This window comes from Erpetoichthys calabaricus, chromosome 3, assembly GCF_900747795.2.
Source record: "Erpetoichthys calabaricus chromosome 3, fErpCal1.3, whole genome shotgun sequence".
Taxonomy (NCBI): Eukaryota; Metazoa; Chordata; class Cladistia; order Polypteriformes; family Polypteridae; genus Erpetoichthys; species Erpetoichthys calabaricus.
This window is the reverse complement of record NC_041396.2, coordinates 147,837,835-147,982,013: the sequence shown is the minus strand read 5'-3', so window position 1 is coordinate 147,982,013 and position 144,179 is coordinate 147,837,835.

Here is a 144,179-nt window from a genome sequence, read left to right as displayed (position 1 = left end):
GCTCAACACACTCTCCTCGCTTGTGAGTATGTTTCCATCTTTATCCTTTATTACCCTAACCTGCTGCACATCTTTCCCAGCTTGGTATATTAGAATATATAGATGCTGTACATCTTTCCCAGTCTGCATATTGATTTGGCAAAATTTTACACCAGGTGCCCTTCCTAACATAACCCTCTCCATTTATCTGGGCTTGGGACCGGCACGAAGAAGCACACTGGTTTGTGCATCCCCTGTGGCTGGGATTCTAAGTTCAGTTAACATTTTTATAAAATCTATTCCATTAGAAGTGGTGGCTCTGATTCTAGGGATCTGCATCAGCAATTGGAATTTTGCCGGTTTGAATCCCATAAATGCCAAAAGTGATTACACTCTGTTGGGACCTTGACCAAGGCCTTTAACCTACAGTTGCCCTGTCTTGAGTATGACATTAACCTTTATCCAGCCATGCAAACAGGTTCTCCAACATGCAGGGAAAACTTGGTGGCAGGATTGGCACTCCAGCCATTGTAAATAAAAAAACTCTCACTATTCCACTCCATTAGAACTAGTGTGGTACTGAGGTGTCATCCATTGCATGGCTGCGCTTGAGTCCTAATTTGAGATCCTGAGGTGGTTTGTCATGTGGTGGGTGCGGCAACGCGGTGTATCAGTGCATGCTCCCAACCTCCCTATTCCATTAGTATTAGAACATGGAAGAAGTTCTTCATCACCTCAAGCAGGGAATGGCAAAAACTGCAGCTGTTTTAAAATTGCTTACATTTAATAACCTTATTTGATATTTATGTTAGAGAATATATCCCTTTCAAGGTCACATATACAGACTGAATTCAAGGAATACCGGTATGTAGAATCGGTATCTCAATAATAATACTATAGTGTATATTACATGTCCTCATGCCAGTCTGAGCTCATTTTCTCACCCCACTGTCACCACAAAATGCTATTAGGATACATTCATACCACAAACTTCAGTGGACGACTTTGCTGAGAACTAATTGCGACATTCTTATTTAGCATAAAGTTTGATCAGGAACACAACTAACTTTTTAAGTGCAGATATAATTCAGATGAACTGGTAATCTATTGTAAAACAGGACCACTGCCTGAACATCCCATGTTTAGATAGACCACAGATCCCCCCACATGGACAGAAATACAATGAATGTAGTGACACTTTTTACCAATGCTTTTCCTTTTACTTTTGTCTTTACTGATTTCTGTCATTGAAAACAACAGATCATCTTAAGATAGATCTAATTCATGTATTTATTATTTCACTTTGATAATTAGCTTTAGGTGTACAGATTTTTTTTTCTTCAGATCCATGACATCAGCCTTTTGTGAAGTTGCTAGGTTTCACTTATGGAGCTAGGGATAAATCCCCTAGAGACGACTCTAGCCAGCTTTTCTGTGTGCTGCTCCGAAGTTCTCTAGCACCTAGCACTAATAGTCAAAGAGCCAGCCAATCAACCCTAATTACATAAATGCCTATATTTTTAAGTTCTATTTTTTGTCTTCAGCTGCCAACCCAACCTGGGTCAAGAGAAGGAATCTGAATTGTTAAGCACAGCTTGCAAACACAGCATTGCATCATAGCAGGAGTGCATAGTTTTGGCAATTCTTCTAATGATTTGAGGGAGTATTTGACCACAAAGGAAGCAGTTTTATTGCAAGTCTTTATACACCCACAATGGTGGTATCTTCTGCTACTTATCTATGTGGGCTGTTTGATGCAGCACTAAATGGATTGTGGCTTGAGCTTACAATAAGGAGGTCAGTGTGCAAAGCCAAACAGTAAGTCCCTAACAGCCAGACTGGCCTGCTGCCAAGCTCCTTTCATGCTCAGATTATGCCTTAGGTTTAGGCAGCTGGGGAAAAATGACTTGCAGGTGGCCAAGCGGGTAGCAGATCACAGAGTGCTCCTCCGTCCACCCGTGAGCAACCACTAACGGAGTCACCAATGCTGTGAGAAAAGAAGCAGGAAGATACTGAACACATTACAAGTCATTTATCTAAGGTACTAATAACAGCAGAGAGAGAGAGAAAGAAAGAAAGAAAGAAAGAAAGAAAGAAAGAAAGAAAGAAAGAAAGAAAGAAAGAAAGAAAGAAAGAAAGAAGCGACCTTATACATGCATATTCAAGTTTAAAATTGCCAAAACAAGACTTGACAGATGACACATTGTGGACATAATTTCTGCTTCTTGAAAACCTCTTACATGCAGGTACCACACCATGAAATGGTGGCGCCTCAAACAGTTGTACTCATCAGCTCTAACATGATCACTGTCCCCATCATTTGCCCAAGTGTGCTCTTAATATAATTACAGTTTTTACAACACCAGATTCAATATTAACAGTTTCTCCAGACAAAAAAAAAAAAAGCTTTTATAGCTGGGCTTATTTTCTCTCCACGGCCCATGAAAGAACAATTTGAATCCATAGTGGAAATATGCTTAATATATTTGATGCATAGAATAGACCAGCTGGTAGCTATAACATCAGTAAGTTGACGACAAGAATCCAAGTGCTGCTTAATTTAGTATATTTTATATAGCACACTTCCCTATTCAAGAGTTCAGAACCCTGTTCATATTTATAAGTATTATTAAAATAGCACTACAATAAAATGCAACAAATAAGGTCAGTCAGTCATTTTCTAACCCGCTACGTGCCAAAGCCAATCCCAGCAAGCACAGGGTGCAAAGCAAGAATAAACCCTGGACAGGGTGCCAGTCCATTGCACACACACAAACCCCATACCACACAATAGGGCCAATTTATCACCTAACCTGCCTGTCTTTGGACTGTGGGAGGAAACGGACAGAACTTACAAACTCCAAGCTGGGAGGATCCAGGACATGAACTCTAGTATCCTTACTACAAGGCAGCAGTACTACTACTGCTGCTGCACCGTGCTGCTAAAAAAAACAATAAGGACAAAATGACTAAATAAAATGAAACTGATAAATTATCCTCTTAAGATTAAGGTTTCAAGAAACCCAGAAGGCATCCAACTTGGAATATAATATGATAAAGATGGAGGGTAGACAATATTGTGATCAAAGAACTCAAGATCACTGGAGCACCTCATGGAAATCCAGACAATGATGAATGTAACATTACAGCCATTAATAGATGGTGGTATTACAGAAACGGTCTTTTGAGTTGCCATGCAGTGTACAGTACTCTATGAAGTGTTTTCCATGCCTGAGAGAAAAGTTATATTTGAGTCATGAAAAGACAGCCCAGTCTTAGTGAATTTTATACATAATACAAGAATAGCAAATGTTATATTAAACTTCTTTATTTTATTATTATTAGAGAATGAATTTAAAGAATGTTGTTTACAATTTTAAAATCTTCACTGAAAATAGTTACCACAGGCAGCGTGTGCTATAACAAGTTCATGGAAACAGACCTAGGCCTATCTGTAGCAATAAGCTGTGCAACCACTTATGAGGACTTCTTTATATAAGATCAGCAACCACTGTGGTATGGTTAGAACAGTTTCTAAGTTTTGCAGCACAGAATCAGTAGTATGTCACTTTTCTACCAATTGCTGAATTCAATGTTTCTAAGGAGAACTCACTAGGGATGTTGTTCCAAATCTTGTAGGGTCCTGTACACACATATAGACAGACAGACAGACAGACAGTGTTTTGTCTTCATTCTGTCTTCCACTACTACCTCCAACAAGTCAAAAGTGTATCCCATAAGGGAGCCAGCATTCAAATAATGCAGTTTCATACAGTACTTTCATAAACCAGGGTATTTCTTCCATAATGAAGTGCGAATTGGATGGGAGTTGCGTCAGTGCACTGGGCTCTGTGGTGATGGGAAGAGGTTACTTCACAGACGAAGACTTGGTTCATGACATCCCAGATATATGTATGATATCAAGCTTGGTGCATAAGAAGAAAAGTTGTAAAAACTGAATGTCCACAGTGTACGTATCAGAGCCACTGTTACACCAGAAGTGTCTACTTGGACCATATTCAATTGTCTTCATTTGAACCAGGACATTGACCATACATTTTAGGGCAATACTGCCACTCTCTTGTCATCAGCAACAGGCATGTCAGCTACTTTTAACAGTTACAAGCAAGCATAAAGTTGCCAAAGCCATGGAAAATATAGACTGAGAGTCCTGCCAAAATAAATACAGTGACATATTTGAGTGTTTCAAGGCACAGCATCATTCAGCTGATGCAGAGAAGTTAGGAAAGTAAAGTATCCACACAGTAAAGATGAGATCACAGGGGACAAAACTGAAGTCAGTGTTTGGTCATATGCCAATCATACATTAGCGTTTTTGTAAAGTCTCATTTTCCCAATCCACACTGCTACGTGAGAACTTACTTTTTCAAATGTATACACTTTGGAGAGATGTTTCAAAGCAGTTTTTTCAGTGGTCAAAAATATATTATTTCAGTATGGATGGAAGGTCAAAATTAATAAAAAAGATGCTTTTTTTCTATTTATCCATGTTAGTGTGGACTAAGTCTTAAATTCAGCCATCTGTTTGAACAAATTATGACTGACCTTAGACTACGAGTAAAATAGTGAAATTATGCAAGTGGGGAAATGGTTACAGACATTATCTTTGGGGTATTTTTTCAGACAGAACCTTAATAGGTATGCCATTTCCACCAATGGAAACTGAAGTTAATGATACTTTGGCAATGGTAAGTTATTTTTTGATATTGAGTGAATGAAATGAATTCCATAGACCAAGATTTTGCACAATTCAAAATATTACACACATGATTATGGACAAACTGCATACAAGTGCTTGAACTTATATTCTTCCATTAAATGTATTTAACACCTCAAAAAGTGGAAGTGCTTATAGCTTGTATATAAGGTGTAAAGTTCAGACTGAAGAGCATGTGCAGAGACAATGAAAGTTAATTAAATTCTTTTGTATAAATGTGCCAGAAATGGGTTCAAGACAAGTTTGAAACACGACAAGCAATCTCATACACAGAGCTTATTATGGGAGAGTTTTCCTTTGAAATGAGACTATTGATGAGTGTATAATTTATCATGTCCCAAATGCAAAGCTTGTGGTCTACCCATCAAAACAAGTAATCCTTACACTGTGCTGTTGATCTTTACAAAGATCTATAAACCATGGAGCATTCATAAATTATTTTCTATTTTCTATTAACTTATAGATCTGACCAATGAGATCAGTGTGCCAGTTGTTGTAAATAAATGTTGCCTTGGCACATTCTCAATATGTCTCACATGATTAAAGCTATTAAATACACTACCTGTTGCCAGCACTTTACAACATCTAAACCAAACTAGCCAGTGCATGATTTGGTGTCTTGGATGTCAGATTAAGGTACAGAACCATGTAACTGAAAGAGGTATCATTTGAACTAACGTTTTTCAACTTATGCTTTGGAAGAATAGATTTCCTTACCTAATTTCTAGCATTATGTGGTCAAGATAATTTTCTGAAAAACATTCATAAAATAATGAATATAGAAGGAGCAAACAGAAACATGACAGAAACCTTCATAACATCTTACATTGGTTTCATGAGCGAGATGATGAACTCAACCCTAGCAAGAGTATCATCAGTAACACCCAAAGAAAAGTATGAGGGTTAATCAATAAGTAAAGGCAATTTGAAAATTACACTGTGACCAGAACGGCTAAAAGCTAATGCAATACAACACATTCATGATGACTTATGTAGTGCAAACACACACGGATGAGTGCTCTGTCACTAGAAGCTAAGGTCAAATGAACATGGACATTCTGCTGCGAGATTGCTCCATTGTTGAACGCTGTGCTGTAGTGAGATTTCTTTGGGCAGAGAAAGTGAAACCTGCTGAAATTCACCAAAGGATGTTGGCTCAGAAGAGAAGTGTAAACAGCATGAGTCAGTGAAAAGTTTATGAATGGGCAGGAAAGTTTAAAGCAGGAAGAACAAGTGTAACTGACAAAGCATGATCTGGCCAAGCATCAACATTGCACACACAGACCCAAATTGACAAGTTGAACACCTTCATCAGAAAAGATGGACGAATTATGTTGTCTGCTGTTGCTGTACATTTAATAATAATAAAACATTTTATTTATTTGTAGGCGCCTTTCTATACACTCAAGGACATCGAACAATAGACAAAACACAGATCATAAACAAAAGTAAAATACAAAGTTAAAATCATGCAGAGCAATTGTAATCAAAGAGAAAAAGCAGTCTTAAACAAATGAGTTTTAAGTTTAGATTTGAAAAGTGAAAATGATTCAATATTTCTAAGCTCAGGTGGTAGTGAGTTCCAAAGCTGGGGAACAGAGCAACTGAATGCTCTGCTCCCCATAGTGGTAAGGCGGATGAAGGGGACAGTCAAGTGGATGGAGGAAGAGGATCTAAGGGTATGGGAGGGAATGGCAACATGGAGGAGGTCAGACAGATATGGAGGGGCAAGGTTGTGGATAGCCGTAAAACTTAGTAGGAGAATTTTAAATTGAATTCGGAACTGAACTGGAAGCCAATGAAGCTGCTGCAAGACAGGAGTGATATGGTGAATAGAGGGGGTTCTAGTAATGATGTGGGCAGCTGAATTCTGGACCAGTTGAAGAGATTTGCGAAAAAGACCAAAGAAAAGGGAATTGCAATAATCCAGACGAGAAGTGACAAGGCTATGAACAAGGATAGCAGTGGTGTGGGGAGTGAGGGAGAGGTGAATATGATTGATGTTACGCAAATGGAAATATGCAGACCGGGAGATGTTATTGATGTGGGACTGAAAGGATAAAGTACTGTCAAGGATGACACCCAGACTCTTAACCTGTGGGGAAGGGGAGACAGAGGAATTATCAATAACAAATGAAAAATGATCAGTTTTGGATAATGTTCATTTTGTACCAATGAGGAGAACCTCAGTTTTGTCACTATTTAATTTAAGAAAATTTGAAGAAAACCAGGATTTGATTTCTGCTATGCAATCAGTAAGTGAGGAGGATGGAAAGGAAGCAGTAGGTTTGCTAGTGAGATAGAGCTGGGTGCCATCAGCATAACAGTGGAAGCTAATGTTATATTTACTAAAGATATAACCAAGGGGAAGGAGGTAAATAATGAAAAAGAGGGGCCGCAGGACAGACACCTGGGGCACACCTGGAGTAACAGCGGTGGGTTGGCACGTGAAAGTTTTAAGCTGAACAAACCGAGTGAGGCCTGAGAGGTAGGATCTGAACCAATCTAGTGGTGTGTGGGTAATGCCAATCGAAGATAATCTATTGAGAAGAGTAGTGTGACAAATAGTGTCAAAGGCTGCACTCAGATCAAGGAGGATGAGAATATTAATTAAACCAGATATCAGATATGGATCTGCACATCCTTAGTGCACAATGATTTGGGGTCCTGTAAAATTTGTGCAAGATGGGTACCAAACAGCTTACTGATCTGCACAAACAAAGATCCTTCATTGAATTACAACAGGTTCTACTCCCTTTGCCTAAAGGCATTGTTCCTGTAGTGGAGTGCCCATGTTCATTTGACCTTGATTTCAACTAGACTAACAGCAAAGCACTGTGTTGTGTGAGTTTGAATTACCCAGAAACCATCAGGAATGTGTTATATTGTGTCAGCTTCTATCTATTGTAGTTACTGTGTAATTGCCTTTGCCTTTTGATTTTCCCTCATGGTTCAACACCACCTAGTGCTAAATTATTTGGCAAATACTGTGTATTTCTGCTTCCCAGGTATGTACACCACCACTTTTTTTTTTTTTTAAATTGAAGGCCTGATTACAATAGCTATATTCTACAGATCTTTAGGTGAGAAAGAGGATTACACTGACAGCAGGAAATATTCTACATGTAGCAGTGTGAGAGTATGAGATCCACAGTGGTGTGTTAAGTTGTGCATATGAAAGGCATTAGGCAGGGACAGCAACATACAGGTGGTTTGACTTGGGTTGAAGAATGGGCTTCGGCTTCAGCGACAAGAAGCTCTAAGAACAACTAAACACTTAGGGATTCAGGGAAGTTCTATTTTGGTGTACCTGAATCTAACATTAACCTGTCCCTGACCTGGAAATGATCCTGTGCTTCATCAAAAGTGAAGTCGGGATGGGGTTTAAAGCCACTTGATATCTACAGAATACCATGATCTATCTGAATTTTGTTTTCCTCTTTATTTTACCTATTCACAGTAGTATTTTTTCACGGGGGTGGAGGCCATCCACAGGAGTATACCTTTTATCACTCTTTACTTCAGTCTTTGTAAGACGAGGCCAGGAGTGTGTCAAGATCAACACATGTCAAAGTATTGAGCTGATGTCCTAGGAAGAACGTTCAACCCAAGAATATATGAAGAAAAGCAAGAGCTCTGTCTCTAACACTCATTCTAACAAATAGAAAGGTACAACTTGAATGATCACTTAATCTGAAATATCTATGCTGAACAGACCCTACCTCTGGAGTAGCCATTGGAGTTAAAACTTTACTACAGGGTCTTGTAACTTGCTTTGCCAAGCACCAGCTTGTGTTTACATAACATTCTTAGCTTGGTATAAAATTAAACTATATTCATTAATATAGAAGCTACACAAAAAGGCATATGATTGTATAAATGTTTGAATTTCTAACCAGACTGAAACCAAGGTGATGTGGGAATGACTTTGTACGTTACATAAGGAGAAAAACTGAATATTCTTGTCTATCAAAAAGTACATTAATGTTAATTTAATCTTCATTTTTTGGTTTGCCTAACTGGTTGGGCTCTAATGTTTTAAAATATGGAATTTGGACATCTGCCTTAGAAGAAAGGACCAAAGTTCGCTTTCTCCAGCAAACATCACTGCAATTGTCTTATTGTTCTCACATAGGGAAAGTGTGTAGCTCCACACAGACAACAACCAAGCTCCAACTTTGAACACAGATTACAGCAGCATTTACTAATGCACCACCATGCCACTCCTTTTGGACACAACTAGGAGTCCTATTGCTAAACTTTGATGTAATCCATAGTACAATTAATGTTATAATTAACAAGCAACAGCCGTTTCAGTTTCAGCTTCAGCTTGTTTTTGTGTAGTGCTATACACGGTGGGCAGCCGTAGAATGCTATAACAAGTTTACAGGTAAAATGCAATTACAAACTTTACAAATTACTAATTTCATACTCCACACACATAAAGGAACAGATTTGTTTAAACACATAGTAAAACAAAGCAGCTTCAAACTGATTGAAATAAATGTTGCTTAATGATATCTATCCATTAACATTATCATTCAACTAGGGCCAAAATTTTAAATCCTTATAATCATATGAATGTCAAAGTAATATTTAATGTTAAACTAAGAAAGGAAAAATCTAAATTAAATATTGCCAACTAAAGACAGGTAACCAAGGACCACAATGCGGCAAAGTGGTTAAGTCTTAGAACTTCAAAGCCTAAGGTTGTGGGTTCAAATCGTGCTACTGACACTGTGTGACCATGTGCTAGTCACGTCACCTGTCTGGGCTTCAATTAGAAAAACAAAGAGATGGAATCAATTGTATCACAAATGTTGTTAAGTTGCACTGGGTAAAGGCATCAGCCAAATAATAAAAGAATGACTTTCACACAAATTCGTTCTTGTGGGAATATATGTAAAAATCAAAATCATGAAAGCAACTGCGGCAATTTTCAAACATCTCAGTTTTTGATGCTCTAGGTGGTCTAACATATCCAGATCACACGAATACCTCCAAGTCATTGCTTCAAGTTGTCATTTTTCTAACTCTGAAGTAACACGACCACAGCATGGTAATGTTAGCAATCAAACAGTGAGACGGATGTAATCTGAACCTGCGACCTTATGGCTTCCTGACCAATTCCATAGCCACTAAGCTGTATTACTAAGGGGATCATAGAATTCCCCTGTTAATCGCTTAAAAGCCTAGGTAATTTTTTTGAATTTTTAAATGGAATAATGCTGTCAAACATCAATTTAGTATATGTTATTCAAACAGAATATATATTTACAAGTGCAAATATGTTAATAAACCCTGTGGACTTTCAAAGATATTTTCCTTTATCAGAAATCTGGGAAATGAAACATTGGCTGTTATAAATTATAATGGTTAACCGGAAAATAACTGTTTTGATGTCAGTGATTTTTCTTCATATCTATTGATATAGTGCTTGAATTTTGCTCTGAGTATTATGCTAATGAAGAAGCTCAAAGCACCTTGTGGAAAGTGATGGTCATCATCTATTTAATTATTAATTCAGATGGATTACTGGGGCAAATAATTCTGTCATAAAGTAAGTTACAGATTCAATAAAAAATGTAAAGAAGTTACAGTTATTACATATTCTAAGTAGTAGGCTGCTGTATATGATGGTTGCCTATATCACTCATGTAGAATCTTTATGTAAATACGATTCATAGTACAGTGCCAATGTTTTATACTTTAAACCTTATAAAAGATTTGTTAAGTTTGATTTTTAATTTGAAACAGAGATTGGACACTATGAATGAAACTGACTGAAGGAAATATTTTGTTCCTGAAGTGAATATTGAAACACCTGGAATTAAACAAAAACCAAAAAGACGTTAAATGCTATTTTAGATCATACTGTTATTACACTTCCCTTGCCATTCTGTGAGATGTTTGACCCTGGCCACACTTCAAGATAAAAATGGCCACTTGAATTAAAAGTTTAAATATACTTAATAATAAAATGGAATGAACATGTAACTTTTATTTATTAGTAAACAGTGCTAAACACCTTCAGCTTTGTCAGTCAGAGATGATGGTGTTGCTCTTTCACCTTGGCTGTGTCCTGGACTGAATTAAGTGGCCCATTTCCTGCCGATGAACTGTCTGGGACAATTTAATCAACTAGTACTTTATTAGCTCTCAGACATTCAATTTGAAACCTATAGCAACAGCGATTGTCTGCCTTTTTTAGGACTGCCTTGGGAACCACAAAGCTGAAGCCTGAAGTGCCACTCATTGCTAATGTTAATTAAATGGCTCATTGTGGATTGTGAGATAAATTGTTACTGCATGCACCTTAAAGTTTGCCAGGGAACTTTTTAATACTTCCTTGTGTGGCACTCTGCAAGAGTTAATTTAAAAACATAGTCAAAAAATGGTAAAAGGTTTCTTGCAGTATTTTTTAAGAAGCTAAGTCGTTTCCAGGACAACTCAAAATCTCATGAAGAAGAACATTGGTTTTGGGAAAATATCCAATGTAACCATTCCTGCACTATAATTAAAAATCCTTTCACTCTCTTTGCTTTACCAAACCATAAATATGAATGATGTGTTACGTTTTACCGTTAACTGCTAAGGTAATCACTTTACTTTTTGCAATAGGCAAAATATTATCCTGAGCAAATAAGACATACCCAATGAAGCCTACAGTTATCTGCCAGTTTTCCAAGAAGAGTATTTTGTTTCTAATGTGCATTTCTCAAGTTCATTATATTCACTTTCAATGGAGTACAGGTGACGTGATCTTTAATTACCACATGTGACAAAATATTAAAACTCCAAATTCCATCCAGGCGGTACCGAGTATCAAAGACCTATGGCATAAATATACTGCAGTGGACAAAAAGAGTTTGGCTCACTCTGCTCTTTCACTTAATCTTTCATATAAGACATTACTGGTCTTTATAATTTTGTACTATTGACTTTCTGCACATTATTCTATTATAAACTGCAGTTTTACTGTCCATTTTTTCCTGCTGTTGTGTGTTTAAATTTTACCCTTTGTTTAAGTTTTTCACAATTCATTTACCAGCTCATCAGATATTTCCAAATGATAAACCAGGTGTCTATTTCCCTGGCTCTTAGTCTGACTAATATTAATCCATCTTTAAGGAATGTCTCCATTTTCTTCAGGATCTTCGTACATTCTGCAGACATCTCCATACTCATAAACTGCGTCTTGCCAAGTGGGATTTAGCCGTGAGTGTAGAATAAAAGGGAAAGATTTGTCCTTTTGCAGGGTTTTGTGGCAACAAAATTTTTTCAGACTGATTTTCTTTTCACATTTACCAAATGATCTGAGCCAGATGCAACCAGAATAATCACCTCTTTATTAGTTTTGAATTCACTGTTTGAAGTAAATGCTAGGGAAGCTTAGCTTCTCCTTTAAAGCCTTATTCAGATTAACACTTTTATTGAGCTCCATTCAGGAACAAAATCGCAGTGCTTTGCAAATTAATCAAAAGAATTATATTCCAAATGAAGAACTTAAAAATCAGTAAAGGCCTGAAGCTGTGAAAGATCATAAACCAAACTTACTAAAGAACAATATCTAAAACCCAAAGTCAGGTTGAGAAAAGATTTTTTTGTATCTGCTGTAAAGGCACTGCAAAGATTTTTACAATATACAGAATTTTGTATGTTGGTAATCCTCTCTCTGACATACTAACACTTAGTACCTTTAGTGAAGAAATTATTCAGCAAAAGTGTACGTAGAAACGCTACTGGGGCTCCTTTAAACCAACAGCAATATGTCTGTGACTTTGACTGCCAAGTCACAACTTTTCTTTCTTTTTAAATTTCTTCCATTTTGGCCGTGTGTGTTCAGACCATAGTGTGTGTATATATTTATTTATTTTTCTATCTATTTATGTATTAAAGAACTTCTGTAAAAAGCCAAATTAAGTGCTGGGGGGAAAATAAAGTTCTATCTGTCTTTCTGTCTATCTATGTATGTATGTAGTCTGCTATGTTGTTGATTAGGGAATCCATTCCTGGGCTCCCGATTATCGGGAGCCCGGGATTCCCGGACATTTTTCATTCCTGCATTCCCGGTAAAATGGGAACGGCCAAGCTCGCTTATATAGCGTGTAAAATTGTAAAAATCGATCAAGAAATAACAGAGTTATAGTTCAAAATAATTAAGGTGGCGCCATTACTGCAGCTTGCACTTCATCAGACAACAGCTTTGAACAGCAACTTGAAATTGCAATGTGTCAGTCTGTTGCATCTGCATTATCTGTGCCAAGAAACTTGCCATCACAGAATGAGGATAAGAAACTGGATGCATCAGCAAAAGCTGAAATGGCGGTGTTTCTGAGCAACGGCAAGCACAGGCATTGTTTAGAACAAGTGTATCAGTATCTGATGATTGTGCCGCCTACTTCAGTGGAGGCAGAGGGTGCTTTCTCAGCGGCTGGTGTACTCTGCACAAACGTGCGCTCTTGCCTGGACGAATGCACGCTGGACATGTTGTGCTTTCTACGCTCTTATTACCGCAACTAAAGATACATGTACTTATATGACAGCATGAACTGCTTGTAGATAAGGTTAGTCTGTTATTTGTGTCAACATATTGCAGTAGTTTTATTAAAAATAAGTGTTGGTCATTCAAAAACCGTTCACATGTGAGATGCCTGTGCACTGTGTCATCCCCGGGAACCCGGGATTCCTGGGAATGAAATGTGGGATTCCCGAATTCCCGGGAATGGATTCCCTATTGTTGATAGAAATGGTTCTCCTTCTGCAACCACAAGGATACCAGAAATGTAAAACTTAATGTCATCACCCAACAATATTTAAGATAATTGCAGACATCTACCAACATACACATTTCTGTATATTGTAAAAATCTTTGTAGTGCATTTACAGGGAAAGGAACAACTCGTGCAGTCATTACATTTGACAGTACATAGAGAAACAGTGAGAAAATTCAGAAAGGATTGCAAATGTGATTTATTGATTTTGAGAAGCTTATAATAGAGTGCCACATCAAGAGGTCTGGAGGTACTTGAGAGAAAGAACAACCACAGAAGTATGTGAGGATTGTCCAGGATATGCACGAGGGAGTTAGGATTCAGGTTAAAAGTATTGTTGGAGTAATGGACAAGATCTTAGTTAGAGAAGGTCTGCACCAGTCCTTACCTCTTTGATCTGGCTATGGATGTGTTGAGTCATAGGATACAAGGCCAATCCCCCCGGTGAATTCTTTTTGCTGATGACATTGTGTTGTGTAGCACAAGAAAAGGTTATGTGAAGAAGTTGGAAGAATGGAGAAGGGCTTTGGAAGATTGAAGATAAATAGGAAGAAGACAGAATATATGAGGTTTCATGATGATCAAGATTCAGAAGTTAGCCTGAAGAGACAGCCATTGAAAAGAATGGACACATTTTACTTTTCCAGGATCTGTGATAGCCCAAGATGGATAAATAGATTCAGAGATAATCGATACAGTGCATTGTGGATGGAACAATTGGAAGAAGGTATCACAAGTGTTGTGTGATCAAAGAATTAAGGCGAAGGTTAAAGGTAAGGTTTTTAAGACAGTCGTAAGACCAGCAATGATGTATGAAGCTGAGACATGGAAGTGAGTACAAGAGAAAAAGTTAATGTAGCAGAAATGATGGCAAACTAAAGGACATAAGAAATGAGACAATCAGACATACAACAAAGTGTGAGAGATATCTCAGAAAGTTCAGGAAAGCAGGTTGAAGTAGTACGGATATGTGATAAGGAGAGACAATGAATATTATGTCAAAAGAGTGATGGGAATGCAAGTACAGGAGAAGAGAAAGCAAGGGAGGCCAACGCAGAGGTGGATGGTTAAGGTGAAATAAGATCTAAAGGAAAAGAGTCTGACTGAGGAGCAGGCAAAGGACAGAACTGAATAGAGAAGGTTGATCAAGTATATCGACCCCACATAAAAGCGGAAAAAAATGAAGAGGCAAAAAATAGAGTGCCTCCTTCCACTCTTTAGTTTGAATTGCGATACCCTTTGCAATGGCACGTCTAAACAGCAGTTATCCATTGCTGATGAATTTGATAAAAGCACATTTTATTTACATTAGATCAAACGCAGAGTCAATGGAGGCTCTGATCGGGGTGCTCGAGAGACTGAGCGAGGAGTCTGAGTGTCTGGACTTGCGAATGTCCTGGATAAAAACCAAGATCCAGGCCTTTAATGACCTCTTGGGCACAGCCATCAGCAGTGTGTCTGTTTGCGGAGAGAGTGTTGACCTGGTTGAGAAGTTTATTTACCTTGGCAGTGATATTCATGTCTCTGGTGACTTTTCCTATGAAGTCAGTAGACGGATTGGGAGAGCATGGGGGGTCATGAGGTTGCTGGAAAGGGGTGTGTGGCGCTCCCGATATCTATGCAAAAGAACGAAGGTCCAAGTCTTTAGAGTCCTGGTGCTTCCTGTCTTGCTATATGGTTGCGAGACATGGACGCTAACCAGTGACCTGAGACGAAGACTGGACTCCTTTGGTACTGTGTCTCTCCAGAAAATCCTTGGGTACCGTTGGTTTGACTTTGTGTTGAATGAGCGGTTGCTCATCGAGTCCCAAATGAGGCACATTACCTGCATTGTGAGGGAGCGTCAGTTACGGCACTACGGCCATGTGGCGCATTTCCATGAGGGTGATCCAGCTTGTAAGATCCTCATTGCTGGGGACCCGAGTGGCTGGACCAGACAAAGGGGTCGCCCACATAACACCTGGCTGCGGCAGATAGAGGGTCATTTCTGGAAGGTGGGACTGGCCCGTGTGTCTGCCTGGGGGGTTGCAAACCGGGATCCCGAGTTGTTTTGTTGTGTAGTGGGTGCGGCAATGCCAGTGCATGCTCCCCAACTTGACTTGACTTGACTTGGTCAAACTTGTAGCTTATGTAGCTGCAAACAGTGTGAACCTAAATGCTTACTACTACTGTTTTCATTTTATTACTCAAACTATTAGAAATTATTTTCGTTTTGCCCTCTAGCTCCCAGTAATGCCATTGCAGTAAAAATGAATTTATTATTTATTAGAATATTTTATTCCTTTGATAAAATTAATTAACATATTTTCTTCATGAAATTTGAAAATAGTTCCTTAAATAAATGGAAAGAAAAGACTCATTTATAATATTTACCACCCACAGTCTCATTACTGTTATAGGTTTATAGGGTATGGCGAACCTTCAATGGCAATTCTTGTGTGTTGGTTTTTTGGGAAAGGAATGAATGAATAAGTGAATCAATGAAGGTGAGCACAAACAAGTAATCTATTCAAGCTTTACAGGTTGACTGGAGTTCAGCTTCTATAAATGATGTATTTGTAATGCTAAAAGTGATGTAATCTAATCAAAGTTAGGACATAAATTGTGCAATTCATTCTTCTTTCTAATTCTTCTAAAGGATTACTTTTCCAAATGTTATCCCGCGACATTATTTAAGGAATGTCAAAAAATAAAAAAACAACAAAAAACAACAATGTGTCTATTAATCCATAGTAAATAATAAAAAGTGCTCATTATTTATTCAGCTGTTTTATCATTCATGGTGTTTTAGATGTGAAGCATAATTTAAGTAGCAGCTGAACATGGTCTAAAGAATAATATTCTTTTTGTCAAAATATATAATTCACAAAATATTTTTTAGATTTTGTCTACTTCCCTGTTTTCCTGGTAAGGTTCTTATTAAAATATGAAAATTACTGGGATAGTATTTAGCAAGCAGCTGGGAAAATGATGCATTGCCTTTATACAAAATGGAGCACTCTTCAAGGCTTTTTATAAATAGTCTGTTGTCAGACTCGCCTGATGAATACCTGGGCTGAATGAAAATACGGTTTCTTTTTTAAAAGAGAAGTGATTATTTATTAAAAATATGAAAAACAGCAGGATGTGAACAGAAATACCTCTGTCAGAGTTGGGTAGGCTGTCACATCTAGCCTTTGTAGGTTTCTTTGAGACTATAATTTCGCACTTTTTCTGTTTGGTCCTTCAGGACCACAGCACAGTCAGGTACTTACAACATTTAGGACTTGAAGATACATAATCGACCCTTTTTTCTCTGGCCACTATACACTTTATTTTAGTGTAGACAGTCACCAGATTACATTACGTATAGTTTCACAAGCATCAGAGAGGATTAGTGGGAGCTTAGGAATCATCTAACTTGTTTATATATTTGCCTACAACAACATTTATTAATATAGCACATTTTCATACAAACAGTGTAGCTCAAAGTGCTTTGCAAAAATGAAATAAAAAGAAAGTTAATATAAAACACAAACAAACAAGATTAGGCAATAATATTATACAGCATATAACAAAGAAAAAATATATAAAAGATTTTTATGTGACATGATTTTATTCAAAAATTGCACTAAAAAGTAAAAAAAAAAATTTTCTTTTACTAAGATTTTGTTGGTCATATGTGACAAAATAAAATTGTGGGGCTCCTATAAAAGAACAAATTTAATTCAATTAAAATGCATAGATTCATTAAAAGTGAAATTTCTAACCAGCTTAACTATGAAAATAAAATGACACATCATATAAAAGTTGATTAAAGTATGTAGGATAACAAATATAACTGGAGAAATTTTTAAATTGTAAACAGTTGTTTTTTTTTGGAATCATCTAAAAACCTATGCATTTTAATTGAATTAAATTAATTATTTGATGGGTGTCCCACAATTTTATTTTAAGTTACTTATGACTAACAAAAACTTGACATAAAATATTTTTAGCCACCCTAATGCCAAGCACATTACAAAAACCTTGGCTTGGGTGGGAAGGTAATTAGACAGAACTTACAATAGCAACAGAGTGGAACTGAACCCATGATCTTAAAGTGCAACCTAAGATTCATTCACATTCATTTCTCATTTCAGAAAATCCTAACATACCTGTGTGAAGTACTGGAAATGTGCGCTTGTTAATTGGAGAATCGAACCTTCAATCTTTCTAAGAAAAGCCCAACACTTTATCTACTCAGCTAATATTGCCAAACCACTGAGTATTTTGCCAAATTTGTATATACATAATGAAAAATTGGTAATTTTGTTTTTTAATTAGTTTGTATAGATTAGTCTCTGAACTATCAACCATTGGATTAACAATCCAACACGGTAATCACTTGACCAATGATTACATTTTTGCATTTTCACCAGCGATCAGCATGCATGCAAAGTTTGAAGAAAACTGGTTTGGTAAAAGTAGGTAAAAAATTGATTGCAAAATTTGACCCAGACAAAGAGAGAGGCAAAGTTGAATAAAATCGAGTAAATGTCCAACACGCTAAGCACTTGATCAATACTACTTAATTTTCATACTGAAGTAATTTAACTAAACTTCAATTTCAACTAATAAATATTTATTTATACATTGGTTTTGAACCTTTGATCAAAAGTCCAACACGCTAACCACTTGACCAAGACTGCTTATTCATATGTGTGTTGGCCAAAAGCACTATACAGGTATATGTTTGTATTTGCTAAATGTATAATATAAGGAAATGAGAAATTTAAATTTGATGTAATTAACATTCAGATCCCAGATCAAAACTAATTAAATATTACATTGCAGGTTTTTAAATTGTTCTACAGTATTAACCTGGAGAATTTCTGTTGGTAACTGATTGAGTTCTTTCTTAGGTAGTCCTGTAAGGCATGTATTGCAGTAATCTAGTTAACTGAAACAATTCACCCATCTCTAATGGCTACTTTTAGCATGATAATGTGCCATGCCAAAAATGAAAGGTCATCTCAAACAGGTTTCATGAACATGACAATGAGTTCAGTGCTCTTCAGTTGCCTTCCCAGTCTCCGGATCTGAATTCAATAGAACACCTTAAGGATGTGGTAGAACAGGAGACATGCAATGGGAACATGCAGCTGACAAATCTGCCATCATTGCATGATGCAATCATATCAATATTGACCAGAATCTCAAATGAATGTTTCCAACATCTTCTGGAATCCATGCCACAAAGAATTGAAGCCGTTTTGAAGGAAGCTGTACCCAGTGTTAGTTGGTGTTTATAATAATTTGTCAAGGAATTGAAAGCACAAATATTTGGATCTAGAAAAAGTACTTTGAAAGACAAGCTTTTTGTAAATATGCCAAAGATGCCCCATAACACAAACAACACAGAAAAACAGTTATTTTCTGTTTTACTACAAAGTATTGTTGTGATGCGCATTAGATAGAATAGGGTTAAGGGTCCATCTTCAAACCTTAATTAAGGAAGTGGCCACCAGGGTAGGCACAGCATGACTCTGAAAAACAAACAATTAAATCACAAGTTGAGTACAGGACTGTTGTCCCCATTCTCATTTACTTTTGTTTTCTTTGTCTCAGATGCACACAACTGCAGTCCTGACTGTGATTCACATTATCTCCCTGGGCAAGCAAACTATTTAATTTCGCAAAAAATGTTTTACTTCTCCCAGGAGTAGGGCTTTTGGGTACTGCCTAAGGCTGGTTTAAATCATATATAACTGGAAGGAAATTCTTTGTCAGTTATGGTGATTGTGCATCAAAAATACATGATACTCTATATGGTGTACTACAGGGATTAATTTTGGGACCATTATTATTTTCACTCTACATGCTTCCATTAGGCCAGGTAATTTCAAAATATAATGTAAATTACCATAGCTATAACTAGTGCCCTGTGGTGGGTTGGCACCCTGCCCAGGATTGGTTCCTGCCTTGTGCCCTGTGTTGGCTGGGATTGGCTCCAGCAGACCCCCGTGACCCTGTGTTTGGATTCAGCGGGTTGGAAAATGGATGGATGGCTGGATAACTAGTGCCTTACTAGTATAACAGAATAGATCAATATGAATTTCCCTAAATTAAATAAGGTAAAAAACAGAATTGCTAGATATTGGCAATGATAAAAAAGTGAGATTCTAAGAAACAAAAAAAATCATCTGGCCCTGAGAATCAAACCAGAGGTCAAGAATTTAGGTGATACTATTGACTCTGACCTTAATTTCAGATCACATATATTAGTAGTATTACCCAAGACTGCTTTCTTCCATCTAAGGAACTTTGCAAGAGTACAATCTTATAACATTTAAAGATGCCAAAAAATTAATACATGCATTTGCATTTAGCCGAATAGGTTACTGCAATGCTCTCCAATCAGGACTACCTAAAAAGGTTGTAAATCGGCTACAGCTTGTCCAGAATGCAGCAGCAGGAATTTTAACCAAAAGGAAAAAAACATGAACATATATCCCCTATACCAGGGATTGCCAACTCCAGTTGCAGGTTTTCATTCTAACCCTTTTTTTAATGAGTGCCCTGTTTGTGCTGCTAATTAACTACTTGTGAATTCATTTTAATTGACTTCTCTTTTAAGATTTGTTCCCCTGATTTTCTTCATTGTTCCTCTAAATTGCTTCATTTCTTTCCTTAATTGGTACCCTAAAAGAAATGAAATGCGAAGTTAGTAAGCCAACAGAAGACCAACTAAGTCAGGTGCGTCAAACTCCAACCAATTTCATTCCAACCAGTTGCTTAATGAGGCGCCGAGTCTTGTCATTAATCAAACTCATTCTTTAATTCCATGGCTTGTTGCTGCTCTTGTAGTGCATTAGCAGACATTTCCGTAACTATTGATTTTTCTCTTTTCTAAGAGCACAGTTAAAATGTTTTGGGGACCTGAGCAGATCAACACTCCTGAGACCTTCACCTTTCTTTATTTTCAGATATTATATGATGGTCACAGTTTGCTGGTCATGTTTTACCTCATTTTGTATCTCATTATTATTTAGCTGCTAATTAAGGAAAAAGAAACAATTAGGGACCTGAGTGTTCAAGAGTAAGACAATTAAAATTAGTTCAAAAGAAGATAATTAGCAGCAAAAACAGGTCACTCATTAAGAAAAGGGTTAGAATGAAAACCTGCAGCCACAGTGGTCCTCCAAGACCGGAGATGGCAACCCCTGCCCTATACTATCCTATATCCTTACATTGGCTGCCAGTGTCCTTTAGAATCAATTTTAAAGTACTTTCACTTGTATATAAGGCTTTAAACAATCTTGCCCCAACCTACATCTCAGAATGTCTGTTTCCTTATGGGGCGGCGCAGTGGGTAGCGCTGCTGCCTCGCAGTTGGGTGACCTGGGAACCTGGGTTCGCTTCCCGGGTCCTCCCTGCGTGGAGTTTGCATGTTCTCCCCGTGTCTGCATGGGTTTCCTCCAGGTGCTCCGGTTTCCTCCCACAGTCCAAAGACATGCAGGTTAGGTGGATTGGCGATTCTAAATTGGCCCTAGTGTGTGCTTGGTGTGTTTGTGTGTGTCCTGCGGTGGGTTGGCACCCTGCCCGGGATTGGTTCCTGCCTTGTGCCCTGTGTTGGCTGGGATTGGCTCCCATGACCCTGTGTTCGGATTCAGCGGATTGGATAATGGATGGATGGATGTTTCCTTATGTAACAAATTGCAGTCTTAGATCTGCAAATTCTAGTTTTCTTGTTATTCCAAGATCTAAGTATAAAAGAACTGGTGAGATGGTGTTCTGTTCATACGAATCTAAAATATGGAATAATTTACCAATAGAAATAAGAAAGGATAAATCTGTGGAATATTTAAAAAAACTTCTAAAACCCCTTTTTTTAAATTTGGCTTTCCAGTACTTATATCATAATTTAGCAATCCGATTATGAACTTAGGTCTTTGATGCCTTAATAAGTACTCAGCATTAATCCATTGCTTTTTTATGTTTTTCGTCTCCCATCCTGTGTGGTGGCACTATGCATCACCCACACCTGCTCAGAGTGCTCTATTCTGCAGTCACCTGGGGTTCTGGAGTAAATAAGGAGGACTTGGAAACCTTATTATCGCCTATACTAACTGTATTAACTGTGTCCAGTGGAGGGTGGGCGACCAACTGGCCTAGGTCATTCTGACGTACATAATGCAGAAACAAATTACCATCAGACCTAACTATCTTACTTGCTTGTTTCTGTCTTCTGACCAAGGCTCTCCAGAGGTTTATTTTTCTCCTGTGGCCCATCGTAGGAGTTTTTTGTGTTCCTCTCCTCAAACAATCACATTCAGGAATCAAGAATTTAATCTACAGCCTAAATCAACAGAAACTGCTATGAACTGTTTGTTTTGCTTTTCAATCTTTTCATTAACATTAATATCATCAAACTGTTTCTACTCAAAGAGTTGCCATGTACATATGCCCAGATAAAATGTAGATATATACTCTACATATTTATTTTTATATATACTAATTAGACGTAGTTTTTTTTTTATTCTCAGCCTTAATGTATACACATTTTAATTTGAAAACCTTTTTCTGATAAGAGTGAAGGTATGTTTTGCACTTTAGTTGTTAACTTTTGCTTAACAATACCTGATTGATTTTGTATTTAGTATACTTACATTTAGAAATTTAGAAATGATCATAGTATTAATTAATGAGAATAATCCAAGTAAATGTACAGTAGTATATCTTTGTTTTTGTTGATTAATCTGCGGAAAGCACCTTGAGTTGCAAGTAAATGTATGATAAGGTGCTATATAAATACATTTATTATTATTATTACTATTTACTTTATGCAGTTAAATAAATATTATTTCTTTTAAACTGACCAGCCCCATTTAGAAGTTGCTAGCAACTATTTGCTGTCTAGGTTATGCTTTATCTTTAAAGCAATTTTTAGATGCAAAGAAGGACATCTTTAAGCAAGATACCATAAAAATAATATGAAGAGTAAGCAATACAAAATATGTTAGAATTTGATAAAGTTTACTGAACATCACCTTTGTACCAAATAGTCCAGTTCATTCCCAAAGTCTAATTAGCCAAGGAAAGATAAAATGCATTTTTTTTTTAAGCTTCACAGTAAATTGTAGTTTTATTTACCAGATTTTACAATGATTAGTGAAGTACATGGCTGCACAGCAGTGCAGTGAGGACTAAGTGCCCTCAGCGCAAATTCCCAGCCTTTGAAACATGCACTTTTGCCCTGTCTTCTTATTGGCAGCATACCGGCACTGTAGTTAGTGCTGCTGCCTTACAGAATTAGTACCTGTGCCTGACTGTCCATCCAGCGCTGTCTGGCAGGAGTTTACAAATTCTCTCTTTGTCTGTTTAGGTTTTCCTTTCGGTATTCCAATTTTCCTTCCACATCCGCAAAAATAATAATGTGAATTTAATCAGCGATTCTACATTAGCCACAGATGAGAAGACATATGAGTGAGTGTGTCCTGCAGTGGACTGGCATCCAAGCTTCTCTTCTGTCTTGCATGCAATGGCAACCATGAATTGGATTAAACAGGTTTGAGATTATTACATTATTTTTTGAAATAGTGAAGTTCAAACCTGAATGGGTGGATACTATTAAAAAACAAACTCTAAAGGTGTTAAAAACATATATTAAAGTCTAAAATCATGTGTACATTTCTTCTTTTATAACTGACTGTCCTTGCTTGTTTAAGATTAATACTAAATGAGAAGGACAATTCAGTTTATTTAATGTTTGAACTTGACATGTTTAAACCACTGAGCTTACACCACTAAGGTCACCTAAGTGTATATAAACCCTGTAACCCTGGAGCAAATGATTCATTGCATTTGTCACATGTCTAGGAGTTAGGACAAGATACACACTGAAAAGTAAAGTAGACCCTGGAGATATTCTTCTGTCATGTTTTAATGACAAATGGAATTAGTGAGTTAAAGATCAGGACATTAAAAAGGAGTGCAAGTGAAGAAACTCATAATTTGAGATGTGGCAAGTCAAACCATGGAACTTGTTTGATTACCCTAAAAAGTAGTAGATTAGCACTAGAAACATAATAAAGTTTAACTGGACGTACAAGGAGCTGCAAAAGCTAATGTCTGTTGAAATATGCATTGTTCCCTCTACTTATTTTCTTTTATACACTTCAGTCACTTCCATCTCCCAAGGGTTTGATACCAGTGTTTCTAATTACATAATTAAAAAACAGTAGTTTGTTTAGGTATACTCTAAAAATGATTGCTATGATGTGTTAAACCATGGTGTTAATTCAAAGTACACATAAACATAAATATAATTTGATTTTAAGAAGGCGCGCATTTAAAAAAGTTTCATAGTTTATTAGTGTTTCATATTTTTTGATTTCTGTTAGTATGAAAGTTCCATGGATGAGGCAATAGGAAGACAGAAAAGTGGGAAAAGTTAGTGTTGCTCCAATGTGGAAGGCTAGGAAAGGGTCAGTTTCAAGATGATTTAATCTGCACATATAGGACCTTTGTTAAAGCACACTTTATTAATACGGTTTTGGCATTAAAAAATGAGTCAGACATAAACTGTGTGATAATGAAAATAGTAGAGCTTAATTTCTTTTTCCTTGCAGTTGATAATATGGCAAAGAGAAAAAGAAAGCAAGAAGGGTGACATAGTTCATTAAAACATTTCAGAAGTTTTGACCAACAAAGCTTGTTAATTGTTTTCACTTACTTTCACAAAAATGGCATCAAGTCAAGTTTTGAAGGTTCCCAAAAACACTATTCAGCATGCTTGTGGTTCTCTGTGTAAAGAAGAAGTTTCTAGCGTTTGTGTGAAATTTACAATTAACAACTCTGTCCTCAATGTTTAAATTCATGAACTTGTTTTAAAGTAACAGCTGGGATATAAAGTACAAATTCCCATCATAATTTTAAACATTTCAATCACGTTGTCTTTTAATCCCAGTTTGCCAGTTTGATTTTTTTGTATGTTACTTACCCCATATGCTTTGTAGTGAAGACCAAGAAAAAAATGTAAAAATGATCGGATGTAAAAATTTGATGATATAATATAAGCCAACGGTGGCTAATGTGTACAATATAAAAATAATATGAAAATGTCCATGGGAAAAAAAAATCTCATATTACTCATGTCACATAATCCACATCTCTGTTATCCACAACATGCAAAATATGTGCAATGTCTGCTAAAATACTATAAACAGATACTTCTGGAAAAATCAGCGCATATCCTAAACAGAAAAACAGAATTCACCTGGGATTGAGTTTTTGAATTGAACACTTGACTCTGGACCAGTGAATGAGAGGCAGAGGTGGTGAGACAGAGGTAAATATTCAATTCAACAACTCAATCCCATGAGAACTGCTTTTCCTGTTGATGTTGTGCACTGATTTTTTCGGAAATATCCATTAACAATGTTTTTTAAAAAATGCACATTTTGCATGTTGTGAGTAAATGACTGGATAAATGACATGTGGACTTTGTGACATAATTTAACATGATTTTTTTTTTTCTTTCCATGGACATTTTTTTCATATTGTTTGCCATTGTACATCATTGGTCACCATTGCCTTGTGTTATGAAAACATGAGATTAAACATTTTTCTTGGTCATCACTACAAACCACATGGAGAAAGCAACATTTCCAAAGTATAATTTTTGAGTGAAGCACTCGATTTATCTCCATCAAACTTTCCTCATACCTTTCAGTCCTGAAATCAACCCAGTCAGTCTTACCTGAATGTCTCTAGCATTGCTACGTCTTTTGGAAATCAAAACTGCACACAGTTCTCCATAGGAGTATTAATCACTGGTACAGTGTTTAGGTTAGTCATATCCTCCTGTGACTTGAACTCCATAACATCCTACTAGCATTATATGCCTTATCGGCCATTGCTGTATCTCAGTTCTAGGAGAGAAGGTCTGAATCCCAGCCTGGGCAGTATCTGTGTGTGGAGTTTGCACAGGCACCTTTATTCTTCCAAAATGCTTGCATGATGCTGCAGAGATAAAATTCAAACCCATAAACTTGAATTGGGTTATGTGGTTTCAAAAACAAAAAGAAGAATGAAAACAACCTACAGTATATTTATAACAATTATGGCTATACACTGATCAGCCACAACATTTAAACCAATGCACCTGTCAAAGTGTGGGACATATAATGCAGCAAGTGAACAGCCAACTATTGAAGGTGGTGTGTTGGAAACAGGAAAAATGGGCAAGCGTAAGGATCTGAACGACTTTGACAAGAACTAAATTGTGATGGCTAGATGACTGGGTCTGGGCATCTCCAAAAGGGCAGGCCTTGTGGGGTGTTCCCAGTATGTTTTGGTTAGTACCTACCAAAAATGCTCCAAGGAAGGACAACTGGTGAACCGGTGACAGGGTCATGGACACTTACAGCTCATTGATGGACATGGAGAGTGAAGTCTAGCCCAATCCCACAGAAGAACTAGTGTAGTACAAATTCCTGGAAAAATGCTGGTCATGAAAGAAAGATGACAGAACACAAAGTGCACCACTGCTTGCTATGTATGGGACTGTGTAGCTGCAGACCAGTCAGAGTGCCCATGCTGACTCCTGTCCTCCGCCAAAACAGCCTACAATGGGCATGTGAGTGTCAGAACTGGACAATGGAACAATGGAATAAGGTGGCCTGGTCTGATGAATCATTGTTCTTTTGGATTATGTAGACAGCTGGGTGTGTGGGTGTTGTTTACCCGAGGAAGAGATGGCAGCAGAATGCACTATGGCAAACTGGCAGAGGCAGTATATGCTCTGGGAAATGTTCAGCTGGGATATTTTTGATTCCGGCATTCATGTGGATTTTACTTTGACACCCACCACCTACCTAATACGCTTCATGATAATAGTATTCCTTGATGGCAGTGACCTCTTTCAGTAGGATAATGTGCCCTGTCACACTGCAAAAATTGTTTAGGAATGGTTTGAGGAACATGACAACAAGGTGGCAGATACCACAGGTCACTTTCAGAGTTCTTGTTGAGTCCATACCTCGACAGCTCAAATCTCTTTTGGCGGCACAAGGGGGACCTACACAATGTTAGGCAGGTGGCTTTATTGTTGTGGCTGATCAGTGTAAACGCAGCACGTGGTAATAAATGGCAGCACGTTTTCAGTTAGGAGAATGGGTAAAACATGTAGGACAGGATTTCAGTATACTCACATTGGTGCTGCGAATGACTGAACTGACAACAAGAAAAACATTACAATTTAAAGATGTTTATGAGCACAGTTTCTAGCAAAATCAAATATATTTTTGTGCATGTATACTTACTACTTTTTTAAAACAAAAAAATGACCCTGTACATATACTTATGTACATGTGATTTCTCAGTTTTTTTGTTTTTAATAAATTTGCAAAAATCTCAAGTAAACTTTTTTCACATTGTCATTATGGGGTGTTGTGGGTAGAATTCTGAGGAAAAAAATGAATTTAATCCATTTTGGAATAAGGCTGTAACATAACAAAATGTAGAAAAAGTGATGCGCTGTGAATACTTTCCGGATGCACTGTATATAAAGTCAAAGCCTGATTATATAAAGTCAGCATTGGAATATATAAAGTCATTCCTGAATATATAGTCAGCGTCGGAATACATAAAGTCTTTCCCGATTCTATATAACATCAAAGCCTGATTATATAAAATCAGTGTCAGAATATATAAAGTCATTTTTGAATATATAAAGTCAGCGTTGGAATATATAAAATAATTCCCCGAATATGAAAAGATAGTGAAAGGTAAACTTCGACAAAAGCCATTCAGAGTCGATCGGGCTTGTGAGGTTCGTCCAAAAATGCGCCCATACAAAAAGAATGAATAAATATAGTGTTCAAAATGCCAGGCACATACATAATTTTGAATGAATTAACTGAAAAGTGTTTTTTTTTAATATTTTTCTGAAGATGTTTTTGTTAACTTCATTACGTTGTATTAGGAACTCAATGAGTTTACTAAAAATGTGCCTGAGTCGATTCAATCAATATCAATATAATCTGACTTTAAATTTATATATTCAGGAATGAGGTTATACAGTATATTCCGACGCTGACTTTATATATTCGGTAATGACTTTATATATTCTGACGCTGACTTTATATATTCAAGAATTACTTTACATATTCCGACGCTGACTTTATATATTCCGAAAATCATTGTAATTGCCTGTTTGGCACCCCATAATATAGTATATTGTAACGATCTGGGAAAGAAATTGCCACTAGGCAGTGTGTTCTAAAAAAGTCAGGGATTTTGTAGGATTCTAGTCAGGTGTATGATCAACCAATTATACCAAACAGGTGCTAATGATCATCAATGTCACACGTAGGTTGAAACAGTCATAACTGAAACAGAAACAGCTGTGTAGGAGGCTTAAAACTGGGTGAGGAACAGCCAAACTCTGCTACCAAGGTGAGGTTGCGTAAGACAGTTTCATGTCATGGCAATATTGAGCACAGCAACAAGACACAAGGTAGTTATACTGCATCAGCAAGGTCTCTCCCAGACAAAGATTTCAAAGCAGACTGGAGTTTCAAGATGTGCTGTTCAAGCTCTTTTGAAGAAGCACAAAGAAACGGGCAACGTTGAGGATCGTAGACGCAGTGGTCGGCCAAGGAAACTTAGTGCAGCAGATGAAAGACACATCAAGCTTATTACCCTTCGAAATCGGAAGATGTCCAGCAGTGCCATCAGCTGAGAAATGGCAGAAACCAGTGGGACCCAGGTACACCCATCTACTGTCCGGAGAAGTCTGGCCAGAAGTGGTCTTCATGGAAGAGTTGCAGCCAAAAAGCTATACCTCTGACGTGGAAACAAGGCCAAGCGACTCAAGTATGCACGAAAACATAGGAACTGGGGTGCAGAAAAATGGCAGCAGGTCTGGACTGATGAGTCAAAATTTGAAATATTTGGCTGTAGCAGAAGGCAGTTTGTTCGTCGAAAGGCTGGAGAGCGGTACAATAATGAATGTCTGCAGGCAACAGTGAAGCGTGGTGGAGGTTCCTTGAACGTTTGGGGCTGCATTTCTGCAAATGGAGTTGGAGATTTGGTCAGGATTAATGGTGTTCTCAATGCTGAGAAATACAGGCAGATACTTATCCATCATGCAATACCATCAGGGAGGCGTATGATTGGCCCCAAATTTATTCTGCAGCAGGACAACGACCCCAAACAAACAGCCAAAATCATTAAGAACTATCTTCAGCGTAAAGAAGAACAAGAAGTCCTGGAAGTGATGGTATGGCCCCCACAGAGCCCTGATCTCAACATCATCGAGTGTGTCTGGGATTACATGAAGAGACAGAAGGATGTGAGAAAGCCCACATCCACAGAAGATCTGTGGTTAGTTCTCCAAGATGTTTGGAACAACCTACCAGCAGAGTTCCTTCAAAAACTGTGTGCAGGTGAACCTAGAAGAACTGATGCTGTTTTGAAGGCAAAGGGTGGTCACACCAAATATTGATTTGATTTAGATTTCTCTTTTGTTCATTCACAGCATTTTGTTGATTGATGAAAATAAATGATTAACACTTCCATTTTTGAAAGCATTCTTTGTTTACAGCATTTTTTCACACCTGCCTAAAATTTTTGCACAGTACTGTATATATATGAAAACATAAAAAGTAAACAAAGCAAAAAAACATATTGCTATAACAAACATTATTTACAAACTGGAAGAAAACACTAAAACTTGTACATAAATAAGTTACTGTACTGTGCAGTGTATAGCATCACATTATGTGCAATCTCTTGCAAAAAAAGTCTGAAGTGCCACCCGTCCATATATCAGCATTAATAGTGGTAGACAGCCATTAAGCTGGATGCATCTAAATTTGGACAACCATGTGGGAAAAGCATCCACAATCTTTTCAAAAGAATGCCATCACAAGACACAAGACTTAAAACTATTAATATTTTACTTTGTAGATGAACCTTTTTTAACGTTCTAAGTGTCCACTAAAAATGTAAATTCCCACACTTTTCTCTTCAGTGTCTGCCCAAAACAGAAAAAGCAACCCATTAGCTACACCACTGCAAGGTGGCACTTTCGATGCTTTTGTTGCATTTGTTGCTGAGCACATTTATCTTAGTACAACGTTTTTCATTGTGCTTTGTTCTATTCACTTTAGTGCTGTGTGACCTATTTATAATGCAATGCTGTGTGCCTTTCAAAACCCTTCCTAAGATGTTTATTTTCTTGTTATGCTAGATCTCTAATTTTAACTTCTTGCACATTTCTTTTGACTGCAAATTGTGTCTGTTGTTTTGTTTTTGATGATAGTCCTGTCAACTTCACAGTTGTTATTTTCACTTGGGCTTTGATTAAAATTAATTTCCTGTCCAGTCACTAATGCTCACTTGACCTGCCATAGTTCCACTAACTTGGCAGAAATCTTGGTTCCACCAGATTGATTTTACTGGAGTTGGTCGGAGGTGCGAGAATGGTCCATTCTCTGTTGAGGGATCTGATAATGGTGGGGTGCAGTTTGTGTAAAGGAGTCTGCCTCCTTTGAAGTGAATCAGAGACTCTATGGCCAGTTACATTTTAAGTCTTTACTGTAATTTTGTGATTTTGCATCAACATCACTCAACATTCTGAGGAAAAATATTAGCCCTTGATTGTTTAAGAGCTTTCTCATGTGTTAACCGCTTTTCTCCAAAAGACATGTTAAACACAGTAAAAAAAATCTAAGTAGAGGTCTGTGATAAATCGATTTTAACAATTAATTTGAATTTCTGGTTTAGGATGATGCATAAAAATGAAAATCTTGATTCATTTTAACATGGTGTAACTAGTAGGGGCACCACTGAGCCCCAAACTGCAGACACCAACACAGTTAAAAGTTCAAATGAAGGATTTGTTTATTAAACGCAGTACCTTCAGAACTGAGCAAGACCAATTTCCACAACCACAGATAGTCTATCACTCTTTCCCCTCCAGGTGAGTGTTGCAGTCTGCCTCCCGACTCTAAATCACCCAGATGAGGTTGAGTGGGATTTTTTATGCCTTACCCAAAAGTACTTCTAGTGCCACCATATTGCATCCAGGAAGTGCTGGCAGGTGAGGAAGGACCTCGTTAAAATAAGGACTCCTCTTTTCAATAGCACCACCTGGTGGCTCAAAAGGCAACCAGCACGGTAGAATCTGGAAGGTCTGCCTAAGGGATACTGCCATCTAGTGTACTGTGGAAGTACACTACTGTGTAGTGTACTTTAGCCTCAAGAATAGGAAAAGCTTGTCTGTCCTCCTCTTTCCATTATAGCCCCCCATTCAGGCAAAGAAACACTAACATTTTACAGGTTTGCCAGTCTATCCACCCTGGCATCTTTTCTGGGTAAGTATGGCACGCTGAATCTGCTATCCAACAAACCACCCTGCCCCCACAGAAAAACAAGGTAGCAAGATGGCAGCACACATGTTAACAAGTGAGGAGCTTGTCTGTAAAGCTGGCAGTGCAAAGTCCAACATCAATTGAACCACTGTCCGCTGTAAAGTCTGGCAACAAAAGACAGCATCATAAAAAACATTCCATCATCTCCATGAGAGGCACACAGCTGAGTGGAAGAAGTTTCTAGCTCTGTGAGATTCGCATGCTAGCAGCAGCCCCCAAGCTCCAGCTAAAAAGCAGCTAAACAGATGTAGTGCCATAAAGCAAACCTCCCAAAGCTCAGTAATATGATCAAAAATATCTCTCTTTGCCACCTAAAAGTGCCTCATCAGTTTGGGGGCGGGTGGGGGGGGGGGGGGGGGGGTTGGGTTTGGGGGAAAGCAGCATTGTAACATGCCACAGGGTATGCCTCAAGCCAGGGGCAGTAGACAGGCTTCTATTTATGTATTGACCCCCTTCTTTTTGATACCCACTGCACGCCCAACCTACCTGGAAAGCTCTTTGAACTGCCTTTCCCAAGGTTTCTCCCATTTTTCCCTACAAGGTTTTTTGGGAGTTTTTCCTTGTCTTCTTAGAGAGTCAAGGCTGGGGGGATGTCAAGAGGCAGGGCCTATTAAAGCCCAATGCGGCACTTCTTGTGTGATTTTGGGCTGTACATAAATAAATTGTATTGTATTGTATTTATGGCAAATAATCTGCAAAAAAATCTTTAAAGGACATTAAAAGTGCCTCATGTTTCAATTTGTTATTTGCCAATTACAAATGTTTTGTTTTGTTTAGAAAATCTTCAGGAATACAAAACATTTTTTTCAGGAAGCTCTTTTTATTTATTTGTTCTAATATTTTAACTTGGCTACTAAAGCCACTTCCTCAAAATGCTTTTTTTGTACAAAACAAGCCATCAAAAAATGTATGTGATATTCTTGATCAATAAAAACAAAACTTATTGAATAACATCTCTGTTTTGAGGTTTTTTAAATAAAAAAAATGTATAAAAATCGAAATTATTGGGAGTTCTTGGATATTGTGGGGTCTGATCAGCTCTTATATTCGGTGTGTCACTTTCATGCTTACTACAGTATTCATGTAAGTATTACAGACAGATAGATCCCAAGGGACAAAATAAAAAGGAACAAGAATTAAGACTTATGTACAGAAGAAGATAAAGAGTTGGGGCACCACCACCATGGTGACCCCATATAACTGAATAAAAGCAACAAAAAGGCAGGCAACAATTGTCAGATAGATAGATAGATAGATAGATAGATAGACAGACAGACAGACAGACAGACAGACAGACAGACAGACAGACAGACAGACAGACAGACAGACAGACAGACAGACAGACAGACAGAGATACTTTATTAATCCTAAGGGGAAATTCACATACTCCAGCAGCAGCACACTAATAAAGAAAATATTAAATTAAAGAGTGATAACAATGCAGGTATACAGACAGACAATAACTTTGACTAATGCTAACATTTACCCCCCCCCAGGTGGAATTGAAGAGTCGCATAGTTTGGGGGAGGAACGATCTCCTCAGTCTGTCAGTGGAGCAGGACAGTGACAGCAGTCTGTCGCTGAAGCTGCTCCTCTGTTTGGAGATGATACTGATTAGTGGATGCAGTGGATTCTCCATGATTGACAGGAGCCTGCTCAGCGCCCGTCGCTCTGCCACAGATGTCAAACTGTCCAGTTCCATGCCTACAATAGAGCCTGCCTTCCTCACCAGTTTGTCCATGCGTGAGGCCCTCTTCTTTATACTGCCTCCCCAGCACACTACTGCGTAGAAAAGGGCGCTCATCAAAACCATCTGATAGAACATCTGCAGCATCTTATTACAGATGTTGAAGGACGCCAGCCTTCTAAGGAAGTATAGTTGGCTGTGTCCTTTCTTACACAGAACATCCCAGGTATTTATTGGTCTGCACCCTCTGCACACAGTCACCTCTGATGATCACGGTGTCCATGAGGGGCCTGGTCCTCCTTAAATCCACCACCAGCTCCTTGGTTTTGCTGGTGTTCAGGTGTAGGTGGTTTGAGTCGCACCATTTAACAAAGTCCTTGATTAGGTTCCTATACTCCTCCTCCTGCCCATTCCTGATGCAGCCCACAATAGCAGTGTCGTCAGAGAACTTTTGCACTTTTTTATACAGTATAATGAAACCTTGTTATTGAACTGCAAGCAAGATGGCCGGTACTTGGGTTAAGTGGTCATGTGGCAGGAAGGAGCGGGTCCTGGTGGATGTCAATAATGGAGTGGCTGTCAATCTTTTGTCCTGCAGAGGGAGGTGAAGACAAGACATTAGAACAGGGGTCTCCAACCTTTTTTTCCCTGAGAGCTACTTTTACAAAATGAAAATGCCCAAGAGCTACTCATGTTTTCTAACGTTTCTTCTCATAGCTTATTTCAACCCAAACAAACTGCTTGTACTGAATACGCTTGTTTTGCCTGAACATTTACAAAATGTTGGTGTCCACAACTCCCATTTTGCATTAAAACATCACAAAAAATATTTAGTTCACATGCAAGTGCATTTTGTATGTCTGTATGCATTTTCTAGTGTATCTCACACTGTTGAATTAAAACATGAATGATGTCAAAACAAAACAATGCAATTATAAATACACAGATATTTCTTATTCATTCGTTCAGTCATTTTGTTACATGTCACTGCTTCACTTCACAAGAGTATTCACATGCCCAGTTGCATGTGTGATGTGTTTTTTAGTTAGATGACTGGCACTGCATGGAGTCAACAAGAGAGGTGTATGGTGGAGTGTAGCCACTTACTGTAGGTTCACTCTTATGGAGCCATTTAAATGCTCATCTATCAGTCTTGTTCTGAACTTTGATTTTATGACATTCATGTTAGAAAAGGCAGACTCACAGAGGTATGTAGACCCAAACAAAGTAGACATTTTCAGAGCTGCTTGGTGAAGATTCTTATAGTTATCTGGCTCTACTAAGCTCCAGAAATGCAGAGAATGCTGTTGAGACTTTAACTGCACATTATTTTGAAAGTTTACTAATATATAATACCAGTAACGGTGAATACACTTGACTTGAGCACTCCTAGTTTTCCTACTCTTTCTTTGTACATTTAGCATTCATTTGCTCAGAGGTTGATATTGCTTGCTGCTTCCTGAGCAGCTCTTTTCTCCACTCTAGCAGCCCACTTCTTCTCTTCTTTCCTCTGCATCTTTTTGCATTAAAACTGATTAAGTCAGTGTTTGTGTTGCAATTACTTAGTATGTTTACCTTAATTTTTCACTTAAGCTGGCACATAAGTGTTCAATCTGCCTCAAGAATGATTTAAGATATGAAGAGGTAGAGGAAGTGACGGCGAAGGTGGGAGGGAATGAGAACGGTGCCCATATGCATGAGCTGCATGGCCACCCTGCTGATCGCTGCCGGGAGTTGATTCTACAATAAAAGAGGAATAACCTTGGAGGTCAATCACCACCCCGAAATAGGATAGTAGACGTCACGCAGTATATGTGTACCAAATTTCAGGTCAATCGTTCAAATGGTTTGTGAGCTAAGGGTGATTTAAAATCCTGGACAGACAAACAAACAGCCACGGTAGCGTATTACATAAGAAGATATAAAATCCAATGTCTGTCTGTCTGTATGTCTGTCCGCTTTTCATGAGAGAACTACTTAACGGATTTAGATCTGGGTTTTTTCTATTATTTGCTTGAACATTCCGATTGATTTTGCGACTTCTCTCATTTCGCTATGTATCATAGTTCGCACCAGCTTCAGGGTGTTCAAGTTTCAAATTTATGTAGGATTCATTAACCCTTTGGTGAGCTACTTGGAAAGGGGTTGCGAGCTACCAGTAGCTCGCGAGTGACATGTTGGAGACCCCTGCATTAGAACATAGCGCTAACCCTTTGTCTGGCTTATAATTACAATCACGAAAGCTCTTAAGCTGTCTCCCATGGGCACATGCATGACATGTGGGCACAGCACATAACTAGCAAATGGACCTGACAGGGTAACTAATACGGCTCTGTTAAGTTAAGTAATGTTGCCATTTTGTTTTTGCTTTTTTTCTTTCATTTTGATGGGCCCAGTCACTGTCCGCACTATTTTATGCATCTTTTTCTCAAAATGCCTTGCATTGCTTTGGAATTAGTGCACATGTACATATACGTATGTGCATGAATGCATATTTCTTCATTGTGTTTGTCTATAGAAGACAATGCTGCATTTCAATTATCATCTGCACTTTAAATTTCAAAGGTAACATACATTTTTAAGAGCGCAAGTTTTGTAGGCAATTTCATTAATTTTTAAAGTTGTGCTGTCTGGTTTTGGACTTTAGCTTTATGGTTATACCCTTTAGTTTTTGTAACCATGTGTTTTTTGCTTGTATTAATCTGGCCTGAGTGGCTACTCTTTTCACTCTGAATTTTTCATCACTTGTATTTTCTTCTGCATTGAATTGCCTTGTACTGTATTATTTTTTTGTCTCATTATTTTAAATTGTACTTTTGTTTGCTTTGTAAAATGCTCAGTAAATGGTTGAGAAAAAAAAGACTGATCAATCGATTCCTTTCTGTTTCCAAAGGAGTCATTTTTAAATGTTTCTGACACATCATATAGTAGAGGAACATTTGTATTCCAGTTTTCTTTGAAACTACATTACAAATGAATGTGTTGGAAGTTCAGATTGATTTCAAACATATTGTAGCATACCTTTTTATTTACCAATCAATCCATTTAGCAAAAATATGTGGTAAATCAGTGCTGTAACAGTCTTTAGTTACTCTGTTCGAATTCTGTCATGATTAGAGATGATATGACAGGCCATAAGGGATAATATATTAAGGAGAATAAATGTGGTAGAAAAGCAAGTAAAAGTCAAAGCCAGGAAGTCAAATAATACTAGCATCAAACCAACCCGAAAGACAGAAAACAAAGTCAGAAATTAAGCAAGCAGTGTGTTAGCCAAAAATCTTTTATAAGAATGCTAGTGAATTCTTAAGAAGGTGTATATCCACAATCTTGGATGCGATAACACTGGAGTTAAAAGTCACTTTGTGTAACTTCTACAAAAATGACACATTTTGAAGGGGCCTGAGTTGCCTCAAAAGCTTACATTTGCAATCTTTTTAGTTAGCCAATAAAAAGTGTCATTTTGCTTGACTTCTCACTACATTCATAATGGCTAACACGGTACAACACCCTAGTACTACTGTAACCTCTAGGGAAATTTCTCTAACAACCAACCATTGTGTCCTAATGACAGAAGCAGAAAATGGTGATGCATTAGGAAAAAAACAAAATGGTGTCGTGAAAAACACAAAAGGTTATGTTAAACAAAAGTGGCTTAATTATATGCAAATTCTAAAGAATACTAATACTGTAAATTCAGAATTTCTATGTTTGGAAACATCCAAAAAAGCATATTAAGAAGCCCATGTAAAAGTATCTAAGAGAAAAACTATTTTGCAGTTCTAATACATTAAACAGTTACGACTGCTGTAGGTATTCCAAGGCCAAGTGTCTTGTAAACAGTAATTCTTTTTTTTTTTAGCAGATAGTTAGTGTAAAGAACAGGCAGTGAGTGCAGATGAAGCCTTGTAACACTTGATTAAAGGTATTCTTCAGAGGAAAGAGACAATAAAGGCAATCAGGCAACTCTACCCAGTTTACCTCTGTGCTCTCTATCCCAATCCGCCACAGCTACAAATATAAACAGTGAAGGGGGACTTCAACCTAAATGTCAGAACAATAACTTACAAAACTGTAATATTAACCATACTATTAACTTAAATGACATTAAATAGTGGTAAACACAGAGAATTTACTCAGGACTAAAATACAAATGAAAGAACACATCTATTCTGATGTATTATATGACACACTCATATAAATGATAAAACTAATATTTTGAAATCCTCTGTGTGTGTGTGTGAAAATTAGTTCCATTGGGCTGCTACACTTTGATGTATGTCAGTTATTTGACTCAGGAGTAATGTGAGGTGCTTTATTAGCACTTTACCAATGTGGTATCTGCATAGGATTTAGTATAATGTGGAAATCTTTGTGGAGTTCAATTAATGCCTGCAGATAAAACCTGTAAAGTAAAAGATCCTTAGAGAGAATGAATAATCAAAGATTATCTGCAATTAATAGAAGAGGGTTGAGATTTATAAATCATAGTAATGTCAAGAAAACTCTCACTGACAGAATTCTACTCTCTTTGGCTCTCTTCCATGATACCCATATGTTTTTAAGTGTGTCTAGGACTTGATTGACCTTGGCTGGTTCACTAGCACATCCTGAGACCCTTCTTATCATTTCAGGACTGAGGCACCTTTTACGAAGAACAGAAAGAGAAGCTTTGAGGAGTCCAGAGTTCTCACTCTTCCCTGTTTTCCAGCTCATGTCACATAGGAAGGCAGGCTGAACTGTAACATCAAATAAATACATTGATAGATAAATGCACACTGGAATTCAAACTTGAATATCCAGCAAACAAATGTAATTTAGACACCTGGAAAAATAATTGCTTATCACAATTTGTTTATTGGCAATAGTAGCCTACAATTGTGCAAGACATTTTTATTAAGCTAAAATGGGAAGTTTTGTGTTATTCTATTTCTTCTTATTTCTTTGATTTACAGAATTCTTTCAGTTTCTGGCACCACTACACAGCACTGAAAAATGATTGCACTATGAAGCAATAAGTACACCAGTGCTTACTATTTAAATTCTATGATACTGGCTAGATGACAAGGAAAAATTGCACTTATGTGGATGCCCTCTTTTGTACGATACGTTCCTCTAACTTTTGCTGGAAATGTGTGGATAGCATGTGCACACAATATGTGAAAGTCCTTGTAATATGAAAACATAAACTGGTGAGCAGGCTCAGCCAAAATGAATGAAGCAGCTAGAAGGGTAATTATTTTGCAGTTCAGAATTAGTTGAAAATATTTCTTCTTCATCATTTTGTTTTGTCAGTTTTATGGATTTCAAGATAATGGATAAATGGCAAAGAGCATCTTATTTAGATAAGATCAAATACAGGACCTCTTAATCTACTCATCTAAAGAGCAGATATATAAAAAGATTTAATATAAAATAATCCCTGAAAGATACTAAAAAATCTAAAATGTTATCAATGGAACTTTTGAGCTGCATGTAAAATGATTTTGTTTTCTTTTTTTGTTTTAATTAAAACGGGCCACCATTTCCTCTTTACAGTAAGTCAAATAGGTAAAGATTTCTCCAGCTAAGCTAGGAAATATTAAAGGCTAGCAGAGCATTGTGCATTCTTACAACAGACTGGTCATTACGCAATGTTGTCTCATCATGTGTGACCCCAAAAAGAGCTGTTAGAGCTGCTTTTTCATTTTACAGTCATAGGAAAATATTTGGGAACCCATCTTAATTCTTTGGATTTTTGTTCATTGCCTAAGCTTTCAAAGTAGCAACTTCCTTTTAATATATGACATGCCTTACGGAAACAGTAGTATTTCAGCAGTGACATTAAGTTTATTGGATTAACAGAAAATATGCAATATGCATCATAACAAAATTTGAGACATGCATAAATTTGGGCACCCCAACAGAGATATTACATCAATACTTAGTTGAGCCTAGCGGTGAATACAAGCGGCTGAAATGAGTTTCCTCCGCAGGGTATCTGGGCTTTCCCTTAAAGATAGGGTGAGAAGCTCAGTCATCCGGGAGGGGCTCAGAGTAGAGCCGCTGCTCCTCCGCATCGAGAGGAGTCAGATGAGGTGGCTCGGGCATCTGATCAGGATGCCTCCTGGACGCCTCCCTGGTGAGGTGTTCCGGGCACGTCTAACTGGGAGGAGGCCCCGGGGAAGACCCAGGACACGTTGGAGGGACTATGTCTCTCGACTGGCCAGGGAACGCCTTGGGATTCTCCCGGAAGAGCTAGAAGAAGTGGCCGGGGAGAGGGAAGTCTGGGCATCTCTGCTCAGGCTGCTGCCCCCGCGACCCGACCTCGGATAAGTGGGAGACTTAGTTGAGCCTTCTTTTGCAAATATAACAGCCTCTAGACACCTCCTATAGCCTTTGATGAGTGTCTGGATTCTGGATGGAGGTATTTTTGACCATTCTTCAATACAAAATCTCTCCAGTTCAGTTAAATTTGATGGCTGCCAAGCATGAACAGCCTGCTTCAAATCATCCCATAGATTTTCGATGATATTCAAGTCAGAGGACTGTGACTGCTATTCCAGAACATTGTACTTCTCCCTCTGCATGAATGCCTTTTGTAGATTTCGAACTGTGTTTTGGGTCATTGTCTTGTTGGAATATCCAACCCCTGAGTAACTTCAACTTTGTGACTGATGACTGAACATTATCCTGAAGAATTTGTTGATATTGGGTTGAATTCATCTGACCCTCGACTTTAACAAGGGCCCCAGTCCCTGAACTAGCCACACAGCCCCGCAGCATGATGGAACCTCCACCAAATTTAACAGTAGGTAGCAGGTGTTTTTCTTGGAATGAGGTGATCTTCTTCCGCCATGCAAAGTGCTTTTTGTTATGACTAAGTAACTCAATTTTTGTCTCATCAGTCCAAAGCACTTTGTTCCAAAATGAATCTGGCTTGTCTAAATGAGCATTTGCATGCGACAAGCGACTCTGTTTGTGGCGTGAGTGCAGAAAGGTCTTCTTTCTCATCACCAGGCCATTCAGATGTTCTTTGTGCAAATTGTGCTGAATTGTAGAATGATGTACAGATACACCATCTGCAGCAAGATGTTCTTGCAGGTCTTTGGAGGTGATCTGTTGGTTGTCTGTAACCATCCTCAAAATCCTGCGCATATGCCGCTCCTGTATTTTTCTTGGCCTGCCAGACCTGGGCTTAACAGCAACTGTGCTTGTGGCCTTCCATTTCCTGATTACATTCCTTACTGTTGAAACTGACAGTTTAAACCTCTGAGATAGCTTTTTGTAGCCTTCCCCTAAGCCATGATACTGAACAATCTTTGTTTTCAGATCTTTTGAGAGATGCTTTGAGGATCCCATGCTGTCACTCTTCAGAGGAGAGTCAAAGGGAAGCACAAATTGCGATTGACCACCTTAAATACCTTTTCTCATGATTGGACACACCTGTTTATGAAGTTCAAGGCTTAACAAGCTAATCCAACCAATTTGGTGTTGCAAGTAATCAGTATTGAGCAGTGGCATGCATTCAAATCAGCAAAATTACAAATGGACCCACATTTTTGCACAGCCAGTTTTTCACATTTGATTTAATTTCATACAACTAAATACTGCTTCACTAAAAATCTTTGTTTAGAAAACACCCCAGTAGTTATCACAAATATACTAATAACCCAATTGTGCTTTACTCACTCTGAATATGGAACCAACTTAGAAAGCATTTTAAGATGGAAAATCTTTTACCTGTGGCACCTCTGCAAGAGAACCACCTCTTTCAACCCTCGCAAACATATCCAGTTTTTAATACCTGGAAGAGTTTTGGGATTAAAATGCTCAGATATCTTAATATAGACAACAAATTTTCATCTTTTGAACAATTACATTCAAAATTCAACCTCCCAGCTACACATTTCTTTCACTATCTTAAATTAGAAATTTTGTTAAACAGAAACTGCCCGATTTTCCTCACCTCGTACCCTCCACCATGCTGGAAAAAATACTGCTCAGTTTCAAGGAATTAAACACCATTTCCGCATTATATAAAATCTTATTAGAGTCCCTTCCTTTCAAAGACCCAAGAGGACATTGGGAAGAAGATCTCTTAATCAATATATCAGAAAAGGAGTGGAAGGTAGCAAAGCAGAGAATTCACTCGAGCTCCATATGCGCAAAGCATAGAATTATTCAACTAAAAATTATGTATCGAGCTCATCTGTCTCGCTTAAAGCTGTCCAAAATGTTTCCAGGGCAAGATCCAACCTGCGAACGTTGCAACCAAGCTCCTGCCTCACTGGGTCACATGTTCTGGGCCTGCACCAAACTAACATCATTTTGGACCAAAATTTTTAAGTGCCTCTCAGACAGCCTTGGTATCACAATTCCTCCTAACCCATTAACTGCTGTGTTCGGTGTTCTTCCAGACGGACATGAAGTGGAGAAGGACAAGCAAAACAGTGATTGCATTCACTACACTTTTGGCACGCAGACTTATTCTGTTAAATTGGAAGAATCCTAACTCTCCTCTGATAAGTCAGTGGGAAACCGATGTTTTACCGGTATATTATTTGAAATTGGAAAAAATCAAATTTTCAGTTAGAGTATCTGTACAAAATTTTTTCAAAACCTGGCAGGATCTAATCAATATTATTTTAGAATAAGAGAAATAACTATTACCACATTTAATTCCCTTCTCCATTTTTTATTTACCTATATATATTTCTTCCTTTCTTTTGTCTAATGTTGCCTTATTAAAAAGCCCTAAGCAATTCTCCTTTTGCTAAGCTCTCCTTCTCAGGGGTGGGGTTTGATTTGTCTTCAATTTTGTTTGGTTATAAATTGATCTATTTGTATTGAATGATTACAATAAAAATTAATAAATAAATTTAAAAAAAAAAATGAAAACACCCCAGTACTCAGATGTTCCTAGGAAATGAAAGACATACCACTGTTATCTTTTTTGTTGAAAGTAAATTATTATTAAGGCTGAGAGGGGTTCCCAAACTTTTTCATATGACTGTATATTTGAGTTTATTGTGTAGCATCGTGGACTCATAAATCTACCTTCACTTAATAAGAATAATTTAAGTTGAATTAGGGATTATTGTGAGCTCAAGATAAGCAAAGATTTTATTCCAATAAAGTTTGAGCAGGGAACATTTCCAAAACTTGTGAGACAGTGAAGTCTTCCTGTGACAACATCTCTCTCTCTCTCTCACAGGTTGAATCCTGACCTATACTCGTATGTATTTTTAAAGAAGTGAGAGAGATGTATAACATGTAATTTTGAGTTGTGTTAAGCCATGCTTTCTACACATAGAGAATGAGTGTATTTTGTCTAGCAGTAGCTTCCTTCATTTCCAGAAAATCTTACTGAAAGGGCCTGTTCATGATGCTGTCTCAGAATATTAACAGGGGTAGATAGATAAGCCTTGTAAGCACCATGGAGGACAGACAGGCATCATGACTGGACGAGAGAAAGATTTCTTGCCTAGCCAGTAGATTATAAGGGATGGAACAGCAGAAGCAAGGGGGCGGGAGCAGTTCCATCCCCCATACAACAGGTGGCAGTGGTCCTCCTGAGATATCCCACTTTGGACACCCACAGGGTTGCATGGGAGCTGGAACCCAGAAGTGTAACCCTGTTGGGGCCCAAGGATACCATTAGAAGGTGCTGTTTGGGGAGAACCTCCCTTCTGGTTCTCATGTGACACTCAAATGCTTCCATTAGTACCCACCATGGTACTGGAAGCATTCTGTGGAATAGGGTAGCATAGCATTCATCTTAAAGAAATGACATAAAAGGTTAATAAATGTTGGAAACCTTTGCAGGCATATTGGAAAACAAGATAAAGGTCAAGTGAACAACAAAATGTACTGAAAGATGACTAAGAGATGACTAAGAACAAGCAGATGTCCTGTAAAACAACCAGAATGGGCAGTTGTTATACTATATGCACAGAAATTTCAAGGGTGGTGACTCAGCTCAATAGGAAGAACCAGAATGTAATATAACACTCTTTTATTTTATATAAGCTAATTGGGTGTAAAATAACAAACCAACCAGAGTAAAGTGTATGCATTGATTGACACAATATGTAAATTCAATATTTTATAAAATGAACTACTATTCTTTGTTTCTGTGATCATTCTGACCATGCTGTAACAGACTGCTTTTGAAGGCATTTTGCCAAGGAGTAATTAAAAGATACCATGAACAGCTTTTCTCCTGCCTGATAACTGATTTGTCCTGTTAGAGAACGTTTCGTTCTTTAATAAGATATTAAATTTCTACCACTGTGGTGGGTTGGCACCCTGTCCTCAATTTGTTTCCTGCCTTGCACCCTGTGTTGGCTGGGATTGGCTCCAGCAGACCCCTGTGACCCTGTAGTTAGGATACAGTGGGTTGGATAATGGATGGATGGATTTCTACCATAATACCTGGTCTTTGTTAAAGGGGAAATGCCACCTCACCTCAGAAAAGAGTCAGGAGGCAGCAGGCAACACTCAGCAAGAGGACTGAAGATGAGAAAAGAGTCTGGTTATCATGTAATTGTGTGTATGCTGCATTATGCACTTTGAAAAATATTGGTAATCAATAAGGATCCCTTCTTTGAACCCAGGACTGTATTGGGCATTAGTGTGTTTGGGGCCTGATTACACACTCCCAGCTGAAAATCTGGCTTTTTATGAAAGCTCAATAAATAAATATTATTGTTATTGTTATTATAAACAACAGTCCCCCCTCAAAGACACACCAAGATGGCTAAAAGGAAAGAAAACTAAAAAGAAATGAAAATGTCTGCCTGGACTAAAGATAAAAAGAGCAATCATTATATATCCCTTTTGAAAGCACTGATATAGTTTGAAATGGTACCATTATCATTATTTCTCCTTGAAAGTGTACTGTTAATTTCTACAGTAAAAAAATGATAGAGGGCTTGTAATGTAAATTACTTCAAATAAAGTCCTGAATGTGTGTGTACTGTAGTTAAGTAAATTTTTCGACAAAAGGTTATATTTGAGGCACAAAAAAGTATCCCAGTGTTAGTGAATGTTATAAGTAATACAACAATAACAAAGGTTACATTACACTTGAAATTTTATTTCATCAGTTATTATTTGAGACTAATAATAAGAAAGTTACTTACAGTTTTAAAGCCTTTGCTGAAACTGGTGTTGACATGCAGTGTATGCTATAGCAGGTTCATGGAAACAGAAATCAGCCCTTCTGTAGCAATAACTACTACATCATCAGACAGACAGACAGACAGACAGATCCGTATTTGTCCACAGGGTCAAATTTAGCTTTTACAGATGTGCAGAAAAATTAATATTACATTATGAAAAAAAATAAACTCCTCACAGAAATACACCACAATGAATAAAACTTCTGACTTACCAGACGCGGTCCCAGTTCCATTGAGACATTATCCAGGAGTATTGCCTTTGGTATAAAGGAGTCCCAGTAGTTTTTCTTGACACAAACCAGAGGAATAATTTTTTGGTTGTGTCAGAAAGAGGATTTGCTGTATTGATCATAATGGCGCTCAGTTTTGTTGTCATTCTCTACTTCACTACTACCTGCTAGGTCGACAGCATGCATGCTGTTCCAAAGAATATGGTATGTCTATTATTTCCAGCATGTACAGACAAACTGTAACTGAACTTACAAAATTAATTGCTGCTAAAACCAGGATGAAGCTCCTTACTGTCCACGTGCCATCCTGTATATTAACAATATGAAAATCTCCAAAGGTCACAATACAAAACAGATTTTATATGTTAAAAATTGTATATTTGAGACATAGTGGACATATCTGATTGATTTATAAGGATGTAATTGACAGATTTCAAGTGTTTTATTTTGTCTGCTACCATTTTTTAAGATGGAATCGAACCTGTAAACATCTATCTAGTTGATGCTACTTAATGATAACAGGTGTGTAGATCACAGCATACAGTTAGAATTAGTGTGGGAATTACTTTATTTCTATCTATCTCCTTCTCTAGTCTTATTGTATTATATAACACTACCCAAGAGCAGAATTAAAATTTAGGTAGGGCCATATCCCCTCCTGCTTTAGACCTCTAAAGAATTATTATTTTTTTATTTGTGAGCTGTTTGTACTCTAAATGAACAACTGTATCCAATTTTGTCAGAAAGGATTTGTTGATATATATCGGAATGCACTGAAGAGATATAAAAATTTTGTACAGATATTAATTTCCCCGGCTAATATGAGATGAAGACGTGTCCAGTTCATAAGGTCTTATTTAACATGTTCCATCACATTGTTAAATTCAAGTTTGAAGAGGTCCCTAATCGTTGTAGCATTACTTCATCCATCTGGAGCTGGCTGTGAGGATAAATTTATTGTTTAAGAAAGCTAAAGGTTTGGGGCCAGAATGAGGCTGTAAGAAGTAATACTTAACAGTCATATAGTTGGTACAATTTAAAAACAGATTATATTCAATAAGAAAAAAAAACTGTAAAACAGAATGTCAAAAAGGAAAATACATGACACTATACAACAGAAAGGATTGAACATAAGGCTGCACCATTTTCACAGCTTAAACCTGGGACATTACCAGCTTTTCTTCCCTTCAAAAAAGTTAAAGGTTTCACTTATTTACACTTAAGGATGAACAGTTAATTTTTGAAATAAAAGTGAATTGAAGATGAAAGATATGAAATAGTTCAATGTCTAAGAAGTTTATGGGTTTTTTGTTTTTAATTTTTTTTTGTAAGCTGTGCCCTTTACAACACTGTGCAAGTAATTTTCGGGAAGTGCTTAAATCATCAAACAGCTTACCGTCCTTTATTGTTCCCTTAAGTTCTTAGACAATTTCACTCTTTTCTTGGATAAAAAATAGTTCCCCATTCAAAGTTTTTCAAGTTTTCATGTATTTTGATGTGTTGTGGCTAACCTAGCATATCAAACAAATAAATTTTACGTTCTGTATCACTTAAGCTAGTCAGACTTTTACAGTATACACAGTACATAAATGCAAGAGACTCTCATGATAGTTACATAAGACTATAGGGACATTTTGTGAGCTTAACTCGGTAATTGTACAGCTCTGTTGCCAACACACATACCACAAGCACTTCAGAACAGGTAATCCACCGGAAGCTAAGCATTTTTGGGCCCAGCCAGTACTTGGATGAGTGACCATCTAGGAAAAGCATGGGTCATTGCTGGAACAGATCCCAGCTATCTGTGGTCATTAAAGATCCCTGAGCATCTTTCATAGTAGTGTGTACTCCTGTTGTCCAGGTTAAATTGCTCATCCCAGCCTAGTCACTTTGCCCAACCCCCCCCCCCCCCCCAAATTATCCCCTGTCCCTAACTGTCTATCTCTCTTGCACTGTCTCAGCTATTAGGTTTCTCCACCTAACAGCTAATGTGTGGTGAGTGTACTGGCATAAAATGGCTGCTGCCGCATCATACTGGTGTTTGCTGCACATTAGTGGTGGTTCAAGTGGCTCCCCACTCTCTATATAAAGTGCTTTATGATGCAGATGCAGTAGATTCCCAGAAGCCATACTAGTTGTCAATCTCTAAAATTATAGAGTTAAGTTTCTTGTCTTTGGTGTGCGTTATTCCATGACTTTAACATCAGTAAATTTCTGAGATAGACTTTACAGTAAGGATACTACAGATGCTATGTCTGTTACTAGAAAAGCGCTTCATTTAGAATTGAGTACCAAAATAAATAATAACAAGATAATGTAACATTCTCAAACTCACTTAATTCTATTGAGGGTCACAAGTAGACTGGAGATGATCCTGGCAGCATTAGATGTAGGGGACAGACCTGGGGGGTATTTTTCGTACGTTGCTTAAATCACCCGAGATCAGGTGCCTCATCTTGGATAAGTTAATGCCGGTGACACTCATCCGGGATTGGTTGGTTTTTCAAACGCAGCCATGTATTAGATTAGCCTAGCTGAATCTAATCATATGAGATGAATGCGCGCGCCCGCGCTGAGTGAAAAGCCCATATATATTGAGTCTAGAAAACATTTTCAGCAAGTCTTTGATAGGCTGCAACAAAATGATGAAAGAAGGGGCGAATTTTTTTTCACACACGCGGCGCAAGACCTTTCAAAATTTAATATGCACAAGGGGTAACACTGCAAAAGCAGCCCAGGCCAGAAAAGACGGCTGGCAAAAAGTGGCCGACAAATTAAACGCTAAGTAGTGTGCATTGTACTTACTGAATGCAGCATTTCATTTCCTATGTGTCAGATTAATTATTATTTAATATGTAATAATTCCAGATCAAACGTGAGCACAAGGAGAACACGGGAAAAGGTTAAAGTGAAGTACAAGAATATACTTCAAACTGGTAAATATTAGTATATACTGTAACTATTTAAAGAATTGTTGACATTAATAATCATATATAATATATAAAACATTAATTGTAAAGCTAATAAGAAGGCAGACAAGCAAAAAACAGGTGGAGGTCCACGCGGTCCAGACCTAACCCCTGCAGAAGAGTTGGCCCTCCAGCAAAATGCCCATCGCCCTGTTTCTGCGGGCATTCCAGGGGGAAGCTCCTCCTCAGAACCAGTGGCAGGATGCAGTGGTTACTTCATTTCAGGTAAAGGATGGTCATTGCATATATTTGTCCTCCATGTGTGCCATAGGTATGTTCCATATAGCCCTCTTTTTTGTTGGGTCAGTTGCAGGGAATGTCATATCCCTTGAACCTGTGTCTGACCAACGAGATATTGATAAAGGTCAAATATTTGATGAAGACACTGTGTCTGATTATTCATCAGGAGGAGAGGTACATTTTCCAAATAATGTTTGATCAAACTCCACTCTGATCAGTCCCATGTGCCCCAATCACATTTGGAAATCCCGGTAATGAGAATGTTAGGCTGATTGAGATTCTTCATGGAACTGTGGGCGTTTTAGCCTGTGTATTACCTACCTGCAATGGCATGAAACGCCTCTTTTATTGTCTGCACATGCAGGTGTCCAGGAAACACTATGAAAACCCGAAGGAAATCTTTCAGAGCCAATCAGACTTTACGAATTGCCTGGCAAACTGCACTTTTAGTTAGATTTTCCGAATCGCCTACAGTATATAAAAAAGTGCTGCTTGTAAAAAACCTCAAAGCAATGCATACTGTCTGTGTGGTTGTGAGAGCCCGACTTCGCCTAGTTTGACTTCGAATATAAGGTGCTAATAAATCTTTGAGGTACAATATTCCCCCTTGGCTAAAGTGGTATCTTTCGAAAAGAATTTCCTCCAGGAGCAATAAATGATCTTGCCAATCGCGCAAAACCCTCTCTATATGAAATTCTCTGAGTATAATTTGCGCATCAATATCAATTGGTCGCTCATTCATGAACGGTGAAGCCATGACTGAGTGACTTCCACTCACTGTCACTGATTACGTGTGTGAGCTAATCCTTGTTTACGTAGAACAAACCGGATGTGTTGCTATGACAACACTTCCAGGAAGCGTTTCGAAAAACCGACAGATCCAGGATCAGGCCAAATCGTCAACAGTTACATCTGGCTAAACGAGTAATTCACGTACAAAAAATACCTCCATGCTCTGAAATAAAAAAAACAATACACTGAAGGGCCTATTTGCATGGACAGTGACACAAGGCCAATTTTGATTTTCAGTTATAATCTTGCATGCAAGTCTTTGTGATGTGGAAACAAAACTGGAGGAAAACCAAAAAACACACACATAGGGAGAACGTGCAGACTCCATACAACTGACCTAGAAACCGGAATGCCAAATCTGTGATGCAGCAGTGCTAAAGAGTGTGCCCGTGGAACATTCCTGTATAAAGATGTAATTTGAAAATTAGAAATATGGAAATGTTGTATGTGTTATGATGCTATTACACAGGGAGGATAGAAACATAAAATTTGTTTTGAGCTCTAACTTCACATTATAAACAAGGCAATAGAACAAAATTAAAAGTGAACAAGAACGGACGATTTGAAATTGGGTTCTGTCATATGGTTTTGTTGAAAATATTCTTTCTTCATTTTTAAAAAGAAAATCATGTTGTGCTTGTTCAGTTGAACTTAAAATTTGTCTTTCAATCAAAATTGTCACAAAGACACCTTACTTACTACTACTAGTGATGAGTGAACCTTGCTGAATTTGCTTCGCCTTGAGTTCGACGAAATTGCAGAAATGTTCAGGTATTTCAACAAACAAAGTAATATACATTGAATCAAATGAAAAAGGAAGAACTGAAGTAGTTTTGAGTAGATTATAATAGTGAAATGGTCTTTTAGTGCCGCTGATGGCTAAGGAAATGATTACTGACTATGCTGGATCTATGCTGAAAGTTGGTTGTCGAAATGGCAGGCAGTAACATGTGGAATTAGGACATGAAAACGTATCAACATACCAAAATGCACTTGCATTAACTTGCTTCTCTGTGTATCAGGCCTCAAGGGTAGGAACTATGCTCATGTGTTGTACTTTCTCTGAGGTGCTAAATCTTGAATGGAACCAACAAACAGGATGGCGTAGAGGCAGATGATCACACTGTTAACATGTATAAACCATAGATACACTAATGCAACATGACAGAACAGTAAATGAAAGTCAAAGTTACAATAATGTACTGACATGAGCAGTTCTTTTCTATGAAGGAACTAAAACGGACATGAAGGAAGGAATAGGTATAGGGGCAGGGAAGGAACTAGGGAAAATCACTACAGTATATCACTAATGAAGCCGACACATTACAAAGGGAGCTCCCCAAAGTGTATGGTCATGAGTCCTCAGACAATTAGGGTACTAAACAAGGATATAAATAAAGAAAATGAAAAGTAAAATAAGCAATGTCAGAGGGAAGACCACAGGCCCTTCTTTGTGGCCCTTTCATACACTCTAAACTCACCAATAGACTCAGCACTTATAATTAAAAGTGGTGACTGCTTTACGGGTTACTTAAACTAGTCAGCCTAACACATTTACAACTCATAAAGAGGGGAAAAACATGTTAAAATAACACTGGAATCTGATTCTTGAGTTAAAATTAAAAATATATTTATATACTGTTATCCTGAAATCCTCCGTGTACCATAAAAATGGTGTTACATTCTCCCTGTCAACAAAGGAAAAGTGCAAGGGTTTTTCTTTTCCTATTGTAAATAACATATGTTGGCTCTCCAGGAGAAATTGTAGATGTTGCAGCTTTTGATCCTTTCTAAAATGTTGCATACTTTTGGCCTCTTTCCTTTGAAATTTAGACGAAAGAAAAGAACGCTTCCATTTGGTGGCAAAACAAGAAAGAGATTTTTTTTTTCCCAAAGTCACATGTACTACCACATTGTGCTGCAATTCATAATGGCTGTTTAAAATAAAGATATCCAGATGAAATATGAAAAGGTATTTTGCCTTACATCCTGATGGTCACAGTTCATCGATGTGTGTTTTTAACAGGTGAATATTATTTAGAGGAAACTATTGAATGAAACTAATCCCCAAGTCCAAGACAGATGGTAAACATGTACTATAATACTTAAAACTGTAACAGAGATGCACAATGAATAGCCTGGCTGTAAGGCAGTGAGGGAAAGTCCAGGGAGTAGCGTGACTTCCATGATGTGTATGTGAATAGATGATTCATCTTCATGCATGCATCTCTGATGCATCTTTTATATGTGATATAAAGAAAACTGAGGTCTCATGACAACACACAGGAAATAAATTAGCATATCTGATTAAAAAAATGTTTTAATAAAAACTGTTTTTGGCACCTGCATAGCATGTATGCAATAACTGGTTCTTGCCAGTCAGCTTTGTTTTTGTCACACTACTGTAGGTCTTTTTATAAAAGAGAAGGACTGTTGTGTGAATCCTTTCAATGTCTCCCCTACATGGGTGTCAGAAGAGTGGATGTGAAATAATGGAAAGCTAAAAAAAAATCAGGCTTTTGGTGTTCTTTCTGGAGTTCTTTCTAAGAACATGCAATATAAAGAATCTCATTTCTAAGAGGACACCAAAAGGTGACCCTTGAGATAAGAACAAACCTCCTAAAATATGATGACTCTTGGCCATGAAAGGAGTATCTGGAAATGCCCAGCTTTTGTCAAAGCATCAAAACAGTTGGTTTAGTGGGTGATGGATTTGTTCTGGGCATTGTCACTGGATGCTCCAATAAGACAATTGCTTCAAAAAATAATTTGTCAGATTAAGGAAGAGGTCAAAGGCTGATGCCTAACTGGCGCTATGAAAGCTACGAAAAGTACATTGGGGACTGTTGTGAGCAGGTGACAATAGTTTGTCCCAAAGAACTGATTTTAACCACAAAGGCCAAAAAAAAAAACTAAACAAAAACCAAGAATACCAAAGCCCAACACTCTAACCTAACCAAAGTCAGACATTGTACACATTCTGTTTTTTATACTAACTAAACGCACAAGAGAACTAAATATAATATCCAGAAATGTGGGCACTCAGATTAGCACTCTATCATCTTATGTATCTCACAAGCAATCTATCAATCTATCTATGACCAGCAACAGTCATTGCAATTGTAAACAAGATTGCCACAGCCATGTGAAATAGTACAAAATGGTGGTGCCCAAGAGAATGAAGCAAAATATGAAATGGGGATGCAAAAATATAAATGTAATCTACTATATAATAAAACACTAATGTCTTTGCGCCCAGTCCCTCAGAGCAATCTGATTGGTCAGTTTGGCTTTGATGTGATTGGTAATTATGGCTTTGGAGACATGATGAAAGAAGAACATGCGAGTGTGAGACATCCAAAGAGAAGTAAAGGCATAGAAGGCACAACGAGTCACCTTCAAAGATGGCAAGTGTAAAAGCGGGCAGTCAAAAATAATGACAGAGTCAGAGAAGGAGGCTTTATGGGACCATGCTCGACAGAGGGAGGGATGGTGAAGTAACGTTAGTAATGGCATAGGAGGCACAGTGAGAGAGTCACCTTCAAACATGGATATCACTTCTCTCTGTTTGTCTACACATAATTGATCGATAAAAAAATTAACGTAAAGAAACAAGTTGTGATATTCGTGAGTTGGAGCTCTTTGGAAATCCAAGCTTAGTAAAGGGTTAGAGAACCATGGATGAAGAGCTGGCATGATGCTGGCTTAAATAATGTTGTGTTAGCAATAGGGACAACCTAAAACACAAACACACACAAAAACAATCTAATAAATAAGCAATAAAATAAGTTCAGACTCACTATATGTGATTATGTGTTTATTATAGGAATCACACAATCTAAATCATCTCTCTTTATTTGTATGTCTTTTATATTCATGACCATGCCACCAAAATGAAAACACACTGGAGCTCGATTTGTGAATTTCTTTAATCCTGCTACATATTTACCTCATATCTGATGTTAAATATCATAAATTGTTAGTAATATGAAGTTACAATAAAAAGTAATCATCACTTTAATACATTTGAAACTTCAAAATTACAAAAAAAGTACACAAGTACCCTTACATTACCCTTATGTAACTTTTGAACACTGGAGCGTTTTTCATCTTTTTAATGTACTTCATTAAAGAGATAGATATCACTTTTTTTTTTTTTTGAATAATTCAAAACAGGGGTGTGAGTGACATGTTATAGCAATTTGCTCAGACCACCACGCTGCCGTTTGTACAGAAAGCCCATTCAGGCTTAAGCACGCATACGGCTCTTCTGGCATTTCAGTAGCTTGTGTTCATGACTGATGAGCTGTTGTCGGATGTGTAAAAGAGGAATATACTGTATACAGAATATACAAGTTGGAAACCCAGAGAACTATTTTAATAAAGTACCGATGTCAAAAGAATTTAAGTTAAACAAATGATAGTGACACTGGCGCTGTTATCAATTAGGAACCACATTTAAGTGATGTGTCCTCACAAGAAGTCGGTGCCACTATGTGCAGACATGCTATGCTCCAGCTAATGAACTAACTTCACAAGATCAGATATTTTACTCAGACACCACATCAGAGTTAACCAGAGAGCAGCACACAAATACAACCAGATAATAAAGGTTTTAAACACAGTATATTCTGTAAGCATAATATAAAAATGAATTCATCAATTATTATATTAATTGAATTGTATACTACATTATAATTCCACACTCATCACCACAATGGAGCATCATGAGATAGACAAAACATGTAGGTTCAGTATAAGCAGTATGAACACCACAACATGCTCAGGACACACACACACACACACACCACATGTGGAGCTCTCTAAGCAGGTGTTCAGTATAACTTGCCCTTGCCATCCATAGTGTACAAACCTGGCACTGGTGATTTAGTATGACTCTGCTGGCTGAATCCTTCATGCCTAATTGTTAGCTACATTGCGTCTCCTTTGTGTTGTGGAGTTCTTCATTACTATATCAGACTGAGAGCCAGAACCTTTTCCTACTTAGTCTGTATTAAAAGTTGCGGGAGTGATTTTATGCAATTTCTATTACCCATACTGTAACTTTTTGAAAAGTGTTGCTCTCTGCCTTGTGGTTATCAACTACAGTATACACCTTAATGACTTTACATGCATGCACAAGCTCCCACCTAACTCAATGCTGAATTCCCACCAATGCCAAATAACCAATCTGATCAAGGGACTTATAGCACTCATATACAAACATTATTTTTAAATACAAATAAATACTTTTTTCTTATAAAAAAATTATTAATGGATGGGTCTGGTGGTGTGGTAGGTACACGGCATACTAAGACACTCCAGGACAACAAGCAAGAGAGAGAGTTGCTGGATGGATTTAATTATTGTTTCCATTGATTACTATTTACATATTTACAGTACATTAGATGCTGTCTTAAACATTTTTGTGGAATACCCTTCATTTGATTATAATTATTGTGTTATTTTACAATAATTAGTGGGTTATTTCACAAAGATTTCCCAAAGATTTTGTCTACTGCCACCAGTGTCATTGTGCATTGGTCATCTAAAGACAGGTAGTGAAGGAGAGATTAATCATGTGCATAGCATGCAATCAAGCGAAAAGAACTGAACGGATGTTATAGGCAAAGACTGCAAATTTAATCTGCCCAGATTAGGGTCACATTAAGCCTGTGATTATCACAGCAGCACTGGGTGTAAGGCAAGAGTCAACAGTGCCGGATTATTTGCCAGTCCTTTGCAGGGCTCAGTAGTAGAGAAGTGCTCATAGCTGAAATAGCAACAGGCTTTTCGCCAACAAACTACAGATGCATATACAGCACTGAAACTGGTTTTAATTTAAATATGGTTGTTGAAACAAAAATGAAAATTAGATAGAATGATAGGAAGGTGCCACATGTTTTGAGGACCATCCTGAGGTGTTGTTACAAGAAAAAAGTTCAGGCAGGTAGTGAAAATTTATAGGAAACCCAGACTTCCGAAAAGGATCGTGGTGTATAAATATGCAAAGTAGATCAGTGTGGATATGAAATGGGATGCCCACCAATATTAAGATGTTTATTATGAAATACAGGGGTCTGCGAATACCATTTCTCCATGAAATGCAATTATGCTTTGACTTTTCTAAAAATCTGAATCAAATATGAAATAATAAAACCTAATTTGTTAGAGATGGACTTCATTTGATGCATGAAAAGATGAATGAAATGAATATCTGATAGACACTGCAGCAAAACAAGACTGGTTTCAATGGAGAGCAATGACAGAGGTGAAGAGGGAGGAAAAAAAATTATGAAATAAGGGACGTAAAAGAAACGCCCAATTGTAAAGCTTGAATTCAGGAAGAGATATGCCTCCATCAGACCTGGCCATGGTGAGAACTGAATATTTAATCCTCTGGTGTTCATTTCATAGGAAGGATGAGAGTTGTGAGAGAGCATCACTCAAAAACAGAAGTGGGAGAGGAAGAAGTATCATAGTTGAATCGCAGTAATATATTAATCTTTATTATAGACAGATGGGACTGAAATAAAATGGTAAGATTAGTCTAAGAAACAGATTGTTTAACATCTTTGAAAACATGAGGAAAGTTTAATGCATCAATGTCATTTAAAATGGCTGTCACAGTGATGTCAAGATATTTAAAGGATCTTAAATAGGAATAGGAGGGGGGATAGGTAATGACCAGAAGGAGAATTTCAAGGGGAAAAGGGCATATTTACTCTAGTTAATTTATATCCAGAGGTTTCCTCATGTATAGAAAATAAGTTTAAAATAAATTGTAAATCCTCTGAGAAATTCCCAAAAACAAAAGAATATTATCAGCATATTTTGTGAGGTGAATTATTAATAATTACTGGGGGGCTTAGCCCCCTGCTCACTTTGCTAACCCATACCCCCCCCCCCCTCACCCCCCTCAACCAGGGCGTGCTACGTGTCAGCCACTTCACGTCTCTGCCGCTCACTTTGTGAGGAGGTGGGCTGAACGCACGCTAAGGAGATGCGGTCGGATCAGCTGCTGGCTTGCTGCTGCTGCTGCCATGCTGCGTGATCTGTGCACCACGCAGCGCTTTGAACATTTAAAAGCCTGCACAGCAGCTGTCCTTTTGTCTCACTGCCTTGTCTTGCAGGACGTTAAAGTGTCTTCGAGAAAATCACGTCTTGTCTCCTTCCAAGCCTTCCAAGATTTTTTTTTTTATAATAGAGAGATAGAATAAAATGAATCACACAAGTGTGCCGCAAGTGGCTCAAGCGAGAGATTGAAGAACACTGGAAAAAGGGGCAGCCCTGTTTTGCTTATTTGCAGATGGAAAAGGAGCAAGATAAGTTTGAATCGGAAAGAACTGCATTTGGAGTCGAGTATAATGAATGCCTTAAGCGAGTTAATTAAGGGACTACTAAACCCATCACCAGTAATTCAGTCTGTGAAAAGCCTTCCTAGCATCTAATAAAAACAGTGCCAAAGGTATTTTTTGTGAATGATCCTTACTAATTATATACAAAAAGCGACGCAGATTATTTGCTGATCTGACCTGTAGTAACAAGACAAATGGATTCGACTTTGGCAAATAATTTAATGCTGGAGTTCGTCACAGAAAGTTCACTGTAGCTGGTACAATTTTTTGGATTCTTGTCAGGTTTAAAGAGCAATGAGATGATGGACGAATTTAAATTGGGATGTAGATGCAATTTCACTAGAGTGAATAAAATCCAAAGGTGCAATGGCTGTGTGAGTTGTGACCAAAATAGTGAGGCTATTCAGGCTATATCCTGTCAGACCCTATCGCCTTATTCTTAGCCAGAGAGAATCAAGCCTGTTTAATTTCATCTGCAGTTACCTCAGAGGTTAGGAAATCTGCATTGCTTTGAAATTTCACAGTGGCGAAGAATGCATGTATAGCTTAAAGGGAGGTAGAGGAGTCATCTGCATACAATTTGGAGTAAAATTCAGCAAACCGTTATTAATTTCAGATGGATTATTAAAAAGAGTGCCCAGTGTAGTCTTAATGGAGGATATGGATGCAAAGGCATTTCACATATGCATTTTTAAAGCAAGTAATTTACTCTGCTCTGCATCTGATAAATAATATTTGGTGTGAGAGTACTGTGGATTTGAAATTAATCCTTCCTTAAAGATAATCCTTGAGTTCTGCCCTAACCTGAGAGATACGGGGCAGGCTCTGTCAAGTTTCTTTAAACGATATTCAAGATCAGACATTACTTTACAAGCCTTACGTATGTGATTGGCAGCAAAAGCAATAGATACGTTTCCTATAAAGGCTTTAATAGCTATCTACACAAAAACAGTTTAGTTTTGCCTGAATACATTTTCTCAACTTTGTTGAGAGTTGCTCAATAAATTCAGTGCATTGTAGAAGTGAAGTACAGTATTGGAACACCACCAAGCAGATGGAAGATGAAAGATTTAATACAGAAAATCTGTGATCAGATAGACAGGTGGAAAGTAATGATGCATTAAAAAGGTAAGATGCTAGTGTTTTAGAGAAAGAGAATTCTTTAGCAGATGGGCCAAGGAGTTCAACCAATGTCAGATCAGCAACATACTGAACAATAGCGGAAGATATACACATTGAAAAATTATGACATGTCATATAATATTAAACTATTTATTTGCTGTTTCTCAGGGTTTGTGGCCTCTGTTTAAAATTGATTTTAGCTTTATTTTAAATGGATTAATATGGAAACAGTAATTTATATTTATTTTAAAACAGGGCTGTGCTTTATTTTTCAGCATACATTTCAGCCATGGTAAATATTGATAACAAAATGAAAACAAAAGTACAATTGAGCTATCTGATATTTTATTAATATCGCATACTATATAATAATAATGTATTCTGTTGTACAGTATATAGTTTATGACAAGGCATGGAAACAGAGCAAATACATCTGATTACAATTTGGAGTGCCACAGCAAAGGATCTGAATTTTTATATAAATGACATATTTCAGTTTTTCATTTTTAATAAATTTGTAAACCTTTATGAAAATATGTTTTCACTTTTGTCATTATGGGTTATTGAGTGTAGATTGGTGGGCAAAATGGCAAGATTACCCACATGAAATTAAATTTACAACACAATAAAGTGGGGTCTTAATTCTGTCTGAATCCACCATATATTGCTAGTTTTAATAAGAAGACAAGAAAAGGGCATACAAACCACATAACTCTACTAATATCATTCAGACTCATAAATGTAGAATGTAAAGCTAATTTCACTTCTTTGTATTAGACGGATACCGAGTTGAGGTGTGTAGCTGAGCTGCATTGAGAGCAACATGACAGAAGTTAGCTGCTACAAGATTCATTCAATCATTGTGAAATTGCATCTTTATAACACAATATATGCCAGACACAGATATATTTAATTATCAACTTTATTATGTTTGCCTACCCCTCTCGTATAGCACACCTTGTATGTTTATGCCATGTAGAGCACAATTTAAGTCACTTTGAACACAGCACTGCAGTGGAGCAGCATTTCTACTGAGGCTTGCATGCATGAAAGTATTATCAGTTTAAAGAGAATGGGCCATCACCAACAAAATATTCAGCTAGTTATCATTCTGTAGTTGGGAAAAGTTGTTGATGAAAAGGATGACAAGTAGTATGGTGGAAAGTAAGATTTAGGGACCTTCATATCTTGACTTCATGTTATTTTGGACAACCTAGGGGAATAGGTTGAATGAGCTTGTTGGGATGGTCTATTCTCATCAAAAAACTTGCACAGACAAGCAGGTTGCAGTCAAATAACAACTGGGTTCCTGTCAAGAACAAAGGGTCCCTACTCATAATTAAACCCAATACAGTAATGTCTAAAAATGCCCACTAGAGGGGTGAAATCATCAAACCCCAAGTAACGAAAAGGGCAAATGTAGAATCTTTATAAATAAAACTATTTATTAGCACAAAATGCTCTGAAATAGTGAAGCTCCAATGGGCAAAAGAGGCAAAGAAGGAGTTGCCGAAAATAGGAAATCTCATAGCAAACAATGCCCCAACAGACAAATCCCGAATACAAAGTCAGAAACTGAGCATAAGGCCAAAAGTCCAATAAAAAAAATCAAAAGCAAAGCAAAAGATACTAGAGCTCGCCAACACCACAAGGGCATTTAATGAACCACAAAGGATTGTTGGTTTTCCTGAGCCTTTTTAGTGCTGAGGGCAGTCCCTTGATGGTGAGGGGCAGGTGGCCCCACTTCTTGGGGAACCACCCACAAAACACAGAGAATATAACCGAATAAGCAGAGACATATACAAATTTAATAAGAAACATGAAATAATGCAAATAATTAACACCAGAAATACTATTAACATAAACAAAAGAAACAAAAAGGACATAAAGAAAGAAGACGAAATGGGGAGAAACTCTGGCTGAAATATAACAGTACCTAGGTGGAGCTGAATGAGTCATATCAGAATATGTAACATGTCTGTACCTTGTGATAAAGGATGTCACGCAGGCTCATTGGAGTATATAATAAGTATACAGTACAGTATATAATAACCTGCCAGGACAAAAGGGGATGCTGTCACTACCATTCTCTACTCTTTCTCTCCTCGCAGCTTAGAGAAACTGCCCAGTGATGGCATCACTTAGCCCTACTCCTTCTGGTTTATCCCCTATAATAAGCCTGGCTGCCAGGAAGGAGGCATATTTTATGACCAGAACAACCTGCTGGATGGAGTTCCTGTGAATGTCCCTTATTTTTGCAGCTGACAGTAAAATCTGTTTGTTGATATTTTGTCTAAGGGCTGGCAACATAACGTCAAGTGATGTTTCTTTTTTTGGTTGACTAAACAGGATGACCCAGTTGGCTTCACAATTTTTATCTTTCCGCGACCTGTCACTCCTGTACTCAGCCACAAGGGTTACAATAGAAATTGAAGAAAAAAAAAAACAAAAAAAACAACAAAATAGCCTCCCATCAATTAATCAAAGTACAATAGCAGGCTAAGTATCTTCTCTGTACACAAGAAGGTTATAAAAGTATTGCTTGTTATGACAATATAATTGTTATTATAATACATGTGTTATCCATATGAATATGGATCCTCCCTGTTGGTTGTCAAAAATGCAGACTGAGGGTTTAATTGTGATGATGCTTGTTTCTATGTCACTCATTAGGTCACTTCATAGAAATAGCATAATTTTTGCATGTTATGGTTTAGTGAATTGTAATATTCCCAAACTCGCTTAATGCAGTTCAGGGTTGTGGGGAGTGGGAGGCTTTCCTAGAAGCATCAGATATTAAATTGGGACCATTTCTGGATTAAGTTTCACTGCATTGTACACTTGTACGTTCATCCACTGGGTCAGTTGCAATTAACAAGTAACCAAACACACACATCTTAAACAGAGAACCTGTAGAAAACCCATGCAGACACAAGGAAATCATGCAATCTCATAGATATTTAGACTCAAGATACTAAATCTGTAAGGCAGAAACACTAAACAACAACCTCTTCATTATTACCTGAAAGTGAGAACAGCTTATCAGCTTTGCCTTGGCTATGTTTTTCACTATATATTGTCTTATCTTAGTTTCTGTCAAAATGAACCTCGCACTTCAAGAAGTGACATGTGAAATGTCACTTCAAAATTTGTTTTAAAGAGCTGGCTTTACAAAATCTGCCGCCACCACCCACGTAAAGACGCTTTCAGTATAGTGCGATATTATTGTAGTAGAACATTACAAAAATGTGGAAATAGGAAAAAAAAATAACTTTAACAATAGCTTTCAAGTATTACCCCACACAATATTTATTTAATAGTTGCATCCAAGCCAGGCAACATTGTTTCCTTTACTTTCCAGTCAGTTTATTATTTCGAGCTTCCAGTTTATGAATGATATCATACATTATGTGTACAGTATGTGTCTTATGAGTCTAAACATGATATCTTGCTTTCTTAAATGTGATTACTGTTATTACTATAATAATGCCAAAGATTGTTAACCACAGCACACTTTTGTTCTCTAATAATCTTGGGCTTTGGCCAGTAATGCAAATAAAGAATGAGCAATCCAAAAGAAAATCCATTTACAAGAACAATAATATAACTGACATGTGAAACAGCTGTAAAACCTAAAAAAGATTTCTACAGTAAATAAGGAATTTGGAATAATGGCGCCACAGCTGTCTTCCAGGAGCTGGGTTGGGCCATTTAAGGATTTTGTTCATCTAAGTGCTACAGAAGATGGGTCATGACACAGTGGTATGCCATATCTAAGGCACAAGCAGTCTTGACTAAATGTACTTTTTGCTGTCCACTGAAGCCTAACTAAAGCGTTTACATTTAGAGAACTAGAATTTTCTTCAAGGATGTGGATCTTGTGTGCAAAATCTGAATAAACTTGGTATAACAATGTTCATTACACTACGCGTTTAATTTGATTATACCTTTTTGTTGAGAAATCTTGAGGAGTATTTTTTATTTTATTAGATACTGTAATTTGATTTTTCAACCTTTTTATAACCACAACATCATCTTAAATACAAAGCAAAACACATCCCAAAACAAAAGAGGGAAAAAAATCTTGAGCTGTGTCGGGACAGGTTTGTATAATTTGTAGTTACATTTTTAAAGTTGATTAAAATAAATCAGTAACACAAGAAGGCAAAGAATTTAAACAGTGTCCAAAATTCAAAACACAAATGTGGAAAAAAGTCCAAGGTGTGAAATGCCCAAAACCAAAGAAGTCAGAAACCTCAATGAATGACAGCAGATAATTGCCTTATTACACCCACCCTCTTTCAATTTGACTGGCCATTAGGAGTCAGTGGCAAGCAATTAAAACAGACCATCATCACTAGCAGAATAATTAAAGGCATTTGAACAGGCTATTATGGTCAAAGGTACAGAAAAGGTTTATCCTAAAAAAGGGACATAAACTATAAGAGCAGGGATGTAAAGAGCTAAATACGTAGGTAAGTAGATAAGTGAAAAAGTCAAAATGAGCCAGCTAACACAACTAACATGTAAATCAGAATCAAAACTGAAAAGTTATAGCAGTGGTCTGAACTGTAATGAAATAGCCTTATCCTAACTAAACAGAGATTACAATTGTTTCTAGCAGAGTTATTCTAATTCAAAAGCCTGAACACTGCACTCTTATTTTAAATAGTGCTAGCATGCAATTATGTGGCTAGAAATTAATGTTGCTGTCATGAATATTAATACTTTTAGGTTGTGCATCATTTTTACATTGTCATGCATGCGTGTCACAGGATCTCCTCATGAACTTGATTGAGGTATGTAATAACCCACTGGGGTGAGAGGGGGTGCTGTTGTTAACATTCTCTTCTTCATCTCTCCCAGCAGCACCACAAATTCAATCAGTGAGGGCACTTACTGTAGCCCCTTCCTGTTTATCTTCTATAAGAAACCTCACTGCCCATAAGGAGGTGTCAATTATGACCATGTCAACCTGCTGGACAGAGCTCCTGTGAATGACGCCTAATTCTGAAGCTGAGAGCTGGAACAATTTTGCTTCTGTTTTGCCTAAAGGCTAAAATGTGACACCAAGTGGTGTTTCCTTTGTTGGACCATTTTTTGGGGCGGCACGGTGGCGCAGTGGTAGCGCTGCTGCCTCGCAGTTAGGAGACCCGGGTTCGCTTCCCGGGTCCACCCTGCGTGGAGTTTGCATGTTCTCCCCGTGTCTGCGTGGGTTTCCTCCGGGCGCTCCGGTTTCCTCCCACAGTCCAAAGACATGCAGGTTAGGTGGATTGGCAATCCTAAATTGGCCCTAGTGCGTGCTTGGTGTGTGGGTGTGTTTGTGTGTGTCCTGCGGTGGGTTGGCACCCTGCCCGGGATTGGTTCCCTGCCTTGTGCCCTGTGTTGGCTGGGATTGGCTCCAGCAGACCCCCGTGACCCTGTGTTCGGATTCAGCGGGTTGGAAAATGGATGGATGGATGGACCATTTTTTGTTGATTAAACAAGATTACCTGGTTGGTGTCCCAAGTTTTACTGTCATTCCTGTACCCAGTCACAACTTATTAATTTGACTCATTATTTATCTTTTTATGCTGTTTTCTTATTTTAATGGTGATGTTACTGCACTACCATTTTTAAAGCCTTTTTTTGCCATTTGCATCACCATCTCATGGTGTTTCTTATGACAGTAGCCATGTTGTTTTGCTAGGCCGTGTGACTTCTTTTCTACCTTAGTTATGTTTTTTTTACCACATTCTGCAGTTTCTTTTCTTATGTACAGTAGGTTTGTTAAACTATTTCTTGTTTTTCAACACCTGAGTAATTTTCAAACCTCAACTTTTGTTTCTCCCAAAGACCTCCTTTAATTTTCTGATAGTTTCACCTCAAAATAATTTTGGTACAGGCTGTTCCTAATAGTTGCTACCAACAACAACACCTGACACCCATTCGAAAATAGCCCAAAATGATGATAAGCATGAATAAACTCTGCTACAAAAAGGCACCACCCAAAAAAAAAAAAAAAAAAAAAAGAAAAAATCATATCATTAACGAAAACACCATTACATTAAAGAGAAACTGGACAAACCAGAATGACTGTGTAGAATCCCAAATTAAAATTATGCCGACAAGGTGAAAAGGTGTAGCATGAAATTGTGCTTCCCCAAGAAAGGTGCAATTTTAGTTAATAGCAGAATATAATTTATTTATAAAAAAATTGCTGCGGTGGGCTGACGCCCTGCCACGGGGTTTGTTTCCTGCCTTGTACCCTGTGTTGGATGGGTTTGGCTCCAGCAGACCCCCGTGACCCTGTAGTTAGGATATAGCGGGTTGGATAATGGATGGATGGATGGATGGATGGATGGATGGATGGATGGATAAAAAAATTGTGATTGAAAAATAAAAATTTTCCATAGCTTTCAAGATTGACACAATCATTATTGTCATACCACAGTTTGCAAAATTATTATGGATTCAATCAACAGATTTTAAATTTCTTCTATGGATAGAAAGCTAAAATACAATGACATTAAAAAGCAGTCACAATCACAATGAGACATTATGCAGGCATACTGGTGTTGATATAAAGGAGCCCCAGTAATGTTTCTTGACACACTTCTGAATAATTTGTTGGCTGAAAATTCTCAGTGTTAGTGTGTCAGACAGACAATATGCAGCATTGTTAATAATGGCACTTAGTTTTGTTTTAATCATCTCCTTTGTTACGACCTCCAGAGAGTTCAGAATGTGTCCTATAACTGAGCTTACCCTGTTAATTAGCTTGCTGATTATAGTAAGCCTCTCTTGAAGTGATGTTACCAGTCAAACATACCACTGCATAGAAAATCACAGAGTTGTTCAATATGTGAAGGTTGCCACTACCTGTATTAAAGGAGCATAATTTCCTAAGAAATAAAAGGCTGCTCCACACTTTCTTATATAGTTCATCTGTGTTAATGAGACCAGTCTACTCTGTCATTAATGAGGACCACCTCTGCATTCACTACTTGAATTATCACTGGACATAGTGGCCCTTTGATGTGGTTTTGTTGATGTTGAATTGCAGACAATTCTTTTTGCACCAAGAAACAAAGTTCTCCATCTGACTTTTATGCTCTGTCTCATACTCCTTTATCAATACGCCCCATAAGTGTAGAATCATATGAGAATTTCTGCAAGTGACATAACCTGATGTTACAGTTAGGTCCATAAATATTTGGACAGAGACAACTTTTTTCTAATTTTGGTTCTGTACATTACCACAATGATTTTTAAATGAAACAACTCAGATGCAGTTGAAGTGCAGACTTTCAGCTTTAATTCAGTGGGGTGAACAAAATGATTGCATAAAAATGTGAAGCAACTAAAGCATTTTTTGAACACAATCCCTTCATTTCAGGGGCTCAAAAGTAATTGGACAATTGACTCAAAGGCTATTTCATGGGCAAGTCCGTTGTTATGTCATTATCAATTAAGCACATAAAAGGCCTGGAGTTGATTTGAGGTGTGGTGCTTGCATGTGGAAGATTTTGCTGTGAACAGACAACATGCAGTCAAAGGAGCTCTCCATGCAGGTGAAAGAAGCCATCCTTAAGCTGCGAAAACAGAAAAAACGCATCCGAGAAATTGCTACAATATTACGAGTATCAAAATCTACAGTTTGGTACATCCTGAGAAAGAAAGCAAGCACTGGTGAACTCAGCAACGCAAAAAGAGCCTCAAGAATAGAAAGGCTAGATTGGACTTTGCTAAAGAACATCTGAAAAAGCCAGCACAGTTCTGGAAAAACATTCTTTGGACAGATGAAACCAAAATCAACCTCTACCAGAACGATGGCAAGAAAAAAGTATGGAGAAGGCGTGGAACAGCTCATTATCCAAAGCATACCACATCTGTAAAACACGGTGGAGGCAGTGTGATGTCTTGGGCGTGCATGGCTGCCAGTGGCACTGGGACATAAGTGTTTATTGATGATGTGACACAGGACAGAAGCAGCCGAATAAATTCTGAGGTGTTCAGAGACATACTGTCTGCTCAAATCCAGCGAAATGCAATCAAATTGATTGGGCGGCGTTTCATGATACAGATGGACAATGACCCAAAACATACAGCCAAAGCAACCCAAGAGTTTATTAAAGCAAAGAAGTGGAAAATTCTTGAATGGCCAAGTCAGTCACCTGATCTTAACCCAATTGAGCATGCATTTCACTTGTTGAAGACTAAACTTCAGACAGAAAGGCCCACAAACAAACAGCAACTGAAAGCCATTGCAATAAAGGCCTGGCAGAGCATTAAAGAGGAGGAAACCCAGCATCTGGTGATGTCCATGAGTTCAAGACTTCAGGCTGTCATTGCCAGCAAAGGGTTTTCAACCAAGTATTAGAAATGAACATTTTATTTCCAGTTATTTAATTTGTCCAATTACTTTTGAGCCCCTGAAATGAAGGGATTATGTTAAAAATGCTTCAGTTGCCTCACATTTTTATGCAATCGTTTTGTTCATCCCCCTGAATTAAAGCTGAAAGTCTGCACTTCAACTGCATCTGAGTTGTTTCATTTAAAATTCATTGTGGTAATGTACAGAACCAAAATTAGAAAAATGTTGTCTCTGTCCAAATATTCATGGACCTAACTGTATATTTATTGTCCAAGGTATACAGAGTAAAGAGAAAACGACACAGGACTGTTCCTTGTGGTACTTCAATGAACAATGGTTGTGGTAATAGTATAATTATGAATACAATTGGTATAAATATGGGTTGCAGGGTAGCATAATGGTTAGCACAGTGAAATCATGAAACCAGAGTCCTGCATTCAGATCTCTTACTCAGAGACTGCTTGTGTGGAATTTGCATATACACTCTGTGTCTGCTTTGCGAAAATAGTAGAGAGTTAGAGTAGGCACCACAACCTGCTATGACCCAGTAATATACTGTTTTTTGCCTTGTGCCCCCTGCAGCCAGGATAGGTTCCAGCCCCTCTGTCACACTGTAATACCTCCTTAGCACTGTCACATTTTTCATCTTCTTTTCTGGGTATGCCAATATTAATTTCTGGTACTAGTAACTCCCTTTTGAAGGTCTAACTCTTTTTCTTCTTATACTCAGACTAAATAATAACAACAACATTTATTTATATAGGACATTTTCATACAAATAATGTAGCTCAAAGTGTTTTACATGATGAAGAAAATGACCAGTTTCACATGTTTTTTGTTGTCTGTTGTTCTCCTGTTTTGTTAAAACAAAATCTTGCAATCTTTTAGGCAGTTTGGTAACAATGTGTCTCCTGTTGTAGGACGAAAAGAAGGGATCATTTGGCCAACATATATATGAGTTGCATATGAAAAACTAAATGTATGGTTATCATAACTTTATGTGGTAAAAAGATCTTTACAAAAAATGTGAAAAATCAAACAACCTGCAGAAAAAACATAAAGATAATTAACTCTAAACCTAAAATAAAATGAGAAAATAATATTGCCCCCCTCACCATATCAATTACTACTTTTCACATGAGGTCATATTTAAGAAGCAGGCCCAAGCATTATATTACTGTAAATATATTAAATATTCATGAAACATATTTCTGCTCATCAACAATAAATCAAACAAAATTTTTATACACCTAATGTTAAACATAGGCGTGAAATGGTGTGCTCATAAAGTGGGAAACAGCAAATGTTTGTGTCTCCAAGAAATCCTTTACTAGACAACTGTGAGACAGCAAAATGTACTGTAGGGTCTTTTCAGTACACTTTTTAATTATTTCTTTTTATTTATTTGTTTAAACAATCATACATATTTTTGTTAATTAGATCATGTGAATGCTGATATCCTCCTCTTCCTCCTATTTAAAGTGGAAGGAATGCAAGGGGAGGAATGTTCCTTTGAATCCTCCTTCAACTGGAATGTGCCGTGTCATTTTAAAAAGCTGCAAAGAGAACTGCTCGATGACGTAATTGAATTTGGCAGCAAATAACCTCAATTATTTTAAACCCTTGTTTGTTATTGAGGACCATGTAGGGTGTATATGGATATTTTTTCATCCCATTGTTATCTTAAATTCACAAAATCCTACATAATACTGCAAAGAGTCAAACTATCAGCCTTACTGTAAATTTTTTCAATCCTCCTCAAGCAATGTTTAGATGGCTACCTTCAGTGGTTTCTGTTTAAAAAACAAAACAGAGGCAAATTTTTAGTTCTGTAATGCCTAATTGATTAATTGATACAATTTTCAATTTTTAAAATCATCTGCAATAAGGATCAGGGGTTGGGAGTAATTTAATACTTTATGTCAAATACTGTCTTCCAGCAGATTGTGTAAATCATACTTTTTTCCTAATTCTTGAGCCGTGCCAACTAAAATATAGCTCTGTTTTTGATAATTTTATTTATGTTACGTCAAACTTATTATTTCACGTTTAAATTAGGTTTTGGCAAATAAAGTTTTCCACAGACACAAAAGTCACTAAGCACACACCCAAGTACTTAGTCTGATCAAACGGATACAAAGTTAGAATTTACAGTACTTGCTGTATTTGCAGCTTTAAGTTTGAACATCTAAGCCACACTCCTGGCCAGAGCTTGACATTAACCGGAGTTGGTGAGTAACCTTGCATGCAATCAATAACAACAGGTTCTATAACTTATTTCACTCTATTTATATACTGTATGTTAGCTTAAGGAACTCATGTTTAAAGACTATCTATTAGCCCAGTGGCGTCTGCAGGTTTTCATTCTAATCACAGTCAGGAAAGATTTCTTTTCAAAGCTGCATGAACTCCTTTCCCCTAAAATTTCCTACTCCCATAGGACATTGAATTTAATTAATTTTTCATTTATTGTAGTGATGTGTCTAACATGCATAAATACTCACAGCATGATGTTCAGTTTCTTGTAGCTGCTTAAGAAAGGACAGGCTGCCTTCAAGGGCTATATAGAAGAAAATGCTGAACATCATGACCCTATGGAGATTGAGTACTGTAAAAAGTCAGTGTGCAAGTGTTCAGGACATCTGAAAAGTGCCCAAGAATTATTATGAACAGAGAAAAAATAACCTGGGGCCTCATGCATAATGGTGTGCGTAGAATTCACACTAAATCATGGTGTACGGACAAAAGCAGAAATGTGCATACGCACGAAAAATCCAGATGCATAAATCTGTGCGTACACCAACTTCCACATTCTTCCGCTATATAAATCCCAGTCTGCGTGAAATGTAACGCTTATGCAAGTCCCTGTTGCCCCTCCCAGGCTCCTTCCAGAATTACACCTCTTTGAATATGCAAATCAATATAAATAGCCGCTTATGTGAAAAGACAACGGCAAAAGCACAGGGGAAAAAGGAATTTCAGAGAATACCAAGTGAAGGCAGGTAAAAACGTGCTATTTGTTGGTTTAAGCAGTGATATAAACAACAAAAGGAAGTTGATCGAGTAACAGAGTGGCGGAGAAACTCAAAAGTTCAAGCTCAGAAAGCCACACAGTGCCTGAAATACATAAGATGTGGTCAGATATCTAAGTCGCAGTGAAAAGGCGAGTCGTGGCCAATCGTCTCAGTGTCATATGGAAGTGTATTAGGGTACAGAGAAAAGAAAAACAAAATAGGGACACAGTTGAAAAAAATGTCCAAACATCAACTTTAATCTTGAAATTTCCACTTTCATCATGTACTTTATTTTGTCATCAAAGTAGAACATCATAAACTTCATCTTAAAATCGTTTAATTTACTAGTAGCTTGTCAAATGCTTCTTTCTATGTGTTCTTTTATGTGCTCTGTGTATGTGAATCACTACGTGCTTCTTAAATGGGCTTTCTCTTACACTGACATGAAACAGAATACATTACATTCATGATATTACAGCTCTTTGAACAATTTAAATATTAAGATGTATACTTGATATCATTTTCATAATCATAGGAATCAAAGCATGTATTAAACATGGAGACACGGTGGCGCAGTATTAGCAATGAACTGGCGCCCCGTGCAGAGATTGTTCCTGCCTCCCGCAAGATGCTCGCTGCGCCGTGCGTGACCTTCGATAAAATAATTTACTGCAACAGTACTGTTTCTCTCAAACATACTAACCTCCAATTCCTGTCCTTCCTTTTCTTTCTCCAAGTAACCAATCGCCACACGATCAGCTCTATAATAAATGTCAAGCCATCTGTAAAGTTAGATCGCTGATTCTTCAAAACTTTTATGAAGCATTGAAATATCTTCGTAGTACATGTTTAACCATTCCATCCATCTATCCATCCAGGGTCGCGCCAATCCCAGCAAGCATACAGCGTGAGGCAGGAACAATCCCTGGATGGGTGCCAGCTCATCGCTGCTGCAGTCCACCGTATTCTCACATGTTTAATTATTAACAATATACATTATATTAATGAAGTTTAAAACTTATCTGTATAATGTAATAAACAAGCTTTACTGCATTTCATCTTAAAAATTATATCAAGAGCTCCAAGAAGACGGCGCTTGGAAATCTAAATCGACGTAGAAGGCAGTCGTCATCATCTGTAAATACGCACTTTATAAAGTGACTCAACTTGTGCAATAGTATAACTGTAGTACAATTTACAATGAGGTGATTGTACTTATATGTACAAACAGTTCTACCAGGAGCAACTGATGGACTGAGTGTGTTTAGAGCACTTGGGATGAAACTGTTTCTGAACCGCAAGGTCCCTACAGGAAAGGCTCTGAAGCGTTTGCTGTACTGTATGGAAGAAGTTCAAAAAGACGGTGTGCATTGCTGAGACAGTATGTGCTAGATGCTATATAGCGATAATCCGATCAGCTGCTGTACAGCTGTGATTCCACTCTCAGATACAGTGGGTTAAATACTCTTGAGTGGTGCACTGACAGTGACAATGCTAAAGCAGCTAAAGTATTTGGAATAGTTTGGCCATTCTGTGTACCATTATATGGTTACGGGTTGGTTATGATGAGATGCCTTAAACTAATAAACAATATGCAGTTAATTTCAGTGCATTTGATAAAGCTGTGTCAGGGATGTGAATCTAAAAAATAAAGGGAAATCACACAGGAACAGCAGCACTACTTTTACGCTGGGTGCCGCCAGTTTGCAAAACTGAGTGGAGAGGTTGTGTACGGCTGGGATTGAGCTGGCATGAAAATGTGCGTGGCTTTACACCAAGTTTAGTTTTTGTACATCGCGATGTGAGTGGGGAGACGGGCATACGCCCTGGTCTCATTTATAAAACTTTGTGTGGATCTGAAGGTGAAAATATGTGAATGGCAAAAAACAGGAAGATGCCTACAGAAAAAAAACAATGATTTATAAAACCCTGATGTTCTCACATTTCTACACAAATTACATTTATAAATCACAATAATCTTGTAATGTGTGTACTGTAACAGTGGACAACACAAAGGCAAAACAATAAATTTAGCTTTTCTGCAAAAGTATGTCCCTAAGGACACAAGTCTCAGATTAAACTATCCAAGATGTTGACACCCTGTGGATTGAGGAATTATCTCCACCAGAGCCTTTAAGCTGTCCCCAAATTGCACGTGTGTGGCAGTAACCTCCCCTTAGCCCAGATCCATTGGGTTAGGTGGCCCAAACCGTGAGGTCATGAACGTGAGACAAGGCATCAGCATTGGCATGAGGACAGCGCCAGCGATGAAGGACTTTATACCTTTAAGACTAGAGGTCCAAGAACTACGTGGTGACGTGCGGGTTCGACTCCTTATGCAAAGTCATCCACTAGAGAGGTGCATGGTCTCTAACCAAAGTGAACTCACTGCCAAGCAGGTAGTACCTCAGTTGGTTAATAGCCCACTTGTTCGTCAGAGCCTCCAGCAGTTTCAGGCTCTGGTACATAACAGGGTGTTCTATATCAGGAGCAGACAAAATAGATGCAGACATAAAGGCCTGTTTCAAGTCACGGAATGAGACTTCTGCTTCAGTATCCCATGTTACTGAGTTTGGGGCCCACTTCTCTATAAGATCTGTCAAGAGTGCTGCCCTTTCAGACAAATGGAAACAAACCATTAGTAGTTCCCCACTAACCCCAAGAACACTTGCACTTGCTGCTTGGTCTTCGGAAGGGGCTACTTCATGGTACACTGTGGATATATTGTACCTCTACCCATCAAGTAGCCCCAGTACTTGGCCTTTGTCAATGCAAAATAACATTTCGGGGGATTGATCCAAAGACAGGCTTTGGTTAGTTTCAGAAACACGTCATGAACATGTTGCATGTGTTCCTCCTAGGTACTGGAATAGATGATGAAGTTAACCTGATAGGTAGCACTATAGGAGGTTTAGGGACATAGCACTATAACTAACAGGTGTTGAAAAGTTGCTGGAGTCCCATGTAATTCGAATTAGAAGACACAATACTGCTAGTGGCAACTAGTGCTGCTGAACGCAGTCTATTCCTTTGCGGTTTTCGTTAAAGGAATTTGCCAGTACCCTTTTGCCATGTTGAGACTAGTCAACTATTTTGCTTTACCAAACCACTCAAGTAGCTCAACCATGCGTAGCATCAGGTAAGCATCAAATTGGGGAACTCGATTAAGTTGATGGAAGTCATTGCAGAAATGGCAACATTCCATCTGGCTTTGAGACCAGAATGATGGCATTAGACCAGGGACTAAAACTTTCTATCACACCCAGATCCAGAATTCACTAGATCTCAAGTTCTACTTCTGCATGTTTTGCTTCCGGGAGATGGCACAGGCATTGTCAGACGACTACTTCCAGCTCTGTAATAACATAAGCAAGACAGATTCTTCCAGGTTTCTCATCTACTACTTCCTGGACAGACAAAATGACTTCTTCAAGCTCTTGTTGTTTAGGTGTCAAATTTGTTCCAAAATTAAGGGCATTTTTTTAGTGCAAAGAAACAACAAAGTTGTCTGGAGTAGAGATCAGGTTCCCTATCCTTCCACGGCGCTTTAACAGATTGACATGGTAAACTCATTCAGGAGGTTGACAATTTGGTTGTTTCATCAAATAATTGACCTATCTGTTTCTTTCCTTAATTTTGTAGGGACCCTGCTAATGAGTCAATAATTTAGAATAGGAAGTGGGAATGAGTACCATGACACAGTCTCCAGAACAGAACACGTGGAATGTCATGGCATGATCGTAAGAGAGGGCCTGTGTTGATTGCACATGCGCCAAATTTTCCTATAACGTAGGCCAAGTTTTAGCAAATCTATCGTGTAATTGAGTGATATACACAAGAATATTTGTGGAAGGGAGTGCCTCATCCTCCCAACATTCTTTTAGAATGCCCAATAGTCCCCTGGGTTGTTGGCTTTTTAACAACTCAAAAGGGGAGAACCCCGTAAAGACTTGTGGCACCTCCCAGTAAGCAAATTAAACAAGGAGGAATAGCCGATTCCAGTTCCTCTCTTCCTTGCTGAACACCTTGCCTGGCATCTGTTTGAGCATTTGAATGAACCACTCTGCTAGACTTTCAGGATGATGCACTGAGGTCTTCAAGTACTTAATTGTGAATAATTTGGTAACATCCCTGAATGTCTCTATAGTGAAGGGCATTCCCTGGTGTTAAGACATCCTTAGGGATACCATCCGGCGTGAGGACCCCTACCAGTTCCTGTGCAATATTTTTGGAAATGGCAACTTTCAAGGTGATCGCCTCAGGGTATCGTGTAGTGTAAACCACCTGCATGAGTACATATGTATGGCCACGGGTTGAAGGTTCAAGGGGTACTACAATATTGACTCCAATACACTTAGAAGAAATGTCAATGAGCGCACAGGAATCAGAGCAGCACAATCCTTCCAAGGAATCTCCAGCAACTGACATTCTGGACAGTATGTTTAAAAGTGGCACACCTCATTTATTTCACGCCAAAAAAATTGGAGTTTAATCTGTTGTAATGTTTTCTCTGCCCCGAAATTTGGGCTTTGCATGTGGGCATGAGCTAACTCACAGACCTGCCATGGGTAGGTGCAGGGAACTAGCAGCAGAGTCCTCACCTCGGCCTCATGTTACATGGCACAACACAATAAATCATTATTTAATATTAAATGTGGAACAAGTGGAATTGGATGAAACGTGCATTTGCCTCAGACCAGAGCAATTGCATTCTGGGTAAACTTTAGGGAATCATTAATCCACTGCTCCCTTTCAAACAAAGCCAGAGTCTGCCGAAATTGAAAATGTAAATTAGATATAGAATCAGTGGTGACCTCAAAAAGTGTGGGGACGAGCTGTGATGACTCAAATTCCATCTCCGTAGAGGTATCAGAATGAGTCCATGCAATGCCACCTACGTCATACTGATTAGCCATGTCTCCTTGTGTAATTTATTGAGAACACAGCTTGAGATGGACTTTCTCCATCGATAATTAGGCCTGGTGTTTTTTCTGGAGTGGTTTGTGCTTCTCCGCTTTTAATTTACAACGAGTCTGTGGTATAGCGGGTCCACAGCTCACGTCAAGAGGGCCACTTTTAAAATAAATAATCGCCGTACTCGCGGCTTAACAAGGGGGCGTGGTGGTGTGTGGCCAAAGCGGTTCCTGAGGAGTTTGTGATGTGGGCATTTCTTACCTAAGTGCGCAGGTGAGAAATGGTCCACATCCGTAATTGTTGCCAGAGGCTGCTGATTGCCACGACTTCCACGTCTCCTTCATAAATAGAAGCGCAAGTCGGCTAAGGGAGGAAAGAAAAAAAAGAAAAGACTGAAAGAAACGGAGGTTGCAGGAGAAGGCAGGAAGCAGGAGGAGAAAGTCGGTGTGGGTGAGTGAGCGAGCGAGAGAGCGAGTGCAGGCTCGCGTGTAGCTGAGCAGGAAGCCTGGGTGTTTGGCCAACACCTGGGGAGTAGACGTAGTGGTCGCTCCTGCTGAGTTTAAAGTGAAGAGCAGGAGTGACCGGAAGGCGGATGACTATCCGCGTAAGGCCGCGGTAGGCAGTGGGAGTCGGGAAATGGGACTTGGATTCCCCAGCGTGAGAGCCCTGGTCGTTGGGGGAATCCCAAGTCACTGTTTGGTGGAGCCTACCGGAGCCAGGAATCGGTAAGGCGAACTGACCAGTAGGACAGTGGAGAGAAGGCCAGCTGCAGGCAGGGTGACTCCCCTGTTGAGAAGCCCAGACGGAAGAAGCAGGGGAGCCGCCAGAGGAAAGGAGACACCGGGCTAGTTTTGTTTTAAAAGACTGCTTTCTGCATGATTTTGACCTCGTTGTTTTAAAGATTTTTTTTATTGTGTTTTAACCTCCACGATTTTCACTTCTGTTTTTATGGATTATTTATTTAATGAAGACTTTCTGATAAGCACTACACTTTATTTAATTTGAATATTGTTTTTGATTGTTTTTTTAATAAAAGCACTTGGCACTTTTGTACACCATCCCCTTGCTCCATTGCTGTGCCTTACTGCGAGCTCATCAGTGACAATACTGACAGTGTTGGGTTCAAGGGCTCCCGGACAGAAGCTGGGAGCATGGAGTCGAACCCGCATCATCACAGAGTCTCTCCCCATTCTTACAGGGTGTGGTAGACTATGCCTAACAGCCACCCTGATCATAAGGATTACCCCCTTATAGATGATTATGCAAGAGATGGACACTGTATCAATGAGTATCCCCATGAATGCAGGTTAGACTGGTCATACCTGCTTCCCAGTGTCACAGGAGCACAAAACAGTGAGCAACAGTAGAAATGTTACTGTGGGAATCCCATAACCAGGTCACTTCTAAGGATTTAGTAGTCTGAACAGGTCCATTATACTGCATCAGCCTGCATATGTATTTGCTTCACACTTCATTTCAGCAACCAGTTAGAAAATGCATTTTCAAAGGAAAATGTTTAGACTATTGCATTATTCATTCTCCTGGCTGAAATAATCGGTCTCAATATTTCAGAATTTGGCAAGAGTATGTTGATGAGCAATATGTCCAGTGCTAAACTTAGCAACAAATCTCAAGAGCGGTAAGGTAACATGTGAAAAGTAATGTGTGTTAAATAGTGTAGCGTGCGGCCAGGGCACCTCCACACTGGGAGGACCGGGGGAGCAAGCGTGGCCAGAGCGTTACCTCCCCCGGAATGCTAGATGGCAACCCCCCTGGGTTGCAACGGAGCCTCAGACTCCTACAGTGTTTCATGGGAGTTGGAGTGTGGTGCAGCCCTGTTGGGATCCGCAGGCAGCGCCAGGGGGTGCTGCAGCAGGAGTTGCTGAGCCATTATGGGCAGTTCTTCCACCACACCTGGAAGTGCTGCCGGAAACGAGTAATCAAGCACCTGGAGCACTTCCGGGTGCGTTATAAAAGGAGCCAGCAGCCACTACTTAGGAAGCCAGAGTCGGGAGTGGGAGCGACAAAGCTTGACCCGAGTAGTGAAGGAGGAGAAGGAAGAGAATTATGGTATTGTGCTGCGCTTGTGCCGGAACTGTTATACTTGTGGAGAACGGGGAAGGCGTTTCCCACAAGAAAAATAAACAAAGTGTGCATTGAAACTGTGTCCCACGCATGTCTGTGTCGGGTTCAGCTGGCGGTGCCAGCCTGGTGGGCCACAGTAGTTGAGATTAATTTTAAAGTAACAACTAACCTAACGCATATTTTACTAAAGTAAAAATACCTATGATATTATTATCAGTATTCCAAAGGCACTGGTTGTGAAAGTAAGAAGCACACAAACCAGGGGCCTCAAGTATAAACGATGCATACGCACAAAAATGTTGCGTACTCCTGTTTCCATGCTCAAATCATGCTGTATAAAACCTAAACTTGCTGTAAAGCCACACACATTTTCACGGTAGCTCAAACCCTGGCATACGCAAGTTCTTGCAAACTGGCAGCACCCAGCTTCAAAACAGTGCTTTTGTTCCAGTGTGGCTTCCCTTTATTTTTTAGATCCACATCCCTGATGCGGCTTTATCATATACACTGAAATTAACCGCATATTGTTTATTAGTTTAAGGCATCTGATTGTAATTAATCTGTAACAATATAATGGTCCACAGAATGGCCAAACTATTCCAAATACCAAAGCTGCTTTAGCGTTGTTACTATCACTGCACCTTCTACTTCATCTTTCAGCTGCACCTGTTAGGGGTTGCCACAGCAGATCATCTTTTCCCATATTGCTCTCACTGCACCACTCTGAGTATTTATATCACTCTATCTGAGTGTGGAATCACAGCTCTACAGCAGCTGATCGGAAACAGAATTATCAGTATACAGCATCAAGCACACGCTGCCTTAGCCATGCTGCCTATTTGAACTGCTCTCATACAACAAATGCTTCAGAGCCTTTCCTGTACTCACCTCGCGGTTCAGAAACAGTTTCATCCCAAGAACTATAAACACACTCAATCAGTCCATCAAGTGCTCCTTGTAGAACTGTTTGTACTTATAAGTACAATCACCTCACTATAAACTTGCGATAGTTATAATATTGCACAACCTGTGCCACTTTATAAAGCGCGTATTTACTTATGTTGACGATATCATTTTTAAGATGAAATGCAGCAAAATAGGTTTATTACATTATACAGAGAAAACGTTAACTTCATTTAAATAATCTATATTTGTTAATAATTAAACATGTGAGGACATGGTGTCGCAGCGCTACCTAGTTCAGGGATTGTTCCTGCCTCGCGCTGTATTCTTGCTGGTGCTGGCGTGACACTGGAAGGATAGATGGATAGAGTAATTAAACGTACTACAAAGATATTTCAGTGTTCCTTAAAGGTTTTGAAGAATCAGCGTTTTAAGATTACAGATAGCTTAACGTCTGTTACTTAGCTGATTGTGTGGTGATTGGGTACTTGGAGAAAGAAAAGGAAGGACAGGAACTGGGGGTTAGTATGTTTGAAAGAGACAGTACTGCTGCAATAAATTATTTGATCGAAAGGTCGCGCACGGCACAGCAAACATCTTACGTGAGGGATGAACAATCTCTGGACAAGGCACCAGCTCATCACTATCACTGCGCCACTGTGTTCCCACGTTTAATACATGCTTTAAATCCTATCATCATGAAAATGATATCAAGTATACATCTCAGTATTAAAATTATTCAGAGAGCTGTAATATCATGAATGTAATGAATTCTGTGTCCTGTCAAAGGAAGATAAACCCATTTAAGAAGCATGTCGTGATTCACACACATAGAAGAACACATACAAAACAAAGCATTTAACATGCTACTTTAGTTACAACGGAATTTGAGAAACTAGTAAATTAAATGATTTAAAGATTAATTTTATGATGTTCTACTTTAATGACAAAATAAACTACATGATTAAGGTGGAAATTTTGAGATTGAAGTTGACACTTCAAGCTTTTTCCCCACTGTGTCCCTATTTTTTTTTCTTTTCTCTGTACCCTAATAAGCTTTCATATGACTCTCAAACGGTGGGCTACGACTCGCCTTTTCACGGCACCTTTGATATCTGACAACTTTTTTATTTCGGGCACTTCCTTTTGTTGTTTATATCACTGTTTAAACCAAAAAAAATAGTACATTTTTCCTTGCCTCCACTTGGTATTTGCTGAAATTCTTTTATTTTCTCCCATGCCTTTGCCATTGCCTTTTCACAGAGCACTGAGCTTAAGGGCTATTTATATTGATTTGCATATTCAAAGAGAGAGTAATTCTGGGAAGAGTTTGGGGAGTGGCAGCAGGTGAGTGCACATGCGTTACTTTTCACACTGACCGGAATTTATGGAGTGGAAAAACATGGAAGTTGGTGAACGCACAGATTAATGCATCTGGATTTTTTTGTGCTTACAAACATTTCCGCTTTTGTCCGTACGCCATGTTTTAGTGTGAATTCTATGCACGCCGTTACGCATGAGGCTCCAGATCCTATGCGGGGCTCAATCAGACACAGATTATTAAGAAACCAGGTTTCTGCCTTAATGAGGTTATTCCTTAACACTATTATGCGTGTGCATGTAAACACGACTGCGGTGGGTTGGCACCCTGCCCAGGATTGGTTCCCTGCCTTGTGCCCTGTGTTGGCTGGGATTGGCTCCAGCAGACCCCCGTGACCCTGTGTTCGGATTCAGCGGGTTGGATAATGGATGGATGGATGTAAACACGATGAGTGTAAGAAAATTGTCTGCCATAAATACATGGCCAGTTTTGAATTGTTGATTTAATTAATCAATTCTGGGATGTGTGAAAATGACCAGAGCCCCCAGAGATAAAGAAGATTATGGGTTGACCCAGGCCACCAAGCCATTTATCAGTCTCATCTTGGCATTGCAAATGACTTGTGTGTTAATGGATTGTGACTGCTCACGGTTAACAAAAACAGCAGCATTCTCACTACATGCCCCATAAAATGCCCCATATGCTCATGTAAAATGTGTCATCACCCGCGTTCAAAATGCTCTACGTGTGATTGCAGATATTGTGGTGCTTGCACACAGACTTTTGGCAGTAATCTAACTCTATATTACCTCACTATTGCTCCCAGCTCATAATTTGATATGTGACCAAACTGGTGACATACACATGCGACTAGGAGGGAGCTGAATGGACCAAGTGGAGATAATTACCCGCCAGGCCGGAGGGCGGCTCTGTGCACTAAACCTACCTCTGTTATCTCTGCAGGCCAAATACTTGAAAACCTGACTGATTCAACACCACTTACGGTTCCGGCGCCCAGACTGCCATCACTTCTGGTTCCGGCGCCCAGACTGCCGTGTCTTATAAAGCCGCCATCTTTTCTTAACCTCATCAATCCAGTTTGGGACTCAATGAAATCACATCTCATCCTATTTCTATACCCCTTTGCAGCCAGGGACAATATATGGGTGGCTGCCCCAAACCTTTTTCGTGTGTTGAGACATTCTTTCACACTGGATAGACACTTACTGGGACAGGAAGATACAGTTTTCTTACAGTATTTGTTAAATAAAGAATATTTTGTTTTCATCTGTTTGTAGGCTGACTGTTCATTATTGTTGGAGGTACACAAATATAAGCCTACAGAATTGTCTATGTAAAGAAAAGCAATGAAAACATAGAAAACAGTGAAGCATTTATTGAGAAAATGTTAGGATGGGTTTCTGGATGACAATATTTTAATTGTTGCACTGACACTGCTTGTTTTAACACATCAGTATGCTGCCTTTTTTGTCTGTTTGTTTCTGTAATCCATGTAAATAATGTTGACATTTCAACTGAGTTGCACCTGGTTCAATTCAATATTGATGCTTTGCTAAAGCTGCTACTTATTTTCACATGAGGTGTAAACATCTTACATGAATCTTTTGTGGATTTATTTTACTTTGCCATTTCACCTTAAAGTTCTTGTACAAGGAGTAAAGTGCAAACATATGTAACATCACATAACTAACTTTATTGTGTTAAGACAGATAATTCTGGAAACTGACACAGATGACAGCATACTATATTTGGGTATATAGTCCATATGTACCCAACACTGGGAAACCAGGTAAAATTAAGTTATTTTTTTTTATATATAAAACTGAGTAAACCAAATTCATCTTTTTGTTGACAAAAGTATGTGAAGATTTAGCCTTACTAGGAATGTCTATACACATTTTTAGGTGCACTGCCATATAATGTGAAAAGTACCTACTGTTGTCGTCATGTCTGTCTGTCTATCCACATGAAACTCTCCTGCCAGTGAAATGTTGACAATTTGGCACACTTATTCTTCAAGGATATTGGTTGGGAAAGAGCAATTTTCATAGAGTTATCACAAATAGAAATTGTCTACCTAAAAACAGAAAAACGTTCTGTGTTACATCAGTTAAGAGTTAGTTTACTGTTTCCAATTTACCTTGAGTGAGGCCATTTGTCATATTTTCTGCTTTTACTTGTCTAACAGACACTTCACTCAGATCAGTGAAACATCTTTAGAGTCGCATGCACGCAGCAGAAGATTTGTGTTTGATGCTACCTGTAGAGATGGAAGCTGTAGCTTATGTGAACACCAGCCCACTTTTAACATGTAATGATTATTTACTCTAAAATTACCTCACTGCTGCATTAGTGGCAGGTCATAATGATTCAGTATTTCTCTGATGCTATATTTTATCTGCAAAGTGCCACAATGACTTGTTGCCCATCATGGTCCGATGCAGCGAACAACCTCAGTTTGAGACATTTGCAAAGATTTTACCTCTATGTTAGGTATTCTTTCAAGCATTTTATGTTTTAGAAAAAAAATGTACTATCCATTGACCCTCCACAATAAACAAATAACAACTACAAAAAAAATTTAACTTTTACACCCTTTGATTTAGAATCTAATGTCTATGGAAGCAATTTCAACCACTACAAGCCAATTTGAGATCCAGTTTTAACTACAGTACAAGATGTAAATTGCTATGTGATGTACGAACACAGGAAATGGCCTTCTCACCTTTACAAAAATATTAAAAAAACAGTATGGTTGTGTGAGATGCGACACAGAATCAGAATTAACTATTGGGGCACTAGCCATGTAATCCCATTTAATTAACAACAAAAAAAAAAATCAATAAATAAATAAAAGGCTTTTATGCCTTATCAAGTCTGTTCAGGTCTGGAGTAGAACTTCATCTCCATTGTGTGTTTGTCCACAATGATACGCCACCCTCCAGCAGTACCTCAAATATGTAGTCCTCTGACTGGAAGGGGTGGAGTCAGTTGCCCTCACTGGGCACTATTTGTGACAGCGCCCTCAAACTTCCTGGGGTGGCATTGCTTACCAAAGATGAGTCAGGAAGGTGATCCTCAGACATGACACAGAAATGTGACACTTTAATGAAGTAACTCCAAAACATTAATATGCTTTCAATTTTTAGAACATTTAAGATTCAGAATGTTACCTGAATGTCATCTTCTGATTTAAGCGCCAAAGGTGTTGATTTCAGTTGAAGATAACAAACCACTTTGTGTGAGATAATAAAGTGCTTTGTCCGTATAAATCCTTAACTGGCGCATTAGCAATATCTACTAGATTGGACACCAAAAAGGAAGATAAGCAAAAATCTATATATAGTAATAGAACAAGATAGAGATTTACGAGCACAATCTTGAGATTTCTAGAATCAATACTAAATCGGTTAAACAAAAAATAACAATTAATTAGAAAATCGATATTTTTACCCAGGCCTAATATTGATTATAAATTCTAACGACTGAGCTCATCACTTTATGCAGGGCAGTCAAATATTGGGGCTCATACATTGGTTAGAGAAGACCACTAGAAAGAAAAAGAAGAAAACTAAAACGATGACTGTTGAAGTTTTCAGGAGACAATTCCAGAATGGTCATTCCAGAGCTCTGCATTAATCTAAGAGGCAATGCATTTCTTATAAAAGAGACCAATACAAGCTCTTTTAAAAGTTACACACAATGACAGGTCAAGAAACCACATTTTTCGGACCCATTTAAAACAATTCATGGTCACAGGGAGTGGAACCTATCTTTGTAGTAGTTGATGTAAAGAACAAATCTGGACAGAACACATACACACTTAGTCTCACTCACGTCGGGTTCATTTAAAGGCAGGCAGTCTAACCTGCAAGTCCAACAAGTGTCAAATAGAGACGATGCCTCAGCAGGAGTTAAACTCTTTGGGGTTGTGAAACTTTAGTACTAGCCACTACACCACTATGTCACCCTATATGTAATTTTCATATTATGAATTGAGACAGAGTCAGCAATTAATAGAACAGACATTTCTTTAGTAAAATGTGTGCAGACATACAAACTCCATGCAAGTAGTGACTGTCCCAAAGTTTAAAGTCAAGACTCAGGAGCTGTAAAATAGCAGCCCTCACAACTTTATTGAAAATGGCAATCATTACATGACTACACTGTATGGTTAAAGTACCAAATATACTGAAATTTCTGCATTGAAAATCTGCATTGCTTCATACGAAGTATAATTAATGTTCTGAGCAAAAAATAACTTTCTAAATGGTAACCTACAGAGAATGTGATTTAAAGAAATATTGTGCCTCCAGGGGACCCTGTATTACAGAACGGAAATCTCCTACTTTGCTTCAGCCCCATAATAAGCTAGGCAGCAACCTTTAGACAATCACAGGTGCCAAAGAGGCCAAGAAAAATGTTGACATAAGAAAAATGGATGTCTCTGGTGTGGAAATACTACTTTAAAGCAAAGACAGAATCTGTGAGTAATGGGATAAATTGCACCCCCAGAAAGCGTTTTTTAAGCCTCGATTTAGTGCTGAATCCTTTTTCCCTATGAACCAATGGCTGTGCGCCCAAAGCAATTCCCGTCTGGACAGTAGGTAACAGTGTGAAGCCTATTAGTGCTGGAAGGGATGCGCAAAGCGGTGCTTAGAGACAAACCAAGAGAATATAACTACAATAGAAGTGAACATTGATTATAGTGGAAAACTGCATAATTATTGTTTAATTCTGAATACTTCTAGAAATGATACCCTCAGTATGAAGTTAGCTTATAGTTATTAAAATCAGTTCTGGCAAAGAGAGTAATAGAAACGATTTGTGCCTCATTTTTTTCCCAGAAAGTTAAAATGTGACAGTCCCAAAGCCTTGCTGTGCAACACTAGCTGGGCAAGCATTCAATTCTGTGGTCCTCATGTCTGCTTTAACCAGCCCATTAAATTTTTTTTCATCTTAACACGGATTAAATCTTAAAACTCTTATTAACTCTAATACTTAAAAAAATACTTTTCCACATTTAAAACATGAATTATTCACAGACTTGAATTTTCCAGTTCAGGGTAGCTAAAGCCTGCCCCAGCAGCATCAAGCACAAGGCTGGAGCCACCAGTGGGGTGCCAGTTCATCACAAAGGGCCACCCATGCACACACCTAGACACATACATGGCCAGTTTTGAATTGTTGATTTAATTAATTAATTTTGGGATGTGTGAGAATGACTAGAGCACCAAGAGAAAAAACTATGGAGAAGAAGAAATTTCACACAGACAGTGACCAGGCATAAGACTTGAACCTAGGATTCTAATACTATAAGAAAGAACAATCACTAAACCACTATATTCTTGATGTTTTTACATCTTAATATTTTATCTTGGGTTTCAATGTATACCTAGTTAGTAAATCCAAGATATGTAACTAAGTCGAAAGCTTTCATTTTTTGAACAGTTCTAGTGTCTTAGTAATTGTTAATAAATGTTACTTGCTTTGCAATGATATTCACAATATGCACCAGACTCCCATCATTCCCGGTTCTGGGAAAGGAAATTAGTTGGATGAGAGTTCTGAGAAATAACACTGCATATACACTGGAAATTGTGCTCACTTCGAGATCTATTAAGGTACAGCATGTTATTAAATCTTGAGAGTTTCTACACATTTTCTTAAAAGAGATGCCAGAGTCTGAAACTGTATGCATAATATGTTGAAATCATAAACATCATTTTTGATGACTCCATAAAATGAGATTTTTCGAATAACTTCACATAATTTCTGTCTCATAATTCAGATTTCTCCCATGCTTGTTAGGTTAATTGGCACCTCTAAACAAGTTATTCAGGAATGCTACTCTGATCTGAAGTCTAGCCTGGAGGCAACATAAAGGACAGAAGGAAAAGCTGCTGTTATCAAGTCTTAACCTCAATGCGACGTGTTGGTTATCCACCTCTAGCATAAGGCTAATTCTACCACAGTGCCACAGCATTACTACATTACTACTTGGGATCTTTTTGACCAGCTGCCATCAAACATTACAATAAATTTTATGCTTACACAGTTTCTTTTGCCATTTTAATACATTCATTTAAATAAATTGTCACAGTTGTAAGCGTGAGGATTGTTTTTTTTTCCAATCTTTTTCATTTGCTGCTCCCCTTAACATTTCTTTGTATACATTTTTTGCATTGTTTGTAATATTCCTTTACATTGTTTTTGTATTAAATTAATGTATTTATGGCACCTGTGGCCACAACTTGTAAGTTTATTCATCCTTTGACCATTTTGTATTTATGGACTTTCTATATTTTGAATATTAGCTGTGGTCAGTTCTGGGTTAATAGACTTGTTTTTGTTTTATTACCTTTTCTCCTTTCTTTTCTTTTGTATTTTTGGCTTTGTTTGGAGTATTTCTATGTTTAGTATTGTTATTTAAAATTTTTTTTGTTCTTTAAATTTTTTTATTTTTTTTTTGTGACAATTCCAACACCACATGCATACATTTATCAGCCATAACAATGTATAGTAGAATAATTATAACAAAAAAGAAAAGTTATGAAACGCTATTAAAACTGAAGGTATGTAACTGACACTGTGATGCTGGGGAAGAATGCTATGTGCTAGCACAAGGAAAAGTTGCTCCAATGTGCAAAGCATGCAGCATATTGCACACCAGTAGTAGTACAGTAATTGGTAGGTGCAGGCATGTGCAATGTTTATTTTTTTGGCCAAGATAGTCAATGGAGACTGATGGTTAATCAAGTGATGGACGAGGTTTTACTGTTTTGTTAGGGAATACTATAAAACATGGAATATAATGTAAAGAAACACGTTTATTAGATATGAAGTGAAGCTTTCTACATTGGGGGCAGTGGCTCAGAGAATAGTGTTTGGGCCTTGATTTGTTTACTAGCTAGGGTGGCTTTTTTATACAATTTCCTGGCTGGCATGTTCTCCAGAGGTGGCATAGGTTTAGATATGCTATTACAATACTGCAAGTGTGCACAATGATGCTGCTGGAGTATGCTTCACTCAGCGTGGGATTTCACATATGGCTGCTCTAGTACTACGAGCCTCCTATTACAAGGCTTCATTGGCGATGGCACTGTCACTTTGTAAATTGAGCTTTAGCACAGGAATGATGCTTGGACTTAATTGAATTTCTGAAGTTTGGTACTCTTTTTGCTTTCCTGTATTTTCTACTATATTTGCCTTCACTTTTGGATTGTGTATTTAATTTTTGTTTAATCTTCTTGTTACTGGATTTATCAGCATCTTGCCGACTTTGCTATGGCCTCTTCAGTACACGAAACTGATATTCATTCAAGACTTCATGGAGATTTCATTTGGCAATCTTCTCACCGTCTAGTGCGTAGCATAGGTTTTCACATGAGCAGTCTTCCTTGATATCCAACAAACTCAAATTCCTTGTAGTCAGGGCAAATTAACTCAGAAAGTTATGATATGGCTTCTAAGTGTCTGAATTGTCTTCCTTCTAGAAAGTTCATTTAATGCTCATGTTCCTGCGGTTTTCTGCTGGAGACTCATTTTTGATTCCTTGCTCAATGACATGCTCCCACTGTAGACTGATTGACAAGAGTAAATTGGCTTTAAATTACGTTCTTTACTTTGTTACAGTAGGCATACTTAGTGCATTATTCTGGAGTTGATAAATTATTGGATTTTGCCTAAATATAGTAAGTGGAACACCACTACAATCCCAAAACTGTTCTGTAGATTAAACCTAATAAAATAAAACAGAATCCCCTTAACTTATTTTAAATGTTCTTTTAGTATGACAAATTGAAAGCCTACTCATATAAAAAGTAGACTACTCATCTGTTTTCAAATTCAGTTCTGGAAGGACCCGTACGACTGAAGCTTTTTGTTCCAACCAATTTCATAATCAACACATCATTCTTACTTTTTGCTGATCTCACAGGCCTACAAGTTTTTAATACATTTGTATTTTTTGCCATTGCTTTAAATGTTTACATTTCTTTTGCCATTTTCTTTTTAATTTCCCCTATTCTGTAGAGTTTGCTTCCTTAATTGTATCCAAATGCTGGTTATTACCAACAGGCAGACATGGAACTAAACAAAACTGAATGCTAGAGGGGAGCAATCACTTCACTGCCAGTTTCACTTGTCTGCTTATTAATAGCCATTTCTTACAAATTAACATACAACTGAATATGCCACAGAAGTAATTGCTTCCCTTTAGCTTTCGATGTTATCAGCTTTTGGATTCAATTTAGGGAAGAAACTCTACAGCAAAAGGTGATTGAAAAGAAAATGGAAAAGGAAAATTAAGCATTTAAATATTTTTCAAATACATATATATATATATAAGTGTCTTAGAATAAGAGAATAGAAAAAGACTTCTTGTTAAACAATGAGATTAAATAAAAGTAAAAAAGGAGCTGTGTAATTGGCACGAATAAAAACCCACTGTTCCCACTGTTATGTTGAGCTGGGTTAGGAAAATGGATTGATGTTTTTTTTAACATCAATTAGAATCAATTTAAAGTAATCTAAGGGATGGTGTGTCAAATAATGTAAAAAACAAAAATGCATAGAAATATGGAAACCATGCCCAATAAAATATGGCAACATTTTCATGTTTTCAGTTGATTATGCATGACTGGATTGTAACAATTCACTCAGCACTATGTCCCTTAATAGAATAACATGTATAGTATTTTTGCTTCTTATCCCTTTGCTAGGAGTGCTGCGAGTTTTATCATTTTTCATCTCGAGCATCTCAAGAGAAATTCCCTATGGTGTCTACAAACACACCAAAGCAAGCTTTTCTTTACCAGACTTCCTCTATTGACCCCCCCTCTTTCACACTTTCCTTCTCTTTTTTCCCACTATACATCGTACATCCAGAGAGACAATAACAAAAAGGTTATTAACACCAGTAATACCAACTTCAAGGTACATAGAAACCTTTGATAGAAAAATAACTCAGTGTGTGCTAAAATATATATTTTTTAAATTATAAAAATATTTAGTAATCAAATGCAATTTTATAGTACTGCCCATAATAGTATGCATTGTCAAGCTATTTTCTTGATAAGATAGCAGTAGTAGTTTAGCTTTTTGTAATATTTTCTCCAAGCTCTTCTTCATCCTAATTCTAATGTTTATTGAATGCATACATATTTGCTAAATGTTAAAAAGGTTTTGTGCCTGACAAACACAAGTCATTTCCAAACTGTACTTGAACCTGCAATTTGGCAGTGATCGGGCCAGCCTGTGTATGTTGACCTGTCGGACTAAGGCATCCTCTCCCAGGGAAGCTGCAGTTATTGCTTTTTAGCAGTGTAGGTTTATGTCAGGTTACTGTAAAATTTAGCAGGCTAAGTCCGTACTCTGTTACTCTATATAAAAATGTAGCAAAACTTAAATAATTTAGCATTATTGGGATTAAAGGGGTGCCAGACAAGCGGATATACGGGAATATAGCATTTAAAAGAGACATTCAAAAACACAGACAACAAAAGGGGATGCAAAAATGGTCCATTATCTTTATTGTATTATTTCACAGATCACACTGCTAAATTAAATACAATACACATATATTCATTCAGCAGCCTAAAAGAGCATGATAGATAGATAGATAGATAGATAGATAGATAGATAGATAGATAGATAGATAGATAGATAGATAGATAGATAGATAGATAGATAGATAGATAGATAGATAGATAGATAGATAGATAGATAGATAGATAGATAGATAGATAGATAGATAGATAGATAGATAGATAGATAGATAGATAGATAGATAGATAGGTGTTGGTATAAAGAAGCCCCAGTAACGTTTCCTGACACGCTACTGCTAAATGAGTTATTGGCTGATATTCAATTTTTAGTAGTGTCATGGAGAGGATGTGCAGTATTGTTCATAATGATACCCATATTTGTTTTAATTCTCTCCTTTGCTATGAACTCTAGGGGGTCCAGAGTGTATCCTATAATTGAGCTTGCCCTTATATTAGCTTTTTGATTCAGTGGGCTTCCCTTGAAGTGATGTTACCAGCTCAGCACACCACAGCACAGACAGCCACACTGGCCATCACAGATTTGTAAAAGATGTGAAAGATGACAATTCCCAAAATTAAGGAATGCATTATGTTAAGAAAAAAGACCCTGCTTGTCCATTCTTGTATAGTTCCTTTGTGTTATGGAGCCAGTCCAACATGTCATTGATGTCGACCCCCAAGCGCTTGTAGGAGCACACCACTTCTACATCTCCTGAATAAGTAGTGACCAGACACAGAGGCTCTTTCGTGTGCCAAAAGTCAATAACCAGTGCCTTGGTGTTGCTAATTTCAAGATTAAGACAATTCTCTTTGCACCAAAAAACAAAGTTCTCAACATAAGTCCAATAACTTGCCTCATCCTCCTTGTCCTGACTTGGCAGAAAAACAGATAACTAGTTTCTTGACTTAAACCAGGAGATGTGTGAAAAAGGCAAAAGAAATGAAAATAAAAATAAAACAAAGCAACCAATAACCCAGACGAGAGGAAAAAAACAAAGTCAATCACGCAATAAGTTGAAAACCAGGCAAGACTCAAAAAAATTACAAGAGAATTCAAGAAGGTAAAGAAGGTTTTATCCACAGATCAGATAGGGCTCAGTGTCAAAGGCTGAACGTTTCTCCTGACTGCTGATTAATTCAAGGTCACAACCCCAGAGACCACACCCTTAGAAATAAGGGATGCAACCTGGACAATGGTACACAAAAATGGCTTCTATAATAGGAAAAGGCTATAAGACCTCCAATTTCAACCCTCATGATGTGCCTTATTAATACACCCTGTAAGTTTATTAAGTTCATGTTTGGCTATTGTTTGGAGTTTATTTGTTTAGCTCTCTTATTAATATGCTTAGCTCGCTTTTGACTATCCTTTTGGATTCCTTCTTAAAATATTGCCAATTTTCTGATTACCAAAACTTCTAAAGTGCATTTAGAGTTATGTCTTCTGGGGGGCTTATGCAGCAATGATACAGTGTGACTGAGGTGTGTGAAGTTCAGAAATTTTAGGTTGATGTAAAACTGCAGTTTGTCATACTTTTATCACAACTATCATGATTCAAAACCATCTTTAGCTCTTCTTTTCCATAATGAGGTTGATGCTGTGTTTTTCCCTCAGTTGCATGTCCTAATGGGGTCTTTTATTCTTTTGTTGTTGCTACCAAATTTAACATAGCAGGGTTGGATTGGGTTGTGCTTTTTTTTTTCTGAATATAGTGTGGAGTATCGCCGGCAGCTTATCCTGGCCAATACCCCCAAGCCGCCAGGTGGAGCCCTCCCTGCAACGTGGAGATGCCCCGGGTTCCAGCAGGGCATCATGGACCTTGGAGTTTCCCTTCACAGCCCTGCTGGATACCATGGGGACCACCAGGGGATGCTGCAGGGAGGCCCAGGGACTTCTATTTGCCTTATAACCCGGAAGTACTTCTCATTCGAGTGGACAGAAGCAATGACGTGCTTCTGGGTTGAAGAAAAGGAGATTTCACCTGACCCGGAAGTGTTAAGAGTCACATGGACTGAGGGACAGAAACACTTCCGGGTCAAAAAGTATAAAGGGACTATGGGTAACCCCAGCAGCCCAAGCCGGAGTTGGGAGGGAGTGCGACAGAGCTACTGGGAGGAGTGGAGGAGTTGGTGTTGTGTTTGAATATTGATTTATTACTGGAGTGTTGTGGAGTGGAGGTGCTTAGGGCACATTATTATAATAAAAAGTCAAAATATTGGACTTGTATCAGGTGTCTGACGTGTCGTCTGAGGGTTCAAGGGGACGAGAGCGCCCTTATTTGCCACAATGGCTTTTTACCCTGTCAGAATGCCTTATGTTCCTCAATTGTACTTTAATAAAAATTTGATCATAAAAAGTAAAAGAATCACTGAGAAGCTGAGAGGTCATATTATCCATGATGATCACATTAGCTGGAAAAATTAAATACAGCATAACATTCCAAGATTTTTGGAGCCTGACAGCAAAGGTTTTTACCTTCTACAAACAAATGAAATGTTCACCTCTTGCACAATACAATCACTCCTAAGCAGTACCAGTAAGAACAATATTGGTGTTACTAGGCTTGGTTTAGTCTTTTAAAATCATAATATTACAAATCATCTATAATCAAATTGGCATTGGTGCTGTTTAACATTAACCTTCACTGTAAAGAAAATACTCCTTGTCTCTAGCAGCACATGTGTCGATGTATTTAAATGACTTCTTAATTATTATCACCAAAACGAATATACCTGTTGTTACAAGTTGGTCTGTCCTGCCTCAAGCCTATCATTCTAAGCTGGGACCCAGCCCTCCTTCCTCAAAAGCGCCAAAGGATTACATGTTGTGCCACTATCTATATAGCTGTACAATGCTGCTGAAGTTGACAGAAAGTTGTCTGTCAGTGGCACTGGTACTGGCTACATGCAATTTATGCAGCACTGTTGGCATGTCAGGTCTCCATTGCAGTCTGCATTCTCACTTGGTTGCAGTATCTTTTCCCACATCAATCACTTAAGAGTCTATGCAAATACTTTTCTTCAGATTTATAACAATGTTTTTAAAGTACTCCTAATTGACATTCTTCACCTTGTTCAGAAAGGCAGTCAGCTCATATTGATGCCCCATTCAGTGAGTAGTAGCAGACTTCTTGGTAACATCACTCAGCAGCAGCTCAGCCTCAGGGAAAGGTCTGGGAATCTGTCCCTTTCATTGACTGGGTAGTGTTTCACCCAGACACCTTCAGAGACATACATACTCCTGACCTCACTAGGGATTTCATTGGGGTGTTTAACAGATCACTTTTAACCAAAGTTTAAAGTGCCTGGACTTTGGAAACAGATAACAGTGGTCCCCCACCATGGTGGTGCTGTGACCTGTGTTTCTTAATTTTTTGTGGAAAATATTGCACTTTATAGTTATCTTGTTTTTTCACGTCCATGAATTTTGTAACCTTTACTTTTTTAATCTTTTCTAATTCAAAGATCTATATATTAATTAAGGCGAGTACAATGTCATGCTCTGTGGTACTTTAAACTGTAGCTGACTGTAGTTATACAATGCATGCACTAAACATTCTTTTTTAAGATTATCATCCTTTTATATTTCTTTTATTTGTTCATTTATCCCAATTTTTTTAATCTAATTGGGGAGGGCCTCTAATCATTGTTAAATTTTCAGGTCTGCTGTCAATTATGGCAGTCACCTGATATCTAATAAAAGTTGACACTCTACCTGAGTCCTTTACTGAGGCACTGAAAGGGTTTGGTTACTTTCTCTTTCTTCCTTTACTGTTATTCTTTCTCTTGGTAATCAGGTATAGTTTTTAATTATGTTTCCATTTTTCATTGTTTATTTAAAATTATTTGTTATGGATGTGGGTTAGGACACTTAATCATTTTTATCATCTTGTAGTTTGGAGTTTTGATACTAGCGCAAGATCTTTCAGGAGGCAAACACAACTCCTTATTTTTGGTAATACTTTTCATGTTATAAAAGTAATAGTCTTTAAATGTTATTAATTTTAATCTTGGTTTAATTGCTGTTTAGAAATGTTATCTATCTGCTTCTGTTTCTCAGGAGGCACGTGGAGAACAACGTCACTGGCTACCATGTTTTTCCTGAAACTGTTACAGAGGTGTTGTTGTCACTGCAAATTCTGGAAGTGCTTTTAAGAACTTTCTTAAAAAACAGAGGGCAGACCTTCCAGGAGAAATTAGTCTTGAACATCAAAATGAAGAATTTCAGTTAATGAGCAATGGTTCATTTTATTAACCTCAAGTTTTATTTTGCTCCTTTATACATTGATAGAAGTGTAATGTTGTTAATGGTTTTGATCTGTACTTGTGCATGTCATGATCTAAAGTAGTTTAGATATATTTTGGTGTCTTTTTCTTGTTTTATTGGTAATTAATTGTTTGCATCATTGTGTATTTGTATGATGTCACTCAAACATCTTCCATTCTGTATTTTACTTTCATGCAGGCGTCAAATGGTAACATACTGCACAGATTCCTATTTGAGGATGAAAGACTATGGTTTTTACACGTCCAAACTTTAAATTAAAAGAAGCAAAAGTTTCTTCATTGCAACAAAGGAATTAAACCCTTAAGAATTTTGGTTTTGAAATGCTGCCATAATTACAAATCTCATTTTGCCCATTTCTGAAAATTAAGCCAGTTAACTGACCACCGCAATTGTTAAATGATAATTTATGAATTGTGTGTTTAATTCTTTCTTATCAGCAATACTGTCTCTTTTTTGGAATGACACAAACAATGGTCATCATAATAGATTTCAATTCTGCCTAGCGTACTTATATTGTCTCTACTTACTATACCACGTATACTGTGTTAGAACACTATGTCTTTTTTGAACAAATATAAACAGTTCAAATATATTTATTTGATAAAAAGAAAATATTGCATGTTAACACAGTATTTAACTTCTTTAGCTACAGGATATTTCCAGTACATAAAACAAGACTGTTGGCCCAATCATAGTGTTTCTAATGTCTAAGCATATTATCTTAGCTGTGTATGTGGAAGGTATTTATTAAGCAAGAAAATCAGTAACTGGCAAATATTAATGATACATTACATTTTTGGAATGCTTATAAAACAAAAATGTGCATGCAACTGGCAAAAACCCTAGGCCAGCATAGGTCATGTCACTGGTGGTCTTTCAGTTGACGACTGCTCTCACTGCAACAATGTCTTTGATTTTAATAGAATCATTCTGTGTGCATTTTGATATTCCTGGTGGCCTTAACCAGTAAGTATAATTAAAAGAAACGATTGGCTTTCAATATAAACAAACATCTGGTTTTACTTGAAAAGTAGAGTTTGCCATATAAGCAAAACATATACTTAGCTTATAAAGTCATTTTTTATTTTAAACAATGTGTATTTGCTAAATTCCACAGATAACTTGAAGAACACTAAATAAACAGTAAGTGCAATTTAATTTGCACCAGCTAAAAAGGCACAATTTAATTATATGTTAAAGAATGAATATTCGTCCTGCGGTGGGTTGGCACCCTGCCCAGGATTGTTTCCTGCCTTGTGCCCTGTGTTGGCTGGGATTGGCTCCAGCAGACCCCCGTGACCCTGTGTTCGGATTCAGCGGGTTGGAAAATGGATGGATGGATGAATATTCTTGCACTAAATATGTTTGAATGCTAATTTCAATGGATATGTCTTTCAAACGCATGTATATATAGTAGAATAATAGACACAGCTCTATACTGATCTTCTGGAAAAGGTCCCAGTGAATACAGTCGACTGAGACTCTTTTGAAAGAAACATAGGTGGAATTTACATTCTACGCTTAAGATTCAGATAGGATTTCGGCCCCTCCCCAGGATGAATGAACTAGGAGTCCCAATAGCACATAAATCCCATCAATACTTTCAAAATTTGCCCCATTTGGGGGGAATTTACCATCAAAACCCTGAATAGAAACAAAAAAGGGCCTTAAGGAATCTTTGTAAAATAAAAATGTGTTTTTAACAAAAATGCTGTGCAGCACAAAAAGATCAGTGGAGCACAAAAAAGGAGTTACCTGACAAAGCAATCATAATTCCAATACAGAATCCCAAGGCAAACTCAAAAACAGAGCAGAAGGTCAAAACATTCCAATACATCACTATAAGCACAAAAAGCATAGTGAAAAATACAGAAATCATCGAAAACTCCCTAGCACATCGAAATGAAGCACCTGGAGCTATGGAAGACTCTCTGGATTTATAAGGTGGAGGCCAGTTCCTGGTAGTGATTGGCATGAAGTCCCACCCACAAAACACATGGGACATATCCAAGGCCTATTTTATAGTCATAGGCACAAACAAAGAATAATGCACAAAATAAACAAAAGAAATATTAACATAAATAATAGGCACAAAAAATGGAAAAAACAGACATGAAACACGACTTTGAACCCAAGCCAGGGGAGAAATGCTGGCTGAAACATGACAGCCACTGTCCTACAAGACTAAGTGATCTAGTGTACGCACAACTGACCAGTTCTTGATGAGAAAAAAAAACAAAAAAAAAAAAAACAATACAGGTAGTCCCCAGGTTATGGACACCCGACCTACAACATACGAATGGGGCCGCAGCTGCGACGCATGCGCCTCAGTAACTGCCGCTCCATCATCTTCAGCCCGGGGAAGCTGAAAGTGGTGGCTGGACGGAGGCTGGAGGGGGTCGATTTCGCTGCTCGTGCATTGTAGTGTCCGTCGGGCGGCTCCCGGCAGCAAGCGGTTTCACTGCCCGCTCCCCCCCCCCCCGCAAGTGGTGACCCTGTTGTGGCTGAACAGAGGCCATTGAGGGTGAACGGGGATGCAGGGGGTAGCATTGCAGTGTGCCTCGGATGGCTGCGTGTTGAATGGGGGCGGTGGTGTGGCGGGACACTGCAGGCAGCATACTGTAGTGGAGGTGACTGTGATTTGGGCTGGTGATGAACCGCCCCTCGCTGCCCCCATTCTTTCTCAATAGCAAGCCTGCTTGTACTGTTACGCACATAGCAGGAAGTTGTCTCTTGTCAGTACAGGGTGGTCCAGATCTACATCAGACGTGTTGATGACTGGTGCCTAATCTGCTGTGACTAGGGGGCTCTGCCCCCTGCTCGCTTCGCTCGGCAACCCCTGGTGTTGTGAAATTACAAAGAGCGTGATGTATGAATGAGATATAGCTTAGTGTGAAGGTGTAGATGACGCATATAGGAAGCAAATAAAGTTGTCCATGTCCAAAAACGGGCTCAGAGAGGTAGATGCTAACTTTGTCTATGGTTTGTCCTTGTGATTTGTTGATGGTCATGGTCAAGGCAGGTTTAATGGGGAACTGTCGCTGTTTAAGTGTAAAAGGTAATTCCAGGTCAGAAGTTGTAAGGTTAATTGTAGGAATTAGAACAGTATTGTTAGCATGTGATTCTGTAAGAAGTTTTGCTTTAATAACATTGTGTGGCATGGTGTTGACGACTAAACGTGTACCATTGCATAAACCCTGTTTAGTGTTAAGGTTTCTTAATAGCATGATTATTGTTCCGTTTTTAAGGCTAAGATTGTGTTGTGGTAATCCGGCTGGGTTAATAGTGTTCAAATATTCTAAGGGGAAATTAAGATGGTCATTGTCGTCATCAGAGTCAACTTTGTCAGAGCTTAGAAAGAGCTGTGCCACTCCAGGAAGTAATGAAATGACCTGGTTATTAATGTGATCAACATTAATATTTTTTGGACATAATATAGTTCGTTGTGTTAAAAGGAGTATTTGGTGTAATGAGATTGTTGTTCCAAATATCTCCTTAACTCTTTTGAAAGCAATGCCAATTGTCTGCGTATTTTAAGGTGGACTGAAGAATAGCCGAGTGCATGGCATGTGGAACAATAGCTAAGCACTGTGTAAAATCTCCTCCTAATAAAAGTACCTTTCCTCCAAAGGGAATATTATTATTCATCAACGTTTGTAGAAGTTTATCAATGGTGTTGAGTAAGTGACTGGATGACATTAGATGCAAAAGCAAATGAACTATTGTAGGATCTAATGCAGTTCATAAAGTTTTTACTTTCAGGTACTTCGTTAGTTAGAAGCTTCTGTAGAAATGCAGGATATGAATGTAAAGGAGGCAGTCTAATTTGACCCTTGTGACAACAACATGTAAATTCATTACTTGTATTGCCAGTTGTTTCTTCAGGGAAGTTAAGTGAATGACAATGATTGCAAATGACATTCATTAATCCCAATGAATTTTCATGAATAGTGGACTCATTATTGAACGCGTTGTCAGCTAACTGGCGCAATCGTTTAGCAGGTGTCTGTCGTTGATGTCCTTGACGTGTATGTTTTGTCTGTGCCGTTTGAGAGGCGCGTCGTTGTATGTGCAGGATTTGGGACGTGCTATTCTGGAGCTGTAATCGATTTGCCTGTGCTGTGTGAGAAGCCCGTTGCAGTTTATGGCGTTCATTGTTTGTAATAAGCCTTGCCCGTTTTTGTATGTCGGTTAGTTGACCGACATGTATTGTTTTTTTTCATGCGGGTTCGTGTGTTTGGTCCCGTCACTCGAGCCGTATCGTTTTGTACCCGTGAGCGTGAATTCATGAATTGTTTGTTCTTCAGCGTTAGAAATATGGATAAGTAATAAGGAGGATCGCACTCACTATTAATATGGAGCCTTTTCTGTGATTGAACGGTTAATAGTGCATCAGTGTAATGAGGTCGACCTATGCTGCATAATTTGAATGTGTTCAGATGACGTATATTTAATACGGACGGTTCGTTCAGTAATGGGGCTTTGTGTCTCATTTCTTATTTATGTTAGTGTGGTCGTGGGTCCGAATCCTGCTTTTTGTGTATGTTTCGTGTGCTATGTCCGTAGTCTGTCCCGTTTCGTGTCCAATGGGTTTGTGTGGCGCTCGCGTCTGACTTCTTTTTTTTTTTGTGTTGCCTCACTTTATTTTATCTCTGTTAGTGGAGGGGGTGTTTGTGTGTCGTGGGTCTCAATTCTGTTCTTTGTGTGTGTTCCGTTTCGTGTGCCATGGGCTTCGTGCGGCGCCGGCGTCTGACTCCTTTTTTCTGTGTGCTATGGGCGCCTCATTTCTTATTTTACGTTGCTTTGCATCCGGTTTCCGTTGCTTGGAAGGGGGGTTTTGTGGGGGCGCCTGCGCAGTACGTCTTTTGCGTCCACGGCCCATGGCCGGATGTCCCTGCGTCCATCCGGTTTACCATTCTCGGTTAGTAATATGGATAGGGTGTGATACAGTGCTGTACAGAAGAGCTCACCTTAACCTTTTGTCTTCACCCTTCAAGAATGTCTCTGAAACACAAATCTGATGCAAGTGCTGGTGATACAGTAAAGAAGAGAAAAACCATCACCATTGAAAATAAAGTAGAAATAATAAAAAAGGTCAGAGAGAGGTGAAACTCCATCATTCATTGGCAGAGCACTTGGTTACAGTCGGTCAATAATAACATTTATTAAAGTAATGTACCTGTTCCGACTTGCATACAAATTCAACTTAAGTACAAACCTACAGTCCCTATCTCGTACGTAACCCGGGGACTGCCTGTATCCTAAACATGCTACACTTATCCAGAACACAAGCAGTGCACGATGGCTTCATTCAAATGCATTTTCTACAAAATAATGATTAGAACAGTAATATATTATTCCTGCTAAAAAGTTCCTCTAAATCATTTTTTCTTTCAAAATGACTGCATAAGATGCCTGAAATACATAACTCAGTGTTTACAAGGTTAAGATTAAGGGTGTTTAAAACAGTTCATCTGTACTTAGCTCTAGAAATTTACTGTTCCATGGGAATCTTACAAGAAACAAAAAACATCAACATGTGATGAAGATACATAGTGTTAATGAAGAACAGCCCAAAGATAAAGGTTTGTGGCACCCTTAGGCAAACCCCTGATAATTGCAAAGCAAAATAACAAACATGATTTATCATGTGTTCCGAATAACATCTTGACAGATGTGAGTCCATTACTAGACTGAAGGTAACACAGAGGTGGAGCCAGTTAAGAGGCATGTAAGGCAGAAGGGCTGGGTTCAGGGGACTGGAACCTGAGAGTGATGTCACTTGTCTTCCTGTAGCTTGTCATCAGGTCTGCAGGAGAAAGGAGTGGAGAGGCATTAGGCTACAGTGCCAGCCCTAAACACTGGATGGAATTACCATTTGATGAACTTGACTTCTAACCACACGTGTGCAAGTCCTGCTAGTGTCAGTAAAATCAGTAGTTTCATTTTACGCAGCAAGTATTCTTTTCTATTGTAACTGGGAATCCAGGTGTAAAATGGAAAGTCCTCTTAGGCTGTTGTGTAATAAATGTTTTATGTGAACTCAAAAGATCAACATGAAAACCATTTTAAACATTATGCAATACATCAGGCCAGATAACATATTTAATACATGGCCCATCTATTTTTATCTCTTTGCCCGAACAATGTCATTCTAAAACAGCAAAATCTTTTTATAATTCATTTTCCAGGATTATTCATTAGCTTTAGCAAAATACAAAGTTTCCTTTTGTTTTCACATCAGGGCCTAAGCATTTAAAAGATCTGGTGTCCCCCAACCTCTATTACTACTATTTTGTTATTGGATATATATGTATATACTTTTTTCATTTAATGTGGCAGCCCCTTTTTGTAAAACCAGGTTCAGCTGCACCATTTGTAGTTTTGCACCATATCGTCCATACTAAATCTGGCAATGGAAAATTTCAGTGGTGCTCCCCCTTGTCTTGATGCCTTAAGCATACAATAATTTTGCCTAATTATTAATCCAGCCCCATTTCACAGTGTTGTCAATAATAAAATAAACAACACATGTGGTTATCATATTTTACACAACGTACATTATGTGACAGGAATGCAACATGAGACTAACCATTAAAAAGGATACTAGGAATGCTTAAAGGTACTTAGAGAAAAATGTTGCAGAAAAGCTGCCAGATGACCTAAAGAAACCCTTTCAGTATTTTAGTAGTAAAAGAATGGTTAAGGAACAGAAACAGTAAGGGCACTCTTAAATACACAGTCAGTGAAATAATGAATACCTTTTCATTATGTTTGAGCATCTTAACAAGTTGACAACCTCCCAGCAGTTACATGATATATCAAGTATTTGGGGACTGTAGAGGGTGAATTATTTCTTAGATTAAAAAGGCTGAAATCAAATCACTGGAACAGTGAAGAGGCAGTGTCCAGTGTAAAAAAATGAAGGAATTAATCAGACAATCAATCGTGAAAATTCAAAAAGGCTATCCAAAATCAAAGTCAAAATATATGTTGATTACACTTGGTCATGATTCTGAGCCCTCACTATTACTCTTTGCTGACACCTGTTTTAAATTAATCCAAATCTTGGACATTAACAATCAGGAACCATTATCTTTTAAAGTCTGGTCAACATGATGTTACACGTAATGAAGTGGTGGCTACATAATTGGTGATGAAGTTACTGTAAACAACATCACTGTTCCCATGCCAAAAATAAGTACATTGACCTCATCAGAAAGAAGATACCATCACAAAATGGTGACGTGATGATGGCACTGTCATTAGAATAAAAATATTCAACTATAAGAAAAACAATGTTATTTATTTTAAAACCAATAGACAAAGCTGCCAATGTCCAAACACTTAAATTCACAACAGACACCATGGTTGGCAATACAAGAAGCTACTGAACCAGACAACATATCAGGCCAAGCGCTCAGGAAATGTGAAAAACAAGTGAAAAACAGCAGATAAATATCTTTACAGACATTTTCAACATTTCCCTGAGGCAGGCAGTCATCAAGTGTTTCAAAACCACCACCATCATACCTGTGCTGAAGAAGTCTACTGCCTCTTTCCTCAATGACTTATCATCCTATAGCACATATATTGTTCCTCATGAAGTGCTTCAAGAGGCTAGTCTTAGGCCACCTGAAAGCCGGACTTCTCACAACGTATGACCCTCTTCATTTTACCTATCATCTGAAAAGTATCACTAAAAATGCCATATCATTTGCTCTTCATCTACTCCTGTCCTATTTGGACAAAACAGACACTTATACTAGAATGGTGTTCATAGACTTCAGTTCAGCATTCACCACCATCATCTCTTTAGAAGCTCATAGGGAAGCTGAGCTTGTTAGACAAGACATCCTTATGTAACTGCATCCTGGACTTCCTGACAAAGAGACATGAGACCACATCTGTAACACCATCTCCAGTACCATCATGCTAAGTAATGGTACACCGCCCCCAACCCCATAAAGCTGCAAACTCAGCCCAGTCCTGATCACTGCTTTACTCACAATTGTACAACTGCCTACAGCTCTAATACCATCATTAAGTTTTCTGATGACACAATGGTAGTGGTTCTAATCAGCAATTGAAACAAGTCTGCTTACAGAATGGAGATACAACAATTGACAGACTGGCGCAAGTGCAACAATCTGTCTCTTAATGTGGATAAGGCGGTAGAGATTGTTGACTTCCAGAAGGGCCATGCTCTCCACACCCCACTACACCTTGAGAGCTGTGCCATGGAATTGGTCAAGAGCACCAAATTCCTTGGTGTGCACCTGGCAGCCGGCCTTATTTGGTCAATTAACACCACCTCCATTGCCAAGAATGCACAGCAGCATCTCAACTTCTTTCAGAGGCTGAGATTGGTAAGTTCTTATTCTCACCATGTTCTACTGGGGCTCTAACAACAGCATGTCCAGCTGTATGAATATCTGGTTTGAGAACTACAGTTTATCGAAAAGTCCTATAATGGATAGTACACACAGCAGAATCAATCATTTGGACCTCTCTGCCCTCCATTAATGGCATCTTTATAAAATATTGCATCCATAATGCCTTCAGCATTGTGGAGGACTGCTCATATTCATCCTATAGTCTCTTTGTCCTCATTAACCACTGTGATTTCTATTTATTTAGTTATTTGTTTGTTTCATTGTTTATTCATTTATTTATAGTATTGTTCTTTACTTGTTTGGCACTTGTCCTGTGCTTATGCAGATGTTGTTATTACTATGTTCTAGTTCTTCCATGATGTGTTTTTTTCTACTATTTCCTGATGGGAATAAGAGCCCAGCAACAACCTACCAGCACTTGACTGCATTAAATTACAATGGCAATCCTACCCCATGAAGCTGATAATTTTGGTCCCTGTAAAACTCATCCTTGAAGCACAATTTTTCTAACATCACCATGATGAGATCCTTTTTTAAGGTAAATCTGATGTACAGTTTCTTGTGAGGCATAACAGACACATACACCCTTTCATTTATACACCTAGCTACACTAACATCTCACAGCAGTTCCCATGCAAACTGGACCTCTGATTCTGATTGAAACTATTTTTTTTTCATTTATGGAATAAACCACTAAATGTCTATACTACACTATAACAGCTTCTCCTGAGAATTAGGTTAAATATCAGTCCCTCTTATTCAATTTCAAAGATTGAGAAATCTTCAGGTGTTTTCAATCCATCTTGTCCTGGGCACTGAAGGAATGAGTAGAGAACAAACACCTGCACATTTCTGAGGTATCTTAATACATAGCAGATGTTAAGCAAATACTCTCGCAATGTACTTAAAAGGCCAACAATGGCAGCCATTCTTAACAGTAGCTACAAGCCTGCATTGGCTAGCTTTTAAAACCACACAATTATAGTATATAGCATCTATCCAAATGTCTTTACTGGAAACAACTCCTATATAATTCAGTGTGCCTACAAAATGTTTAATTGTGATTTTCTTGCAAATCTCCGTCATTTTCAACGATGACTGTTGCAGCTGCACATTAATGTTTTCTGGATTTGCCTCATGCTTTTTTTAATATAAAAGATCCTTGCCAGTAACTGTTTTATGAACTCATAAATCAGTTTCATTTATTAATTTAAGCAAGAACACTGAACTGCACTATTCCCAAACAAGTTTGCTTTTTATGTGGTGCTTAGATAAGAGGATGAAGACAGAAAGAAAGCAGGTGACTGTATTTTCCAAGTCTTCTGCCAAATGAGGATGTGCAAAGATGTGTTTAATCATTCTTGTTCACCTTCATTTATGTTCACTTCATGTCTCTTTTCACAAGGCTGGGCCTTTTAAAATGTGTTCCTAAAATCCTGGGTAATTTGTGGAAGTGAATGTAATTTATTTATGACTAATTCTAATCTGTTTTTAATTTATTGCAGCTTGGCTTTCTTCCACTAAGCAATCATATCTATGTAAAGAGGTGAATATAACAATTTCAACTTAAGTTTATTCTAAGCAGGGATAAAGAAAATAATTTAAAATGCAAAGCAATGCAATAATTAAATTGTTGTGTAGAAGCTGCCTTGAATGTTTACACTTTGAATATTAGAGAGAATTATCATGGTCATGTTTATCGAGTGCACTGAAATTCTTACTTGGACTGGATAACTACTACTACTAGTACTCTGTACTAACCCCTACTCTCTCTTCTGTTTTTTTTCCGGTTTTCTGTGGTGGTGATCTGCGCCACCAACACCTGATCAAAGCACCATGATGTCCTTCCATTAATGGATTAAAGACCAGAAGTCCCCATGACCGTCATCATCAAGTTCTTCCATGAGAACCCTGAATGCAATGAGGACTGATTGAGGTCATTTATGTCAGGTAGAATGCCTAGAGGGGGCTGGGCAGTCTCATGGCCTGGAACCCCTGCAGATTTTATTTTTTCTCCAGCCATCTGGAGTTTTTTTTTTTTGTTTTTTCTGTCCTCCCTGGCCATCGGACCTTACTTTTATTCTAAGTTAATTAGTGTTCTCTTATTTTAATTCTTATTTTGTCTTTTTTTTCCCTCTTTCTTCATCATGTAAAGCACTTTGAGCTACATTATTTGTATGAAAATGTGCTATGTAAATAAATGTTGTTGTTGGATGGAATTTTTTATATATATTTTGTTACATTACATTTTGTTACATGGAGTCAGGCCTGGGGGAGGGGCTCTCTGGCGAGCGCTTGGTGGCTGGACCTTCAACCACAGGGCCCAGCCAGGCTCAGCCCGAAGGAGCAACATGGTTCCGCTCTCTTGTAGGCCCACCACCTGCAAGAGAAGCCTGTAAGAGTCGGGTGCAATGTGATATGGGTGGTAGCCGAAGGCGGGAACTCTGGCGTTCCGACCCTCGGTTGCCGAAACTGGCTTTTGGGACATGGAATGTTACCTCTCTGGCGGGGAAGGAGCCTGAACTGGTGTGAGAGGTTGAGAGGTACCGGCTAGATATAGTCGGGCTCACCCCTATGCATGGTCTGGGCTCTGGAACCATTCCCCTTGAGAGAGGCTGGACTTTGTTCCACTCTAGAGTTGCTGTGGGTGAGAGGCGTCGGGCAGGGGTGGGCTTGCTTATGGCCCCCCGGCTTGAGGCCTGTACGTTGGGGTTCTCCCCGTTGGACGAGAGGGTTGTTTCCCTACGCCTTCGAATTGGGGGAAGGACTCTGACTGTTGTTTGCACTTATGCGCCGAACAGCAGTTCAGAGTACCCAGCCTTCTTGGAGTTCCTGGAAGAGGCGCTGCGAGGCGCAGCTCCTGGGGACTCTATCATCCTACTGGGAGACTTAAACACTCACGTCGGCAACGACAGTGAAACCTGGAGAGGTGTGATTGGGAGGAACGGCCTCCCTGATCCAAACTCGAGTGGTGTTCAGTTGTTGGACTTCTGTATTGGCCATGGATTGTCCATAATGAACACCATGTTCGAGCATAAGGGTGTCCATAAGTGCACTTGCCGCCAGGATGCCCAAGGTCACAGGTCGATGATCGACTTTGTAATCGTGTCATCAAATCTGCGACCTTATGTCTTGGACACTCAGGTGAAGAGAGGGGCTGAGATATCAACCAATCACCACCTTGTGGTAAGTTGGATCAGATGGCGGGAGAGGCTGCCGGACAGACCAGGCAGACCCAAACGAATAATGAGGGTCTGCTGGGAACGTCTGGCGGAGGAACCGGTCAGAAAGATCTTTAACTTCCAACTCCAGCAGAACTTCAACCTCATTCCGAGGGAGGCGAAGGACATTGAGTCTGAATGGGCCATGTTCCAAGCATCCATTGTCGAAGCAGCAGAACGGAGCTGTGGCTGCAAGGTTGTCGGTGCCTCTCATGGCGGCAATCCATGAACCCGGTGGTGGACACCTAAGGTTCGAGAGGCCGTTAAGCTGAAGAAAGAGTCCTATCGGGTCTGGTTGACCAGTGGGACTCCAGAGGCAGCTGAGGGGTACCTGCAGAGGCAAAAACTCGGGCATGGGAGGAGTTTGGGGAAGCCATGGAAAACGACTTTTGGTCAGCACCGAGAAGGTTCTGGCAAACCATCAGGTGCCTCAGGAAGGGAAAGCGGTGCTCCACCAACACTGTGTACAGTGGAGATGGGGCCCTGCTGACTTCAACTGCAGACATTATTGACCAGTGGAAGGAATACTTTGAGGATCTTCTCAATCCTACCAGCATGTCTTCCTTAGAGGAAGCAGAGCTGGAGGACTCTGGGGGGGGCCCGTCCATAGCAGGGGCTGAGGTTGCGGAGGTAGTTAAAAAGTTCCGAGGTGGCAGGGCCCCTGGGGTGGACAAGGTTCACCCTGGGTTCCTCAAGGCTCTGGATGTTGTGGGGCTGTTCCTGTTGACACATCTCTGCAACATCGCATGGACATCAGGGGCAGTGCCTCTGGATTGGCAAACCGGGGTGGTGGTTCCCCTTTTTAAGAAGGGTGACCGGAGGATGTGCTCCAACTATTGGGGGATCACACTCCTCAGCCTCCCCGGTAAGGTCTATTCAGGGGTGCTGGAGAAGAGAGTTCGGTCGATGGTCAAATCTTGGATTCAAGAGGAACAATGCGGATTCCGTCCCGGCCGTGGAACAATGGACCAGCTCTACACCCTGGCCAGGATCCTGGAGGAGGCATGGGAGTTTGCCCAACCAGTGCACATGTGTTTTGTGGATTTGGAGAAGGCATTCGACCGTGTCCCTCAAAGCATCCTGTGGGGTGTGCTCCAAGAGTACGGGGTACAAGGCTCGTTACGAGCCATCTAGTCCCTGTACAGGAGGAGCAGGAGCTTGGTCCGCATTGCCAGTAATAAGTCAGACTCGTTTCCTGTTGAGGTTGGACTCTGCCAGGGCTGCCCTTTGTCACCCATTCTGTTCATAAGTTATATGGACAGAATTGCTAGGTGCAGCCAAGGAGCAGAGGGAGTCTTGTTCGGTGACCTCAGAATCTTGTTTCTATTTGCGGATGATGTGGTTCTGTTGGCTTCATCCGACAGTGACCTCTCACTGGAGCGGTTCGCAGCCGAGTGCGAAGCAGCGGGGATGAGAGTCAGCACCTCTAAATCCGAGGCCATGGTTCTGGAGAAGTTTTCAGATTAAGGGTCTTGTTCAAGGGCTCAACAGCATAGGATCACTTTGGGTATTCTTAGGATTTGAATTAGCAACTTTCCAGATACCAGCTCAGATCCTTAGCCACAGAGCCAACACTCTGCCCTATACTTACATGTTCTAATCAACGGGTAACACATCTCCACTCTCTGGTGACAAGATCAATGAGTGAAATTTCTGTTAAAAAATTCAAAGAATCTGTCAAGGAAACAGGTAAACATTAATTGGTCTTGTGTTCCTGTATTGCATGTAATGTTTGATTTTATTCTAATCTGATCAATTTAGCAAATAAATAAAAAGCATTATAATATCCATCCATCCATTTTCCAACCCGCTGAATCCGAACACAGGGTCACGGGGGTCTGCTGGAGCCAATCCCAGCCAACACAGGGCACAAGGCAGGAAACAATCCTGGGCAGGGTGCCAACCCACCGCAGGACACACACAAACACACCCACACACCAAGCACACACTAGGGCCAATTTAGAATCGCCAATCCACCTAACCTGCATGTCTTTGGAATGTGGGAGGAAACCGGAGCGCCCGGAGGAAACCCACGCAGACACGGGGAGAACATGCAAACTCCACGCAGGGAGGACCCGGGAATCGAACCCAGGTCCCCAGATCTCCCAACTGCGAGGCAGCAGCGCTACCCACTGCGCCACCGTGCCGCCCCGCATTATAATATAATTGCATTAAAACAGGCTGAAATATGTCATATTTATGGTGGCACCATGCAGAGTTTGTGCTCACTTTTGAATGAAATGTTTACCAAGGATGCCCAAAACTTTATATACTGCTTAGGGTTGTTATGCTGTTTCTTTGGAATACCAGGCAGGCAGGCAGGCAGGCAGACAGATAGATAGATAGATAGATAGATTTTATTAATCCCAAGGAGAAATTCACATTTCAATAATTACAATAATAAATATAATTAATACTGTATACTCACATATTTTTGGGTATGTATGTGTCCACAGCTGCAGGCATGGCTGTTTCTTACAGTAGTACTATTAGATACTACTAATTATTACAAACCTGTTTTTTGCCTTTGTTTACTCTTTTGAGTTTCCTGTAATAGGATTCTAGCTTACTGCCACCTGGACAAAGTACATCCACTTATGATTGTGAAACAGGGACTACTACTACTGTGATGACATCTGCCGCATCTAGTCTTTTAGAAACGTTCTAGAATATCTGTATCCCATTTAAAGGTGTGGCAGGGTAATTTGCTTCAGCATTCACACCAATTTTTTTTTTTTATTGTTCCATGTGACCACAGTATTTGCATGTATATAAACAGACACTATTGTTTTGCAGTATAAACTGTATAAATTCAACTTAGTGTAATTTACATTAACCTCCACAAGAGATCATTGATTTTCCATTTTTGAAAACTGTATTTTTTCTTTTACTTATTGTAAAGCATTTTATATTAACTATATAAATGAATTTTGCTCTTGTCTTGGTAGAAATTTTAATTTATTCTACAGTCACAACCATTTTATTTAAGGTCGGGGGCTAGGCATGTGTGTTTGTACATTTATATTTAAATAAACTGTCTCTCAAAAAACTACTTGTACAAAAATTTAGCAAATCAATAGGCCTAATCTCATGGTTAACGGGGCAGATAGCAAAAATCCTGGTTAAATTAGACAATTGCTATTGCATTTAACATAGGTCAAGATTTTTGAAGTATATGGGAAAAAAATACTGGACAAAACTGTAGCTTGTAACAAGACAAACATGATGCAGCTTGCAATTTTTTCAGAAGCTACTGTTGCACATAGGAGTCGGTGTTGAGGGAGGATATCACAGAAACTGCTTATTCTTAAAGGTTTTATCGTTGTTGATATGTAGTCACCCAAGAACTGCACACAATGCATAAAAACATAATTCTCTGATGAATATTGTAATTTAAAGCTGTGAAAATCAATTTCTGTTTTCAGGCACACCTACATGCACTCACATGTACGGTCACCATGCTAAAATCAACGTTTCGTGACATTTTGAACATCACAGAATCAGAACCTGAAATTAACTCAATAGTGAATTTTGGACCCTATCACCAAACTTCAATTTACAAGGAAGCAGAACTGTCTGGATTGTTCACTCTTTGACAATTCATTTTACCATGCTGAAGTGAGTCAAATCCGATTTTTTATGCCTTAATGACACAAATCTGATGTTTTCATGGTTGTGTGAACACAGCAATCTGATATTTTCAAATTAAATTTGAGCCAATATCACATGTGGTCCTAGATTTGATATGTATGCAATTTGTGGCAAAGCAACATGAATGAGAACAGTCAGATTGAAATTGATGTGTTTTTTTATCTATACGCATGAGATGAGCATTGCTGTCATCAGGCAGCACAGCAGAACAACAATGGAAAGAGCTACAGCTAAGATAACAGTTGTGATCCCACCATTGCTGGCTCTTTTCACGTACCCACACATCTCTTAGTGCAGCTGTACCAGCAATAGCTGTGAAAACAGCAAAAGCTAGCCATCTGGCTTTTTTTTTTTTTTTTACTTTTCAACTGAATCATGTACAGTTCAAAAACTGCTTGCCGTCCTCCAGTGCATCCATTTTGTCAGTTGTAATACCACGAGTATTCTCTCAAATATGACAATATTTTGTCATTGGTGACCCAGACGACTCAATATATCAATGTGCGAATGCATGCCGTTTTGGAGAACAGTTACATATATGTCACTTGTACTTAGGAATGTGAACCATCAAATCCACTATGAGCAAATAATCGGAATTGAGCAATGAGGCTTGTAATGCGAATGCAGCCTTACAATTCAGGTTTCCTGTGTCTCATATGTGAATCTTTATGGCCTGACACATTCACTGATCCCATGCTATCAAGGAATGTTCTCTTTATCTCAAATGGTATTGACCCTACCAGTTCAAAAATGTAGTTTTGCCATAAATGCTGTCACACACGTGTGAGTAGGGGGACGTTTTATGAACCAAGCAAAGGTAATTCCATGCCAGGCCAGGGGGTGGCGGGGTGCACTAAACTTTCTCCTGTTATCTCTACAGACCAGCCGCGGGAAAACCTGATTCAGTGCTGACGATGCCAGTTCCGGCACCCAGAAGAAGGTCACTGCCGGTTCCGGCAACCAGAAGAACGTCACCTCCGGCGCACAGGCTGACGTCAGAAGTACATCACTTCCAGTTCCCCTACATCACTTCCGGTCTGATCCCTTAATGCTATAATTACCAGAGCTTACAAAAACTCGTAGATCAGTCCCACCTTAAATCGCTTCGCACCTCTCCATTAGCGTCTTTTTTCCTGTACATGTGTCGATAAGCAGCAAGCAGCCTACTATCACATTCCCCCACTGCCACACAGTTTTCTCAGCTCAAGTCTGTTTACCTGTGTGTCAGTTGCTTAGAGTTGTATAGAGTGAGAAGTCAAGAAAAATGAGACCTTTTATAAATACTATATGGTTATTTGGAACATATGCATTTCATGTGTGTTCCGTGCCTACAACAATCTATATAAACACATCGTTAAAACAGAAATGTTTTTCATGTTTTAGTAATAAATTGACAAAATGTAGACATGACGTGTTTAATGTGTGAAGCCTGAAGTCCAAATATCAAATAAACACTTTTCACAAAAGGTACAAATATAACAGAACAAGTGCGCTTCTATTCAAGAATATAACTGCAGAAAAAGAACCCGCGTTAGTGTGTAATATTCACACCTCTTTGATATGATTGCTTCGGTGGCGCAACGGTAACAACTGTTGATTGGTAATCCAAACTTCACGGGTTTGACCCTGGACGACTCCGTTTTGAGAAGTGAGCTGCTCTTACTATTTTGGTCATGGCATGGCAAGAAGATATTACCTGCTGTCTGATCCACTTGCAACGATATGGGTATCATAATACTTACTTTTACTGGTAAGCATTCTTACTATCTTACAATAAAAACATACATTCTGTAACAGTCTGTAACAGCCTTTATAATACATGTAAAGGTTAGCTGCGTTTTTTTTTTTTTATTCAGTTTTATTCTCTCAGTCACGTTCACAACTCTCATGTGACACTGCTGTTTTCACATAAAGACGCGCTATAACAGAGGTGAACTCAGATGATGACGATGGTTCTACATCGGAGAAAGAATGCACATCGTACTTTTGACATCGCTGTACTTTGTATATGTACATGGGAAGCTCTGCAATCTACTTGTGACTTTATGCTGTAGGAAGTAAGTAAAAAAATCAGGATAAATAGGTAAATAACATTCGATCTAGCTCTTATATAAAAGTATAGCGATGGCAGCTTCCACATGCAGCTATAGACTCTTCAGTACGCAAGCGACTCCCCACGCTAGTGTTTATATCTGGACGGTGTATGTGCCCAAAAAAGAAGTCTGACTGCATTCTCGTACAATTGCTTGCGAACTGAAATGTCAGCGTGCACTTTTTGTGGCATTACACATGTATTTTTTGAGCATGCCTGTGTCGATCAAACACAGGAAGCTCTGCAGTCTACTTGTGACTTTAAGCTGTAGGAAGTAAGTAAATAAATCAAAATAAATAACATTCGATCTGGCTCTTATATACAAAGTACAGCGACAGTAGCTTCCACCTGCAGCTATAAACTCTTCAGTACGCAAGCGACTCTCCACGATAGTGTCTAGATCTGGACAGTGCTTGTGCCCAAAACATCAACATTTATATGTTACTTACATAAAAGCCAGTTCGAATGTTATTTATTTTTATTTATTTACTTACTTCCTACAGCGTAAAGTCACAAGTAGACTGCAGAGCTTCCTGTGTTTGATTTAAGGTGGGACGGATCTACAATTTGGTAATTCTAGTGTTAAAGCTGCCATCTTTTCCAACCCTCGTCAGTTCTGTTTTGGACTCAGTATTGTCACCAGCTCTGTGCTATTTCAAAAAACCATTTGCAGCCAGGAATATTGTACGGGTGGCTGCCCCAAACCTTTTTACAATGCCCATGCATGCCTGGCACAAGAGCAGTCCTATGATTACACAAAAGAAAAAAGTAAGCATTAGAAAACAAGCTATCTTCTCAAAAAAAGACTGGCACAAAACTTAATATTTTTAGTCAACATGCTGTCCAATACAGATAATGAGTGCAAATTGTGTCAGGAAATATCACAGATACTCATACAGGGGTTGCTAATCTCAAACATGAAAATATAAGTCATTTTTCAGTCCAGTAGCAACCTGTTTATCTATTTATCTCTCCATTTTCAAACTACTTCATCCAGTTATGGAGTCATGGGGAGCCAGAGCCTATCCTGGCTGCATTGGAGTGTGAGTCACAAATCAACCATAGACAGTGCACACCCACCACAGACAATGTTTTCCCCATGACTGAGCATACTTAAAGAGAATTGAAATTCTCAATCTGAAGGAATTTCTTCTTGACCGTTCAGCCAAGCACATTAAAATCTGTATAGATTTAGATTCTTTCTTTAAGTTACTGCTAAAATTGAGAATCAGTGAAATGGAAATAAATTGCTATTGCCCAGTGTTTGACACATTTACTTAAATGCTCCTGTGTCTTCTCAGCTTGACTTTAAGAATAGGAAGTTGTTTTTGGATCTCCTATGAATACTTAATTACTTCTATAGGCAATGAAAGAGCAGGCCATGATATATGCCAGCTGCTCAATAACACTGCAATTGTACTGGGAACTGCATGAGCAGACATTTTGTGTGCATACATATATATATATTACTGTGCAAAAATCTTAGTCATCTTTGCTTTGTAACATAAATGTGGTTCTACGTGTTTATTTTTGGTCTTGTGCATTAGTGGGTCAGTAGAAAAGAGGACATTTCAGATTTACAAGCCTTCATTCTCGTTTTGTGGTAGAGAGACATTTTTTTATAACAGAAGAAAGTAACTTACTAATTAACAGAACACTTTTCAGATAAAATGACTTTGTAGGTATATTATGGTGAATGATGACATAATGAGTTGGTTGAGAGAAACTAATTGATTAACTGAAACCAAAATAGATGTAGAACTAAACAAATTTGGGTGAAGAACAACCAAACCAAAGGTGAGGAGGTGGTAGACGTGACATTGTAACCTTCAAATCATCTTACACCATGAGAAAAGTGAGCATAGTAAAGTGGTCTTCATGCATTAGATCTCTCCCAAGAACACATTACACAGCAGATAGGAATATCAGGATGTGGGTCCCAAATTCATCTGAAAAAGCATAAGAAAACAATCGAGACCAGAAGGACCAGACACACAGTGGTTAGCCACAGGAATTGATTGCAACATATAAGAGATACATGAAATTACCATGCCTATGAAACCAAAAGTAAACACACGGAAACCAATGGAACCAAAGTACACCACTCTAGAGTCAAGTGGTCTTTATAGAAGGATTACTACCAAAAAGCCATTCTTCTGAAATCAAAACAAAAGTCAAGGGACTCACTTGTGCACAAAAACACAGCACCTGGGATGCTGAACAAAATGAAAATTTAAAAGTTTGGGCTCAAACATTAAAAATGCTGCAGATCATCTATCGGATGAGCATCTGCAGTCAAAAGTGAAGCACGCATAAGGTTTCTTACTGCGTTTTAGCAAGTGGAGTTGATGATCCAATGGAGTTGATGATCCAATCAGAATTAATAGAATCCTTAGTGCTGAGAAGTACAACCAGAATCTTATTCATCACTCAGTACCATCAAGAAGTGTCTGACTGGTTCCAGCTTATTGTGTGGCAGGACAATAAATCTTCAGATAAAAGAAAAGTAGTAGTTGGCATGTCCTCCACTGTGCCCTGGTCTCAAAATCAAAGCTCACTTGAATTATCTGGAAAGAGATAATGAAGCAAAATAGCCAAAGTCTGCAGAAGAGCTGGGGCAAGTCCTCCTAGATGCTTAGAAAAACTACCAGCTAATTTCCTTATAAATTAAATAACAGCAGGTCCAAGAGAATTAATGCAGTTTTAAATGCAAAGGATGGTCATACTAATGAATGATTTGATTTAGTTTTTAACTATTAGTTAATGTTTTCTCTTTGACATTCACAAACTTCTCATTTAGCTTTACACAATTTTTTTACATGTGCCCACGACCTGGAAAGAAATTGCAAAGACCACAAAAAAGGATTGGGGTAGCCACTCTGTATACTTGGAAATTGATGAAAATGGTTGAAATCAAATACATCTTTTCATACTGAGCTCAATACAGAACTGACTTTTGTCTAACAAAATGGTGTCTAAGTTCTTGAGAGGAAATGAGGTCAGCAACATCAGGTGAGACTACCTTCTCATGGTCTGCAGAGAAGGAAAGAGAGAAAGTGTTATGTGAGAGCAGATAATCACACTTATTTAAGCCTGTAAACTGTCTCCTAATGTGACAACCTTTGCACAATATATATTTGTAAGCCATGCCTTATTTGCAAGAATCTTAATGGGCACCCACACTGAAGACAAACACATGTGGAATTCTTAATTGTCTCAAAAATTAAATGAATATAATCAACACATTGCTTTACTACAATGTTAAATGCTGATTTTGTAGATCATGGATTTAATTTTTGTACACTTCTACAGTTACAAAAAAAAATATTGAAGTCACTGTTCAGTTATAAAAATAATTTAGAAGCATAGTTATAATATAAAATGTTAACTAATTAACCAAAAAAAACCCCATAAATTTCTGTGAACTTTGTACTGGCACATGACAGTTTAAAACATCAACTTTGCTTCATTACACAGCTTCTAAAAATGCTAAAAGGATTATATACAGCAACACCTGTAGATCACAGTGGTGATTATAAAATTGCTGTGATATGTGGAAAAGTGATGATGGAACTGACAAGTTAAAATGTTATGCTGGATAAGGAGAATTCATTTTTAGCTACCATGCTTGTCATTGTAATATACATATTTATTTATGTATGAAGAGTACCAGCACTGCAAGGATAACATATAGACTGCCTGAAGTGTTTTAGACAACCCAATGAACATTCAGCAGAGGTGTTCTGTCACACATAATACATAAGGATCATTTCCAATGTTGATGGGGCAAGTTAATGGAGTGGGCCAGAAACCAATTACCCAAATTGATTGTGGAAAGACATGATGGTGTAAGGTTCTGATGTCAGAGGAAAAAAAACAAGACCAATGGAGTGCAGTGATCTAGAAATGGAATTTTGTTCAGCTACTTCTTTACATTTTTGCAACCCATCTGATGTCACTTAAAGAATGCAAGATTGGTTAGTAATTCTGCTATACAAAATGAGAAAAGCACTAGAATAGGCACTGTTGACAGTATTTACATGGGAAGATTTAAGATTTAAATATCAACCTGAAAGTCCATAACTTTTAAGTTAAGTATCATGAACAGTATATATATACTGTATATACAGTAATCCCTCCTCCATCGCAGGGGTTGCGTTCTAGAGCCACCCGCAAAATAAGAAAATCCGCGAAGTAGAAACCATATGTTTATATGGTTATTTTTATATTGTCATGCTTGGGTCACAGATTTGCGCAGAAACACAGGAGGTTGTAGAGAGACAGGAACATTATTCAAACACTGCAAACAAACATTTGTCTCTTTTTCAAAAGTTTAAACTGTGCTCCATGACAAGACAGAGATGACAGTTGTGTCTCACAATTAAAAGAATGCAAACATATCTTCCTCTTCAAAGGAAACAGAGAGTAAAGCAAACAAATCAATAGGGCTGTTTCGCTTAAGTATGCGAAGCACCGCTGGTACAAAGCTGTTGAAGGCGGCAGCTCACACCCCCTCCGTCAGGAGCAGGGAGAGAGAGAGAGAAACAAAGTCAAAAATCAATACGTGCCCTTCGAGCTTTTAAGTATGCAAAGCACCGTGCATACTTAAAAGCTGCACACAGAAGGTAGCAACATGAAGATAATCTTTCAGCATTTTTAGACGAGCGTCCGTATCGTCTAGGTGTGCGAACAGCCTCCCTGCTCACACCCTCTACGTCAGGATCACAGATAGTCAGCGCAAGAGAGAGAGAAAGAAAAGTAAGTTGGGTAGCTTCTCAGCCATCTGCCAATAGCGTCCCTTGTATGAAATCAACTGGGCAAACCAACTGAGGAAGCATGTACCAGAAATTAAAAGACCCATTGTCCTCAGAAATCCGCGAACCAGCAAAAAATCCGCGATATATATTTAAATATGCTTACATATAAAATCCGCGATAGAGTGAAGCCGCGAAAGGCGAAGCGCGATATAGCGAGGGATCACTGTATATATATATATATATCCATCCATCCATTTTCCAACCCGCAGAATCCGAACACAGGGTCATGGGGGTCTGCCGGAGCCAATCCCAGCCAACACAGGGCACAAGGCAGGAAGCAATCCCGGGCAGGGTGCCAACCCACCGCAGTATATATATATATATATATATATATATATATATATATATATATATATATATATATTTATTGTCACGCACGAGCGCATAGGGAGCAGCTTATGGACCCGACGTGCATCGCGACAAGTCGTGCCAGGGGACAATGACAGGGTACTAACCTCTCTTTCTTTATTTCCGCAGAAAGAACGAAGCACCACCGCCGTAACTTCTCCCAGACGCCAAGGGAAACCAGCCATTTCCGGGTCCCTTTCTAACCTCTGGTCCCCTCATGATGACGTCATCTTCCCATCCATCACCACGACTTTCCCAGCATCGCTTTAGTTCACTTCCAGTCCCCTCTTATAAAATGTCCAACTATCCACCATTTTTTTGTCTGTTGTATTTTGGAACACTGACCTCAGAATTTTACTTTACAGTATACGGGGCCACAAACCCCAAACCTTTATGATCTCTTGTTTGATTCCTTACAGTGGTGTAGCCGTCAGGATACAAAGCCCAATGAACGACAAAAGGGCAAGACCTAAACGCGGTCCTGACCACCATGGCGAACAAGCTCCAGGCTCTGAAGGTGGATCAGGCAGCCACAAAGGTGGAATTGGCAGAGACAAATAGACGGCTGGCAACAGCAGAAGCGGTAAAGTCGGAGCCTGCACGGCCTCCACCACCTCCTATCGTCCCGTTCTCCTAGTCAGACGATATTGAGTCATTTATGTCTGTTTTCAAGAGGACTGCGTCTCGGAACCAGTGGCTGAGGGCAGAATGGGTGTCCATACCGTCGCCATACTTGAAGGGTGCCACACAGCGAGTCTATTATGATCTACCTGAGGAGGAAATCATCAATTATGACCTCCTGAAGGCCAAGATCTTTAAACGCTACGACGTAACCTCAGGCCAGCAGGTGAGGGAATGGCGGCATTGGAAATTTGACCCCGACCGCCTGGCTAGAGCCCAGGCGTTCGAGTTCTGGGGCAAGCTTGGGCAATGGCTAAGGGCAAACGTCAACCAGGCCCACCAGGTGGTCGAGCAGTTAGGGGTTACTCAACACCATGCCGGACTATCTCGCTCAGCAGGTCCACAGACACCCCTATAAAGACATGAACGGTCTTCTGGAGGTCTTAGAGTGCCAACTGGCAGTAACCCAACTCGGGGGGTCGGAGAGGTCAGCTCGCGGGGCCTGACAGGGACGTGTCGCCACCCCTGAGCCCACCTGTCGTGCTGCGGAGGCTCCGGCCAAACGAAAGAGGGCGCCCGCCCTGCCACACTGTTTCAAGTGCGGTGAGGTGGGGCACATCCTCACCACCTGTCCTCTCAAAATCGGTGAACCCATGGACTGCACCTGGGCCAAGGGAGAGAGGTACTGTGCACTGTCGAATCCCCTGGCGGTTCCTTATTTGGGAGTGGTGTTGGTAAATGGGCACTCGTGGTGGCGTTGTTCAACTCTGGGAGTAACATTAACATTGTTGCTCACCGTTATGTTCTACTGCAACAGTGGGTGGCTCAAAGAAAGAGCGTGACTTGTGTACACGAAGAGACCAGATCATACAGGTCTGCAGAGTGCTACATCACCTGGAAGGGGAATCTGAAACAACTGCTCATTGCTGAGTTGCCCGAGCCCCCTTTTCAGGTTATATTGGGACAAGACTGGTTAGAAAGTAAACACGGTAGAGCAGGGGTCACTCCTGAAACTAGCTTGGGTCTGATTGTGGAGGGTCAAGGGGCTCCCCCAGCTGCTCCCACACCGTGCTCTTCGGCAACTATAGATGACGTGGACAGTCGTGGGGAGCCATCTTTGGCGACAGACCTCGACCTGGAAGTGCAACCGGGTTAGGATCCGGGTTGGATGGTCACTTCCCCGGACTGACCACCCGATCCACTCGCTGGCATAGATTATCAGTTTTGCTCTACGCCGGCGTCAATTAAAAGAGAACGGTGAAATGATGATTCCCTGAAGTTTGCCAGGAATGCCATCGTATCTGTAAATGGCATATTGTCGGCTGATTCCCCGCCACCGGGACTCTACTTTGTCTTAGAGAATGATCTGCTGTACCGATTTGTGGAACACGAAGGCGAGAGGCGGAAGTTGGTGTTAGTCCTGCGGACCTGCTGGCGGGAGGTTTGCGAACTAGCTCACACCCACTTCCTAGGCGCCCACCTCGGGGCTGAGAAAACTTTGGAGCAAGTGCAACTCTGGTTCTATTGGCCCGGGATCAACGAGGGGGTCCGACGTTTCTGTCAGTCTTGCCCAGTCTGTCAGCTGCGTCAGATACCCAGGAGGGATCACGCTCCTCTAGTCCCGCTAATACAAAAAATATCGCACGGGAATTAGTAGGGCTCTTTTCCCAAGTGGGCATACCCAAAGAAGTCCTTACGGAGCAGGGTATGCCCTTTACTTTGGATACGTTCAGGGAGGTTGCCAAGTTACTCCACATTAAGCATCTTGAAACATCGGTTTATCATCCTCAGATGGATGGGTTGGTGGAAAGATTCAACGAGACCCTCAAACAAATGCTCCGCAAGGTAGTCAGTGCAGACGGTAGAAACTAGGACCAGTTTTTACCCCTAGTACTTTTCGCTTATCGGGAGGTGTCACAAGCCTACGCGGGGTTTTCCCCTTTTGAACTTTTATACGGGCGCCAACCCCGGGGCATTTTGAACGTTCTAAAAGAAGGTTGGGAAGGGGAGGCACTTCCCTCCACCAATATATTAGAGTATATCACACAATTACGCGTTAGATTGGAGAAACGCGTAAGAAAGATGTCGAAAAACTCAAGCAGCACAGGCACTAAGCTATAATAGAAACACCTCCCTGCAAGAGTTTAAGCCACTTGCCGGCCCTTTACTCTCTCTTTTCTCGAAAAAAAACTAACTTAACCTCAGCTACAATTTGAGTCCCCACCCTCGAACGAGTGATCCTGTCTGTCCCGGAAGTGGTCAGTGAAGCACCAGGCCGCACCTCACTGATACAGCATGACATAGTCACGGACCCGAGGGTGGTAGTCAGGGAATGGCCTTATCGCCTCCAGGAGGCAAAACATGCAGAGGTGGAACTAGAAGTTCAACGCATGTTGGACATGGACATTATCGAAGAAAGTCACAGTCCATGGTCCAGCCCCATCATCTTCATTTCTAAACCGGACGGGTCGTGGAGATTTTGTAATGACTTTCGATGTCTTAATCAAGTCTCCAAATTCGATGCATACCCCATGCCCTGCGTGGACGAGCTCCTCGAGCGACTGGGGACGGCCCGTTATTTGACTATTCTTGACATGACAAAGGGATACTGGCAAATTCCCTTAACGGCATCCGCAAGAGAAAAAACGGCATTTAGTACCCCTAGTGGACACTGGCAATACAAGGCCCTTCCATTCAGACTGCACTGGGCAACCTTTCAACATCTGGTAGACAGAGTGCTAAGGCCAAACCAGTCCTATTGAGCAGTCTACCTAGATGATGTAGTCATTTATTCCGGCACCTGGAAGGAGCATGTGCTGCAGGTTTACGCCATCCTCCAGATGCTAGCGAAAGCCAAGCTACGTATCAATCCCCGGAAATGTTATTTTGGGTTGAACAAAGCCAAGTATTTGGGCTACCTGGTGGGAGGGGGACTGATGAAGCCACAGAGTTCAAAAATAAAAGACATCCTTGAATGGCCCCATCCGATAGTCAAGAAGCAAGTGCAAGCCTTCTTAGGATTAGCGTGTTACTACAGCCGGTTTGTACCTCGGTTTTCTGAGAGGGCCGTCCCCTTGACGGATCTGACAAAAAAGCGGGCCCCTTTAAATGTGGTGTGGAACGATTTGATGAAGCAGGCATTCAGTGACTTAAAAACGGCCCTCACAACGGACACCTGTTTTGAGAACTCCTGATTTTTCTCTTCCTTTTATCCTCCAGACCAATGCTTCAGACACAGGTCTAGGTGCCGTGCTGAGCCAAAGCATCGAAGGTGTCGAGCACCCCGTGATTTACCTGAGCCAGAAACTGTTGGACCGGGAAACAAGGTATGCAGCAGTGGAACGGGAAGCCTTGGCCATCGAGTGGGCAGTAACTCACCTGCAGTACAACCTGCTGGGTGGGGAGTTCACCCTGGTGACGGACCATGCCGCCCTCTAGTGGATGGCCATCCACAGGGACTCAGATCCTCAGGTCACCAGGTTGTTTTTGGACTTGCAGCCTTACAAGTTCACCGTCACTTATCGTCGAGGTAACCTCCAAGCCAATGCTGATGCACTCTTGTGGGTTCACGACCTCTCAGTTCAGGCCGCCCAACCCGATGGTCATGTCATGCACGAGCGCATAGGGAGCAGCTTAAGGACCCGACGCGCACCACAACAAGTTATGCCAGGGGACAACGACGGGGTACTAACCTCTCTTTCTTTATTTCCGCAGAAAGAAAGAAGCACCACTGCTGTAACTTCTCCTGGACGCCTAGGAAAACCAACCATTTCCTGGTCCCTTTCTAACCTCTGGTCCCCTCATGATGACGTCATCTTCCCATTCATCACCACAACTTTCCCAGCATCGCTTTAGTTCACTTCCGGTCCCCCCTTATAAAATGTCCGTCTATTCACCATTTTTTTGTGTTTTGTATTTTGGAAAACTGCGTGGAGTTTGCATGTTCTCAGGTCATTGTTCCATATATATTGTTCCATATAATATATATTTAATATATATATATATATATATATATATATATATATATATATATATATATATATATATATATTAAATATATATTATAGTTAGCCAATACAAGGTGTCTTTTTGCTTGACTTCTCATTACATCCATAATGACTAGCACGGTACAACACTCCAGTACTACTGGGCTATAAGGCATTTGAGATTATTTCAGCAGCATCAAGTAGAAGGCAGGATTCAATCATGTATTTGTTTCTATACTTCTCAGACTGTTGGAATGCAATTACAACCACTGTGAATTACAGTTTCTATCTGGATGTATGTGCTGTCCTGTGCCTGATTTTCCATGCAATTTTGTCTTGGTTGGAGGTCTTTGTCTGGGAAGCGCTCCCAATCATGCTACAACTAGAACCTGGTAGGACAAAACTTTACATTTCACTTTGGGGGCTGTTCACAGGGTCTTTCATTCCACATACCATTGTCATCTTCACCTTCTGTACTGGACTGTGTTCGGACTAGATAGATAGATAGATAGATAGATAGATAGATAGATAGATAGATAGATAGATAGATAGATAGATAGATAGATAGATAGATAGATAGATAGATAGATAGATAGATAGATAGATAGATAGATAGATAGATAGATAGATAGATAGATAGATAGATAGATAGATAGATAGATAGATAGATAGATAGATAGATAGATAGATAGATAGATAGATAGATAGATAGATAGATAGATAGATAGATAGATAGATAGATAGATAGGGGAAATTCACATACTCCAGCAGCAGCATACTGATAAAGAACAATATTAAATTAAAGACTGATATTGTTAATGTTAATTATTTACTGAGTTTTGCCTGTTGCTTTGTTTGGTTTAATGTATGTCCTGTATGTAAATAATTATTGTTACCAGGGAATCAGGGATGGCCTTTGCATATGCATGTTTAATAATTGTTTATTTCTTGAATATATACTACATTATCTTTTTATATCTTTAATATTTTAATATTCAGCCATTCTGCTCCCAAGCTCTGGAATTCATTACCTACCTAGTAAATCATTTTTATCCTTCAAATGTACACTTAAAACGCATCTGTTTAAAATGGCTTTTTCTTTATGATTACAGTGGCTTTGTTTGGTTTTATTTTTAATATTTTCTGATGTTTTAAGTTGTTTATAATGTGTCTTTTATTTATTTATTTATTGTTTGTTTGTTTGGTTTCCTTGAGTTCTCAGAAAGACGCCTTGTATAAATAAAATGTATTATTATTATTATTATTATTTTTGATTCATTGAGTCACATATCAGTTTCTCTTTGTGTGAGTGTGTGTGTGTGTCGGTGCGTTCCTAGGGTGCCCGTCAATGGATTTTTCATTTATTTATGGCACAATCAGGCAATCAAACTCATTCCATTATTGATATCTTCTCTAACCCTTTAAATCCAGTTTAAAGTCATGGTGGCCAAAATATATTCTGGCAGCAATGGGTGCAAAATCGCCACTAGTCCATCTCCAAACCCACACATTCACCCACACTCACTTCTACAGTGCCAAGCTAGTCATCAGTTAGTCCAACATTTAGATCTTTGAGTACCAAGAAAAAAAAATCCATTGAGAAATGTGGAGAGAATAAAATAGAATAGAATAGAACAAAATAGAATAGTGCCCAGGCTAAAACTTGAACTAAGGACCTTGGAATGCCAAACTATAAAGTCCACATTTGACTACTAATACTTACTCATAATGGTACCCAGGGCCATAAGTCAAGGTACATTTTTGCTGATTCCAACCCAGACACCTTAGGGGCCAACCGAAACCTTACTACTCATGAGATGATGCACCTAATCTACATACACTACTGCACATATTGTGGTACAAGTTTCAAGATACAGTGCTTCCTTATAACAAAGATCAAAATATATATACAGAATTATTTTTGGAAAAGCAAATGTTGAAAAATGAAAATCGTTAGCTTAGAAACAGTAAAAAAACAAAATAAAAAATAAAAATGTTTATATTTCTGTTTGACCCCACCTCCCTAAAAGATTTTTATCAAATGTTGCAATTACGAAATTGAATGAAAAACAAAACTCAGTTATTTTGCTTAAAATGCATGCATTGCTAAAAGGTGTCTGTACTTTTAAATCAAACAAGCACAGTGAAAACTTAATCAACATGTAACAGAAATTTTACCTATGACTAACATCTTAGTAACATTTCACTAGTGAACAAAAGTTACAAAATAATATGATCAATAAATACACAATATGATACATGAAAATCAAAAAAATGAACTCCAATATCAGTTAGTGATGTGTAGCTTCAAAATGCATATTTACTGTTTTGATTCTTGGATGTGGGGTGAATTGTGTTTTTTCGAAATTTGAAACTTTTAAAATAAAAATATTTCCTCACAATTTTTAAAAGCAGTGTAAAAATACAAATGTATGTGTTTATACTTCACTGTCATTTTTTTGTATTATCAGGCATTTTCACAACACATGGGAATAAATGGATCCACAGCAAAGATGTCCACCAGGAAGCTTTTATTAAAAAAAATGTGCAGTTTCCAAAAGCCTTCAGCAACACATAGACATTGTAGCTGGTCAGACACTGCTTTACAGCCTGCTGCCCTAAGCTTAGAGTACAAACAGCTTTTTACAGAGATCCACGCACCAATTCTGCCATCAATCAACTGTCCTTTTGTGCATCTACAATAGCAAAACTATAGGTAAATGTTACACATATATTCAAGAAAGATATAATAAATTATGATTTTGTGTGCACTATTTTTTTAAAGAGATTGTCATTATTATGAGTTAGATGAAAATCACATTATATATTACCTGTCATTTATGCAGGAATTTAAACAATCCACAACTTTTTAAATATTTTTCGAATATACTATCAAAAGGCAATTAACCACCAGTATGCTCATTTTGTATGTCACAAATTGGCACTGCCATCTATGGCCCTCTAACACTTATCTAATCACAGATAAAAGTGAAGGTCATTCATTCCTGGCAACTATGCTATTTTGTGATGAAAATTTTGAGTTAACAGGAATGTTTCCATGCTGAATTACTTGCACGTGAAACTAACTGGCGAAAAAACTCAGATTTTTCTGACAGCTACAGTATTATTATTTTGTAATGAAAAAAAGAGTAATAATACTGTTTAGTGTGAAAATGCCTGCCTTACCAAACTGTCACCTGAGGCGATGGCCTTGTTGCATCACTCCACTCGCTGGCTCTGATACTGGAGTGTGACAAAGTGTGACAATCTGCAAGTAAGAAGTTCTTTGAACTCTATTCATGTGGAAATGAATGGAGTCATTGATAAATGAAATAAAAATATTGTTTTCTTACCTGAGACATTTTTCTCTTTTTTCAGCATTTAAATTTTTTACATTAGGCTAAACAACCAGTCAATAGACATCTGCTGGTATCAGAAGTAATGTTATGCTTTACTAATGGAAGCTAAGCCCAAAATGACATGAGAACATTCAAAGTCTTCTGACCTGCACTGTTTTAAAACCCACACTTCAAAATGTAATTACTCATTTAAAATACACACTGGGCTATAAGTAATCCACCATGCCTTTGTTAACTTTTTTTTTATACTACTGATAAGGAGCAATCATGAAGGATGAGTAAAATAATTTTCTTGAACTTAGTATTTTTTTCATTACGGGATCTGGAGGAGCTAAGCTTAATCAGGCATACAATAATCCAAGATTAAGCCTTGGTAACATGCCAGTCACATACACTAACATTTACAGTATTTTGCCAAATTAACACTGCTACATCATTGCATGTCTTATAAATGCTGTAAAATACAAAGAACACCTTAAAAGTCGACCACTAGATCTACAGTAGTTTTTTTAGTGACTTGGAAGGTCATAGATCCACCTGCCTTGAGGAAGATACAATTTTAAAATTGGCAGGTTTAGTATATTACAAAAGATACATATTTAGTCAATAACAAGTCTCTTTGGGAATATCTTTGTCAAATTTGTATGTATTTTTCAGTCAGGTGTGACAACTAAACTAGAAAACAAACAGAGTCCCTACCTCTTTATCATTTTGAAATTGACCTTAAACTGTTTATAATAAGGTTTATATTATTATTTTCAATTTACAGTATTTGTCTTCTCAAACTGGTGAAGCTGTTAGATACAAGAACAAGTTTAGAAAAAAACATGTCACTTTTCTGCCTCCTCATTCCTGAAGCCAATATAGCTATTCTGTAAAATGTTTTTGCTGAATTAGAATAATTTTTTAAAGAATTAGTATTATTGATGAATAAAGAACACAGACTAATAAAATATTTGACACCAACACCTTATATGAAAGGAATGTGTGTGTGTGTGTTTTTCTTCCTGAATTCATCATTGGCACTGCTTGGTTTTCTATAAAAATGAAGGATGAGAGATCTCAACATTGTGGAAGGAAATGCCACTAATGCCTGTCCATGTGTTAATATTTCCTGCCATTTGTTACTGTGTCATTGTAACAATCCAACTAAAGCATAACTGAATGCAAATGATGGTTACCTTTAAAAATTTTTTGACTGTATATGAAGTCAATCTTAAAAATTATTTTCAGTTTGACCATGAAATGAACAAGAAATAAATATGTTCCACTATGCTGTCTCCAAATTTGTTATGATATGCCCTATGACCTTACACTTCAAAAAGCATATCCTGCTCCATGACTGAGTCTAATAACATGCAGAAGTACACTGCCTATAACACCTGTCATTATTATTTGTCTGGGGATGGGACCTTAAAACACGAAACAAGGTCTATAGAATGTTTTGCTAGAAAGATCATAATCTAATATACAGTATATTAGTGGAGGAGAACATGCTCATTAGTTGCTTCAGTTGTAAGTCCCTTTTCTAACTTCTTCCAATCATGACAAGAATATTTAATCTATATATATTCAACAAAGATAATGTATGATTGTGTGTGCACTATTCTTTTAAAGACACTATCTTTATTATTATGACACAGATCCTATCATATATTTTCTGTCATTCATGCAGGAATATAAACAATTCACATCATTTTTCACCATAATTAAATATATTGTTCAACCAACAGTGCGCTCACTTTGGACATCACAAACTGGCCCAGCCATCTATGGCCATCTAATACTTATCTGATATTAGCCTGAGTTGCGGTAGGTCATTCATTCCTGCCGACTACGCTATGTCATTTGTGAAGAAAATGTAGTGGAAACAAGAATTGCTGGGCTTAGGCAATTCTTAAAGGAAAGATTTCTTTGGCAACTAAGCCAAAATGATTTATTTTTGATAAAGCACTGAAGTAGTTAATCAAGCTGCAGGGATAATTCATATATTCATTTTTATCATAAATTACAGTACAGGGTAATCAGTTTAGTCCTTTTTAATAATTAATACTTATTGGCATGAAATTTCTGGTGGGGCCATAAAAAAATGTTCATTTCATTTGTGCAGATTTCTCTGATGTTAACATTAAATTGCTTAATGAATAATTTCTGTCTTTTGTTTACGACTAGTTCATGCACTGTTCACTGTTCACATCACAAAAATCAGCTAAAAAATAGGATGCAGATGCCTGGTCTAACTAAATTGGCATCAGATTACTGTGATACTCTCTGACATCGTCATCACCTGGCAAAATACAGAAATATAAATTTAAAAGCTAAGTTAAGTGAGAAGTTCACAAACACACACTGCCCAGGAAAATCTATTAACTATGAGTTGCATAAATTTATAAATTAATGGGTTTGAGGAAAAAAAAAAGACAAGCCACAATAACATGAAAAGAGCTAGTCCTCATTTTAATGCCTAGAATAAACAATAATATTGACTTGCAGAGCCACAGCACCAAACGGTACCGCAGTTGTAGACCCGCAGTTACAGACCCGGAAGTGACGTCTCCGTCGTTTCAGGACTGACTTCGTAAAATTACTTTTGGAAGGTTTTGGCAGGTCTCGGCAATGCCCGGAAAGTAACGTCGGGTCAAGGACCCGTTCAGGAATTAAGCGATAAAACGAGAAGGAAAAAAAGTACATCAAACCAAATAATATGCATCATTGTGAAGTTCAGAGGGTTTCTGCCATCACGTCATGTCATACATCAAACTAAATAATACGGATCATTTCTGTGAAATACACTATTAACATTTACGTTGTGTTCAGGTCTGTAGGAACCATTTAAAATGTCGACAAAATTAATTAAAAATAGTTTTTCGTTTACATTCATGAAACGAAGTATACAATATAATTATGTTTACACCATGTTAAGAGTTTAGTAAAATGTTAATAATAAAAGTAAGTATGTTTTTTAAAATGTACTATGCATGTGTGCAATATCGTTCTAAACCAATTTAGAATAAACATTTAAGCCTATCTAATATTTTTAAACATGTGAAGAAAACGGCAATACATATTGTACACTGAATTATGCTATATATTAATTGCCTTATATAGAACTGCTCTAGTTTTTGTCATTTATTATTATAAACGATGGGCAATCAAGAGAAAAAAAAATACTAATAAGAACACAATTTATTTATATAGAACCCTACCTATACCCAAAATTCAGAAAGAACAACAGGACCTATATAACATTGGCTACAAATAATATCTTCACTAAATAAAGATAAATACAGGATACAGTAATCCCTCCTCCATCGCGGGGGTTGCGTTCCAGAGCCACCCGCGAAATAAGAAAATCCGCAAAGTAGAAACCATATGTTTATATGGTTATTTTTATATTGTCATGCTTGGGTCACAGATTTGCGCAGAAACACAGGAGGTTGTAGAGAGACAGGAACGTTATTCAAACACTGCAAACAAACATTTGTCTCTTTTTCAAAAGTTTAAACTGTGCTCCATGACAAGACAGAGATGACAGTTCTGTCTCACAATTAAAAGAATGCAAACATATCTTCCTCTTCAAAGGAGTGCGCGTCAGGAGCACAGAATGTCACATAGATAGAGAAAACAATCTCTAGCAAACAAATCAATAGGGCTGTTTGCCTTTTAAGTATGCGAAGCACCGCAGCACAAAGCTGTTGAAGGCGGCAGCTCACACCCCCTCCGTCAGGAGCTGGGAGAGAGAGAGAGAAAGAGAGAGAGAGAGAGAGAGAGAGACAGAGTTTGTATTTCAGTCAAGAATCAATACGTGCCCTTCGAGCTTTTAAGTATGCGAAGCACCGTGCAGCATGTCGTTTCAGGAAGCAGCTGCACAAAAGATAGCAACGTGAAGATAATCTTTCAGCATTTTTAGACGAGCGTCCGTATCGTCTAGGTGTGCGAACAGCCCCCCTGCTCAATCCCCATACGTCAGGATCACAGATAGTCAGCGCAAGAGAAAGAGAAAAGTAAGCAATCTAGCTTTTCAGCCATCTGCCAATAGCGTCCCTTGTATGAAATCAACTGGGCAAACCAACTGAGGAAGCATGTACCAGAAATTAAAAGACCCATTGTCCGCAGAAATCCGCGAACCAGCAAAAAATCCGCGATATATATTTAAATATGCTTACATATAAAATCCGCGATGGAGTGAAGCAGTGAAAGGCGAAGCGCGATATAGCGAGGGATCACTGTATACAAAACATTCAAATAGAATAAAAGACAATAAACCAGACTAAAATACAACATATAATACTACAAAAAAAATCTTGAACAAATAACATAAATTGTGATAAAAATTCAAACCCTGAGTACCTAGACAGATAGAGGGTTTATAATAAGTGACAAAAACTAGAGTAGTTCTATATAAGGCAATTAATATACTGCATAGCATAATTCAGTGTAGAATATTTATTGCCGTTTTTTTCACATACATGTTTAAAAATATTAGATTGGCTTAAATGTTTATTCTTAATTGGTTTAGAACAATATTGCACACATGCATAGTACATTTTAAAAAACGTAATCACTTTTATTATTAATGTTTTACTAAACTCTAATGTGGTGCAAACACTGTAATTATATTTTATATTTCGTTTCATGAATATAAACGAAAAACTATTTTCAATTAACACAGATCTTGATGATTTTAATTTTGTCGACATGTTAGATGGTTTCCACAGACCCAAACACAAAGTAAATGTTAATAGTGTTTTTCACAGAAACGATCCGTATTGTTTAGTTTGATGTATGACACGACGTGATGGCAGAAACCCTCTGAACTTCACAGTGATGTATATTATTTGGTTTGATGTCCTGTTTTCTTTCTCGTTTTATCTCAATTTATGAACGGGTCCTTGACCCAATGTTACTTTCCGGGCTTTTTCGAGACCTTCCAAAAGTAATTTTACGAAGTTAGTCCTGAAACGACGGAGACGTCACTTCCAGGTCTGTAATTGCAGGTCTACAACTACGGTGACGTGTTGTGCTGTGGCTCTGCAAGTGGATTCTACTCAGAATAAAGGGCTTTCACCATTAATCCCCACCACTAAATTGGAGAGCTCAAATCACACAATCACACAGACACACAAAAGGAAAGCCAAGAACACAGTGACTTGCAGCACACAGCATGAAGACAGTTTCACATACTACAAAAAGCCATATTCTTTTGGAGTATATGGTGGAAAACTCGAAAAAAATGCTTAAAATAATACTCTGGCCATTTTTTTATCTGTTAATTACTACAGAGATTGGAGAGAAAACTTTTTAATCTGATGTGTTCATTGAATGCAAAGTTTATTATACAACAGTCTTTAATGAGGGCTGGTTAAGAGACTATACTTAATATTAAAACAATATCCATGAAAAAAATTTCAAGTTGCTTGTGTCGCATACTCTATTTCATGCAAAATGCATATACTTTTTGCAGAAATATTGTTAAATTCTTCTGAAATATCAGAATACTGCACAAACAGGAAGTGCATTCAAACGGGATCAAGCTTTTGAAGCCTGTTGGATCATACATTTTATGATCTTAGTTACACAGGAAAACATGAGATATAACATTTTTATAAATACAAACAACAAAGGGTAAGTACCAGATAAAAAAAGATGATCATTTTTGGGTGGAGTAATCCTTTAAGAAGGCACAGTGAAGGGTTCTTATAAACATTTTAATAATAAGTTATATTACTGAAGTAAGCTTATTACTTAATTAGGTCATTAGAACATTCTAGACAGCAACAGTCCATTCAGGCAAATAAAGCTTGCAAGTCCTATCTACTTAATTTTTCTAAAATAACCACTCTTTATTCAGGAAAAAATCCCAGTCATCGCGACGGAGAAAGACTTTCCAAGACTGAGCTCATAAAGCTCATGAAACCATTTCTGGACGAAGGCAAAATTGTAACAACAGTTGTGTAGAGTGCAAAAGGAGCTTCCACTTGCAGCTGAAGTCATTCGCGTACTGAGGTAACATTGCACATGTACTTTGTCAGCGTGCCCGTGTCAATCAAATACAGGAAGCTCTGCAGTCTACTTGTGACTTTACACTGTAGGAAGGTAAGTAAATAAATCAAGGAAAATAGGAGAATAACATTTGATCTGGCTTTTATATAAGTAAGATATAACTGTTTTTTTTATATAAAGACCATCACAAAACAATCACAAACAGAACTTTGAACAATACCTTGGCGAGCTCGGTATTCCCTGCTGTTTGTTGAAGGATATGCGTGTGGCAGATTCACTGGCAATATGGCGACAAACCTCATGCTACAACCAAACAATGCCATCTTTCGCAGCCGAGTTGTTCTTATGTGTGAGTGGACGTTTCTCGCGGGGAGGGCTTCTGTTCTCTTTCTCCGATGTAGAACCCGCATCCTCATCCGAGTTCACCTCTGTTATAGCATGTCTTTCTTTGAAAACTAGCAGTGTCAGATCGGAGGAAACATGAACATGACTGAGAGAATAAAACTGAATAATAAAAAAAAAGCTAACTTTTACAAGTACCATAAATTTACACCGGTTATTACAGACTCAAATAAATCAAGTGTATGTTTAGTACAATAGTAACAATAAGAGCAGCTCACTACTCAAAACAGTTAATCTAGGAAAGGCCCAGAATCAGACCTGCAACCTTGATTATGAGTCAGCAGTTCTTACTTCTGTACCACCACCTAAGCAGTTGTGTCAGCATTGTACCCTAACCCGATTTCTTTTTCTTCAGTTATATTCTTGAATAAAAGCGCACTTGTTTTGTTATACAGTATTTGTGCCTTTTGTGAAAGTGTTTATTTGATATTTCAACTTCAGTCTTCACACATTATACACTTCATGTCTACATTTTGTCAATTATTACTAAAACATGAAAACGTTTCTGTTTTAGTTACGTGTTCAACAATTTCTGCCTCGCATTTCCTGTCATCCTACAATGGAACATGGAACACACATGAAATGCATGTATTCCAAATGACGATATAATATTACCCTCTACAGTTCTAAGCACCTCATACCCAGATAAAGAGCTCTGAGCTGGGAGAACTTTTTGTCCGAGTTTACCTGCGGCAGTGGGGAAATGGGATAGCAGGCCGCTTGCTGCTTGTGCTGATCGACACATTTGAAAAACAAAAGACGCTAATGGAGAGGTGCGAAGGAATTTAAGGTGGCCTGGGATTATGAGTTTTTTTTACTTTTTCATTATTCTATTTTCTGTTTGTTATTTGACTTTATTACTTGCATTTCATGATTTATGATTCACTTTTTACATTTTTCAGTAAATGTATCTAATCCATTTGCACATTTGTGTACCCATTTGGGATTAAATCAGTAACACTAATGAGACCCAGAGCTACTTCATATACTTCATATGCGGCACTGCCTTGCTTAAAACATTCCATAATGCTGTTGGAAAAATTGTGCTTTTACAGTATGTTACATACCACTCGTAATATTTAATTTGTGTGTTTTATTTCAGTGTGGTTTTATTTTAGAATTATTTAGATAATGACTCTTAACTTGTGGGCTCAGCGCTCATGTGGGAAATCTTCAGTAACTGAAACAGCAGGCAGGTACAAATGACCTCATTAGATTATTAATATTCATAAGGTAATGTCCAAAACTGTCAAATTTGGGATTACATAAAATTCTGTGGTGTATGCAAAATAGGCTGGGAAAATAAGTATACAGTTGTTAAAAGGGTGGCACTGTTTAGCTTGCATAGGTTTCAGCTTATATAAAGTAACCAGTGGTAAACTAAAAAGTAACTTAATTAACAATCAACCAGACCATGGAAACATAGGTTGTCCAAAATGTTTGACTGATGCAGTATCTTACATAATGCAGTCAGTAAGAATCTTTAAATTCAAGGGATTTTAAGATAAGCAGGAGCAGAAGAAACAACTGCCAAAGAGAAAACATTTCAGTCAGACTGTGCCACCTCTTCACTCCCAAGCATCAGACCTGATTTATGAAAACAAAGAATGCAATCAAGTATTTATCTGTCTATCTATCTAAGCTATTTACAATTTATACCTTTATATTTTATACCTTTGACTGGTCAGTTAATGCATTTAAACTGACTGTATGAAAAATGTTCTTTAGCTGACCTCCTACAAATAGTAAATAATGCTTATGTGTTTCCATTTTTAGGTTACATATATTCACTAATCTTTACACATTTCATTCAGATTATCTGTGCTTAATTTAAAATGTAATTTAGCAAAGAAACACATTCTCAAATGGACAGATCATCATCCCACTAGTGCTTTGGCTTATTTTCAGTAAAGTGAATATTGATGTATTTTTTCAATATTCTTTTAAATAGTTTAGCAATGTTCAACTACTTTATCCAAGTCTTATAATTGAAAGCAGATCTTCAAATTTATTAGCAAAGTACTTTTAGCATTTTTTATCTGACCGCAGTAAATGCACATTTCTTTTTTTGTGTCAAAACTATGTTAGGACGTTTAAAAAAAAACAAAAGTAAATTAGAGAGTTAATTAATAAGAGTGCTAATAAGACACTTAACTTATTATTAAAATAAATAACTAGATAATAAATAACTAAAAAAATAGATATTCAAGTATAAATAAACTCCCAACAGTATCTGTACAAACAAACAAGGAGATCTGAAGAAGCACTGCCCATCCTAACGCTGTCTGGGACATGCTCCAAGGTTCTGAATTATCTTAAGCAGGTTTAAGAATTCCATATTGTGTCATGTATGCTATATGTAGGAAGAAAACAGTGCTTAGCTTCACTTTTGCAAACTAGACCATCATGCTTGTAAACTAATTATGTCTTGTAATGTCCTGAACAGAACTGTCACTTTAAACTGAATGTCCAAAATTTATAGCTGAAAGTTACCTTAAAGCTCCTTTGTAGCTATAAGAAAGCTAATGAAAATGAAGTAAAGGTTGAAATGTATTGTTTAAAGATTAGTTAAAGAATCCTAAACATGTTTTACATATTTATCATGACCACCTAAATCTTTAGGCCTCAGTTATATTGGATTTTTGTGTAAATATTCAAATACTTATAGGTTAATTTAACCAGTAACTTTAAATTATTTATACACTGAAGATTAATTCTGAAACTAGAAGCTGCAGAACAAAATAATTCAACATTTAATTATAAATTAAATAAGAACAAATAAGCTAAATCTCAAATATACAAATATGAAAATTAAAAAATTCCAAACAAAACAAAATTTCAAAATAGCTAAACTTAATGCTGATTACTGAATTAACAAAGGAGAGATAATCCTAAACTACCAAAAGTAAGCTGTTAAAAAAGAAGGGAATCCAAAAATGAAAACCAAATATTCAAAAAAGCAGGAATCAATCAAAAGTTATTAGAAGATGAACAAAACACGCAAAATCAAGTCCAGAATTCCATAACGATTTGGAGTGAGACTGCATTTATTTCAATCATGATGAATTGTATTCAGGAACAAGTCAGGTTCATGGTTACTTTTGTTCAGCCTATTATGAGCAGAGTGGTGGCTCGGAGGCTAGGGATCTGCACTGGTAATTGGAAGGTTGCTAGTTCAAATCCCGTAAATGCCAATAGAGACTCTGCTCTGTTGGGCCCTTGAGTAAGGCCCTTAACCTGCAATTGATGAGCGCTTAGAGTAGTGAGAAAAGCGCTATATAAATGCAAATAATTATTATTATTTCAATAACATGTTTGACCAGGTGCTCTGAACTAAATCGATTCAGAGATTACTCCATAAAGTGTAGTAAACTTATTATGGTGCATTCAGGTAGCCATGGTTTACCTTGCGTATGTTGTCATGGTTTGTACAACTCTGTACAAATCTTGCAGGGAGCACAAGGGAAACAATTGGAGAGTGGTGAGAAATCTGGAAGCCTGACAGCATGTTCTGTTTAATTTTGAGAATTGGTGAAAAAGTACAATGAAGAGGGTACTGCCCTAAAGGTCAGCAAGATTTGGTAGTAAATCAAGCCAGCCAGGATGGTCAGAAAATATATCCCTGGCCACATGAACATGAAGGAGGCAGGGATGCTGATTTATGTCTTTGACAAGGACCACAATTCTCCTAAAAAGAAGTTTACTAGGTGGCTAGAGATTTAAGAACCCCACAACCCCACTCTGCTAACTGGGAACAGAACAGTAGGATTGGCTTGCCTTCAGTTTATATTCTTGCTTACTGGAAAAGACTTTGGTTTATGGTTAGCTGTGTAACCGAGAATCTGCATCTTTCAAAGCTCTAACTATGGGAGCAGTGTAATCTGGGCATCCCTGTATTTCCCTAGGATATAACAACAAGAGCAGTCTAACCAAGGATCCGTGTCTCCTGAGAACATAACTGAGAATTGGTTTCTCCTGTGGCCCTAACAATTGGAACAGCGTAATCAAGGATTGGTGTCTCCTAAAACCATAACAGTAAAGTTTTAGTGAGGATTAGAGTGGGAAAGATGCTCAAATAAATGACCATGCACAAGGCTGGTATCTTAGTAGCAGTCCTTTCCCATATGTTGGATCATTATGTTATTTATGTTAGCTTGCATAAGATGAAAAATCAAAAAACTGAAGAACAAATATGACAGGATGTCTACTGTCACTGACAAAACCACAAATACAAAAGATGTTTGTATTCAATGTGTCTTATTTATCTGCCATATACACTCATTTATGGCTTATCTGTGAGTCTTCCTAACAGACACAATAAATCTACACTCCATAAATTTTCTCATAGCGGTACAAATCATTGTGAAATGTTCCAACGCATTGAAGTAGATTTTAATAATCTGGTTGTTACAATACATTATCCAGGCTTAGACCAACTTTCTCAGAAGTTTCTTTCCAAGCTTATCCTGTAATAGTCATTTAATTTCCCTTCCAAGAAAATGTGGACAATAAGTTTTGATGCCTTCATTAAGTGTTTTGCAAGTGTGAAGAACATTTTTCTTAAATTCTGTCTGAAGGTAAGCAAGTTAAAATGTGTACGTGTAATCTAGGAGAGTCTTTTCTTTGTTGTTAAGGTAACTGCAGCTCCTTTGCAACGTTTATAAGAATTTACCTTCTAACTTTTATTAAGTTTTTTGAAAGAAACGATCAACATTACCACCAAGCACCAGTCACAGAATTCAAGGCATAAAGAAAAAGGTTTCACTCACTGTAATAAGAAGACAAGGACGAGCCTAATTCTGGCAGTGTGGTGTAGTGGTTAAGGCTTTGGACTTCAAATCTCACTACCGACAATGTGTGACCATGAGCAAGTCATCTCATCTGCTTGTGCTCCATTTGGAAAACCAAAAGAAAAGTAACCAATTGTATCATAAATGCTGTAAGTCACCTTGGATAAAGGTGTCAACCAAATAGGTAAATGTAATTCAAATGGTTTCATAAATAGCAAGTGGCACATTTGTAAAGACACATCATATTTAAAGCACTTAAACACTGATTGTTAAATTAGCATTTGTTTTTTTTCCAGGCAGCTCTAGATGACACTATTTACCATGCATTTAAGGTATTCTCTTTGTTTATGTATTTAACTGATACGACATTGTAGTTCTGCATATGTGTAAAAGCTCTGATCTTGTACTCAGGAATGAGCTCGATGCACAAATAAATTGAATCAAATCAAACCAGATGTCTGTTGCATTTTTATTGGTTTAACTTTGTTGTCTATTTTTAATTGCAATATTAAAAAAATTACTTTGTTTTCATTTAATCGATTTAATGATCAAGAGTTCCTTAAAGGCAGTAGTAAGTTATTCTCTGTTATTTTTATTTGAGACTTCCAATGTATGCTTGTGATGCTGACCCAGCCCAGCCCTAAAGCAAACTTTCTCCATTTGCAGAGCACTCCAGTAGATGGCGCTGTACACAGCCTGAATCTTCATATACTCATATCATTGTCTGCAGCTACTGCAGCACTACAGACCATAAACTGTGCGCCAAAAGTTAAGTTTAGATGTTTACTGAAATAAGGAATTTCATATTACTATGCAATATGAAATACTACATTCTTATTTTACAGATGACATTTGCAAAGTTACATTATTAACACATATTTCTTTCAGTTATTTGCTGGCGTTTCTATAATATCACCATCTTCAGAAGCACACATTCAATAAAAAAGAAAAAATCAAATAGCCATGAATATGTCAGGAAGGTCAAGTTTTGACAACTTGTATCTTCAATAGCCTGCTGTTTGATTTGCTTCTCTAAGCAAAGGAAGATTCTGGATCACAAGGAGTTCTAGAACACTATTCATTTCCTACTTGTGCAAAAAAAAAAGTAGATATGTTTGCAGAGAAAAAATCTTTTCAAAATGGGAAATGTTATAAGTTCATGGAAATTAAACTAAACCCTATAAATACTTGAGGATTTTAATGGTTCAGGTAAAAACCATAAACGTTTCCAGTTAACAAGGTGTGGTTCAATGTTAATTTGAGATAACTTCTTGATCCATGGATGAAAGACACAAAGCCCAAAAGATTCTTATAAGTCAAAGCAGAATTCAGAGTGTTTTAGCGTAGCTAGAATGTGCAGCTTTATATTACTATGGGAAAATAAGCTTGAATTTGTGAGAATGATTGTGTAACATTTTCTTTGTTTTCTGATAAACTAAAACGTCAAACTGCCCCGTTAATGGAGGTGAAAACAAGTAAGCCAGGTGTTTAGTGTGTGTGTGCTTATTTTGGGTAGGGGAGTGAGTAGTTATAAAAGATATTTCAGTTCTGTCAGCTGAAGCACACTTGCAAGGATCCTCTCCCTTATTTGCTGCAAAGATACAGCATGTTTGATTCAAATTCGAAACACAGTTAATGTCCTTGTAGAGTTTGCAGATTCTTCCCGTTTTGCACTTTTAATAACTCTGCCCATTAGGGGGCACCAGTGAGCCCCAAAAACGTCAGACACTACATAGCAACACATTCACATGATTAGAAGCAATGCTTTTTATTAGTAGACAGTACCTTCTCAGGTATCATCTTCTTAATAGATAAACACAATTCCACACAATTCCAATCTTCTTCCACACCTTCCAGGCAAGTCTTGTTCACATCCTCACAACTCAGACTCTCCTTTTGAGGTAAGACAACTTCCTTTATGTTAGACCTGGGACAACTTCTGGTTCCTCACAACTCAGACTCTCCTTTCGAGGTAAGACAACTTCCTTTATGTTAGACCTGGGACAACTTCTGGTGCCATGCTTTGCATGACACAGGCACTTCTCCACACAACAGGGAGGCCTTCTCCCAGCACCACACCCTGGTAGCACCCGAGGACTCCGACAGGATCCCATGTAACCCTGTGGGTGTCCATACTGGGACCATGCTAGAGGAGCAATGCCACCTGTTGAACTGGGGAAGAAACTGCGCCTGCCAGACCATCTATCCCAGTCCTTCAATTAATGTTTCACCCCAACTTGGACAAGAACCTCACCTTCATCAATAGCATCCATCCATTATAGCCTTCTGGTCGGGTAAGGTATTGAACGCCTCCCCCCCCCATATAGTCGGGTTACCAGTTTATCTGTAAGGGTGCTTACAATAGCCATTATATCGCATACATTTTTAACTTGATACTGCTGCATATTTTTTGATACTACCAATACAGCAGTGGTAACCATGGCTTCCTCATGGCTACAGTGTTGTGAATTCATATCCTGAAGTCAGTTGCAGGTTTTCCTTAAGGTACTCTTACTTTCTTCCCACATCCCCAAAGATGCATGTGTTACATTAATTACTGGCATGTGTATATGAGTGAAATTTACGATGGATTGGCATCCTTTCAAGTAATGGATCCTGCCTTGATGTTGAGGCAGTTGGAATAGATTCTAGTTTCCCTTGACCCCAAACTGTATTATGTTGATTTGAAAATGCTCTTTTATGTTACAATATATGTTTATTGCACCTGTCTTATTTAATGATCTGTCTCCTGCAATATGTTGTTGATCACTGTACTATACTGTTGTTTCACTGTTGATGTACTGGTGGAACTTACACTGCTCTATAAGTTATAACAACTATAAATTAAATTGAAATGAATTATTCAACAATGATACATTATGTTGTATGTGCAAAGAAATATCCACCAAGTAAAGGATATCATTCTGTAATTTTGATTCATATTTATCTATCCTTTCAAATCCAACTTATTGAAATATTGAACAAAATAAGCTATTCTGATATTGTTGTTTCAATTTCCAAGTTGTATGGAGTATAAATAAAGAATGTATGTATAGTAATTAATAAAATGTTAGGGTAATACGCCTTTTTAAGTATACCTGGCCAGATATTACTTATGTTTGTACTGAGTTTTAAATATGAAAAAAAACAAAAAAAAAACTACTTCCTCTTGGATGGTGACAGGCTTGAAACCAAAGTGGTAGCTTGTGGTAGGAAACTTTAAATTCAGTCCGGATGCAACGCAGCAGAAAGCCACATTAAAAGAATCCCATTTGCCATGACATTTTAATGTTTAATCAGTTCCTGTATTGCCTGTTAAGTTTCCTGGTTGCTGCAGGATTGCCCAGTTAAAACAATCTATGGATTTATTTAGCAAACTGTTTCATGCCTCCTTATGGACCACAAGCAGGGGTTTAAAACAAACAAAGGGTCTAAAATAAAGTGAGAACTAAACACTTCTGTTACTAATAAAACCTTTGTCCTAAAAGAAGAAAAAAAAAACCCTTTAAGCAAAAAGCACAAAAAAATCAATCCCACTGTAAAACAAAGAAATGTGTAGCAAATTACAGTATCTTCCATAGTTTTCAATTTAATTTCTTTCATCTCCACGGAGTGGTTCTGAAATAAAAAATAATTACCTATTGTGCATTTATAAGGGATTCTCTCCTAATGTAATGACTTTGGATCAGCTTGTTATTTTACTTGGCTATTAAAAATGTACATTGTCTTTCCGGTTCTTTTCTCTTTACCTAAGAATTGCTTGAATAATTTAATAATTAGTTTCAATAGAAAGTTTGAAAATCTCTAACAGCATTGTAAGAAGAGGGTGTTAGAATTGCTGCTGTGGGATTTTGTTTGATTGTGCATGTTTGTGTTAATAAGAGGTAAGAACTGATTTAAATCAAATGCTTCTACATTAAGCATGTGTGCAGTTTCAGACAGCGTTTTACAACTCTGTTTCTAACTTATACAAACATGCCTTACTATAACTTTTCACTGCTAATGTCAGGGACGTAAGAATAGTTTATAAGCTAAAAAAGTGGATGATTTTGGAGAATAGAATAACGCCTAAGTATACTTATATAAGATGAGAGAGATTAACTGATCAGAGAAGCAAAAGGGAGGAAGTCAAACTGAGAATGCTTTGAGTCACCACTGAAGTGTGTAATTTTAAAAGTAAGAACAGCACAGCCTGGAAGAAAGAGAACAGCACTGCCTGGTTGTATCGTGTGGATTGCCACTCTCTATTTGCTTTGCTTTATGGCATTAGCAATTTGAAAAATGCCTAAAGATGAAAACATATACAGCCTGCTTTCATGTTTCCTCAATGATACTGTCAGGGGCTGTAAGTAGAGTTCCTTCCTCAACTAGGTCACTCAGGTGTAAGGAAGGACACTCCCAACAGACAGGCTACAGTGACAGTCATACCTGGATGAAGTCTGAAGGAATTACTGACAGTAAGGTACTAGACCATTGTCCTGGATCCAAGTGCACTGCAACTGTGAACTGCATTATCTCCAAAGGCTGGTAAAGTGTAAGGCACAGAACAATACTATTTGATGTCTCTAGAAAGTTGGTAAAGCATAAGGCATCAATTGGCAGTCCCACAGGACCACAGAATTGCTTACCATTCTATACCAAACCATTCTCAATCTCAATTAAACAATTATGGAGAGCTGGTCCCTTTCCCAGCAGTAGTTGGCACAAGGCAGGAAACAGTCTTAAGTAGGCCACAGTCTACTGATGGGGCTATTCACTCACATATCAGCTGTTATATTTTAGCCAGGAGGTTCAAATCCTTGCTTTATGCATTATTTTTGGGATTTGATTTTGCCTATATATATTATATATATACTAGTCATTTAGCCCGTTACAATAACGGGCGCTAGAACAGTAGTGCATAAACATTAGTAGGAACAGTCTATATTAAATGGCAAGGGACTTTGACCTCTTTCTTTTTGTTGGTCGTATTTTTCTTTCTTTCAGCCTTTCTTTTGTTGATGTTTACTTGCTGAGCTGACCGTTCTTCGTGGGCTGCCACCGTGTATTGTGTGTCTTTAATTTTCTGTGAAAGTAATACTGTCTTGTACGGCTCTATTCAATAAGGGCGCATAGATAATTTAGTTCAAATGGCTCTGGAATATGTGAAGAGCAACAGGTGCACATCTTTATTTACGCGCGCCTTTATTCGCTGCGCCCAATTGAGGTCGCCCTTTTGAGGCTCGCCTTTTTGTGCGCGCCCTTATTGAAGGATACCGTCTTGTACGTCCGCTGGCTTGTACGTCCGTAATATACCTTTAATCTTCTCTGGCGGTAATACAGGCGTGCGCGTTGGTAATATGCCTTTAATCTCCTCTGAGAGTAATACTGGCTTGTATGTGGCTGTAATATACAGTGGTGTGAAAAACTATTTGCCCCCTTCCTGATTTCTTATTCTTTTGCATGTTTGTCACACAAAATGTTTCTGATCATCAAACACATTTAACCATTAGTCAAATATAACACAAGTAAACACAAAATGCAGTTTTTAAATTATGGTGTTTATTATTTAGGAAGAAAAAAAATCCAAACCTACATGGCCCTGTGTGAAAAAGTAATTGCCCCCTTGTTAAAAAATAACCTAACTGTGGTGTATCACACCTGAGTTCAATTTCCGTAGCCACCCCCAGGCCTGATTACTGCCACACCTGTTTCAATCAAGAAATCACTTAAATAGGAGCTGCCTGACACAGAGAAGTAGACCAAAAGCACCTCAAAAGCTAGACATCATGCCAAGATCCAAAGAAATTCAGGAACAAATGAGAACAGAAGTAATTGAGATCTATCAGTCTGGTAAAGGTTATAAAGCCATTTCTAAAGCTTTGGGACTCCAGCGAACCACCGTGAGAGCCATTATCCACAAATGGCAAAAACATGGAACAGTGGTGAACCTTCCCAGGAGTGGCCGGCCGACCAAAATTACCCCAAGAGCGCAGAGACGACTCATCCGAGAGGTCACAAAAGACACCAGGACAACGTCTAAAGAACTGCAGGCCTCACTTGCCTCAATTAAGGTCAGTGTTCACGACTCCACCATAAGAAAGAGACTGGGCAAAAATGGCCTGCATGGCAGATTTCCAAGACGCAAACCACTGTTAAGCAAAAAGAACATTAGGGCTCGTCTCAATTTTGCTAAGAAACATCTCAATGATTGCCAAGACTTTTGGGAAAATACCTTGTGGACTGATGAGTCAAAAGTTGAACTTTTTGGAAGGCAAATGTCCCGTAAAAGGAACACAGCATTTCAGAAAAAGAACATCATACCAACAGTAAAATATGGTGGTGGTAGTGTGATGGTCTGGGGTTGTTTTGCTGCTTCAGGACCTGGAAGGCTTGCTGTGATAGATGGAACCATGAATTCTACTGTCTACCAAAAAATCCTGAAGGAGAATGTCCGGCCATCTGTTCGTCAACTCAAGCTGAAGCGATCTTGGGTGCTGCAACAGGACAATGACCCAAAACACACCAGCAAATCCACCTCTGAATGGCTGAAGAAAAACAAAATGAAGACTTTGGAGTGGCCTAGTCAAAGTCCTGACCTGAATCCAATTGAGATGCTATGGCATGACCTTAAAAAGGCGGTTCATGCTAGAAAACCCTCAAATAAAGCTGAATTACAACAATTTTGCAAAGATGAGTGGGCCAAAATTCCTCCAGAGCGCTGTAAAAGACTCATTGCAAGTTATCGCAAACGCTTGATTGCAGTTATTGCTGCTAAGGGTGGCCCAACCAGTTATTAGGTTCAGGGGGCAATTACTTTTTCACACAGGGCCATGTAGGTTTGGATTTTTTTTTCTCCCTAAATAATAAAACCACCATTTACAAACTGCATTTTGTGTTTACTTGTGTTATATTTGACTAATGGTTAAATGTGTTTGATGATCAGAAACATTTTGTGTGACAAACATGCAAAAGAATAAGAAATCAGGAAGGGGGCAAATAGTTTTTCACACCACTGTACGTCACTGTATTGTGTACCTTTAATTTCCTCTCGCAGTAATACTGGTTTGTATTTCCGTAAAACGCCTCTAACTTTCTCTGACAGTAATATCGCGCATCTCACCGTGCTCAGCACATGCGCTCTTCACCAGAAGACACACACACACACGGACACCTGGATGCACAAAGGGATTTTATTAAAGAGGATATATATATATATATATATGTGTGTGTGTGTGGCAATGGGAACTTCTGTGGTTAGCTAGTCATGTAGATCTAGCCTTTATTTAAGTTAGATCTTAAGGACGCTTTTAACTCATAACTTGTGGAAACACTGAGTTCAGCTTTGAGTAGAATACTTGTGTAGGGGGGCCGTAAATCTGATGTAATGCCCAGGTTGGTTCCACAGGATCAAATCCTTCAATTGCAGTGGTTATTTCTCTTAAGTCCCATGATGATTTCTATACCCACATAAGAGACAATGCTCTTTTTTTGTCAACAGTACACCAGTTTCACATTAAAGAGTGACGCACTGGCAAAAAGAAAGAACATTAGTCTTTAGAATGCTACAAAAAACAATTACCCTTTAAAGCTTCCTTGAATTGGCCCCTAGATTTTATTTCTTTTACTAGCCATACATGCCCCCTGAGATGCAACCATTTTCAACTTTTTTTCAAATTTCTAGCTGTCTTTTGGATTTTTGATGTATTGTAGCTTTCCACTGTAGTGAAGCTGTATTATACTTGTTTGTACACACTGAGATGTTCTACGCCACACCCCCCACCCCACCTCCACGGCTCAGCATTTAGTAACATTATCATAATTATAATAATGTGTGTCAAGACAGAGGAGAGATAGGTTAGCGCAAGCTTATCTGATTTCTAGATGATGAGGGTGATGATTTTCAATTCTGGGTTAATAGAACAGGAAAAATTAAGGGAGAAAAGAAAATTCATTACAGTGTGATTCTTGCAATACAAACAAAAATTGTAAAATGTGAACATGGGCTTTTAGATTTTATTCTTCACCTCTACCTACCTAAGTAACTAGGATTAAATTATAAACCCAGTTTTTTGCTTCAAGGCTCCGACTGTGTGGAAAAATCTCCACTTTCACATTTTGATTCAAAATCTCATGTTGCTTTCTAGAATATTTTTATCACAGATTCATTCTTTGTGTCTATCTTTTTCTTCAACCAGGGCAACAAAACAACTGCCAATATGGTAAGGAACAGATGTAGGCCTAAAATGCATAGCATTTTCTAACTTTTCCATGGAAGATATTGTGTGTATTTTTTAGATAAAACTTATTGAGATTGTAGATTTATACTTACAAGAGAAAGAAACTAATATGAAAATGTAATGCACAGTATCTGTAATTGAACATTCTGGTGTGCAGTTATGATGGGAAATAACAAAACCAAGTAGTTCAACTCTTATGAAAGCCTTCAAGTGCAAAATAGTAACAGGCAGACACGTAAAAAAAGAAATAGTAACTAAGCAAAAATAAATAAATAACTCCAATGTTTATATAAACATTACGTTTAATAATAATAAAAAAGACAGATCTCAGTCTTCCTACAGATTATGTGGTTAAGTGTTTAAAATTAGTTTAGTGGTAGTCAAAAAAAACTGTAATCTTGCACTAGACACTTTGTGGGTTTTGTAAAGGAATACTGCCATTACCATTTTAAAGGAAAAAAGCCTAAGAATTGTGTAAAAACAACTTGCAAGACATAAAATGTTAAAAAGCACTTACCTGTTTAAATCGGTGATGGGCTGAGTGCGCTTTCGCGAGCATTTTAACTTTGGCTTCTGCAGGTGCACGCAACGGGACACCAGTAACAGGTCGGGTGCGCCTCCAGATCAGGCTTTCTGGAAGACGCTGCACGTTACCCCATCATAACGGCGAGCGCCTTTTCATCCACCTGCCATTAGCAAAGAGAATGGTGCGGATCGTTAAGCTAAGTTAGTGCATGCATTAGTTTGAGAAGGGGGTCCCAGAATAAAGTCCCAAGAAAAAGAATTACGTACTTTTGTATTGCGTATCAGCTCGTCTTACGAGTGCTCGCTGGTCCACGCACAAGGCCGCTAGCCCAGTTTAATACATGTACCTGCCTTGCAAGGACTGAGGTGAGCACCTGTGCAGAAGGCACCTGCGTCTGTCGCGATTGGTGTAAGGAAGCAACGTGTCGCAGGACTGGCTGAAGATGTGTTCCCTGAGTATAAGACGCACTTCCTACTTTTAGGGGTCGTCTTTAGTAGGGATGGGTGATACCACTCTTTGTGAAATCGATACAAGTATTTTATGTGTCAGATTTACGATACCAATACTGATATCAATACTATTTATTCATTTTTTGAAAAGCATTGAAATTTGTTTTCAAATGATGATAGTGTTTAGAATGGCTAATATTAATCTGCCTGTCTGTATATAAGTTAACAAATATCACAACACGGTATAAAGTTCACCATAACAAATTTATTACAAAATATACAGTATTTTAATAGAATGAGCATGTCATATCATTTTCTAACCTGCTTACTTCAGACCAGGGCTATGGGAGGGTGCCGGAGCCTATCCCAGCTGCCATAGGGTGCAAGGCAGGAGCACACCCTGGACAGGGTGCCCTTCCATTAGAGGACAAACACATACTGTGGCTAAGTTAGCTTTGCCAGTTCACCTAACCTGAATGTCTTTGGACTGTGAGAGAAAACTTAAGCAGCCACAGACAGGGGCAACATGCAAACTCCATGCAGGAAGGATCCAGGTCGCAAAGAATGAACATACAAATGTAATAAAGATTATATTAACTTTTACTTTTGCTGACATTTTTACACTTAATTATATTTTGCCTCTGCAGGAGCAAGGCAGGAACAGTTCACAGACAGGGCGAGAGCACATCACTGTGTGAACATGCACACACCACACACACACACACACACACACACACACACACACACATCAGGGGCCAATTTAACATTATCAATAAACCTAACCTGCATGTCTTTTGACTGTGGGAGGAAACAGGAGCACAATACTATTTTAACAATCCAAAATTCGATTAATAAAGTATCTATCTATCTATCTATCTATCTATCTATCTATCTATCTATCTATCTATCTATCTATCTAAACAGGGTGTCACAGACCCATTCATAAAATAATAACTTTTGATAAGGATGCTGGGTGGAATTTACCCATCCTGATTTCACTCCTATTTCTTCCCAGATTCTAAAAATTTGCCTGTTAGTTTCATTAGCATCTGCGAACTGACCCAGTATAAGTGAAGGTGGATGTTGTGCCCTGCTTTTCCAACCAAGATAAGTTCCTACCCTGTGGTGATATTATTAGGTTTGTAGTTTAATTATTAAACAGTACTGAAAGAGATTATAACTTTTTAATAAACAGTGCTTGGAGGCATTACCTTTAATCCAAGCTGACACTGGGATTCAGTGTGGAGATTCCTTCTGTTACAATGAACTTGTAGGAAACAGTGGTTCAATGTCCAAGGTATGGAGCAGCAGCCAGTCACCTTCATATTCCCCAGCAAATTCTCCTGACTTCGAGGCATCTGAGGGACACAAACTGCCTCCCAATTTGGCGCAACCTAACACTTGTGTTGAGATGGTCTGGAGTCAGTCATAAAAAATGTATTTCTCTACAGGTTCCTGCCAACTGATATCCAGGAAATCCTGCTGACTATGCCATTTGTGATGTGTAGGTGCAAGGCAGCACCCCAGATCTCCAGACACAACTACACAACACACTCCTGGATTCAAATACATGACATATATTTCACACAATACCTCCACAGGGTTTCAGTTTCCTTCCTTCTAGACTGTACAACAAACAATACATTTCTCCATCTACACCTCCCATGAAGTCTTATCCACTTCCTCCAAACTACTGATTGGAGGGACATGGCCCCTTTCTTTATAGACTCTGGAATACTTCTGGTTTCAAGAAGTCCTGGGTCAGGTGGAAGACAATGAAAGTAGTGACAGCTCTCCCCAACAGCTCCCCCGTTACACCAAGTAAATCCAGCAGGTCTGTCCCACGGAACCGCAATTCATAACATGCCCTGCAAGTACATGAATGGGCATACTGGCCCAGGAATGCTGCCAGGGTGTCGGGTGAGCATGTACTCAGTCTACCCCCTATCCACCCACTTCACTGGTCTCGCTGCCAAGAAAGGGTACATGGTTTTATCCCAGCCTGGATGTTAGCCCAGTCCTGCAATCCATCACAGTAGAAAAGGAATGTAGCATCCATCATGGTGCAATAATGATAAACAAAATGACTTATTCCATTGTAAAAACATAACATTCAAACCATAAAAGTATTCACAAGTACCAGCTGGACTAAAACAATTTTCAAATACTGTTGAATATATCTTTTTATCTGTCTTTAATTTGTTTGAGACCTGGAATTTTTAAGCAACTTCTCGAGATCAAGGATTTTGTTAGTTGTGGAGACTGAATGAGCTGCCTTTGTATTTCATGGTGTAACATTAAGCAGCTACTTCACACCTCAAAATAAAAGTCAGTAGCACCTATGAAAATCACAGTTTTAATGCTCTAACTGCTTTAGCATTATTGACCTCTCT